The sequence below is a fragment of the Anomaloglossus baeobatrachus genome, chromosome 9 (genome assembly GCF_048569485.1).
Source record: "Anomaloglossus baeobatrachus isolate aAnoBae1 chromosome 9, aAnoBae1.hap1, whole genome shotgun sequence".
NCBI lineage: Eukaryota > Metazoa > Chordata > Amphibia > Anura > Aromobatidae > Anomaloglossus > Anomaloglossus baeobatrachus.
Genome location: NC_134361.1, coordinates 128,748,580 through 128,892,758, shown reverse-complemented (window position 1 = coordinate 128,892,758; position 144,179 = coordinate 128,748,580). Strand labels below are relative to the sequence as shown.

General features: G+C 49.9%; 1 long non-coding RNA gene across 1 annotated transcript; it reads left to right on the top strand.

Moving 5' to 3' along the window:
- The first annotated feature begins 70,193 nt into the window (after positions 1 to 70,193).
- On the top strand, positions 70,194 to 131,801 carry LOC142250630 (uncharacterized). Its single transcript, XR_012725241.1, has 3 exons — positions 70,194 to 70,233; positions 70,680 to 70,741; positions 131,733 to 131,801. It is a non-coding gene; the product is annotated as an uncharacterized LOC142250630 (long non-coding RNA).
- The last annotated feature ends 12,378 nt before the right edge of the window (positions 131,802 to 144,179 follow it).

Sequence of the window (144,179 nt, the reverse complement as noted above, 5' to 3'; positions counted from 1 at the left end):
AAGTAATTCCTCCGGATACAGAATCCAGTTGTATTGGTCTTTGAATTATAATGAAATGATTAAAGGGAATCTGTCAATAGGATTAAGGCCGCTTTACACGCTGCGATATAGTGACCGATATCGCTAGCGTGCGTACCCGCCCCCATCGGTTGTGCGACATGGGCAAATCGCTGCCCGTGGCGCACAACATCGCTAACACCCGTCACACTACTTACCTGCCTAGCGACGTCGCTGTGACTGGTGAACCGCCTCCTTTCTAAGGGGGGCGGTTAGTTTAGCGTCACAGCAACATCACAGCAGCATCACCCAACCGCTGCCCAATAGAAGCAGAGGGGCGGAGATGAGCGGGACGTAACATCCTGCCCACTTTCTTCCTTCCTCATTGAGGGCGGCCGACGGTAAGGTGAGGTTCCTCGTTCCTGCGGTGTCACACATAGCGATGTGTGCTGCCGCAGGAGCGATGAACTACTCTGTACACCAAGCAGCAGCGATATTCGAGAATAGGGGGGCATGTCACCGATGAGCGATTTTGACCGTTTTTGCGACGATTCAAAATCGCTCATAGGTGTCACACGCAAAGACATCGCTAAAGCAACCGGATGTGCATCACAAAATCCGTGACCCCAACGAGATCGCTTGAGCGATGTCGCAGCGTGTAAAGCCCGCTTTAATCACCCCCATCACTACAGAACTAATAATTATAATGTGTTACAACCAATTTATTGTTAATAACATTAGTGAGCACACTGTAGATTTTAAAATTAAAGCACTGAATTATATGCAACACCTTTTGCATATTACAAAGCCAAGATAAAAAAATATAGAAATTCTTCAGGGTTAGCATACGTCCTAATGTATCCGCACACATGTGGCTCCCATTATTCTGGTAAGAGCTAGAAAATATCTCATAATCGTTAATCCCATTTTTATGAGTTGGCCTCAAGAGCGCAGGTGACAGCATCAGGAACCTCAACTGCTCTTATACTGTTTTATTTAGGATAATGTTTGACACTGCTTTTTGGTTAAAAATGATGGTACCAGATGTAGAAGGTCAAGTGCCCCTGTAAATTAAAAGAAAACTTTGATGGAAGTTTAAGGGAATTTGTTAATAACAAATATGAAATCAATAATTTAATAACAGAAAGTATCTTCAAAATTTCCTACAGCTTTGGTGTCTTTTGGTCAGATAGTTAAATCAAGGTCAGGACAAGCCATTGTGCAGGTGTTTAGGCTTAGATTTAAAGATGACAATTCTACAAATTTGAGAGGTAAAAATCAAAAAGGTAAGTAAACTTTGTAATGAATGCAGGGGACAATGAACGGCAACAACTGTTTTAATCTAGAGAAATAATAATTGAAGATATTGTCATATAGACTTAGACACCTAAACAACTTGTCTGCCTATAATTAAGATCGCCCAAAGACTTTATTGTTAGGTAGCTTCTAATATTTCACTGTATTATGGTCATTGTTAGTGACTGGGTGCAATTTTTTTTTATAAAGGATAAATGTGTTGTTGCTAAGTGACGCCTTGGCCTATCAGGTCATCACAAGGGTGCCGTGCAATCTGCCCTTCTGCATGGTACCCGCACCTCCTTGGTTACGGGTCCTGTCCCTTTGGTGTTGCTAAGAACAGGTATACACAAATCCTGAGGAACACTCTGCACCACACCCACCAGACACCCATTGGACAGCCTGAGGGGAATAGGGCTGCCCAGCTGGAGGGATGGTAGAAGGATGGCCAGAAGTGTCAGGAGTAGGAGAGGAGTAGTGGGAGAAGTTCCAGTGAGCAGTGACAGGAAGGTCACGCTGCGGAGCTGGGCTCCTGTAACCGTCCCAGGTGCCAGACGTTGGTCTGGCCTGGAAGGAGCTGGAACCCCGGTCGCAGGGGGTAGTGACAGGGGGCACGGTACTGCCATGGAGGACAGATCGGCGGCCTTGTGCTACAACCAGGCAGGGGCCAGGGCACGACAGGGTACGCGGACCCTAGGCTGGGAAGTAGCTTCATGCAGCCCAGTAATTCACCCGACGGGAACGGAATCTTCACAAACCACTGTCTACCTGCTCCAAAATCGGGGTACTAGCTCAGCGAGAGGGATAGGACTTCCCAAAACCGTCCAGAAAATCCCAAGCGTGAACCCTGAGAGCTAGCTCACTCTGCTAGCCACGCAGGTGAGCGGGACCCGAGTAGTTCTAGGTGAAAGGGATCCACCAAGTGTAAACATGGTGCCAAGGGACAAGGCTTCAGACCAACCAGCAATGCCAAAAGGGCACGGACCCAACGTGTTTGGACTAAAGGGTACTTTACATGCTGCGATATCGGTACCGATATCGCTAGCGAGCGTACCCGCCCCGTCGGTTGTGCGTCATGGGCAAAACACTGCTCGTGGCGCACAACATCGCTAACACCCGTCACACGGACTTACCTTCCCTGCGACGTTGCTCTGGCCGACGATCCTCCTCCTTTCTAAGGGGGCGGTTCATGCAGCGTCACAGCGACATCACACAGCAGCCGTCCAATAGCAGAGGAGGGGCGGAGATGAGCGGCCGGGACATGCCACCCACCTACTTCCTTCCTAATTGCCGGTGAATGCAGGTAAGGAAATGTTCGTCATTCCTGCGGTGTCAAACATAGCGATGTATGATGCTGCAGGAACGGCGAACAACATCGTACCTGCAGCTGCAACGATATCATGAAAAGGAGCGACGTGTCAATGATCAGCGATTTTTGACGCTTTTGCAATTGTTGATCGTCGCTCCTTGGTGTCACACGCTGCAATGTCGCTAACGGCACCGGATGTGACCCCGACGATATATCGTTAGCGATGTCGCAGCATGTAAAGCACCTTTAAGGCTGCAGGGCATTCAATACTTTGGTTTACCTGGTGTCAGTGTCAGCATCTCTGGACTGAGTGAGTACGTTGTGCCCCTTTACTCCCAACGGGTCCCCGGCCTGCCAATACCAAGCCCCTGGACACACTCCCCTGCCCACAGAGGGGTTAACATCAAATGCTGCCATTCTATCGCTCCCGGGCGCTCCCCTCTCCCCTAAACGCAGCAGTGGTGGTATCTCAATTTTTACCACGAACCGTGGATGGCGTCACGAACATTATCCAATCCACCCTTTACACCCCCCTTTTATTTTCAAGAGATAGCGCGACCCCGCCTCGGGTCCGGAGACCCCTCGAGCCACTGCGGATCCGGATCCTAGCAGCCCGTCTGCTGTCGCGGGGGCGGCACAGCTACATACCTGATCTGGGCTTTGCTCGCCTCACCCTGGTCTCCTGAAATCTGTTGTACTCCATCTTGGGATTTACAGGTGGCCTGACGTGCTCCCATGTGATCATCTGCCCCAGCTCACCAAACCACACACCTGTGTCTTGGTATGTTGACTTTTAGTTTTTCTGTAGCCTCCAGTGTTTCGACTCTTCTTTTACCGTAGGTATTGCTGGGGAAGGACTTCAGCAAGCTTATGAATATTTTCTGCACAAAACATGCAGCAAAACCGCGGTAAAAACCGCAGCATGCGCACAGGGCCTAATGCTTCCCAGTCTCCTGTCTGCCTGCAGCCTCCAGAGCTTCTGCTACCTGCCTTCCAGTTTCCTGCAAGCCTGTTGCCTCCAGTGCTTCTACTATCCATTTCCCACATGGCTTACCTGCCTGATACACAAATGCCCATGGCCCATGTGACCTTGGGCTTGGAGGATCCACCTCACCAGATGAACCGAAACAGGTGTAGATTTGAGGTATAAATTGCCACTTAACAGAGTTGTTCAGTCTGCAGTATGGAGACTTTTGTTCTTAGTTCATTAACAGATGACTTTTAGTCTTTCTGTCATGCAACAAGCAAAGCATGGTGAGCACATTCAGACCAACTGAAGTCTGACGCACAATGGAAAAACACACCTACAAAACACCCCAGACAAGGGGGAACATGAGGGAAACAAAAACAACGGTGGGCCCTGGCACTAGTGAGAGGGTGGATGGACACCTCCTAACCTCACCTGTAGCTTTCCCTACTCTCCTAGCAAGTCCCTATACAGTTTCTGCAACTGTCGAGGAGCAGCACCCTGGGTCCCTGCAAAAACCCTTTAGATGCCCTGAATAGTGAGAGGTGGGTGAGGTTCACTAGACATTCCGCTGCCCTAAAGAGACACGAAGGTAGGGAAGACAAACAGTGAATAAAGAACCAAAAATGGATAGGATACGACTTTTGGAAAATCTACAACAGCTTGCTTCCACCAAGGCGGCTTTCATACAAAATGTTTTTTATAGTCACCAAACCTTGCTGGGAGACTTGGCTATTTAACCCCTTAACAACCGCGAGCAGTAATTTACGTCCTAGTGGTCATAGTGTTACGGCCCGTGGTCTGCTACAAGCAGCTTGCAGTGATCGACGCACATATCACCTGAGTATTACAGCTGACATGTGTGCCTGCAAGGCACCAGCAGAATCGTTATCTGCCCGTGCCTTTTAACCCCCTTAAATGGCGCTGTCAATATGTAACAGCGCCATTATAATGACGACAACGGTAAACATTTACTCACGAAAGATACCGGAAGTCACGTGATGTGATCACGTGGCTTCCGGTGGTTGCCATGGTAGCACAGAATCATGTGATGACTCCTGCAGCTCACATGACTCACTTCCTGCCTCACACAGCAGGGAGCTGGGTGAGACACAAAATGAGCATATCTGCTGTTCACAAGTGTGTAGCTGTGATCAGCAGATATGTCAGAGCGATTTGACAGCTGATCCATATAGTCCCCTAGGGGACCTAGTAAAATAAAAAAAAATGTTAAAAAAAAGTTTTAGAAAATTAAAAAAAATAAAAAAAACCCTAAAAGTTAAAATCACCCCCCCTTTCGCCCCATTGAAAATTAAAGGGATAAAAAAATAAAAAATATACACACATTTGGTATCGCCGCGTACAGAAATGCCCGATTTATCAAACTATAAAATCAAATAATCTGATCGGTAAACAGCGTAGCAGCAAAAAATTCCAAAACACCAAAATTACGTTTTTTGGTTGCCACAAATTTTGCGCTAAATGCAATAACAGGTGATTAAAACGTAGCATCTGCGCAAAAGTGCTAACGTTAAAAACGTCAGCCTGAGATGCAAAAAATAAGCCATCACTGAGCCATAAATCCCAAAAATTGAGAACACTATGGGTCATGGAAAATATCAAAAAACATACGCCACTTTTTTCGGACAAACGTCTGATTTTTTTTTAACCTTTTAGATAAAAGTAAACTTATTGATGTTTGGTGTCTACGAACTCAAACCGAATGAGGCATCACACCGACACATCAGTTTTACCATATAGAGATCACAGTGAATAAAATATCTCAAAAATAATAGTGCTATCGCACTCTTTTTGCAATTTTTCTGCATTTGGAATTTTTATGCCGTTTTCCAGTACACTATGTGGTAAAACTCATGGTTTCATGTAAAAGTACAGCTCATTCCACAAAAAAGGAGCCCTCACATGAACATATTGACTGAAAAATAAAAAAGTTACGTCTCTCTGAAGAAGAATGGTGAGAAAAAGAAAAACAGAAAGCGCAAAATCGTCCGGTCGTGATTAAACACAAGGGTGTGTGTTTACAAAGCAGGTGCAGCTGACCTTAACTGCAGGAGAGCTACTAGCAGGAAAACTGACATTAACTACTTAAGTGCCAAAAGAAACAAAACGACATTTAAATTCAGATCCCTATGTAAAGATTAGAGATGAGCCACCCCCCTAGTGTTCGAGTTCGGTTCGGTTCGTCGAACAGCGGGTGTGTTCGTTGAACACTTTCGAACACTATTGAAAACAATGGCAGGCAAACACAAACACATACAAACATGCACAAACACGAACGCACACACATATTATGCTCACCTTACCTTCCGTTCCATCGCTGGCCTCCTGGGACTTACAAGTCTGCATTTATGGCAGCTGGACACCGCAGTACCCGGGTACGGTAGGCTGGGCCCAGCCAGGACTGCGTGCACGCAACACTTTGTTTTGGTAACAAAACACATAGCTGTTCTGCTTAGGCCGACTATATAGACAATAAGACTTACTGGCTCTGCTCTGTCAGTTTGTCAGTTACAGTTAAAATCCTAGAGGGTCAGCGACACGTTTGTATTTACTGTTGCTTTCCAAGATTTCCAGGACTGTGTTGCTGAGCTGTGTGGTTTGCCTTACCACTTTTATCATCTGCCACATCTGTGAGGCTTCAGCAAACAAAGGTATTCATGGGGGTTAATGCGTTTTGTCTATGTTTATGTAGATACAGTTAGGTCCAGAAATATTTGGACAGTGACACAAGTTTTGTTATTTTAGCTGTTTACAAAAACATGTTCAGAAATACAATTATATATATAATATGGGCTGAAAGTGCACACTCCCTGCTGCAATATGAGAGTTTTCACATCCAAATCGGAGAAAGGGTTTAGGAATCATAGCTCTGTAATGCATAGCCTCCTCTTTTTAAAGGGACCAAAAGTAATTGGACAAGGGACTCTAAGGGCTGCAATTAACTCTGAAGGCATCTCCCTCGTTAACCTGTAATCAATGAAGTAGTTAAAAGGTCTGGGGTTGATTACAGGTGTGTGGTTTTGCATTTGGAAGCTGTTGCTGTGACCAGACAACATGCGGTCTAAGGAACTCTCAATTGAGGTGAAGCAGAACATCCTGAGGCTGAAAAAAAAGAAAAAATCCATCAGAGAGATAGCAGACATGCTTGGAGTAGCAAAATCAACAGTCGGGTACATTCTGAGAAAAAAGGAATTGACTGGTGAGCTTGAGAACTCAAAAAGGCCTGGGCGTCCACGGATGACAACAGTGGTGGATGATCGCCGCATACTTTCTTTGGTGAAGAAGAACCCGTTCACAACATCAACTGAAGTCCAGAACACTCTCAGTGAAGTAGGTGTATCTGTCTCTAAGTCAACAGTAAAGAGAAGACTCCATGAAAGTAAATACAAAGGGTTCACATCTAGATGCAAACCATTCATCAATTCCAAAAATAGACAGGCCAGAGTTAAATTTGCTGAAAAACACCTCATGAAGCCAGCTCAGTTCTGGAAAAGTATTCTATGGACAGATGAGACAAAGATCAATCTGTACCAGAATGATGGGAAGAAAAAAATTTGGAGAAGAAAGGGAACGGCACATGATCCAAGGCACACCACATTCTCTGTAAAACATGGTGGAGGCAACGTGATGGCATGGGCATGCATGGCTTTCAATGGCACTGGGTCACTTGTGTTTATTGATGACATAACAGCAGACAAGAGTAGCCGGATGAATTCTGAAGTGTACCGGGATATACTTTCAGCCCAGATTCAGCCAAATGCCGCAAAGTTGATCGGACGGCGCTTCATAGTACAGATGGACAATGACCCCAAGCATACAGCCAAAGCTACCCAGGAGTTCATGAGTGCAAAAAAGTGGAACATTCTGCAATGGCCAAGTCAATCACCAGATCTTAACCCAATTGAGCATGCATTTCACTTGCTCAAATCCAGACTTAAGACGGAAAGACCCACAAACAAGCAAGACCTAAAGGCTGTGGCTGTAAAGGCCTGGCAAAGCATTAAGAAGGAGGAAACCCAGCGTTTGGTGATGTCCATGGGTTCCAGACTTAAGACAGTGATTGCCTCCAAAGGATTCGCAACAAAATATTGAAAATAAAAATATTTTGTTTGGGTTTGGTTTATTTGTCCAATTACTTTTGACCTCCTTAAATGTGGAGTGTTTGTAAAGAAATGTGTACAATTCCTACAATTTCTATCAGATATTTTTGTTCAAACCTTCAAATTAAACGTTACAATCTGCACTTGAATTCTGTTGTAGAGGTTTCATTTCAAATCCAATGTGGTGGCATGCAGAGCCCAACTCGCGAAAATTGTGTCACTGTCCAAATATTTCTGGACCTAACTGTACGTTGTAAGCTCTTGTGCTGCGCCACTGGTAGGTCGTGTTTGCACACACACACACACACACACACACACAATTACTCCTGCTACGCAGAGGGATTACCAGGTATTAGGCGACTGTTTAGACAGTCCCTTGGTTAGGCAAAGGTTTGTGAAAAGGGGGTATAAATCGCTATTATAATTGGCAAAGCATAGGGGTGTAGGCTTTGGGCTTTGTGAATAGATTGTTCTATTCTTTCTGTTTTATGCATGGTTGTTATTGTTTGTTTTGGTAAAGTTAAACAACCATTTATCAACCCAACTGCCTAGAGTCCTTCTCCTGGTGTGTGGTTTTGCTGTATACTGGGGAGCCCACCCTATACACGACTTTAAATGAAGCATAAGTCACAGTGGGACGGTCACTGTGCTACAATGCGGCCTAGCGTGTCGGGGCAACCACCGTCTGCCCCATCAAGTGCATCTGCGTGTTATTTGTGGCACCCCTGACCTGGTCAGGCACCATTGAGTACTGCACCCATGCTGAGTCAGTATAAAACAGGTAATCCCAAAGGCTGACTAGGGTATGGACACACAGAAACGAAGTAATCAGGAACACACACAGCTTAGAGGGGACCCTGGGCAGACCCAGGGAGGGGGCGTTGCCCTCGCATCCCAGCTACTGGTGGGTAGTGGGACTGGATACGGGGAGTTGTGCAGAGGCAGCCGAAGGAGAAGGAGTGGAGGAGCCACATCTGGAGGGCAGAGCAGAGGAGCAGGGCCCTGCCAGACACTGCACCAGTCAGTGGCTGCTGGCGGGGGAGTAAGGCTACCCAGTGGTGCCGTCTGAAAACCACCTAGGGCAGTAGCAAGAGGTGGCTGAGTAAGGGGACTGCCAGTAGACCTAGCCCACACAGGGAAACAGGTCCCCAGAGCAGGGGCCCATTCAGTTGGCCTGCCAAACCTGCTGATGAGGGCACTTTATGCGCCTCACCAACCACACAGAGTTCGCAGCTACAGCAGCAACGAGGGGGCCCATAAGGAGGATTGAGCCTGGAGCCTTGGTCCACGCTGTCAGGCAAATGGGCCAGAAAGGGGAGAACGGAAGTTGCGACTTCCCTGGGTGATTCCGGTAATACTACAAGTAAGAGTCACCTCAAAACAAGAAGGGGAAGGAAGGCGAGTCAGCAGTCACCCCTATATCAGCCGAAGGGATACTTGGTTCCCCCTGGTTCATCATAGCATCGCCTGGGTTGACTTACAGCTACCATCTGAAAGTAAGTTGAATCCCTGAAAGACATTGCTACCTGTGTGTGAGTTCTTCTGCGACCTGTGGTACTACACACTTTCACTGAGCACTGGGCCAGCCTCACTCTCGGGAGGCCACAACAACTGACTGCATCGACCATCAGCACCAGGAGCTCCCTAAACTGCAGTGGCGGTCACCCCCTGACCGCAAATACCGAGAGTGGCATCACGATCCCCATAGAAGTTAACCTGACTAACCCGTGGCCAGAAGATTCCCTGCACTGTAGCGTCCCCGAACAGGACCAGTGCTCCTGAGGCGGCACAGCTTCTGGCCTCACAAACAGGATAAGGACTAGACCTGTTAAGACAGGTAACCATGTGCCTTGGCGGTCTGTTTGAAAAGTTTGAAGCGCCGCCATATTGCCACCGCAGAAGAAGCCACCGCGCCCCAGCCACCGACCAAGGAACCAGGTCCTGCGTCCCTGCCGGGAGAAGACCCAGTGTTCCTGAGGCTCAAAGAGGAGCTGAGTGCCTGCTACCCCAAAGACCTGGTGAACTGGTACATAGTCCCCAGGCAGTTACCTGGACATGGATTGGTCCCAGAGGCTGCCGTGGCTAGGAAGAGCCCACCACCCTGGCACTCTGATGAATGTACATCCCCAGCGCTGCTGCCAGAGCAACCAGAGCAGTGCTGCAGATCACTAAGGGGGAGGAGATGCCTGGAGGCTGAAGTGCCGATCCCTGAACAGCCGGAAGAGGATGCAGCACCCTTTAAAATTGAGGGAGGCCCGGAGGCCGAGATGTTGCCCTACTCCCGCTGGGAAGAAGTCCCGAGACCCCCTGCCGAAGAAGAGCTGACCATCTACATGCCCAGCCTGCATGTAACCTGGCAGCCTGCAGACAGCGAGGTGGCAGTAATGTGGAGGCCAGCCAGTCAAGTACGGCGCCGCGCAAGAGCAAGACCCCCCCCCCCCCCAGTGCAGCATTCCCCAGATAAGCAGAAGGAAGAAGTGACAGCCTGAGATCTACAGGAAAAACAATCCCTCAGAAAAGCCCAGCACCAGGTTAGAGGTCCTCTCCACCGTGGAGTGGTTGAGGAATTCAACCTGAAGACCGGCTATGGCTTCATAGTGGCACCTGGAATGAAAGAGGGAATTTTTGTGAGTCGAAGGAATGTCCGGTCCCATCTGCCCAGAGGACACCCTGGCCGGGATCTACACATGGGAGACCTGGTCAAGTTTACCAGACGTCAAGGTGAACAAGGCTGGTATGAACTGGATGTAGTGCCATGCCCAAGGAGCTCCAGCTCCAGCCCAGCAGCTTCTACTAAGTCCCCAAGGCCAACATCACAAGACAAAGAACAAGACAAAGAACAAGACAAAGACAAAGAACAAGACACAGATAAAAATAAAGACACAGCAAGAACTAGAGGAAGACACAGAAACCTCCAGGTGTCAAAGCCCTACAGGCAAAAGCCCTGGATGTGAGAGGAGGAGGTCCGTGTATGCCAAGTAAAGTAAAGAAAGGTAAAGTTACCAGTTTACTGCAACGTTTGAAAAAGTTCAAGAGAATGTGCCCACCTGAACTGATGTGAGAACTCGTTTACAAAATCTTTGCACCTGGTTTGTGCAATTTCTAAAGGATCATTAGGCTATGAACTGGCTATAGCCACACACTCTCGCAGTGTGTATAATTACCTCAAGAGGTACCGACACAGAACACACCTGTTTATGGGGCCTGGCTCTGCACCACCTGGAAGCATGCCTGTGATGGTGCTTGCTATCCAAAAGCCAAGAGCACGCCTGTTTATGGGGCCTGGCTCGCCTGCGACAAGGGAGCATGCCTGTTTATGGGGCTTGGCTCTCCACCACAAAGAAGCAACACTTACTGAGAAAACCGCCTCTACATCCTCCCAAAAGTGGCCGAAGACGCAGCTCGACGGGAGAGGGGCTTGCCTTCAACCACCAGCTCCAGGAGAGGAAGATTGGAGGAAAGGAATGGGGAAACAGATGGCCCAGACCTGGTTGCTAAAAGGACCGGTGACCTGCCTCCTGAGAGGGTTTTGGGTGGGTAACGAACTTGTGGGTGGAGGGTGGTGAAAAGTGGTACCTGGTGTGTTTTTACATGTTTTATACTGTTTTAAATGTTTTACAAGTTTGCACTTTAAAAGGTTTTGTCTTTACAGCCCGAGGACGTGCTGCTGGTAACTAAGGGGGAATGTGGCACCCCTGACCTGAGTCACCTGAGCACCACTGAGTACTGCACCCATGCTGGGTCCGTACAAAACAGGTAATCCCAAAGGCTGACTAGGGCGTGGACACACAGACACGAAGTAACCAGGAACACACACACAGCTTAGAGGGGACCCTGGGCAGACCCAGGGAGGAGGAGTGGCCCTCGCATCCCAGCTAGTCGTAGGTAGTGGTACTGGAGACGGGGAATTGTGCAGAGGCAGGCAAAAAAGAAGGAGTGGAGGAGCCGCATCTGGAGGGCAGAGTAGAGGAGCAGGGCCCTGCCAGACACTGCACGAGTCAGTGGCTGCTGGCGGGGGAGAAAGGCTACCCAGTGGTGTCACCTGAAAACCACTTAGGGCAGTAGCAAAAGGTGGCTGAGTAAGGGGACTGCCAGTAGACACAGGTCCCCAGAGCAGGGGCCCATTCAGTTGGCCTGCCAAACCTGCTGGTGAGGGCACTTTATGCGCCTCACCTACCACACAGAGTTTGCAGCTACAGCAGCAAAGAGGGGGCCCATAAGGAGGATTGAGCCTGGAGCCATCTATCCTTGGTCCACACTGTCAGGCAAATGGGCCAGAAAGGGGAGAACGGCAGTTGCGACTTCCCTGGGTGATTCCGGTAATACTACAAGTAGGAGTCACCTCAAAACAAGAAGGGGAAGGAAGGCGATTCAGCAGTCACCCCTACATCAGCCGAAGGGATACTTGGTTCCTCCTGGTCCATCATAGCATTGCCCGGGTTGACTCACAGCTATCTGAAAGTGAGTAAAAACCCTGAAAGACATTGCTGCCTGTGTGTGAGTTCTTCTGCGACCTGTGGTACTGCACACTTACACTGAGCCCTGGGACCAGCCTCACTCTCGGGAGGCCACAACAACTGACTGCATCTACCATCAGCCCCAGGCGCTCCCTAAACTGCAGTAGCGGTCACCCCTTGACCGCAAATACCGAGAGTAGCGTCACGATCCCCATAGGAGTTAACCTGACTAACCCATGGCCAGAAGATTCCCTGCACTTTGGCGTCCCCGAACATTTTCATCCTCTGTGACTGTGGGGACAGCAGTCACACATGCTTTTGGACGCAGACCTTCCCCCTCTTTACCCGCAACAGGCAGTGTGATTTGCAGGGCGTCAGTTGTTTTGGAAGTGGAAACAGCTGCTGGTGTTGAGCTCTCTCAGACATCGAGAGCACCACCTTTGGATGAAGGCAAAATTATATCTACGCCTGCACCTTCCTCACAGATTGGCTGGACTACTGCAGTTAAAAATAGTGTAGCAGAAATGGAGAGGTGGTGTAGAATGCTGAGGTGGTGTAGCTTTCTTGACAGCTGAGGTACGTCGCTGACTATCACAGACACTCATACTATGCCCCAAAGAATTGCCTGCACTTTTTGCAGTTAAAATTGCGTAGCAGAAATGGAGAGGTGTTGTAGAATGCAGAGGTGGTGTAGCTTTCTTGTCAGCAGAGGAACGTCACTGACTATCCCAGACAATGATACTATGCCCCAAAGAATTGCTTGTGTGACGCCCTGGACTAGTCAGGTCGTCCCAGGTAGTCACACAACACCACACCCCTTCCCGGTTAGGTGACAGCAGCTAACCAAGAAACCCTTATCATCACCCTCCAGGTTTGATGTCCACACCAGGGGGGCAGAGCCAGGTGGTTGGCTGCACCCACCGAGGAGTTCACAGGCCTGGAGGTGGGAAAACAGGTAGTCAAGTTCAGGTTCTAGAGGAGAATAGTCTGGAGGAGGTGTAGAGCAGACAAGTTCACAGCCAGTCCTGTGTCCAGGTCTGCCAAGAGACTACTGGGTGGCTGGGTCGGAGCCCAGTCACCATTGGCAAGGAGGCAGACGGTGGTGGCCACCTGCAGGAGCTGGGATTACAGCCGGTGGAACCGTAGGGACCGGGGTTGGGCGGTGGCCCGCCGGTACCAAACCGGAGAACCGTTTGGAAACTGGAGCACCAGGAGGGGTACTCAGACCCAGTACAAAGCCCTGAACCAACAGGGCCGAGTCAAATCAACTGATTGTGGACTGGACTTTAGGACCTAATCCCACACAAGTCCCTTTAGAAGACAACAGCCCAACCATACAGGGTAAAGCCATCGCCAAGGCAAAGAGACCCAAAGGGCCAGCGTTTGTGGAGAAAAGGGCTCCTACGGCATATGCAAGTCGGGGAGCGGACTACCAATGTCTAGGCATAGGAGTCAAATATTTATACACAGAGGTGCAGGAGAAAGGCCCAACCTATTCTGGGAGAAGCTGCAGCCGGCTGCGGGCCCCGTTAATCACTCCGTTTGGTTTACCAGAGACTCCGGTGTCTTGTGTCATAGTGAGTACACCAGTGCCTTCGGGCCGCGCCGCACCGCAACACTTCACCCCGCACTCCGGCCCTCGCCAACCGGGCCCCGGGACCAACACACCCTACCCACGGAGGGGTCAACACCTAGCTGCGCCATTACACTGCTCCCGGGAGCCCCCATACCTTCACTGCAGCGGTGGTGTCTACAATCACCACAACCCGTGGGTGGCATCACGAACTTACATCCCAAATCAAACCACCGCGGCCCCAGTCGTGGGACTCCTCACTCAAGTCCCCGCGTGTAGCGCCAACTCCCTTGCAGAGCAACGTGACCTCCGGGTCCGTGAGAGGCTCGAGCTACCACCCGCAGTATGAGCACGGATCCATGCGGCTCGGCGGTCGCAGCCGAGCCCGCGGGGCGGTACACTTGCACTTTTTGCAGTTAAATTTGCATAGCAGAAATGGAGAGGTGGTGTAGCATGCAGAGGTGGTGTAGCTTTCTTGACAGCTGAGGTACGTCACTGACTATCACAGAGAGCCCCAAAGAATTGCCTGCACTTTTTGCAGTTAAAATTGCATAGCAGAAATGGAGAGGTGATGTAGAATGCAGAGGTGGTGTAGCTTTCTTGTCAGCAAAGGAACGTCACTGACTATCCCAGACAATGATAGTAAGCCCCAAAGAATTGCTTGCACTTTTTGCAGTTAAAATTGCTTAGCAGAAATGGAGAGGTGGTGTAGAATGCAGAGGTGGTGTAGCTTTCTTGTCAGCAGAGGAACATCACTGACTATTCCAGACAATGATACTATGCCCCAAGGAATTGCGTGAGCTGATTTAGACAGACCCTGTGAAAAACCCTTGCACAGCGCTGGTACAGACCTGCCTAGCAAAAGTGGCTATGAACTGCTCTAATCTAGCCCTGAAAAGAGCTGAAATTAAAATTAGTCCCTACTCTCGAAACCGATGTCTCGATTACACTTTATAGCACCCACAGCAGTAGCAGCGGGAGCGGTGACTGTCACACACCCGCAGCACCGAGATAATGGCGGCGATGGGGAAAATGGCTGGGTCTTATAGGTCAAGGACATGCGACATGCCCAGCCAATGAAACATGCCCTTGCTTGTCTGGCAAAAATCCACTTTGCTGTGTGTGTGTCTGTGATTGGCTGACAGCCTGGCCCGCCCCACTGTACGCGCGGTTAGGAAAAAAAAAAAGCAATCGCCATTCTTTCAGCACTCAGCAGCACTGATCTAAACCCCGCCCCCCCTGCACACTAAACACTGAATTTTGATGTTATTATTAACAGTGACTGACAGTATTACAGTGAAAAGCCAGCTAGTAACTAGCTATGCTTTTGGTGATCGAACTGTTATCGAATGGTAACTCGAATGGTCGAACGTGAAGCAAATCGTTCGAGTTTGTCGAACGGCTCGAACACCGCCCAAAACAACTCGAATTTGAAATTGGCGAAAGGTTCGCTTCGAACACCGCTCATCTCTAATCTCTAGGCTCCGCTTCCGTGACTGGAAACTAAAAAACAGACTGCTCCACAGCCGGGCTTGCATGGTTCGGGTGCTCCGCCTCTGAGGACGATCCCGGTGAGGCGGCCGGGTCTGGTCTGGCCGGTGTCTGGGTGACTGCTGTCATGACTGGAATGAGGGTCATGATCGGGATCTCCACAGCTGGAGCTTCTTGTAAAGGCACCGAAGGTTCCGTTGCCGAAATTGGTGTGGGCAGCTCGGCGTTCGCCGAGGACAGGGTAGGTGATGGTGGAGTGCTCACCACGAGCGGGGGCGGTCTGGATCCCTCAGCCGCTGTGGCCGGATTTGGGCAATCAGTAGGGTCTGGATAACCGCTTACCCTCTCTTCACGTGGGATTTCGATCTTACGGGCTCACACCACCATCGCCAGGCTCCTCATCTCTTCCCTCCAGTGGTTCAGTATAAACAGGAACTGCGTCCGCATTCTCCTGCACAGCTGCTCCATCTCTTCCCCTATTCATGTCGTGGTCCCAGGGACAGCACGTTCTGGGGACCAGTCTCGCTCCGCCATCTTGCCACTGCGTCGTCCAGGAACGTTATGCCAGAGCCCTGGCGTCCCTGCTTCTCTTCTGCTATTGTTACATTCCGGCACGCCCCCTCGGTCTTTTCTCAGCACTCTTTCGCGCGCTGTGGCCCTCTAGGAACTTCCGGTTCCGGTCTCACATGAAGATGAAGGGCGGGGCTTAGGCTTCGCACTCTTTCTCGGGGAAGACAGCGTTTTGGCGCGAAAAGATGGCGGAAATGGCGGAATTGGCAGGAAAAGGACTCTTGACTCGCGGTTTTCGGCTTTCAAGGCGCACGTCACCCAGGTAAGTGGATCCTGCTCGTATCCTGTTTGTGACGCCAGGTTTTTCGAGGTGTACCGCCCCCGTTTCAGCAGCTGAGCCGCTCAGATCCAGAACCGCGGTGGCTCGAGGGGTCTCCGGACCCGGGGGGGGGTTGTGCGGACACTCGAATTTAAAAGGGGGGATATGTACAGGGGGATTAGAAGTTCGTGACGCCATCCATGGTGCGTGGTAAGATGGAGTACCACCGCAGCTGTTGGGAGCACCCGGTGACGGTGGTATGGCAGCAAGGTGTTTAACCCCTCCGTGGGTAGGGGGTTTTGCCCCGGGGCCCGGTGGTGGTAGTAGAGGGGTGCCGTTGGGGAGGAAAAGGGTTTCTGCATACTCACTCAGTCCAAGAATACCGACACTACAACTTGTAAACCAGAATTCTGAGCACCGCTGCAGCAGGGAGGGAGCACGTGTGGATCCATGACCTTTGGAGTTGCTTGTTAGCCTGTGACTTTTCCGTGGCACTTTCTTTACTATTTGGACCCTGTAGTGTAGAACTAGCCGGGTCCCGCTCACCCGTATGGCTCACGGAGTGAGCTTGCTCTCAGGGTTCACGCTTGGGATTTTCTGGACTATGTATTGGGAAAGTCCTATCCCCCTCGTTGCGCTAGTACCCAGATTTTGGAGCGGGTGGAGGATGAATCTTGAAGACTTCACCCTTGTCGGGTAAATTACCAGGATGCGTTAAGCTACTTCCTGGCCTAGGGTCCACGTGCCCTGTCGTGCCCTGGCCCCCGGCCGGAGATGGCTCAAGGCCACCGTCTGCCCTCCTCGGCATATCCGGGCCCCTTGACACGATCCCCTGTGACCAGGGTTCCAGCTCCTACCAGGCCCAGACCAACATCTGCCACCTAGTATTCTACAGAGAGCCCTGCTCCTGTCCTCCTCTCTCCTTCCCTTCCAGCACTACACACTCCTTGTGACCTCTCCTCTCGAGAGTCACCACTAAACTCTCCTCTGCTCTAACACCTCTGACCTCCCCTACTAACTCCCCACGTAGCTGTCCCTATTCCCTTCAGGCCCCCCTATTGGTGTGTCTGGTGGGTGTGGTGCAGAGTGTTCCTAGTGTTTTGACTGGCTCTGCTCTTAGCAACACTGAAGGCCAGGGATCCGTAACCAAGGAGGATGTGGATATTGTGCAGAAGGGCAGATTGCACAATACCCTGTGACGACCTGATAGTCCAGGATGTCACAGTGGCAACTGTCCCTCCTCCCCGCGCTGACCGCCGACCTTTGCTAATGATTGACATGGATGATGCCACGTGCGCCATCCACAGTGCCGTGCAAAACCTTGCGCCTATTCAGAGACATTGCCGGCTCGTGCAGGCACACTTTGCTCTGCCCTACTGCAGGCAGTGGTGAGTACATAGATGCACATGCACGAAATGGGGAAGTCTCTGTGCATGTGCGAGATTTTGTCTAGGTATATGGATGATGCAGGAGACATCATCCATGTCAATCATTAGCAGACGACGGCAATCAACACAAAGAAGAGGAACAGGAGTCTCAACTAAGGACCCCCATCGGAGCTGACCCAAGGATGACCATATTTGCGGAGTGTACAGGGTGAGTCAGGGAATAGTATGCACCTTTATAGAATGCAGTACAGGTGCTGCTTAATGTGATCATTTTAGTTTTAAGCTCAAAAAACTGGTAATCGGTTCCCATTAACCCCTTCATCCCCAGGTTATATTTGCAGGCTTTCCATGCGAGCCCACAATAAAGGGAAAGACACAGCTAAGGACATACAGGTACATCCTTGGATGTGAAGAGGTTAATTCATACCTTCAGTTTTCAGATTGGATTTTCGATTGCAAAAAAGGTTCATAAAAGTTGAGAAATTGGTGCATTCTTTGATTGACATGTGCAGCGGGGCGAACCTTTGTGTGTCGGGTCCTCTGTGTAAATTCGTACTTTGGTGTCCTCCTGGCTGCCCCTTCTCTTTATTTAAATTTCATGATTGTCCACCGTTGTTGATGATGGCAGCAGGTGTACATTGCTAGAGTTATGATGATTAAAATGACGCCAGAGTCAGCGCATGCGCATACCACAATCTCTGGCATCATTTTATTGAAGACACAATGGAGAAGACTATGGGTGGCATCGGTGCATGTGCAGATGAAAAAAAAATCTGTGCATGCGCCGATGCAGCTGATAGTCTTCTTCACAGTATCTTCAATAAAATGGCACCGGAGATCGTGGTACGCGTATGCATAGCCGGCTTTAGGCATGTGCGACTTGTGCGGCCGCACAGGGTGCCGGCAGGCAGAAAGCAAAGGGGGCGCCTAGGGAGCAGCTGTTTACTTTCACTTTGCTGCTCCTTAGGTGCACAGCCTCCAGCAGGGAGCGAGCACCCCTCCCTCCCTCCTCTGTGCCCTGCGTCTGGTCTTCTCCCGCTCTGCACAGCCTCAGGCAGGGGGTGCCCTCACCTTCTCTCCGCTCTGTGTCCTCTCCTGTCTTTACCATAGAGAGGGGGAGGGACAGCAGCTCTGCCGGAGATGCAGTTACAAAAGCCACACTGAACTCCTGTACTCCAGGAAGTGACTGTGAGTATAACATGCTGTGTGTCATCTGTAATGTAATATGTGCTGTCTGTGTGTTATGTATAACATGTGTGTGTCCTGTATACTGTGCAATGTCTGTCTGTCTGTGTATCTGTCTGTCCGTCTATTATCCGTCTGTCTGCCTATCTTGCTATTATATATCTGTCTATATATCTCAATTACCTATCCTATATCTATCTATTTATTATCTATTATCTATATATCTATTATCTGTCTGCCTATCTCTCTATTATATATCTGTCTTTATCTATGTATCTCTATTATCTATCTTTCTATTATCTATCTATCTATCTATCTTTCTATTATCTATCTTTCTATTATCTATCTGTCTATCTATTTGCCTATCATCTATCCAGGGTCGGTCTGGTACACAGACACCAGTCAATGCCCCAGAAAGCTCTCTAAAGGCCCTGTCACACACACAGATAAATGTTTGGCAGATCTGTGGTTGCAGTGAAATCATGGACATGTTGTTCCATTTGTACACAGCCACAAACCTGGCACTGATTGTCCACAATTTCACTGCAACCACAGATCTGCCGCAGATTTATCTCTGTGTGTGACAGGGCCTTTAGGCTGCTTTCACACATCCGTTTTTTGCAATGCGGCTCAATCCAGCTCCAAAACCTATGCAACAGATGCGGCGAAAAAAATGGATCCGTTACATAAGTTTTTCCATGCGGCCCATCCGTTTTTTCACGGATACGGCTTGATACTGAGCATGCGCAGTGTAAAAAACCGCATCCGGCCACCGGATGCGGTTTTTGCCGCAGGACGCCGCATCCGGCGTCCATAGGCTTGCATTGTAAATCGCGCCGCACAAAAACAAGCGTTGTTTGCGCCGCACAAAAAAAGTGCCAGGCAGCATTACATCCGGCCGCCGCATGGGCTAAATATGCCGCATCCGGCAAAAAACAGACACAACGCAAGGCCATGCGGCACAATATGGCGCTAATGCTAGTCTATGCGTAAAAAACGCAACCGGCGGCAAAAAAAAAACGGTTGCGTTTTTTCTGCAAAGCGCCGTATTGTGCCGCTCAGAAAAAAACGGATGTGTGAAAGCAGCCTAACTGAACATAAAAGGGACCCGCCGGCAGGGGCACCACTGGCATCAAAGATCCAGAACTCTGACCCAGAACTTCTTGGCTGGAGCCCCGAATCGTCTACAACCACTGCACTGAACTATGTCGGCGTCACCCCGATGCAGTTCAATCCTGTGACAGAACAAGAGCTCCATGCTCTATCACTGCCCGTCTCCTAAGACACAGACCGCTGCAGGCCTGTGTCTTAGGAGACCGTATATCCACAAGGGCACTGCAGTGACATCATTGCAATGCGCTGCCTCCGCAGACCACCATAGAAGAGAAGATGGAGGCTACGGTGCTGGGAATCAGGATTAGGTGAGTATAATTTTTTTTTATATCTATATGGGATCTGTAAGGGCTCCTGTTGTATATAGGAGGCTATGTGGGTGCCACTGCTGTACATAGGAGGCTGTGTGGGGGCCCCTGCTGTGTATAGGAGGCTGTGTTGGGGCACCTGCAGTGTGCAGGAGGCTGTGTGGGGGCTCCTGCTGTGTGCAGGAGGCTGTGTGGGGGCTCTTGCTGTGTGCAGGAGGCTGTGTGGGGGCTCCTGTTGTGTGCAGGAGGCTGTGTGGGGGCTCCTGCTGTGTGCAGGAGGCTGTGTGGGGGCTCCTGCTGTGTGCAGGAGGCTGTGTGGCGGCTCCTGCTGTGTGCAGGAGCCTGTGTGGGGGCTCCTGCTGTGTGCAGGAGCCTGTGTGGGGGAACCTGCTGTGTGCAGGAGGCTGTGTGGGGGCTCCTGCTGTGTATAGGAGGCTGTGTGGGGGCTCCTGCTGTGTATAGGAGGCTGTGTGGGGGCTCCTGCTGTGTATAGGAGGCTGTGTGGGGGCACCTGCTGTGTGCAGGAGGCTGTGTGGGGGCTCCTACTGTGTGCAGGAGGCTGTGTGGGGGTTCCTGCTGTGTGCAGGAGGCTGTGTTGGGGCTCCTGCTGTGTGCAGGAGGCTGTGTGGGGGCTCCTGCTGTGGGCAGGAGGCTGTGTGGGTGCTCTTGCTGTGTATAGGAGACTGTGTTGGGGCTCCTGCTGTGTGCAGGAGGCTGTGTGGGGGCTCCTGCTGTGTGCAAGAGGCTGTGTGGGGGCTCCTACTGTGTGCAGGAGGCTGTGTGGGGGCTCCTGCTGTGTGCAGGAGGCTGTGTGTGGGCTCCTGCTGTGTGCAGGAGGCTGTGTGGGGACTCCTGCTGTGTGCAGGAGGCTGTGTGGGGGCTCCTGCTGTGTGCAGGAGGCTGTGTGGGGGCTCCTGCTGTGTGCAGGAGGCTGTGTAGGGGCTCCTGCTGTGTATAGGAGGCTGTGTGGGGGCTCCTGCTGTGTATAGGAGGCTGTGTGGGGGCTCCTGCTGTGTATAGGAGGCTGTGTGGGGGCACCTGCTGTGTGCAGGAGGCTGTGTGGGGGCTCCTACTGTGTGCAGGAGGCTGTGTGGGGGCTCCTGCTGTGTGCAAGAGGCTGTGTGGGGGCTCCTACTGTGTGCAGGAGGCTGTGTGGGGGCTCCTGCTGTGTGCAGGAGGCTGTGTGTGGGCTCCTGCTGTGTGCAGGAGGCTGTGTGGGGACTCCTGCTGTGTGCAGGAGGCTGTGTGGGGGCTCCTGCTGTGTGCAAGAGGCTGTGTGGGGGTTCCTGCTGTGTGCAGGAGGCTGTGTTGGGGCTCCTGCTGTGTGCAGGAGGCTGTGTGGGGGCTCCTGCTGTGGGCAGGAGGCTGTGTGGGTGCTCTTGCTGTGTATAGGAGGCTGTGTTGGGGCTCCTGCTGTGTGCAGGAGGCTGTGTGGGGGCTCCTGCTGTGTGCAGGAGGCTGTGTGGGGGCTCCTGCTGTGTGCAGGAGCCTGTGTGGGGGCTCCTGCTGTGTGCAGGAGGCTGTGTGGGGGCCCCTGCTGTGTGCAGGAGACTGTGTGGGGGCTCCTGCTGTGTGCAGGAGGCTGTGTGTGGGCTCCTGCTGTGTGCAGGAGGCTGTGTGGGAAATCCTGCTGTGTGCAGGAGGCTGTGTGGGGGCTCCTGCTGTGTGCAGGAGGCTGTGTGGGGGCTCCTGCTGTGTGCAGGAGCCTGTGTGGGGGCTCCTGCTGTGTGCAGGAGGCTGTGTGGGGGAACCTGCTGTGTGCAGGAGGCTGTGTAGGGGCTCCTGCTGTGTATAGGAGGCTGTGTGGGGGCTCCTGCTGTGTATAGGAGGCTGTGTGGGGGCTCCTGCTGTGTATAGGAGGCTGTGTGGGGGCACCTGCTGTGTGCAGGAGGCTGTGTGGGGGCTCCTACTGTGTGCAGGAGGCTGTGTGGGGGCTCCTGCTGTGTGCAAGAGGCTGTGTGGGGGCTCCTACTGTGTGCAGGAGGCTGTGTGGGGGCTCCTGCTGTGTGCAGGAGGCTGTGTGTGGGCTCCTGCTGTGTGCAGGAGGCTGTGTGGGGACTCCTGCTGTGTGCAGGAGGCTGTGTGGGGGCTCCTGCTGTGTGCAAGAGGCTGTGTGGGGGTTCCTGCTGTGTGCAGGAGGCTGTGTTGGGGCTCCTGCTGTGTGCAGGAGGCTGTGTGGGGGCTCCTGCTGTGGGCAGGAGGCTGTGTGGGTGCTCTTGCTGTGTATAGGAGGCTGTGTTGGGGCTCCTGCTGTGTGCAGGAGGCTGTGTGGGGGCTCCTGCTGTGTGCAGGAGGCTGTGTGGGGGCTCCTGCTGTGTGCAGGAGCCTGTGTGGGGGCTCCTGCTGTGTGCAGGAGGCTGTGTGGGGGCCCCTGCTGTGTGCAGGAGACTGTGTGGGGGCTCCTGCTGTGTGCAGGAGGCTGTGTGTGGGCTCCTGCTGTGCATATGAGGCTGTATGGGAGCTCCTGCTGTGCATAGTAGGCTGTGTGGGGGCTCCTGCTGTGTGCAGGAGGCTGTGTGGGGGCTTCTGCTGTGTGCAGAAGGTTGTGTGGGGGCTCCTGCTGTGCATAGGAGGCTGTGTGGGGGCTCCTGCTGTGCATAGTAGGCTGTGTGGGGGCTCCTGCTGTGCATAGGAGGCTGTGTGGGGGCTCCTGCTATGCATAGGAGGCTGTGTGGGGGCTCCTGCTGTGCATAGTAGGCTGTGTGGGGGCTCCTGATATGCATAGAAGGCTGTGTGGGGGCACCTGCTGTGTGCAGGAGGCTGTGTGGAGGCTCCTGCTGTGTATAGGAGGCTGTGTGGGGGCTCCTGCTGTGCATAGGAGGCTGTGTGGGGGCTCCTGCAGCGATTTGCATATAGTTGTGTGGCCTCTAGAGTTAAGTCCTCCTGTGGACCCCAGACGCCCCAGTCCGACCCTGTATCCATCTATCTTTTCCATAATATCTATGTATGTGTCATGTATATTATTATTATTATTAGTAGTAGTAGTAGTAGTATATTGTGTAATTTACGCAGTGGCAAAATGACTTGGCCTGTCGGTGATGGGGGCCATTGCTATTTTCTCGGATGCATGGTTGAACACCATTGAGGACTGGATGGCCACTGGCTCTCTGTTTCGCCCTTGCTCTGCAGCTGTGGGCCCTGGATAGGTGTAATGACATCAGGGGGAGCCTGGGACGTGATGCCAGTGGGCCATGCAGCTGCGGCCAGAGTGGGTGCAGACCATGTGTAGGGGGTAATAGATATATATATTGTGAGACTCATGTGGGATTAGTGGATGAGGGCAGGTATATCTCACCCCGGTATCGGTCCTATGTGACTTAGCCTGGCCAGGATCACCTGGCTACTAATGGATTAATGGGAGGTGAAGGACGGAGGTAAAAGGAATCTGGGAAGTTGGGGGAGGGGCTCCATCTGGGAACACAGTAAGCCTGGCTGTGTAGGAGACACTTGTGAGGAGCAGTGCCTGGTGTTTGTATGGTTTAGCTGGAAGGGAGAAGCCCTCCAGTTGGTAGTTAGGATAACACTGTGTATAGTTAGTGCCGGACAGGCAAGGATTTATTTTGTTGGTGTTTTTTTCTTTTTGTTTATGGTTCACTGCAATAAACCTGACCAAGCGTCAGTTACACCTTGAATTCGGCTGTCTGCCTGAGGTGAATACGTGCCCTTTGAACCCAGCAAAGGCGATCCCGGAGCGTGTTATCACATTGTGGTGGAGAACGCAGGCAGCACGTTACAGCGCATCATAATGGATGACGTGGTGAAAGCGCTGGTACAATCCGCAGCTGTGCAGCAGGAGGCTAATCGCTTGATGTCGGCACAGTTGAAGGAACTGGTGGAATCGACGGTTAAAGACCGCCAACTTTTGCAGCAGGTGGCGCAGCGTCTGGCGACCGTACCGGGGAATAATGCGGAGGCTGACCAGAGGGTGATTCATGTGAGTCGGTGCTGGCAGAAATTAACCACAGAGGACGATGTGGAAGCTTACCTGACCACGTTTGAACGGACGGCGGAGCGGGAAAAGTGGCCAAAGGAGCGATGGGCCGACTTGCTTGCACCGTTTCTGGCAGGTGAGGCCCAAAAAGCCTACTTTGATCTTGAGCCTGAAGCAGCGCATGACTTTGATAAACTAAAAGCCGAGATCCTTGCCCGGCTGGGAGTGACGACGGCCGTGCGAGCACAGAGAGTTCATCAATGGACTTATCAGCCCGATAAACCACCGCGGTCACAGATGTTTGACCTCATTCACTTGACCAAGAAATGGCTACAGCCCGAGGTTTTGACGGCGCCAGAGATGGTACAAAGAATCGTTCTGGATAAATACCTAAGAGCTCTACCGCCATCTCTGAAGAGGTGGGTAAGCCATGGAAACCCCACGACAGCGGATCAGCTAGTGGATCTAGTGGAGCGTTATTCCTTGGCAGAAGGACTTATGGACGATGCTACACATCCTCGCTCTTCCCCTTCTCGACGAGGATCTGGTAAGACTGTTCCAGGGTCATGGGGAGGAGGAAAATATCCTAAGGCAGTGGAGGAGGAAAACAGGACTGCTGGCCCTGTGAGGGCTAAGGTGCCAAACTATGGTCTCAGCAAGGGGCCCGTGAGGTGTTTCCGCTGCCAGGAGTTGGGCCACATTGCTGCAAACTGTCCAGTAACTGCAGAACCGATGCAGTGTGATGTCACGGACTTTGAAAAACGCAGGGCTATGGTTGCACGGGTAGTGTGTGTTGCTGCATGTCAAGGCGATATGAAAAAACACCTGTGTGAAGTGTCCATTGATGGCAATACTGTTGTTGCGCTGTTGGACTCGGGGAGTGTGGTGACTCTGGTAAAGGCCAGTCTGGTAACAGTCCCGATGGGACCGTCAGATAAATTTTCTGTGACATGTGTGCATGGAGACACCTGCTCGTACCTCACAACGGTCTCCTGCATTACTACGCCCTATGGGTCTGTGCATCATAAGGTGGGACTAGTACCAGCACTATTGCATGATATCATTTTGGGCAGGGATTTTCCCCACTTCTGGCAGTTGTGGGAGAACCAATTAGTACCCCAGGGTAGCCGCACGGATGATCCTTCTCCCACACCTTGTGTGGGCCCGGAGCCACTAGAGGATGCCCCACAAGAGGGTTCAGAGGAGGAATCCGCTGAAAACAACCCCCAGTTCCCCTTTTCAGTTCTGGCGGGTGATTCCGATGAACCCGGGGCAGAGGCGGACACGGGTGGCTGTCCCCCTTCCTCTTGGCTGAATTTGGAAGTCCAGAAAGATGACTTCCAAAGTGAGCAAATGAGAGATCCTACCCTTACTCAGGCTATAAAAAATGTTAAAATGATAAACGGGGTGCAGGTGGATGCAGGTACTAGGCTGGCTTACCCCTACATGGCCCTGGAGAATGACTTTCTCTATCAGATAGAGAAGAAGGGGGATGACACAGTACAACGATTGGTTGTGCCGAGAGCCTACAGGCGGAGAGTGCTGGACCTGGCACACGGACACATGATGGGGGGACACCTGGGGGTCCAGAAAACTACCGAAAGGATATTACACTGTTTTGTTTGGCCCGGCATGCATCACGATATTCGCACCTATTGCGAGTCTTGTCCCGACTGCCAAATGTCTGCGCCTAGGCCCCGTTTCTGTAGCCCCTTAGTACCTCTGCCTATCATCGAGATCCCATTTGAGAGAATTGGGATGGATTTAGTTGGACCCCTCCCCAAGTCTGCACGAGGACACCAGCACATCCTTGTCATCTTGGATTATGCCACTCGTTACCCCGAGGCCATCCCTTTGCGTAACACGGCCACCAAGACCATTGCCAAGGAGCTGGTCCATGTGTTTAGTCGGGTTGGTGTCCCAAAACAAATACTCACAGACCAAGGAACCCCCTTTATGTCTAAAGTAATGAAAGAACTCTGCAGGCTGTTACAAATAGCACAGTTACGCACCTCCGTGTATCACCCTCAAACGGACGGACTGGTCGAACGGTTTAACAAAACTTTGAAACAGATGCTCCGTAAGGCGATAGACAAGGACGGGAAGAACTGGGACTACTTACTCCCGTATTTGCTTTTTGCCATCCGGGAGGTGCCCCAGTCTTCCACCGGGTTCTCTCCTTTCGAGCTTCTGTACGCCCGACGTCCCCGTGGACTGTTAGATGTCGCTAAAGAAACCTGGGAGGGACAGGTCACCCCGTTCAAAAGCGTAATAGACCATGTAACCCAAATGCAGGACCGTATTGCGGCGGTGATGCCCATCGTTAAAGAGCATATGATACAGGCTCAAGGAGCACAGAAAAGGATTTATGATAGGGGGGCCAAGATCCGTACTTTTGCACCCGGAGATAGGGTGTTGATCCTGGTCCCCACGGCAGAAAGCAAATTTCTGGCAAAGTGGCAAGGCCCCTTTGAAATTAAGGAACGGGTGGGTGAGGTAAACTACAAAGTGTACCAGGCTGGTAAAAGGAAGCCTGAACAGATTTATCACGTGAATCTGATAAAACCCTGGAAGGACCGTCCAGCTCTGTCAGCAGGTCTGGCCCTTCCGGTCTGCAAGCAGACCATACCGGATGTCGGGACGGCGGAGACTCTGTCGGAGCGGCAAAAGACCGACGTCAAGCAGTTTGTAATCAACAATCACGAGTTTTTCTCGGAAAAGCCCGGGCAGACCACTCTCATTAAACATGACATCATAACAGAGCCTGGGGTAACAGTTCAGGTAAAGCCCTACCGAATACCGGAGGCTCGGCGGGAAGCTGTCTCCCGAGAAGTGAAGACCATGTTAGAGTTAGGTGTAATCGAGGAATCGCATAGCGCCTGGTCGAGTCCGATTGTGTTAATACCGAAACCAGACGGCTCCATTAGATTCTGCAATGACTTCAGGAGATTAAATGCGGTCTCCAAATTTGATGCATACCCTATGCCACGGGTCGACGAATTAATAGATCGGCTTGGAAAAGCCCGGTATATCACGACCCTAGACTTAACGAAGGGCTATTGGCAGATCCCGCTAACAGAGGCCGCTAAAGAGAAAACCGCGTTTTCTACACCGGAAGGTTTATACCAGTATGTGTATATGCCGTTTGGACTACACGGGGCACCGGCAACCTTTCAAAGGTTGATGGACCGAGTCCTGAGGCCCCATAGGCACTATGCTTCTGCGTATTTGGATGACATAGTCATATACAGCCTGGACTGGGAGACGCACCTCCAGAAACTAGAGGCTGTGATTGAGGACCTGCGGGAGGCGGGTCTAACAGCAAACCCCAAGAAATGTCATATCGGGCTGGAAGAAGCCCGGTATTTGGGATACGTAATTGGGAGGGGAATTGTTAAACCCCAGATTGACAAGATACAAGCCATTCAGAAATGGCCGCAACCAGTCAACAAGAAGCAGGTGAGAGCGTTTTTGGGAATAGCCGGCTACTACCGACGGTTCATTCCCAATTTTGCGGCTACCGCTGTTCCCCTGACGGACCTTACCAAAGGGAAAGACTCTGTCATGATCAAATGGACCACGGCAGCCGAAGAAGCCTTCCATAACTTAAAACTAGCTCTTTGCTCTCAACCTGTGCTAATGACTCCTGACTTCCGCAGCGAGTTCGTGGTCCAAACGGACGCTTCTGATGCCGGTATCGGGGCTGTATTGTCACAACTGAAGGACGGAGAGGAACATCCGGTCCTTTATCTTAGTCGGAAACTTAATAAGCATGAACGCAACTATGCCATAGTGGAAAAAGAATGCTTAGCCATTAAGTGGGCTCTAGAGTCCCTTAAATATTGCTTGATTGGAAGGAAGTTCCGGCTGATCACTGACCATGCCCCTCTCAAGTGGATGCACTTGAATAGGGAACGGAATGGCCGAGTGACCCGGTGGTTCCTTGCACTTCAGGCCTACCGTTTTACAGTGGAGCACCGCCCGGGGGTGCGGATGGGGAATGCTGATGCCCTGTCTCGTGTGCACTGTTTTGTGGGTGCCGTTGCTCAGCCGAGGTGGTCTGAGCAGAGGGGGGGGATATGTGAGACTCATGTGGGATTAGTGGATGAGGGCAGGTATATCTCACCCCGGTATCGGTCCTATGTGACTTAGCCTGGCCAGGATCACCTGGCTACTAATGGATTAATGGGAGGTGAAGGACGGAGGTAAAAGGAATCTGGGAAGTTGGGGGAGGGGCTCCATCTGGGAACACAGTAAGCCTGGCTGTGTAGGAGACACTTGTGAGGAGCAGTGCCTGGTGTTTGTATGGTTTAGCTGGAAGGGAGAAGCCCTCCAGTTGGTAGTTAGGATAACACTGTGTATAGTTAGTGCCGGACAGGCAAGGATTTATTTTGTTGGTGTTTTTTTTCTTTTTGTTTATGGTTCACTGCAATAAACCTGACCAAGCGTCAGTTACACCTTGAATTCGGCTGTCTGCCTGAGGTGAATACGTGCCCTTTGAACCCAGCAAAGGCGATCCCGGAGCGTGTTATCACAATATATATATATAGTTACTAGCTGTAGTACCTGGTGGTGCCCGGGATAGTAACTGTCTCTCTCCCTCTCCCTCTCTCCACTCTCTGTTTCACTCTCTGTCTGTCTGTCTCCCTCTCTCTCTCTCTGTGTTTCTGTCTCTGTCTGTCTGTGCTTGTGTTTGTATGTGTCTCTGTGTATCTCTGTCTCTGTGACTATATCTGTGTCTCTGTGTCTGTCTCTGTGTGTCTCTGTGTGTTTCTGTCTTTGTGGGTCTCTGTGTGTGTCTGTCTGTGTATCTCTGTCTATGTGTCTATGTGTTTGTCTCTGTGTGTCTCTGCCTCTGTGTCTCTGTCTGTGTGTCTCTGTGTGTGAATGTGTCCCTGTATGTGTCTGTGTTTCCATGTCTTTGTCTCTGTATGTGTGCTTGTGTGTGTCCCTGTATGTGTGTCTCTGTCTGTGTGTCTCTGTCTATATCTGTGTCTCTGTCTCTTTCTCTGTGCCTCTGTGTCTCTGTATCAGTCTTTGTGTGTCTATGTCTCTGTGTGTCTTTATCAGTCTCTGTATCAGTCTGTCTCTGTGTGTGTCTTTTTGTGTCTCTGTATCAGTCTCTGTTTGTGTGTCTCTGTATCAGTCTCTGTCTCTGTGTGTCTGTGTGTCTCTGTGTCTTTCTCTCTCTCTCTTTGTCTCTATGTGTCTCTTCTCTGTCTCTATATCAGTCTCTGTGATTCTATGTCTGTGTCTATGTCTCTGTGTGTCTGTTTCTGTGTGTCCCTGTGTGTGTCCATGTCCCTGTGTGTGTCCCTGTCCCTGTGTGTCCCTGTCCCTGTGTGTGTCCCTGTCCCTGTGTGTGTCTCTGCATCAGTCTGTGTGTGTGTGTGTCTCTCTCTGTGTCTCTGTTTCTGTGTCTGTCTTTGTGTTTGTGTGTCTCTGTCTCTGTATCAGACTCTGTGTCCCTGTGTGTGTCTGTGTGTCTCTGTCTCTGTGTATGTCTGTCTTTGTCTCTATTGACATCATATTATCTGACACATTACCTGTCTTAAAAAAAAGAATGTCCTTTGTTGCCTATAGCAACCAATTACAGCTCTTATTAATGACCTGTAGTTCCCAGCACCACTGATTTTAGTGTAAGCAGGTTTTTGCGGCGAATAACTGTAAAGTGTGGGGTTAAAATTTCTCATCAAAACATAGTCTGTGACGTTACCTGAGTCACATGAGGCGTCTCTGCAAAATTTCGTGATTGTAAATGTGACGGTGCGGATTCCTTTATTGGACGGACACACACACATACACTCAGCTTTATATATTAGGTTATACACCCTACATATGCCCTGTACATGTCACCTATAATGTGTAATGTGCTGTAATTCTGAATATTGACCTGCCATATCCTATAGGTGTGTAATATGCGCTCTGTTAGGATTTCACTTGCTGATTCGAGTAGTTGTCACCTGATCACTCACATGCGATTTCCAATGTGTAGTCATCTGCAGAATGACGTCTCCTCCTGTTCCTCTCAAATTGAAAATCATAACAATGAGAGACGCAGGAGGAGATGTCATTCAGCAGATGACCCCGAGTCTGCAAATTACTTGTGAGTGATTTCATTGGCAAATGAAATCCTAACAGTGTGTATTACACATTTTGGGGGTTCGACCAGTCAATGTGCAGCAGAGCAGGGAGAAGCCATTGGGCACCGGCCTCCCGGGCACCTCATCCTGACTGTATCGTCCTCGGCAGAGATAAAATGTGTTTTATCTGAAATGTGGAAGCATCAGAGTAAAATATACACGACTGCAATAATGGAGCCGGTGTCTGATTCCTTCCACGCGGGGGTCGTGCAGGAGGAATCAGCTGTCAGAGAACTTACCTGGTAGAAAATAACAGTGGAGTCTCATATGTTACATTGCCTCACTGCCGTCTGCACATCACATGGAATGGTTTAGGGGATGTTCACACGCGGCATCTTTTATACCACAAATATGCAATGTTTTTGTCCCAAGAATGCATCAAAAATGCACCGCGGCAAAAACGAATAAAAACACGCAATGTGTTTTTGACACATTTTTACCGCGTTTTGCCTAATGCAGTTTTTAAGTCTAATCTATTGACTGGAAGGACTCAAAAACGAAAACGCAAAAAGAACTGACATGCTGCATCTTCAAAAACGCAGCCAACAAAAGATGCCCAGTGTGGACAGCAAAAGAGCAATCACATATACTTTGATGGGAGGAGGAAATACGTGCAGGGGCATCTTTGTGACCTCAAAAATGCTACAAAAGATGTCCTGTGTGAACTTAACCTTAATGTGGTTATGAACACCATTCTATCAATGTAATACATCGTCAGCAGCTGAGGTGTATTATGAGGTTCTGCAGCAGCTGAGTTGTGTATGATTAGGTCCTGCAGCAGCTGAGGTGTGTAGTATGGGGTTCTGCAGCAGCTGAGGTGTGTATTAAGGGGTTCTGCAGCAGCTGAGATGTGTATTATGGGGTTCTGCAGCAGCTGAGGTGTGTATTATGGGGTTCTGCAGCAACTGAGGTGTGTATTATGGGGTTCTGCAGCAGCTGAGATGTGTATTATGGGGTTCTGCAGCAGCTGAGATGTGTATTATGAGATTTTGCAGCAGCTGAGTTGTGTATTATGGGGTTCTGCAGCAGCTGAGATGTGTATCATGGGGTTCTGCAGCAGCTGAGGTGTGCATTATGAAGTTCTAGAGAATATTACATTATTCGGTGTGGATTTATCTTACAAATTTTCCAACAAAATTATTTGCAGCATTGCCAAATGGGGTGTGCCGAGTCTGGTTAATAAAGGGATTACAATATATATGCTGTAGTTCTTCCATACACCGTGCCCCTCCCTCATGGTGTGTATCTGGTGCTGCACCTCAGTCTTTTCAGGTCATTTTAGCTGAGAGGCAGCGACACATACACAGCACCCCCTGTTCTTATGGTGTGTATGTGGTGCTGAACCTCAGTCTGTTCAGGTCATTTTAGCTGAGAGGCAGCGACACATACACAGCGCCCCCCGTCCTTATGGTGTGTATGTGGTACTGCACCTCAGTCTGTTCAGGTCATTGGAGCTGAGAGGCAGTGACGCATATAACCTAAGGCCGGCCCTGCGCGTATGTGCTGACTTTGGCGCCATTTTTAATGAAGACATAATTACTCTAACAATGTGCACGTACCGCCAACAGTAGCAATGCGGTGCAACATGAAATTTAAATAAAGAAAAGTGGCAAGCCAGTAAGATGCTGGAGAAGGAATTTACACTAAGGACCTGACCTACAAAAGCTCAACCCGATGAACACGTCAATCAAAAAATGCACCAATTTCTGGACCTTTTTATGAATGTTTTTTTCTGTAATGAAAGATCTAATCTGAAAAATGAAGCTTTGATTTTAATCACCATACTAGTGCCAGTACTAGAGATGAGCGAGTACCGTTATATTTGTAATCGCTATACTCATAATGAGTACTGTGTAATACTTACGTATTCGCTCCGAATAGCGAGTACAATACAAGTCAATGGTAAATGCGAGTAATTTTCTGCTAGACCCAACAAAGAGGTCTGGGGGCCTGAGGAAAAGGCTGAAATGGATGGGAAAGTGATGAAACTGAATGGGGAGAGCCTGGAGAATATGTGACATGTCCACACCAGGGCCTGGGGTGACTCGTTATGGGCAGTTCTGTTTCTGTGATGCCGCGATGGCGAGGCCCAGCTCTGTGACCCTGGAGGTGTTGTCAAAATATGAAAGGGATGATGACAGTTATTTGTGGCACCACCTGTAGTATGCAGCAAGTTAAGTGCCGCCGCTGGGGGATGGGGACCTCTGGGGCAGATGGTGATGCAGCTTAGATGGTGCACCTCTCCTCAGGCAGAGCTGGGCCCCAGGGCAGATAGGGGTAGTAGTAGGTGAATGCGGGGTGCAGGCCGGAGGTGCAGGCGAATAACGGAGCAACACAGGGATGCAGTCTCAAGGTTTGTATTCACTGTAGCAGGTTCCAAGGTAACACGATGTCAGTGACCGCCTTTAGCATGCTGGGATCTCATTGTGATGGGCTACAGCCGATCCCGGCTACTTCGGAAGTCGAGATCGGCGCACTCTTCTAGTGTTCCTTCCCTGGTCATCTTCCTGCACAGACTTCTCTCCCACCTGTCCAAACAGTTCCCTGAGCCGGTGTTCGCGGGCCCTGTCGGGGTGGCTTGAAGCTCTATCCCTTGGCCCTATGTGGCCACTTTCCAGCGGATTTGTGTGCGAAGTTGGCTTTCGTACTAAATGGTCCTTACCTCTGGTTTTACTAGCAGAGCACATTAGTTTTTCTCCTCTAGTCTAGGGACCAGTCCCCGATCTGCGGCCAAGTCCTTCCACTCCGTTGCTGTATGTGGAATGAGGCCATGAGGGTATGGTGCACTTCCTGTGGTCTCTACGAACCCTTCTGTCTTGTGCCCGGGTCAAGCTGCACCAGCTCCAGGCCACAGGTCTTCACACCTCCACTGCTCCTTCTCTCTGTGACTGCAGTGTCTCCAAATAACTAGACTCCACCCCCACGCCATGTCGGATTAGGTGGAGGGAGGAACCATCACCAGTGGTGTGTTACGGGGGGCTGTCTGATAATAAAACCTAAAGGAATTGCAGACAGTCAGGGTCCACCGTGCAATGACTCTGCTGCAGACTATGGCAGAGGATAAGGGGTATATAAGTGTGCCACTGTAAATAATGATAGCACAAGTGCAGAGTGCAATACCTCTGTTATACTCACAGAGGAATAAAATTAGAAAATAAAGCAATTTTTCCCTTAATTGGAGGGTGTGTGGAATGGTCTCTGTTAAAGATCACAGAGACAAAAGCAGTGAGTGTGAAATGGCACCTACCTAGGTCCGTTCCTCTAGTGGTGCCAGGAGACGGACAGCAGCGTAAGCCGCACAAAGCTCCTACCTGCGTTCGCTCCACTAGTGTGCGAGGACACGAACCACTAGATATAGCACCTGCCTAGGTCCGCTCTTCTAGTGGTGCAAAAGAGACGAACAGCAGCGTAAGCCGCACAAAGCTCCTACCTCTGTTCGCTCCCCTAGTGTGCGAGGACACGAACCACTAGATATGGCACCTGCCTAGGTCCGCTCCACTAGTGGTGCAAAAGAGATGGACAGCAGCATAAGCCGCACAAAGCTCCTACCTCTGTTCGCTCCCCTAGTGTGCGAGGATGTGAACAACTGCCAGACGCAGTATAAGGAACGTTACCCTAGCGGCAACGTCCACCTACGAGTAGAATCACAAGGCCCAGCCGGACCATGTGCCTCAGGCACCTGCCTATGTCCGCTCCACTAAGAGGTAAGGATACGGACTGCAGCCGAAGCTGTAAGGTATGAGAACGCTACCCTGCCGGTAGCGCTCACCTAACATAGACAGAGAGATGCCTAGAGGACCGTGCACAGAGCGTCTACTCGCATGCATGAACCAAGAGGACTGAGCGCCGGGCGGCGTGCGTCAGGGTCTTATATAGACTCTGTGCCTCATCCAAGATGGAGGACACCAGAGCCAATCCGCTGCCAGAATGACAGCAATGACGTCACGCTGGCCTATCACCGAGCAAAGCGTCACAAGCACATGACCAGCGACCAATCGGCATAGAAGGTGTCAGAGACATGTGACCACGTGTCACAAGCACATGACCAGTGGCCAATCAGCTTAGAAGGTGTCAGAGACATGTGACCTCGTGTCAGCGATGATGTCACCCACACATGTGCAATGGCTCCAAGATAGGACTTAAGGCTACTTTACACACTGCGATATCGGTCCCGATATCGCTAGTGTGGGTACCCACCCCCATCTGTTGCGCGACACGGGCAAATCGCTGCCCGTGTCGCACAACAGCGCCCAGACCCGTCACACATACATACCTGTCCGGCGACGTCGCTGTGACGGGCGAACCGCCTCCTTTCTAAGGGGGCGGTCCGTGCAGCGTCACAGCAACGTCACTGAACCGCCGCCCAATAGCTGCGGAGGGGCGGAGCTGAGCGGGACGTAACATCCCGCCCACCTCCTTCCTTCCTCATAGCGGCCGGAAGGCAGGTAAGGGGAGCTTCCTCGTTCCTGCGGCGTCACACGCAGCGATGTGTGCTGCCGCAGGAACGAGGAACAACCTTGTTACTGCTGCAGTAACGAGATTTGAGAATGGACCCCCATGTCACCGATTAGCGATTTTGCACGTTTTTGCAACGATGCAAAATCGCTTATCGGTGTCACACGCAACGGCATCGCTAATGCGGCCGGATGTGCGTCACGAATTCCGTGACCCCAACGACTCCGCATTAGCGATGTCGCAGCGTGTAAAGCCCGCTTTAGTCTCCAGCGCTTGCACATGTGCAGTAGCAAGAAATCCGGACATAGTCTCCAGAGCCACAGCAACCGTAACATGGTGGCTATACATAGCATTAATGGAACCAAGCCCTAACCCTGACCCGGTGGAGAGCTGCTAACTGAGGTGTTGTGTGTTTTATGTGCATACTGGTGGATGACCTCCTCCATATCCAGGATGGGATACCACACCTCGGGCTGAGGTGTAGTACCTATGTGGCGACTGAGGCCTCTGGGGGGCCACATATGCCTGTATGCATTTTTGACTCACATATGGTTTCTGAGAATAAGGATGTCACAGTATTTTGCCACTTATACAGGTGCACAAGAACACCTACCAAACATAACCTAAATTGCAATTTACAGGCCAAAAAGGTTAAGAAGCAGTTTTTCCTGCATAATCACTTGTATATAAGGCTATAAAAACAGGAGAGAAAAAAAAATTCCCTTTTAGCGTTTGTTCACATGTAGTGTTTTTGACTTTTTTTAACTTACAATTGGGAGGGCCCTGACTTATACATTTTGTAGGGCCGATATACATAATTTCTAGTTACCTACTATTCCCCAGTACTTTACAAGGCCAGATTGAACATGCCCATTGATCATTCACCTAAGCGGTCTTAAGTGGTCCTGTAACATACGTTTTGGAGGGACTCCTGTTACTTATACATTTGGATGATCCCTCCCTTATTGAGACTCAGATGATAGAATATATATTCCATAGTAGTTTACAATGCGCCCATTGTAGCATTGGGCTTTACCCTCCTCCTCCAAGTCATTCTGAATCAGTCAATTCAAGTTTTCAGAGGGCCTGCAGGTGGCAGGAAAGCTGAGTTTGGTGAGGGCCCTGAGGTGTCCCAAAAACACATGTTTGGGAGGGACTGCTCTTGCTTATACATTTCGGATGTCCCTCTCCCGTTGAGACTCAGATGATGCAGTTTACTATGCGCCCTTTGTGGCTCTGGGTTTTACCCTCCTCCTCCTCCATATTATTTTGCAGCCCTCAATTTAAAAATTTAAGTTTTCAGGGGGGGTGCAGGTGTCAGGAAAACTGAGTTTGTTGAGGGCCCTGAGGTGGTGCAGTAACATACGTTTGGTAGGAACTGCTCTTACTTATACATTTGGGCAGTCCCTCCCCTGTTGAGACTCAGATGATGAAATACATATTCCATAGCAGTTTACAATGCACCCATTGTGGCGCTGGGCTTTACCCTCCTCCTCCTCCATATTATTTTGCAGACCTCATGTTAAGTTTTCAGAAGTCTTTCAGGTGTCAGGAAAGCTTGTTTTGGTGAGGGCCCTGAGGTGGCCCAGTAACATACATTTGGGAGGGACTGCTCTTACTTATATATTTGGGCAGTAACCCCCCCCTCCCCATTGAGACTCAGATGATGGAATACATATTCCATAGCAGTTTAGAATGCACTCATTTTGGCATTGGGCTTTATCCTCCACTTCCATGTCATTCTGCATCGGTCAATTTAAGTTTTCAGAGGGCCTGCAGGTGTCAGGAAAGCCGAGTTTTGTGAGGGCCCTGAGGTGGCCCAGTAACATACGTTTGGGAAGGACTGCTCTTACTTATACATTTGGGCAGTAACCCCCCCATTGAGACTCAGATGATGGGATACATTCCATAGCAGTTTATAATGCACCCACTGTGGCGCTTGGCTTTACCCTCCTCCTCCTCCTCCATGTTATTTTGCAGCCCTCAATTTAAGTTTTCAGAGGGCTTGCAGGTGTCAGGAAAACTGAGTTTGGTGAGGGCCCTGAGGTGGCCCAGTAACATACATTTGGGAGGGACTGCTCTTGCTTATACATTTGGGCAGTCACCTCCCCATTGAGACTCAGATGATGGAATACATATTCCATAGCAGTTTACAATGTCCGCATTGTAGCTTTGATCTTTACCCTCCTCCTCTTACATGTCATTCTGCGACCCCTAATTAAAGTTTTAAAAGGGCCTGTGGGTGGCAGGAAAGCTCAGTTTGGTGAGGGCCCTTAGGTAGCCCAGTAACATATGTTTGGGAGGGACTGCTCTTACTTATACATTTGGGCAACCCTCTCCCATTGAGACTCAGATGATGGAATATATATTACATAGCAGTTTATAATGCGCCCATTGTGGCGTTTGGTTTTACCCTCCTCTTGCTCCACCTCCTCCATGTCATCTTGCGTCCCTCAATTGAAGTTTCCAGAAGACATGCAGGTGTCAGGAAAGCCGAGTTTGGTGAGGGCCTTGAGGTGGCCCAGTAACATACGTTTGGGAGGGACTGCTCTTACTTATTCATTTGGGCACTCCCTCCCCCATTGAGACTCAGATGATGGAATATATATTACATAGCAGTTTATAATGCGCCCATTGTGGCGTTTGGTTTTTCCCTCCTCTTGCTCCACCTCCTCCATGTCTTTCTGCGTCCCTCAATTCAAGTTTCCAGAAGACCTGCAGGTGTCAGGAAAGCCGAGTTTGGTGAGGGCCTTGAGGTGGCCCAGTAACATACGTTTGGGAGGGACTGCTCTTACTTATTCATTTGGGCACTCCCTCCCCCATTGAGACTCAGAAGATGGAATACATATTCCATAGCAGTTTACAATACGCCCATTGTGGCACTGGGATTTATCCTCCACCTCCTCCTCTAATTTCCCGGTCTCTAACGTAAACATGTGTGTAAGCCATAATAGCTAGAGAAGGTTCTGTCTTGGATGGCAGACAACAAGGTTTCTTTACACTTCTCAAGCAGCAACAAATCTTCAATGACCACACAGTGTACTGTGGATACAGAGAAGGCTGGCCCATTCAATCCTCAACCTGGTCCACATTCTTCCCCATCATCAGGAGACATATCACCCCAAGCTTGGCCACTCTAAGGATCTGTTTTGTACGTATCCTTTGGTTGGCTCTGGCCTTTCACCGTGCAGCATTGAAGAGGGACGTGAGGAGGTGGCGTGCGTTGATGTGCAGGTATTTGAGGACCTACGGCCAGAAGAAAGTCACTTTGAGGAATATGATTTACTGTCTCCGGAGGTGGAGGCTGATGATGATGAGACACAGTTGCCATCAGGTCAGCCTACAATCTCAATTGTGAAGGAGGATGAGATGGAAGACGAGGTGGTTGATGAGTCCACTGATCCAACCTGGACCACTGAAATGCATAACCAGCATAGCATCACAGAGAAACAGAGAAAGATGGATATATAGCACCAACACAGGCACCAAGGGATAGTGGTTTGCCCAGAGTCAGAACTGGGTCAACTGTTCCGAAAAGCACCCCCACTGTGGCCCAAGTCAGGGCAAGGTTGCATTCAGCCACTGTCTGGTAGTTTTTTCTGAAAGTTCTTTAAGAGAAAAACATTGTAATATGTAGCATCTGCCATCCAAGTTTAGCAGAAGCCAGAGCAAAGGCAACCTGAGCACCACCAGTATGCAGAACCACATGGCAGCCAAGCACCCCAGTAGTAATAATAATAATAATATTAATAATAATAATCTTTATTTCTATTGCACCACCATATTCCGCAGCGCTTTACAATTCAGAAGCTCATGTACAAGCAAGTAACAGTTATAGAAAACACAATAATTTTAGCAAAATAGACAACCCTGCGCATGAGACCTTACATCTACAATGAGGTGGAAGAGGACAAGGTAAAGGTGCACTGCTCCTTTTCAATGACAATCCAGCCATATCAAAGAAATGGGGGATAGATAAAGGCTGCCTGAACCAGTCAGACAATCTTTGAGATCTTTTGGGTGCGGTGGAGTTTGATGGTGAATTTCCATATGTTATCAGAAGTCGGGGAGGGGACTGTGTAACTGTCATGTCACCAGTAGTGATGAGCGAGCATGCTTGTCACTACTCGGTACTCGCACGAGTATCACTGTACTCGGGCTGCTCGGCGGGGACCGAGTAATCTCGCGATACTCGTGCTTTACTCGTGGTCTTCATTTCTGCATGTTGGCGCTCTTTTGAGAGCCAGCCCTCATGCAGGGATTGGCTGGCAGACCACTGCAATGCCACAGCCCTGTTAGTTGTGGAATTGCAGTGATTGGCCGGCCTGCACAGCGTCACCGAGCCTTTATATAGGCCGGCGCGCTGTGCTCTGCTCACAGCTATTCTGACAGTGAGTGTAGGGAGAGTGTCGCTGATTCAGGGAAAGCTTTGCGGCCCTTTATAGCTTTTTCAGTTGCAGGGCTGCAAACAGTGTGACCAAAAGTCCTTCTCAGGACTATTCTAGTTGTATACAGGCAGGCAGGGTATAGCCAGGTCGGCGTACAGTAGCAGAGTCCTTCTCAGGACTATTGTTGCTATATACAGGCAGGGTATAGCCAGGTCTGAATACAGGCTAGTGACCAAAAGAGTCCTTGTCAGGACTATTGTAGCAGTATACAGGCAGGCAGGCAGGCAGGGTAGTGGTGACCGTATACCAGCCTTCATATCTGGGGCTGGTGTACACAGTGTAAAACAGTCCAGATAGTGTCTGACTTGTCTGTACTGTAATTGTCGCTCCCCAAAAAAACCTGTTAGGTTATTATTGCGTCCGTGCTTGGTTTTTAAAACCGCACGTGTGTGCCTGTTGGTGGCAGCGTACAGGTGCACTGGTGTGCGTTTACCAAACTATTATATAACGCACAAGTGTAGTGTATAATACACGTCAGTCAGCAGTGGCTGATAGTGTCAGAGTTCTTAATTTTTGCTCCTAAAACCTGTGTTAGGTTATTATTGCGTCCGTGCTTGGTTTTTAAAACCGCACGTGTGTGCCTGTTGGTGGCAGCGTACAGGTGCACTGGTGTGCGTTTTTACCAAACTATTATATAACGCACAAGTGTAGTGTATAATACACGTCAGTCAGCAGTGGCTGATAGTGTCAGAGTTCTTAATTTTTGCTCCTAAAACCTGTGTTAGGTTATTATTGCGTCCGTGCTTGGTTTTTAAAACCGCACGTGTGTGCCTGTTGGTGGCAGCGTACAGGTGCACTGGTGTGCGTTTACCAAACTATTATATAACGCACAAGTGTAGTGTATAATACACGTCAGTCAGCAGTGGCTGATAGTGTCAGAGTTCTTAATTTTTGCTCCTAAAACCTGTGTTAGGTTATTATTGCGTCCGTGCTTGGTTTTTAAAACCGCACGTGTGTGCCTGTTGGTGGCAGCGTACAGGTGCACTGGTGTGCGTTTACCAAACTATTATATAACGCACAAGTGTAGTGTATAATACACGTCAGTCAGCAGTGGCTGATAGTGTCAGAGTTCTTAATTTTTGCTCCTAAAACCTGTGTTAGGTTATTATTGCGTCCGTGCTTGGTTTTTAAAACCGCACGTGTGTGCCTGTTGGTGGCAGCGTACAGGTGCACTGGTGTGCGTTTACCAAACTATTATATAACGCACAAGTGTAGTGTATAATACACGTCAGTCAGCAGTGGCTGATAGTGTCAGAGTTCTTAATTTTTGCTCCTAAAACCTGTGTTAGGTTATTATTGCGTCCGTGCTTGGTTTTTAAAACCGCACGTGTGTGCCTGTTGGTGGCAGCGTACAGGTGCACTGGTGTGCGTTTTTACCAAACTATTATATAACGCACAAGTGTAGTGTATAATACACGTCAGTCAGCAGTGGCTGATAGTGTCAGAGTTCTTAATTTTTGCTCCTAAAACCTGTGTTAGGTTATTATTGCGTCCGTGCTTGGTTTTTAAAACCGCACGTGTGTGCCTGTTGGTGGCAGCGTACAGGTGCACTGGTGTGCGTTTACCAAACTATTATATAACGCACAAGTGTAGTGTATAATACACGTCAGTCAGCAGTGGCTGATAGTGTCAGAGTTCTTAATTTTTGCTCCTAAAACCTGTGTTAGGTTATTATTGCGTCCGTGCTTGGTTTTTAAAACCGCACGTGTGTGCCTGTTGGTGGCAGCGTACAGGTGCACTGGTGTGCGTTTACCAAACTATTATATAACGCACAAGTGTAGTGTATAATACACGTCAGTCAGCAGTGGCTGATAGTGTCAGAGTTCTTAATTTTTGCTCCTAAAACCTGTGTTAGGTTATTATTGCGTCCGTGCTTGGTTTTTAAAACCGCACGTGTGTGCCTGTTGGTGGCAGCGTACAGGTGCACTGGTGTGCGTTTACCAAACTATTATATAACGCACAAGTGTAGTGTATAATACACGTCAGTCAGCAGTGGCTGATAGTGTCAGAGTTCTTAATTTTTGCTCCTAAAACCTGTGTTAGGTTATTATTGCGTCCGTGCTTGGTTTTTAAAACCGCACGTGTGTGCCTGTTGGTGGCAGCGTACAGGTGCACTGGTGTGCGTTTACCAAACTATTATATAACGCACAAGTGTAGTGTATAATACACGTCAGTCAGCAGTGGCTGATAGTGTCAGAGTTCTTAATTTTTGCTCCTAAAACCTGTGTTAGGTTATTATTGCGTCCGTGCTTGGTTTTTAAAACCGCACGTGTGTGCCTGTTGGTGGCAGCGTACAGGTGCACTGGTGTGCGTTTTTACCAAACTATTATATAACGCACAAGTGTAGTGTATAATACACGTCAGTCAGCAGTGGCTGATAGTGTCAGAGTTCTTAATTTTTGCTCCTAAAACCTGTGTTAGGTTATTATTGCGTCCGTGCTTGGTTTTTAAAACCGCACGTGTGTGCCTGTTGGTGGCAGCGTACAGGTGCACTGGTGTGCGTTTTTACCAAACTATTATATAACGCACAAGTGTAGTGTATAATACACGTCAGTCAGCAGTGGCTGATAGTGTCAGAGTTCTTAATTTTTGCTCCTAAAACCTGTGTTAGGTTATTATTGCGTCCGTGCTTGGTTTTTAAAACCGCACGTGTGTGCCTGTTGGTGGCAGCGTACAGGTGCACTGGTGTGCGTTTACCAAACTATTATATAACGCACAAGTGTAGTGTATAATACACGTCAGTCAGCAGTGGCTGATAGTGTCAGAGTTCTTAATTTTTGCTCCTAAAACCTGTGTTAGGTTATTATTGCGTCCGTGCTTGGTTTTTAAAACCGCACGTGTGTGCCTGTTGGTGGCAGCGTACAGGTGCACTGGTGTGCGTTTTTACCAAACTATTATATAACGCACAAGTGTAGTGTATAATACACGTCAGTCAGCAGTGGCTGATAGTGTCAGAGTTCTTAATTTTTGCTCCTAAAACCTGTGTTAGGTTATTATTGCGTCCGTGCTTGGTTTTTAAAACCGCACGTGTGTGCCTGTTGGTGGCAGCGTACAGGTGCACTGGTGTGCGTTTACCAAACTATTATATAACGCACAAGTGTAGTGTATAATACACGTCAGTCAGCAGTGGCTGATAGTGTCAGAGTTCTTAATTTTTGCTCCTAAAACCTGTGTTAGGTTCTTAGTGCGTCCGTGCTTGCATTTAAAAACCGCACGTGTGTGCCTGTCGGTGGCAGCGTACAGGTGCACTTGTGTGCAATTTCCAGAAACTTTGATATAACGCACAAGTAGTGAATATACACGTCAGCAGTGCACAGCATTGCAAAATGCGCAAGGGCATTGGCAAGGAACAAGGAAGTGGACGTGATGGTGGTGCAGGCAGAGGCCGAGGTCGTGGGCAAGCTCTAATTTCGCCACAACAAAGGGCCACATCTAGTCGCTCGCACGTCCTGTCCCAAATTCTTGGGGACCGCAGCAGTACACCGCTCTTGAACCAAGACCAGTGTCAACAGGTTGTTAGTTGGATAGCGGATAATGCTTCCAGTCAGATTGGCACCACCACAAACACTCTGTCTTCCACACGGTCAAGTGTCAGTAGCCGTGATACTGCACCGCACATTTCTGAACCTGATCCTCCTTCCTACCACCAGGCTGAGTACACGTCCTCCTCGGACATTAATGATCCCACACTTGGACACTCGGAAGAGCTGTTCACGTTTCCATTCACACATTCTGGCCTCTCGCCAGCTCATATTGAAGTGGGTCATGAGGAGATCGTCTGTACAGATGGCCAAATATTTGAGCAGCCACGTTCTCACGAAGTTGGCAACGTGTCTCAACAAGTGGTGGACGATGATGAGACACAATTGTCAGCAAGTCAGGAGGAGGAGCAGGGTGCGGAAGAGGAAGACGACGTGGTGGATGATCCAGTAACTGACCCAACCTGGCAGGAGGATATGCAGAGCGAGGACAGCAGTGCACAGGGGGAGGGAGGCGTAGCATCACAACAGGCAGTAAGAAGCAGGGTGGTGGCCCCAGGCAGAAGTCAGGCAACCGTTCCCCGGAACAACACGACGACACAAGGTGCCTGTACAAATGTTAGGTCTTCACGAGTCTGGCAGTTTTTTAAGTTGGATCCAGATGATTCAAAAAAGGCCATTTGCAACACCTGCCGTGCCAGCATCAGCAGGGGTACCAAAACTAGCAGCCTGACCACCACCAGCATGATCAGGCACATGTCAGCCAAGCACCCGACTTTGTGGGAAGTACAACAGAGTCGAGGAGCAGTGCTTGCTGATGTCACTGCTACGTCTTCGCTGGTTGTGCATGCGAGCCAATCCTCTGTCCATGCTGCCTGCGAACAAGCCTCCTCCACTCCTGCACCTGCAGTTGCCTACGCAGAAAGAACACCATCATCAAGCACGTCCTTGTCCCAGCGCAGCGTTCAGTTATCCATTCAGCAAACCTTTGAACGCAGGCGCAAATACACTGCCAACACCCCACATGCCACAGTTCTAAATGCTAACATTTCGCGACTGCTTGCGCTGGAAATGTTGCCTTTTAGGCTGGTGGAGACAGAAGCATTCCGTGACCTGATGGCGGCAGCTGTCCCACGTTACTCGGTCCCCAGCCGCCACTATTTCTCCCGGTGTGCCGTCCCCGCGTTGCATAACCACGTGTCACAAAACATCACACGTGCCCTGAACAACGCTGTTTCACCCAAGGTCCACCTAACCACAGACACGTGGACAAGTGCTTGTGGGCAAGGCCGCTACATCTCGTTGACGGCACACTGGGTTAATATTGTGGAAGCTGGGACCCAGTCTGAGCGAGGGACGGAACACGTCCTTCCCACACCAAGGTTTGCAGGCCCTACCTCAGTCAGTGTTTCACCCACACTCTACAGCTCCGGAATGTCATGCTCTTCAGCCTCCTCCTCCTCCTGCGCATCCTCATCCACTGTGCCCTCCACACCAGTCACAAGCTGGAAGCACTGCAGCACTGCCTCGGCGAAGCGGCAACAGGCTGTGCTGAAGCTAATCTGCATAGGTGACAAACCCCACAATGCAGAAGAGCTGTGGACAGCTCTGAAACAGCAGGCAGATCACTGGCTCACACCTCTGAACCTAAAGCCAGGAAAGGTCGTTTGTGACAATGGCCGGAACCTGGTGGCGGCTTTGAGGCGAGGCCAGCTGACACATGTTCCATGCGTGGCCCATGTGCTCAACCTCGTGGTTCAGCGGTTTATAAAGTCATACCCAGAGCTGTCTGATCTGCTGGTAAAAGTTCGCCGCCTGTCTGCACATTTTCGAAAGTCACCTACTGCTTCAGCCGGCCTTGCCGGCTTTCAGCGCCGTTTGCATCTTCCGGCTCACAGACTGGTGTGTGATGTCCCCACGCGTTGGAATTCAACTCTGCACATGTTGGTCAGGATATGTGAGCAGAAGAGGGCAGTTGTTGAGTACCTGCATCACCTAAGCCGTCGGGAAATGGGTCAAACTCCACACATAACACCTGAGGAGTGGAGATGGATGTCAGACCTATGTACCATCCTCCAAAACTTTGAGGACTCCACCAAGATGGTGAGTGGTGATGACGCCATTATTAGCGTCACCATACCGCTACTCTGCCTTCTAAAACGGTCCCTGCTGAAAAACAAACATGATGCATTGCAGGCGGAGCGCGATGAGTTGCAGCAAGAAACAGTAGTGGGTGTGGGTGATAACACACAGCCCAGCCTCGTCTCATCACAACGTGCAGTGGAGGACTATGACGAGGAGGAGGATGAAGACATGGAGCAACTCTCCGGCCAAATTGAGGATATGACATGCACACCAGTCATATCCTCGATTCAGCGTGGCTGGCCAGAGGACAGGGTAGATGAGGAGGAGGAGGAGGAGGAGGAGGAGGAGGAGGAGGACAGCATGTTCAGTCATCTTGTTGGTCAGGCTACTGAAGTCCTGGCTGTTAAGAGTCTGGCGCACATGGCTGACTTTATGGTAAGCTGCCTGTCTCGTGACCCTCGCGTTAAGAACATCTTGGCCGACAATCATTACTGGTTGGTAACACTGTTAGACCCACGCTACAAGGAGAACTTTTTGTCTCTTATTCCCGTGGAGGAGAGGTCAACCAAAATGCAGCAGTTTCGGAAGGCCATACTCACGGAAGTAGGCAAAGCATTCCCCTCACAAAACGCTAGCGGCATAGGTCAGGAATCAGTGGACAACCGAGGCGTACAGCCGAGAGAGGCACAAGTCCAATCCGCCAGAGGTAGGGGAACAGTCTTTAAGATGTGGGACAGTTTTCTCAGCCCCTCACGTACCACAGCCCCTGAGGTGCGGGGTAGTGCCACAAGAAATCCTAAGTTTGCCCAGATGCTGAAGGAGTACCTTGCAGATCGAACAACTGTACTCCGACATTCCTCTGTGCCTTACAATTATTGGGTATCCAAGCTGGACACGTGGCATGAATTGGCTCTCTACGCCTTGGAAGTCCTGGCCTGCCCTGCTGCTAGCGTTTTGTCAGAGCGTGTTTTTAGTGCCGCAGGTGGAATCATTACAGATAAACGCACCCGCCTGTCAACTGAAAATGCTGACAGGCTGACTCTGATAAAGATGAACAAGGGTTGGATTGGGCCAGACTTCACCACACCACCAGCAAATGAGAGCGGAGTTTAAAGTTTGCCATGTACCTCCACTCACCCATGGGTACACTTCTCGACTTTGGATAATCGCTGGACTGCTCCTCCTTCTCCTCATGCGCCATCATGATGACCGTTACAATAGTTAGGTCTTTGTTTCAGGTATACCCCCAGTGGTAAATTTTTTCGCCCATTCTTTGCAGAATGGACATTACAACGACAGGAGACCCGCTCCTTTGCAATGGGAACAATGTTTTGAGGCCCTCATGCACGTCTCTACCCAGGGACAACGTGGAGCCTCCCAATTTTTGGCTGCCCTGCCTAAGGGCTATACTGAAATACACCCACTTCCTTAAAATGGACACTTAATGTTTTGAGGCCCTCATGCACGTCTCTACCCAGGGACAATGTGGAGCCTCCCAATTTTTGGCTGCCCTGCCTAAGGGCTATACTGAAATAGACCCACTTCCTTAAAATGGACACTTAATGTTTTGAGGCCCTCATGCACGTCTCTACCCAGGGACAATGTGGAGCCTCCCAATTTTTGGCTGCCCTGCCTAAGGGCTATACTGAAATACACCCACTTCCTTAAAATGGACACTTAATGTTTTGAGGCCATCATGCACGTCTCTACCCAGGGACAATGTGGAGCCTCCCAATTTTTGGCTGCCCTGGCAAAGGGCTATACTGAAATAGACCCACTTCCTTACAATGGGCACTTCAGGTTTACAGGCCATCATGCACGTCTCTATCCAGGGACAATGTGGAGCCTCCCAATTTTTGGCTGCCCTGGCAAAGGGCTATACTAAAATAGACCCACTTCCTTACAATGGGCACTTCAGGTTTACAGGCCATCATGCACGTCTCTATCCAGGGACAATGTGGAGCCTCCCAATTTTTGGCTGCCCTGGCAAAGGGCTATACTGAAATAGACCCACTTCCTTACAATGGGAACTTCAGGTTTACAGGCCATCATGCACGTCTCTATCCAGGGACAATGTGGAGCCTCCCAATTTTTGGCTGCCCTGGCAAAGGGCTATACTGAAATAGACCCACTTCCTTACAATGGGCACTTCAGGTTTACAGGCCATCATGCACGTCTCTATCCAGGGACAATGTGGAGCCTCCCAATTTTTGGCTGCCCTGGCAAAGGGCTATACTAAAATAGACCCACTTCCTTACAATGGGCACTTCAGGTTTACAGGCCATCATGCACGTCTCTATCCAGGGACAATGTGGAGCCTCCCAATTTTTGGCTGCCCTGGCAAAGGGCTATACTGAAATAGACCCACTTCCTTACAATGGGCACTTCAGGTTTACAGGCCATCATGCACGTCTCTATCCAGGGACAATGTGGAGCCTCCCAATTTTTGGCTGCCCTGGCAAAGGGCTATACTGAAATAGACCCACTTCCTTACAATGGGCACTTCAGGTTTACAGGCCATCATGCACGTCTCTATCCAGGGACAATGTGGAGCCTCCCAATTTTTGGCTGCCCTGGCAAAGGGCTATACTGAAATAGACCCACTTCCTTACAATGGGCACTTCAGGTTTACAGGCCATCATGCACGTCTCTATCCAGGGACAATGTGGAGCCTCCCAATTTTTGGCTGCCCTGGCAAAGGGCTATACTAAAATAGACCCACTTCCTTACAATGGGCACTTCAGGTTTACAGGCCATCATGCACGTCTCTATCCAGGGACAATGTGGAGCCTCCCAATTTTTGGCTGCCCTGGCAAAGGGCTATACTGAAATAGACCCACTTCCTTACAATGGGCACTTCAGGTTTACAGGCCATCATGCACGTCTCTATCCAGGGACAATGTGGAGCCTCCCAATTTTTGGCTGCCCTGGCAAAGGGCTATACTGAAATAGACCCACTTCCTTACAATGGGCACTTCAGGTTTACAGGCCATCATGCACGTCTCTATCCAGGGACAATGTGGAGCCTCCCAATTTTTGGCTGCCCTGGCAAAGGGCTATACTGAAATAGACCCACTTCCTTACAATGGGCACTTCAGGTTTACAGGCCATCATGCACGTCTCTATCCAGGGACATTGGTGAACCTCACAATTTTGGACTGCCCTGGCAAAGGAAAATACTACAAAGACTCACTTCCTCAAAATGGGCACATTAGACTCAAGAGGCCTTCATGTACGTCTCTTCTCAGGGACATCGGAGTGCCACACAATGTTTTCACGTAAAATCTTTCATGTATTAATCTCAAAAAGTAACATACACCAGCTCTATCTCACTATTGGGTATGTGCCCTTAACATTTCTGCCATGAAAAATCATTTTGGGGTCATTTTGGAAGGTTTTCTGGTGAGTCCGTAAAAATGGCGTAAAACGCGGACAAAATTGTTCACAGCTGTGACTTTTGAGTGATAAATGCTTCAAGGGGTCTTCCCCATGCTGTTGCCATGTCATTTGAGCACTCTTCTGAGACTTTTGTGCCATTTTTAGGGTTTCTCCATGCTGCCGGGAGGTCATTTCACAAAAATACTCGGGTCTCCCATAGGATAACATTGGGCTCGTTGCTCGGGCCGAGTACACGAGTATCTTGGGAGGCTCGGCCCGAGCTTCGAGCACCCGAGCTTTTTAGTACTCGCTCATCACTAGTCACCAGTGCTATATCCTTCACAATCTGCTATCCAGGAAGCAGGTGCTCATGCATCCTGCCCACAATCTGTGATTGCACAGACACAGCAAACATCAACCACATGCACTTCCTTGTCCCAGCGAAGCGTCTAGTTGTCCGTGCCTGAGAGCTTGGAAAGGAAGCATAAATACCCAGCCACGCACCCACAGGCACAAAACCTAAACTCGCACATTGCCAAATTGCTAGCCGTGGAGCTGTTGCCATCTAAGCTTTTGGGAACACAGTATTTCAGTGATCTCTTGACTGTGGTTGCCCCACGATACAGTGTTCCCAGCCATCACTATTTTGCCTGGTGTGCCATCCCCACGTTACACAAGCACATGTTAATCATTCTCAACCGTGCTCTGACCAATGCCGTAACCGGGAAGGTCCACCTAAAAACAAACACGTAGACAAGTTGTTGTGGATAGGGACGATACATACAGTTAGGTCCAGAAATATTTGGACAGTGACACAAGTTTTGTTATTTTAGCTGTTTACAAAAACATGTTCAGAAATACAATTATATATATAATATGGGCTGAAAGTGCACACTCCCAGCTGCAATATGAGAGTTTTCACATCCAAATCGGAGAAAGGGTTTAGGAATCATAGCTCTGTAATGCATAGCCTCCTCTTTTTAAAGGGACCAAAAGTAATTGGACAAGGGACTCTAAGGGCTGCAATTAACTCTGAAGGCATCTCCCTCGTTAACCTGTAATCAATGAAGTATTTAAAAGGTCTGGGGTTGATTACAGGTGTGTGGTTTTGCATTTGGAAGCTGTTGCTGTGACCAGACAACATGCGGTCTAAGGAACTCTCAATTGAGGTGAAGCAGAACATCCTGAGGCTGAAAAAAAAGAAAAAATCCATCAGAGAGATAGCAGACATGCTTGGAGTAGCAAAATCAACAGTCGGGTACATTCTGAGAAAAAAGGAATTGACTGGTGAGCTTGGGAACTCAAAAAGGCCTGGGCGTCCACGGATGACAACAGTGGTGGATGATCGCCGCATACTTTCTTTGGTGAAGAAGAACCCGTTCACAACATCAACTGAAGTCCAGAACACTTTCAGTGAAGTAGGTGTATCTGTCTCTAAGTCAACAGTAAAGAGAAGACTCCATGAAAGTAAATACAAAGGGTTCACATCTAGATGCAAACCATTCATCAATTCCAAAAATAGACAGGCCAGAGTTAAATTTGCTGAAAAACACCTCATGAAGCCAGCTCAGTTCTGGAAAAGTATTCTATGGACAGATGAGACAAAGATCAACCTGTACTAGAATGATGGGAAGAAAAAAGTTTGGAGAAGAAAGGGAACGGCACATGATCCAAGGCACACCACATCCTCTGTAAAACATGGTGGAGGCAACGTGATGGCATGGGCATGCATGGCTTTCAATGGCACTGGGTCACTTGTGTTTATTGATGACATAACAGCAGACAAGAGTAGCTGGATGAATTCTGAAGTGTACCGGGTTATACTTTTAGCCCAGATTCAGCCAAATGCCACAAAGTTGATCGGACGGCGCTTCATAGTACAGATGGACAATGACCCCAAGCATACAGCCAAAGCTACCCAGGAGTTCATGAGTGCAAAAAAGTGGAACATTCTGCAATGGCCAAGTCAATCACCAGATCTTAACCCAATTGAGCATGCATTTCACTTGCTCAAATCCAGACTTAAGACGGAAAGACCCACAAACAAGCAAGACCTGAAGGCTGCGGCTGTAAAGGCCTGGCAAAGCATTAAGAAGGAGGAAACCCAGCGTTTGGTGATGTCCATGGGTTCCAGACTTAAGGCAGTGATTGCCTCCAAAGGATTCGCAACAAAATATTGAAAATAAAAATATTTTGTTTGGGTTTGGTTTATTTGTCCAATTACTTTTGACCTCCTAAAATGTGGAGTGTTTGTAAAGAAATGTGTACAATTCCTACAATTTCTATCAGATATTTTTGTTCAAACCTTCAAATTAAACGTTACAATCTGCACTTGAATTCTGTTGTAGAGGTTTCATTTCAAATCCAATGTGGTGGCATGCAGAGCCCAACTCGCGAAAATTGTGTCACTGTCCAAATATTTCTGGACCTAACTGTATGTGGCGCCCCAGGACCTGGTTGCCACAACAGCATTGCCCTCCCAAAGGGTTAATGCTGAGCCTGGAGGTAATTGGGAGGTCCATTGGCCAGCAAGTTTAACATCCAACGCAGTTCTCCCTCCGGCCAGCAGGGGGAGCTCTGAACCTGGAATTCCAGGGAGCATTCCTTAAGTCTGACCTGAGGGAGGAAGTAGTGTTCAGTCTGTAGAGAGAAGTGAAAGGAAGCAGACGCAGAGTGTGCTGTCCTGTGGAACTGGGGCCTAGAGCTGGAACAGCTTGGCCCAGGGAAGCAGGAGTAGCAAATAGGCAGAGAAGAGACTCGGACATCGGAGTCTGTGGCCACCAGGGCTTAAAATACTCCCTGGTAGCCGAATCCGAAGGGCAGGAGAGCTGCAAGCACCTGGCCCATAAACAGCCCGAAGGTACAGCTGCAGCATCAGGGCCCGGTGTGGACTCCAGCAGAGAAGCACCAAAGAGGGCCTGCGCAGCCTACCACAGAGGGTCCCAGCAGCAAGAGGGCCATTGCTAGATCCAGAGAGCAGGGTCCTATCATAGTAAAGAAAAAGAACAGGAGTAGGCCTCATACTCAGCTGGCCAAAAAGATCACCCCAAGTACTTCCAGGCCGACCGGATCCCCTTCACCAACTGTGACAGTCTCCCAGGATTGGACTGTTCCTAAAGTAAAAGAGGAGAAGGTAAAGAGACTGTTGTTTGTGCCTGGTTCTTTCATTGCCTGTCGGCCCTGCACCGTGTTAGCCACACAACACCATAGACTTTCACGAGCACTAACAGTGTCCCCGGGGCTCCGCTCCACCTGTGGGGAGCAGTACCACCATTGCTGCCGTATCATCACCCCGGAGGCCTCACACAGCCGTGGCGGCTTAATAGCCGCAGACCACAGGTGGCGTCACGAAACAAATACTTTAATTGCTCCCAAGTCACCAGCCATATTAAACTGACACCCACCATGGCCACGGAGTCGGGCCCCGCCACCACTGACGTCCCCCGGACTAGTCCGGCCCGGCACCGGGTGTCCCATAGCCCTGGGGTGGGCGAGTCACATATATGTCAAGGCAACTTGGGTGAACCTGGTGGAGACTGGGACAAAGTCGTAAACTAACATCACACATCCTAACCATGCCAAGAATAGTGGGCCCAACTTCGACCAGCGTTTCAGCCTCATCTTGTGCCAATTCCTATCTCCCCTCCTTCTCTTCCTGCTCCTTATCCTCTGCTGAATTACCCTCCCCATCACTGCCAAGCAGGGAGCTGTGCAGTAGCGCATCCGCAAAGCGGCAACATGCTTTGCTGAAGCTGATCTGTTTAGGTCAGAAAGCACACACTGCAGCAAAGCTGTGGTAAGGTATAAAAGAACAGATTGATGAGTGGTCCTCCCCGCTGGTCTTACAGTGCTGCAAAAGCGCTTAAACTTGCAAAGTCATCGAGTCATGTATGACCTGCCCACGCTGTGGAATTCTACATATCATATGCTGGTGAGGATTAGTGAGCAACAGAGTGCAGTAGCTGAACACCAGCTTCAACATGCCCATCAGATTGAGAGTCAGCCATCTGACATAACTGTTGAGTGGGTGTGGATTTCTGACATTTGTGAGGTTCTTGAGAACTTTGAGTACTGCACCCAGCTCATGAGCAGTGGTCAGGCAATTATCAGCTTAACCATCCCACCGCTGTGTCTGTTGAAACAATCACTGCATAATCTCAAAGATGAAGCTTTGAGTGCCCAGCTTGTGGCTATGGAGCCAAATTTCCCAATGGGTGACACTACCCACCCCAGCCATTATTCTGAGGCAACATTGGGTGATGATGAGGAGGATAAGGAGGGAGAGGACTTGTTTTTCTGTGCTACTGAGGGGACTACCAATGCTACACAGGGGACTCTCAACACCAGCATCAAGTCTGTCCAGCATGGATGGGCTGGAGAGGAGGAGCAGGAGGAGGAGGAGGAGGCGAGTCAACTTGAGGAAAGGATGGGTATTGTTCCTCCCGGTGGGGACACAGAACCTTTGCCTGTTTGCAGCTTGGCCCACATGTCACAGTTCATGTGTAAGTGTCTGTGGCAAGACTCTTGCGTGATACACAGTTTATCCAACAACCTATACTGGTTGGCCACGTTTATGAACCCACTGTATAAGGAGAAGTTTCCTTTTCTCCTTTCGGAGTCACCAAAGGGTTGCACAATGGAAGCCTTCAAGAGGGTCCTTGAAGATCAGTTGCTGAAAACGTCACCCTCAGACAACGCTGGCGGCAGAGTTACCGACTCTATTCAACACCAAAGATTAATGGGGAAAGACACGAACAACAGGTCCAACAGAGGAAGGCGGAAAATACATGTAAACTGGCCATTTTCAATAAACCAGCTCATTAGCAAGGGGTATCTGTGCCTGTAACAATGCCATGGAGGGAGAAGTACTTTCAGCACTTCAGTCCCTTTAATTATTAGGTGTCCAAGCTGAACACTTGGCCCATGCTCTTCTTATATGCCTTGGAGGTCCTGGCCTGCCCAGCTGCTAGTGTGATGTCAGAGCATGTTTTCAGTTCTGCTGCGGCAATCATTACTGATAGGTGCACACGTAGCACCAAGGGGGAAGGGGTTGTCAGGCACGGGGAGTCTCGTACCTGCGTTACTTGTCTCTAAGCTGGTGTGATGATACGGGATGTTTTAGTGGCCTGCCCGGCTTCGTGCCCCGAGGTGTACACCAATAAAAAGGGAAGATGATGGTGATAGTAGTAGTAGTATGAATGTCGTGACTGATGATGAGAGGAGTAGTGATGGTGAAGTTTGAGCACCAAGACGCGGGGCGGCGGTGCCGGTAATCAAGAGTCAGAGTCAATGGCTGCGGTTCCAGGTGTCTTTACTCATTCTTTGTGATGTGCCACTCGCCCGGATAGTACTGGTCAACCCCGGATAAGTTAGCAGAGGTTGCGGGGTCCGGGTTCCTGCTTTGTGGGCGGTTGCCTCTATCCACCTGTTTCACAATCCTGAGTCCGTGACTCCTGGCAGGCGTCACACAAACTAATATTTGTCTTTGGAGACCCTTGTCATGGGGTGTCCCACATTGTGGCTGAGATAGGGGGAACATATTTAACAGCAATATACAATTACTGTTGATGAACAACTGATGAGGGTCCTCTGAAAACTTGAATTGAGGGCTGCATAATGACATGGAGGAGGAGGAGGGTAAAGCCCAACAATACAATGGGCACATTGTAAACTGCTATGGAATATGTATTCCACAAAATGAGTCTAAGTGAGGGAAGGACCACCCAAATGTATAAGTAAGAGCAGTCCCTCCCAAACGTATGTTAATGGGTCACCTCTGGCCCAGCTGAAAACATTCTCTTACATCACAGTAGGAAACGGGCAGGCCTGCACCTCAAAGGCGTATTTAGAAAGGTGTGTTTTGTGTGTCAGGCAGCACAAAATGATAGAGTCCTGCTTTGTATTTCCAAAGGCCACTAGCAACATGTTAATGTGGCTGATGTGAACAAATGGCACAAGTCAGGCTGTGAACCTCAAAATATTGTGGAAACAGGAACGGTGCTTTACTGTCTTAGACAGCAGTAAATTATACTAGCTTACTGCTTTGAAATTATTTGAAAAGGCCACTAGCAGTGTATTAATGTAGGTGATCTGGATGCCACAACGCAGGCTGTGAAACCTTAACTAGTGTGGAAACAGGAATGGTGCTTTACTGTATCGGGCAGCACTGATTGCTGAAGTCCTACTTTGTATTTGCAAAAGCCACTAACAACATATGAATGTGGCTGATGTGGACAGATGGCACAAGTCAGGCTGTGAAACCCTAACTATTGTGGAAAAAGGAACAGTGCTTTACTGTATCAGGCAGCACTGATTCCTGCTTTCTATTTGCAAAACCCACTAGCAAAATATGAATGTGGCTGATCTGGATGCCGCAAGTCAGGCTGTGAACCCCTAACTATTGTGGAAACAGGTCTTGATTCCCTACCTAATCAACGATCTATTCCCTCCCTGCTGTGACTTTGTTCAGTGTTATCAGCTCTTAAAACAGCTATTGTATTCTGGTTTCTGGACCGTACTATGGAAGGAGTGACACACACATACACTGCTTTAGGCTATGTGCGCACGTTGCGTAAATACATGCAGTTACGCTGCGCTTTGTAGCGCAGCGTAACTGCATGCGTCCTGCGTCCCCTGCACAGTCTATGGAGATTGTGCAGGGGCCGTGCGCACGTGGCATCTTAGAGCGCAGCGCTTCGGCTGCTGCCCGAAGCGCTGCGTTCTAAGAAGTGACATGTCACTTCTTCCATGCGCTTTGCCGGCAGCTCCTGCTCTGTCTATGGCAGGAGCTGCAGGCAGAGCGCATGGAATCGGCTTTTTTTTTTTTCTCTACGGACATTTTCTGCAGCGATTTGAAGCACACGTGTGCTCTTCAGATCGCTGCAGAAATTTCTGCAGGGCTAGTACGCAACGTGCGCACATAGCCTTAAACACTCTCCCTGCTCAAAAATGTGTCCTTCTGAACAGTACACTGACCTACGCTGCAAGCAGCCCTGAAAAGGGCTTTTTGTGTTATTAAGAGGCCTACACTCTCCCTAGCTGCTGCTCACTCTATCCCTACACTGATACAATGCAGGCTTTGGACGCAATGTGCGCAAAATGGCGGCAGAAGGTCTTTTATAGACCCTATGATGCTGAGTGGCCAGCCAATCACAGTAATGCCACCACCAAAATGGGTGCGGCATTACTATGATTGGTTAAGAAGCCCAGCATGTTTATTGGCTGCAAATCAGGTGCCAAAATGGCTGGACAAGACATCTGACTATAGCAAGGAAAATACACCATTACTCACAATATAATGAATAGCCCGAATATCGTACTATTATGTGAAGAGTGAATAGTGATGAATACATTCATTCATCACTAGCCAGTATGGCACTACCTTTATTTTCTACGGTAAAATCCTGGTGGCTAGTTCCCTTTTAACAGTATATCCAAAAGCAAGCTTTACTATTATTTTTGTTAGAGATAAAGCCTTACAGTTAAGATGCAGAATACCATGTGTTTCTAAATGAGGAGACCAAAACTGGATGATTTTCTTGGAAAATATAATATTTTAAGTTATATATGCTAGACTCTGTAAGATTATGTTGATCAATGGAACTAATTTGATTGCCATATGTGGAGCAAGAAAGGAATTTATGGATGTGGGAATATCAAATGTGTACTTTTCTTGTTTAGTTTTTAAATAATACAGTATTTTTAGTGGCAAAATATTTTTCAGTTTTAGTTTTCCAGTTCTTCCCCTAATTAACTGCATATAGTGATATATGTCCCAATCCTGTAATAATGTCCATCATCCTAGCCCTCATCCTCGCATATTGACCCTCTTTTTGTAAACAAGTGCAATTCCACAATTGTGTTTTTTTATTTACTATGTACACTATACAGTAAAACTGCTTGGTCAATATGATTCTGCATGTCAGTGCAAGTGCGCAGATACAAAACATGTGAAGGTTGTTTTTTACTTAGGTGGCGGAAAAAAAATTGGAAATTTGTAAGGAGGGCTTATTTTTTGTGCCCTGAGCTGATATTTCTACTGATACTTTTTTCTGGTAGATATGATGTTTAGATTGCCTCTTATTGCATTTTATTGCAATGTTCTTGCAAGCAAAAAAATGCAATTCTGGCGTTTTGATTCTGTTCCTCATCGCATCATTAACCGATCAGATTAATTTCTTTTATATTTTGATAGATCAGACTTTTACAAACACAATGATAAAAATGTGTATTTTAATTTTTTTTTAACTATTTTTAAGGGACAAAAGGGATGATTTGAACTTTAGTTTCTTTAATTTGTTTCATGTATTTTTTTTTAATTTTCACTTTTTATTGTACCTACTATTTCCCTTAGACAACTTTAGGCTGAGATCATCTGATGACTTGTGCTATTCAGAACAGTGTATTAGCAATGCACTGTACAGCAGAAATCATCATCTCCTATGAATACCAGCTCGCATCAGGTGTTCAAAGGAAGATGGTAATGAGAGACACAGGGGTCATCAGCTGACCCCTGGCTGTTTTGACAACCCAATGGTGCTTTGTGATTACATGATGGGCATGCTAATGGGAGGGGGGAATAACACGCCTACCTGATGGCTCATGTTAATTCTTGCTGTCACAAACTGACAGCGGAATTTAACTGATTAACAGCCATGGGTAGATTTCTGTTCTACCAGCAGCTGATGAAGGCACATAATGGCTTAAATCAGCCTTCATGTGGAGGGAAAGATGTGGGCTCAGCATGTGAGCCTACATCAAAGGCAGGGACATGACCTCTGATGTAGCCTTTTAATATCACCTATTATCTGTACAAATTGAAGGGGAAAAAAAATATATTTTTGAAAGGAAAATACAAATAACAAAACTAAATCAATGTGGTTGCATAAGTGTGACAACCCTGTTATAATTGGGGATGTGGTTATGTTCAGAATTCACATTACATTTAAACTCGTGTTACTTTTTAGTCAGTGCACAGCTGCCATCATTTACAGGAATTTTGATAAAGTCAATACAAAGTTTAGCTAATTTAGTAGGATTTTCCTGACATTTTCTTAGGGGTGCTTCACACATAGCGAGATCGCTACCGAAATCGCTGCTACGTCACGGTTTTGGTGACGCAACAGTGACCTCATTAGCGATCTTGCTGTGTGTGACACTGAGCAGCGATCTGGCCCCTGCTGCGAGATCGCTGCTCGTTACACACAGCCCTGGTTCGTTTTCTTCAAAGGCGCTCTCCCGCTGTGACACACAGATCGCTGTATGTGACAGCGAGAGAGCGACGAAATGAAGCGAGCAGGGAGCAGGAGCCAGCATCTGGCAGCTGTGGTAAGCTGTAACCAGGGTAAACATCGGGTAACCAAGGTGGTTACCTGATATTTACCTTAGTTACCAGCCTCCGCAGCTCTCACGCTGCCTGTGCTGCCGGCTCCGGCTCTCTGCACATGTAGCTGCAGTACACATCGGGTTAATTAACCCGATGTGTACTGTAGCTAGGAGAGCAAGGAGCCAGCGCTAAGCAGTGTGCGCGGCTCCCTGCTCTCTGCACATGTAGCTGCAGTACACATCGGGTTAATTAACCCGATGTGTACTGTAGCTAGGAGAGCAAGGAGCCAGCGCTAAGCAGTGTGCGCGGCTCCCTGCTCTCGCGGTTATGATCGCTGCTTCGGCTGCTGTGTTTGACAGCTAAGCAGCGATCATAACAGCGACTTACAAGGTCGCTGTTACGTCACAGAAAATGGTGACGTAACAGCGACCTCGTTGTCGCTGTCGCTTAGTGTGAACCAGCCCTTAGTTGCAATTTACAGGAAAAGCCATGGTCCATAAACAGATTACAAGACAACAATGGTTCTCATTGTTGAAAGCTAACAGTCAGGAGAAGGGTACGAAAAAAAGATCCAAGCTATTAAATTTACCATGGAACACTGTGAAGGTGGTCAACAAGAGGTATCTTTAATTTGGTACAACTGTGACATTCCTTAGAACTGGATGTCCTTCAAAAATGTATGAAAAGGCATTAAGAAAATTGGTTCAGTAAGCTGCCAAGAGGCCTAAAGCAACATTAAAGAAAGTGCAGGAATATCTAGCAAGTACTGGTTGTGTATTGCATGTGACAACAATCTCTCATATTCTTCAAATGTCTAGCATGTGGGGTGGGGTGGCAAGATCTAAGCCTTTTTTGTTTGCCAAAACGTACAGTAATTCTGCCAAAAGCATATAGGAAAATATGTTATGGTCTGATGAGACCAAGGTTGACCTCTTTCACCATAGTACCAAAAGGTATATATGGCGTAAAACCAACACTGAACATCAAAAAAAGAATACCATACCTACAGCAAAGAATAGTGAATGTAGCATTGTGCTTTTGGGCTGTTTTTTGGCAGTTGGAACTGGGGTTTTAGTACAGGTAGAGTAAATTATGAAAAGCTCCAAATATCAATCAATTTTGAAAAAATACATTAAGGCCTTTGCTAAAAAGCTGAAGATAAAGGAATTGAATTTCACCATTTAGTTAACCCCTTCACGACCATGGACGGAAAGATCCGTCATGGTGCCCTGGGCCTTAACGACCAAGGATGGATCTTTCCATCATGGCGTAATCGCGTCACCGGAGCCTCCGGTGACTGCGATCGGTTAACACAAACCGCAGATTCGGGGAGGAGGGGACCTGTACCTGACCTCAGGAGGGGTGGTGCCTCCTCCCCGGACCTACGGAGGCTGTGATTGGCTGACGAACGCCGCTCAACCAATCACAGCCACTGTAATGTTCCAGCCACTTAAAGTGACTGAAACATTGAAATCCAGCCCTGGCCAGTGCAGCTATAGCACTGGCCATTGGCTGGAGCTGGGTGACCTCACTGGATCACCCTCCCCCAGCTCCAGTAACTCTGATTGGAGAGATCGGCCTTGTGACCGCTGTCTCCAATCACAGTGGACCTGTTGCCGGTGACCGCCCCATCAGCTTCACTTCCCGTTCCCTGGCCTGCAGCACGCCAGCACAGTGAGTGTACACAGTGCAATGGCAGGGCGACAAGCTCTGGTCCCATGCTGTTATGTGACCGGAGCATGGGACCCGGAAGTTGCGTGCTGCCATTGCACTGTATGAAACCGGCCTCCTGATCCGCCGCCGCCGCTGCCCTCCGCGATCTGCCACCCGCACCCCCACCCCTCGTATCTGCTGCCCGCACCCTCACCCCCACACCTCCCGATCTGCCGCTGCCCTCCGCGATCTGCCACCCGATCTGCTGCCCGCACCCCCACCCCCACACCTCCCGATCCGCCGCTGCCCTCCGCGATCTGCTGCCCGCACCCTCACCCCCACACCTCCCGATCCGCCGCCCTCCATCTGCCACAGTGCCACCGGTCCCCCTCGATCTGCTGCCTGGCCCCTTTCCCTCGTGATCGGCCGCTCGTCCCTTCACCTCCGTGATGTGCTGCCAGCCCCCTCCACTCGAGATCGGCTGCCCACTTCCTCCTCCGTTATGTGCTGCCCGGTCCCACCCCCTCTCCGTTATGTGCTGCCCGGCCCCGCCCCCTCCTCCGTTATGTGCTGCCCAGCCCCGCCCCCTCTCCTCCGTTATGTGCTGCCCGGCACCACCCCCTCTCCTCCGTTATGTGCTGGGCGCCCCCTCTCCGTTATCTGCTGCCCATCCCCTCCCCTCCGTTATATGCTGCGCTCCCCCTCTCCTCCGTTATGTGCTGCCCGCTCCCCCCCCACCTCTCACCCCCGTGATCGGCTACTTGTCCCCTCCCCTGTCACCCCCGTGATGTGCGCTCCCTCCCCTGTCACCCCCGTGATGTGCGCTCCCTCACCTGTCACCGCCGTGATGTGCGCTCCCTCCCCTGTCACCCCCGTGATGTGCGCTCCCTCCCCTGTCACCGCCGTGATGTGCGCTCCCTCCCCTGTCACCGCCGTGATGTGCGCTCCCTCACCTGTCACAGCCGTGATGTGCGCTCCCTCCCCTGTCACCGCCGTGATGTGCGCTCCCTCCCCTGTCTCCCCCGTGATGTGTGCTCCCTCCCCTGTCACCCCCATGATGTGCGCTCCCTTACCTGTCACCCCCGTGATGTGCGCTCCCTCCCCTGTCACCCCTGTGATCTGTGCTCCCTCCCCTGTCACCGCCGTGATGTGCGCTCCCTCCCCTGTCACCCCCGTGATGTGCGCTCCCTCACCTGTCACCCCCGTGATGTGCGCTCCCTCCCCTGTCACCCCGTGATCTGTGCTCCCTCACCTGTCACCCCCGTGATCTGCTGTCCGCTCTCCCTCACCTCTCACCCCCGTGATCTGTGCTCTGCTCACCTGTCTCCTCCGTGATCTGCGCTGCGCTCCCTCCCCCACCTCTCACCCTCCCCAATCTGCTGCCTCCTTCATCTCCTGTGATCCAGCTGCCTAGATCCATCCTGTAGGGTAACTATCCCCAATCTCACCTCCCACTCCCCTTCCCACCCATCCCCCCATCCCCCCCTCCCCCCATCCTCTGCCGCTCCTGCATCCACTGCGCCCTCTCCCATCCGCCCCCACCCTATCCCAGCCGCCGTCTCACAATCACAGATGCTCCCTTTATATGCCGCTGCCCCCTCATCTGCCGCCGCCCCATCTGCCGCCCCCCCCCCATCTGCCGCTGTTTTTTTTTTCTATGCCATGGGGGTCTAGTTTCCAAAATGGGGTCACATGTGGGGGAGCTCCACTGTTTCGGCACCTCAGGGGGTCTCCAAACGCAGCATGGAATACGCTAATTATCCCAGACAATTTTGCGTTTGAAACGTCAAATGACGCTCCTTGCCTTCCGAGCCCTGCTGTGCGCCCAAACATTTTATTTCCACCACATATGAGGTGTCTGTGTACTCAGGAGAAATTGCACAATACATTTTATGGTGCAATTTTTCCTGATACCCTTGTGAAAAAAAAAGCTACCTGGTTGAAGTAACAATTTTGTGGTAAAAAAAAATTTTTTTATTTTCACGGCTCAACTCTATTAACTTTTGTGAAGCCCCCAGAGGCTCAAAGTGCTCAATAAACATCTAGATAAATTACATGAGGGGTCTAGTTTCCAAAATGGGGTCACATGTGGGGGAGTTCCACTGTTTCGGCACATCAGGGGGTCTCCAAACGCAACATGGAATACGCTAATTATCCCAGACAATTTTGCGTTTGAAACGTCAAATGACACTCCTTGCCTTCCGAGCCCTGCTGTGCGCCCAAACATTTTATTTCCACCACATATGAGGTGTCTGTGTACTCAGGAGAAATTGCACAATATATTTTATGGTGCAATTTTTCCTGATACCCTTGTGAAAAAAAAAGCTACCTGGTTGAAGTAACAATTTTGTGGTAAAAAAAAATGTTTTTATTTTCACGGCTCAACTCTATTAACTTTTGTGAAACCCCCAGAGGCTCAAAGTGCTCAATAAACATCTAGATAAATTCCATGAGGGGTCTAGTTTCCAAAATGGGGTCACATGTGGGGGAGCTCCACTGTTTCGGCACCTCAGGGGGTCTCCAAACGCAACATGGAATACGCTAATTATCCCAGACAATTTTGCGTTTGAAACGTCAAATGACGCTCCTTGCCTTCCGAGCCCTGCTGTGCACCCAAACATTTCATTTCCACCACATATGAGGTGTCTGTGTACTCAGGAGAAATTGCACAATACATTTTATGGTGCAATTTTTCCTCATACCCTTGTGAAAAAAAAAGCTACCTGGTTGAAGTAACAATTTTGTGGTTAAAAAAAAAATTTTTATTTTCACGGCTCAACTCTATTAACTTTTGTGAAGCCCCCAGAGGCTCAAAGTGCTCAATAAACATCTAGATAAATTCCATGAGGGGTCTAGTTTCCAAAATGGGGTCACATGTGGGGGAGCTCCACTGTTTCGGCACCTCAGGGGCTCTCCAAACGCAACATGGTGCGGCTAACAATTCCAGCTATTTTTCTGTTCAAAAAAGTCAATGGCGCTCCTTCCCTTCCGAGTCCTGCCGTGCGCCCAAACAGTGGTTTTTCGCCACATATGAGGTATCTGCGTGCTCAGTAGAAATTGCTCAATAAATTTTGGGGGTTAATTTAATCCTGCTACCCTTATGAATATGCAATATTTGAGGCTAAATTAACATTTTTGTTGCAAAAAGTAAAATGTTCATTTATTGCTTCCACATTGCTTTAGTTACTGTGAAGCACCTGAAGGGTTAATAACCTTTTTGAATGTGGTTTTGAGTAGCCTGAGGGGTGCCATTTTTGGAATGGTGTCACTTTTGGGTGTTTTGTGTCATGTAGACCTTTCAAAATCGCTTCAAATGTGATGTGGTCCCTAAAAAAAGTGGCTTTGTAAATTTTGTTGTAAAAATGAGAAATTGTTCATAAACTTTGAACCCCTATAACTTCCTTAAATTTTTTTTTTTTCCCAAAATTGTTCTGATGTAAAGTAGACATGTGGTAAATGTTATTTATTAATTATTTTGTGTCATATGTCTCGTTGGTTTTAGAGCATAAAAATTCAAAGTTTGAAAATTACAAAATTTTCAAAATTTTCGCAAAATTTCCGTTTTTTTTCACAAAGAAACGCAAAAAATATCGGCCTAAATTTACCACTAACATGAAGCCCAATGTGTCACGAAAAAACAATCTCAGAATCACCGGGATCCGTTGAAGCGTTCCAGAGTTATAACCTCATAAAGTGACACTGGTCAGAATTGCAAAAAATGGCCTGGTCTTTAGGCTCAAAATAGGCTTGGGGCTGAAGGGGTTAAACAATGACCCTATGCATACCTCAAAACAAAAAAAGAATGGCTTCAAGATGTAGTCACCGGAAATGGTCTTCCAACAGTCTTGAAGGAGTTCCCAGAGATGCTTAGCATTTGTTGGCCCTTTTGCCTTCACTCTGCGGTCCAGCTCACCCCAAACCATTTCGATTGGGTTCAGGTCTGGTGACTGTGAAGGCCAGGTCATCTGGCGTAGCACCCCATCACTCTCCTTCGTAGTCAAATAGCCCTTACACAGCCTGGAGGTGTGTTTTGGGGTCATGGTCCTGTTGAAAAATAAATGATGGTCCAACTAAACGCAAACTGGATGGAATAGCATGTTGCTGCAAGATGATGTGGTAGCCATGCTGGTTCAGTATGCCTTCAATTTTGAATAATCCCCAACAGTGTCACCAGCAAAGCACCCCCACACCATCACACCTCCTCTTCCATGCGTTAGCCTTGAGGGACACCAACAGAGAGAGGCCAGGATGAAGAGGTTGTGTGGGAGTGGGAGATACTAAAAGTGTGGTTGGAAAGGTATGAAGATATCCAAAAGAGGGCAAGATCTCTGACACCAAGAGAAGAGAGGATCTGTAGTAGGAGGGAGTGGTCGACAGTGTCAAAGGCTGAGGACAGGTCTAGAAGTAAGAGTATGGAGAAGTGATTGCTAGCTTTGGCAGTAAGTCATTTGTGATTTTAGTCAGGGCAGTTTCGGTAGAATGGTGTGGACCGAAGCCAGACTGTAGGTTGTCAAAGAGAGAGTTAGATGAGAGGTAAGAGGAAAGTTCAGCATGGACATGCTGTTCCAGTAGTTTTGAGGCGAACGGAAGTAGTGATATGGGGTGATAGCTGGTAGTAGAGGTTGGGTCGAGGGAAAGTTTCTTTAGGATAGGTGGGACTGTTGCATGTTTAAAGGCAGAAGGGAAGGTACCAGTCATTAAAGATAGGTTGAAAAGATGGGTTAAGGTTGGAATAAGCATAGTGGTGAGGTTGGGGAGGAGGTGGGTTGGGATGGGGTCAAGTGCGCAGGTGGTGAGGTGCGCTTCTGAGAGAAGACGTGCAAGCTCTCCTTCGGTGATGGTGGGAAGAATGTTTATGGGGGAGGGGCAGTGGTCTGTTATATGAAGGGGTTGTGGTGACTGAGCAGAGAAGACTTGCCTTATTTGGTCAATTTTTTCCTTGAAATAAGTGGCAAAGTCTTCTGCGGGAATGAGGGAAGTTGGAGGGGGCAGTGGTGGGCGAAGGAGGGAGTTTAAAGTATTGAATAACTGTTTGGGGTTGTGTGTTAGAGATGATATTAGGTTTCTGAAGTATTCCTGTTTAGCGGAGGTGAGGGCCAAACGAAATGTGTGAATTGCATTTTTGAATGTGGTGAAGTCTTCCTGGGAGTGCGTTTTCATCCACCGCCGCTTTGCAGCCCTAGACACTTGCCGAAGTTTTTTAGTGAGTCTGTTGTGCCAGGGTTGTCTATTGATTCGTCTCACTCTGCCATGCACATGAGAGTGGTGTTGCAGAAAGTGGTGGCACGGTTTGTGTCGTGGAGTGATGATATGGAGGACAGCGGTAGGATACAGTCAGATAGGGTGTGCATGTTGAGGTGTGCAAGGTTTCTGCGGGGGGGTGCTAGGTGCTGGACGGGGGGGCAGGTGAGGAGGACAAGGCTGAAAAGGTCAGTAGATGGTCGTCAGATAGGGGGGGGGGGAGCTGTGAGGTCAAAAAGGGAACAGAGACGGGTGAAGATAAGGTCTAGTGTGTGTCAATCTGTATGGGTGGCAGAAGTGGACCACTGAATTAGACCAAAAGACAAAGCAAGGGACAGGAGTTTGGAGGCTGCCAATTGACGGGTGTCAGTGTGAGATGTTGAAGTCACCCATGATGATAGTGGGAATGTCAGCAGAGAGAAAGTATAGCAGCCAGGCAGAGAGCTGGTCGATGAAGGCAGTGGTAGGGCCCGGGGGTCCGTATATGACGTCCACTTGGAGGTTGGAGGGAGAATAGATTCGGACAGAGTGCACTTCAAAGGAAGGCAGGACAAGGGAGGGTAGAGGTGGGATTGGGTTAAAGCTGCAGTTGTTAGAAAGAAGGAGACCCACTCCTCCACCTTGTCTATTGCCAGGACGAGGATTTTAGGTGAAATGAAAGCCACTGTTGCATAGTGCAGCAGGGGAGGCAGTGTTGTAGGGTGTCAGCCATGTTTCGGTGAAGCCCAGAAAGGATAGATTGCTAGAGTTAAAGAGATTGTGAATGACATGCAGTTTATTACAGACAGAACGAGCATTCCAGAGTGCTCCAGAGAAAGGGAGTGGTGAAGTGGGTGAGAGGGAAATGGTTTTTATATTGGAAAGGTTGCGGTAGTTACTAGTATGTGGGGAGTGATAAGTGGGTGATAAATAGGCGTGTACCATCTGTGGAAGGCCAGGATTGGGGGATATGTCACCAGCAGTGAGAAGAAGTAGAGAAAGGGAGAGCAGATAGGAGAAGGAGAGTGGACGGCATGTTCTGCATGATATTAGGAGCGATCTGAGGTTTAGGAGTAGGTCAGCAGATGAGTACAGATGAGAAGGCAGGAGGGAAGGGGAGATAGTTACTTTTTTGGAGATTGCTGGGGTTTGGGGATAGTGAAGGAGAGTGAGGAGGAGTTGAGCAAAGACTGTGAGGGCATAGGTGAATGTGGCGCCCAGGACCTGGCCGCCACAACAGCATTGCCCCTCCAAAGGTAATTGGAGGTAATTGGGGAAATCATTGGCCAGTAAGTACCAACATCCAACGCAGTTTCTCCCTCAGGCCAGCAGAGGGAGCTCTGAACCTGGAGTTCCAGGGAGCATTCCTCAAGCCTGCCCTGAGGGAGGAGTTAGTGTTCAGTCTGTTAGGGAAGTTGGAAAGTGAAGACGCAGAGTAGTGCTGTCCTGTGGACTGGGGCCTGGAGCTGGAATAGCTTGGCCCAGTAAAGCAGGATTGGCAGAGAGGCACAGAAGAGAATTAGACATCGGAGTCTGTGGTTGCCAGGGTGTGAAACCCTTCCCTGGTAGCCGAATTCGAAGGGCAGGAGAGCTGCAAGCCCCTGACCCATAAGCAACCTGAAGGTACAGCTGCATCACCAGGGCCCGGTGTGGACCCCAGCAGAGAAGCACCAGAGAGGGCCTGCGCAGCCTACCACACAGGGAGAGGGACGTACCACCGGTCCCAGCAACAAGAGGGCCATTGCAAATTCAGAGTGCAGGGTCCTATGAAAGCAAAGGAAGAACAGGGAGTAGGCCTCATACTCAGCTGGCCAAAAAGAGCACACCAGTTACTTCCAGGCCGGCCGGAGCCTTCTACCACCTGTAACGGTCTCCCAGGACTAACCGTTTACCCAGTAAAAGAGGAGAAGGTAAAGAGACTGTTGTTTGTGTCCGGTCCTTTCACCGCCCTGTCAGCCCTGCACTACACTGCAACTACATCGACACTTACAAGCACCAATAGTTGCCCCGGGGCACCGCTCCACCTGTGGGGAGCAGGACCATCCAAGCTGCCATTCCATCAGCCCCGGAGGCCCCATACAGCAGCGGCGGCTTAATAGCCGCAAACCACAGGTGGCGTCACGAATAATATAAATTTTAAGCACCCCCACTGAAGCCATATTAATTGACCCCACCAGGGTCACGGAGTCAGGCCCCGCCACCACTGATGACCCCCGGACTAGTCCGGCCCGGCACCGAGGGTCCCATAGCCCTGGGGTGGGCGAGTCATGAACATGGTGGGAATAAGGTTTTAAATATGGAAAAAACAAACAGTGACAGTGGCAAACACAGTTAGAAAGAGTTAAATCTCACCTTCTGGTCATTTCTAGTATATTTCTGATGCTCCACTTAAAAAATCCCACTTATGAAATCACACCAGACCAGGGTCATAACAGACCTGAACCATCAAATTTATACATCTCTAAATGCCTCGAAAATGTCTCAGGTGTGAGCAGAAGGGAGGGGTCGCAGTAAGACAGAGCACAGAATCACACCAGGGGTAAATTAGCAGACAGAAAGTAAAAGAAGCATTTGGACTACTTCACAGCAAGATGGCTATACACTTAAAGGGAAGGTGTCGTCCAAAAAAAAAAAAATCAATAACTGAAAAAATGTAAAGTATTAATGTTTTAATGCTTTGTTTAAATATTATTATTTGTTTTTAATTGAGCAAAATATAAAAAAAATAAAAAGTTGATATTTTCCACTGTTAAACACTAGGGGGAGCAGCTGCTGAAATCCTACAGAAATCCTACTGTAGAAATAGCCTGGATTACAGCTGCAGTAAAGTGGGCAGAATCTGCTCTCCTGTGTGTGATGTCACAGCTCCCCCTCCCAATCTGGATGTTTCCAAGGGATAACAGAGAATGAAATGTAAGGACACAGTGCAGAACCATTTTGTTGGTGACCAGAAAAGTCTAAAGTGTCACCAAGGAAGGCTGGAGTATCACACAGTATAGGATTAGATACACAGCTCAGCAGACAGTATCACATAGGATAGGATTAGATACAAGGCTCAGCAGACAGTATCACACAGGAGAGGATTAGATACCTTGCTCAGCAGACAGTATTACACAGGATATGATTAGATACACAGCTCTGCAGACAGTATCACAAAGGATAGGATTAGATACACAGCTCACCAGACAATATCAAATAGGATAGATTTAGATACACAGCTCACCAGACAGTATCACACAGGATAGGATTAAATACACAGCTCTGCAGACACTATCACACAGGATAGGATTAGATACACAGCTCAGCAGACAGTATCACCGGTACACACACTATTTTTAATACAAAAATAAAAAATCGCGACACCTTCCCTTTAAGATGCAGAAGATATAGACCAGTATGAACTAGGATCAAAGAGTTTGAAAAAATATCTAATTCAAAGAGAGGGTCCAGTTATAGCAATATGACATACCAGTAGAAATATACAGTCAGGGCCAGAAATATTTGGACAGTGACACAAGTTTTGTTATTTTAGCTGTTTACAAAAACATGTTCAGAAATACAATTATATATATAATATGGGCTGAAAGTGCACACTCCCAGCTGCAATATGAGAGTTTTCACATCCAAATCGGAGAAAGGGTTTAGGAATCATAGCTCTGTAATGCATAGCCTCCTCTTTTTCAAGGGACCAAAAGTAATTGGACAAGGGACTCTAAGGGCTGCAATTAACTCTGAAGGCGTCTCCCTCGTTAACCTGTAATCAATGAAGTAGTTCAAAGGTCTGGGGTTGATTACAGGTGTGTGGTTTTGCATTTGGAAGCTGTTGCTGTGACCAGACAACATGCGGTCTAAGGAACTCTCAATTGAGGTGAAGCAGAACATCCTGAGGCTGAAAAAAAAGAAAAAATCCATCAGAGAGATAGCAGACATGCTTGGAGTAGCAAAATCAACAGTCGGGTACATTCTGAGAAAAAAGGAATTGACTGGTGAGCTTGGGAACTCAAAAAGGCCTGGGCGTCCACGGATGACAACAGTGGTGGATGATCGCGGCATACTTTCTTTGGTGAAGAAGAACCCATTCACAACATCAATTGAAGTCCAGAACACTCTCAGTGAAGTAGGTGTATCTGTCTCTAAGTCAACAGTAAAGAGAAGACTCCATGAAAGTAAATACAAAGGGTTCACATCTAGATGCAAACCATTCATCAATTCCAAAAATAGACAGGCCAGAGTTAAATTTGCTGAAAAACACCTCATGAAGCCAGCTCAGTTCTGGAAAAGTATTCTATGGACAGATGAGACAAAGATCAACCTGTACCAGAATGATGGGAAGAAAAAAGTTTGGAAAAGAAAGGGAACGGCACATGATCCAAGGCACATCACATCCTCTGTAAAACATGGTGGAGGCAACGTGATGGCATGGGCATGCATGGCTTTCAATGGCACTGGGTCACTTGTGTTTATTGATGACATAACAGCAGACAAGAGTAGCCGGATGAATTCTGAAGTGTACCGGGATATACTTTCAGCCCAGATTCAGCCAAATGCCGCAAAGTTGATCGGACGGCGCTTCATAGTACAGATGGACAATGACCCCAAGCATACAGCCAAAGCTACCCAGGAGTTCATGAGTGCAAAAAAGTGGAACATTCTGCAATGGCCAAGTCAATCACCAGATCTTAACCCAATTGAGCATGCATTTCACTTGCTCAAATCCGGACTTAAGACGGAAAGACCCACAAACAAGCAAGACCTGAAGGCTGCGGCTGTAAAGGCCTGGCAAAGCATTAAGAAGGAGGAAACCCAGCGTTTGGTGATGTCCATGGGTTCCAGACTTAAGGCAGTGATTGCCTCCAAAGGATTCACAACAAAATATTGAAAATAAAAATATTTTGTTTGGGTTTGGTTTATTTGTCCAATTACTTTTGACCTCCTAAAATGTGGAGTGTTTGTAAAGAAATGTGTACAATTCCTACAAATTCTATGAGATATTTTTGTTCAAACCTTCAAATTAAACGTTACAATCTGCACTTGAATTCTGTTGTAGAGGTTTCATTTCAAATCCAATGTGGTGGCATGCAGAGCCCAACTCGCGAAAATTGTGTCACTGTCCAAATATTTCTGGACCTAACTGTAGATACAGGAGAGAATATACTTCAGTGGGGAGGGCAGTTGTTGTAGCAATATGACATACCTGTGGATGAAACAGATGAATTGTCAGGTCAAAAGAGGTGGTTGCATTCAGGAGGATATATTATGAATTACATTTCTGGTATATTTCTGATGCCTCATCCACTATTATATGCTTACAGTGTCTGGTTTGTCTCTTTTTGTTTAGGTTACATGAGTCATGGGGTAAGCATATTCCCCCTTTTTCTCTTTTAGTTTGTTTTTTCTTTTATCTTTATTTCTTTTTCCCTTTTTTTCCCCCCTTTTTTCCCTCTTTTTTAATTTTATTATTATTTTTTATCTTAATTTTTTTTATTTTCTTTTATTAGTTTTTCTTTTTATCTTTTCATTATTTTATTACTTTATTATTCTTGAATTTATATTGTATTTATTTTTTATTTCCTATAATTTTTTTATTTCTTACAATTTTTTCATTTTTGTTGTTTTCTACATTAACTTCTTATCCATTTGTTCTGTCTCTCACGTATTATTAGTAATTATACTTCTTAATGATATTATACATTCTATTTTTCTGCTTGCCCATATTATATGAGTATGTTTTAAGTGTACCGGTCTAGTGCTCTATTTCTGTAACTGCAGCTATGTTATGATTTTGAGCATGTGCCATGTATTCGTTTTCCTCCGGACTCGGTCGGCCTTTTGGCCTGTCACATGATACTGGGCATGTGATATTCACATCACTCTATAACCATCTGACCCATTCTCTCGGCTCTTTCCGAATATTTCCATCCTCCACACATCTGGCGTAAGTATAGTCTCACGTGACGGCTGACGTCACTTCTAGTAGGTCATGTGACCATACTCTTTTGGTATATAAAGGTCTCATTATGGCGTTCTGAGCACATTGCAATGATGCACGGTCCTGTTTTCCATATCCTACACACCGGTTAAGGTAAATTTTTTATACATTTGTGTCTACTGTCTCTTTCTTTTGTCTCATTGCACATGGCTCTAATTGTTTAACCCACTCATATAGGTGTCTCCCCTTAAGAGGTGCACGCTGATTTTCAGCCTTACCAGGTACCCATTCACCCCTATATGATAGTTGGATTTTACCTCAAGTAATGTTTTATACTTGATTTACTTATAGCAATTTACTTGGTACACCTATATTCCCTATGGTATTCTCCTTTTTTGTCTGTAGATAAATTTCTACATTGTTTCATTGCCTTTTTCTAATTTTTTATTTTTATTTTTCCTTCTTTTAATTTTTCTTTTTTTTTCCACTTTTCATTTTTTCTGTATTTTATTTTATCACTTTTCCCCCTTTTTTTCTTCCTCTTCCATTCTTCCTTTTCTCTAAGGTTTTCACTAATGTTTTTTCTTCTTCTCTTACAGCTTAATTCCGGCTATTACAAAGCTACATTTTGGTGCCAACATTCTATGACTCAGTAACTAAGGTACATTGGCATTGCCTTTCAATATATACGTATATATATATGTGTGTGTGTGTGTTTTGTTTTAGTGTAATATTATTACTCACAGGCCTATATGATACATTTATTCTCATTGTATATATTTTCTTTTATTGATTAATCATAATTTTGTTTTTCATGTGATTGTATATCCATTGACTATTTATTTTATTGTTTGTATTTAGACCTATTTTTGAAAAAAGCTATGCATGCCAAAAGCATTTATGGAGGTCTATTTCTGAGTTTTTTGTATGAATAAAAAATCTTTTTCAGCGCCTTATCTGTTTATTTACTTTGTTTTGGTGTGCCAATTACGCCTTATAGTATTGTATTTTTTTCTCTGAGCACCCCCCTTGACAGAGAGCAAGATTAATCGTTAGTGGCTTGGTATTTCCCTTGTCATATCTTTAAACTCGTCAAGAGCTGGATATTGACTAAAAGGGACACTTAAAATGGTGGTTATGGTGGTCTCCTAAAAAGAGCCACTCCTTGGCTAGGTCCTTCCCAGAGGGATTTCTGGCTATTTTCCGTGTCGAGACTCCTAACAGAGGCTCCACGGACTTTTTTTGATTTGCATACTTCCCAGGGGGTAATGCACCTAGAATTTCACTGTGTTGATCTCCTTTGCTGGTTGCCGGCAGTGTTTTCTCTGGATGGTCTCCCTGAGATCAGTGATTGATTTGTCTTGCTGGTGGCGGTGTTTAACAGGGTCCACTGGTTAGGTTGTACTCTAGTGATGCACAACTGGTGCAACTATTTTACAGGTAAGAGTTTTTGGCTGCAGCCAGTCTTGCAGCCTGGGTCTATTTTTATCAAATCAAACTGGTAAATGCAACGTTGGAAACTTTTTCTTCTATTGTCCATTTTTATCAAATTAAACTGGTAAATGCAACAGTCAACATTTTCAGCACACATTTAACTAGATCAGTCAACAATAAACAAACAAACTGGTAGCACAACAGATCATAGCTACCAGGGTGTTGGTAAGGGGCCATCTGGTTCACTTGGCCTCCTGGAATCAGAATTTACAGTCTAGGAACACTTGTCCCGTGCACCTGCACTGCCTCCTGGTGGCAGCTGGGGGACTGGTGCTGAAGTGGGAGCGGGATATGGCTTTTCTGCAAGGACCTCCACATTTGGGCATAACAGCCCTTCTCTCCATAGTGCTGGGTGTAGGCAACTTTGTCACCCACATGCACATCCCAGTCGGGGTGTCCTCTGGGGAGATGGGGTCTCACATCCCGGCAGGAGATGAAGACTCCCTCCTTCAAGCCGGGCTCTGCAATGAAACCCCATCCCCTTTTGATGCTGAAGTGCTACACAACTCCCTGGTATAGCAGGCCCCTGGCCCGGTAGCTGGCAAGCCGCAGGCGCTGCTTCTCCTGGAGGTCCCTGGCCTCTGTCTGCACCTGCCTGGCTTCCCACTGCTCTTGCTCCCAGGCCAGTTGGGTGATGATGGCTTAGCACTCTTCGTGGGTGTCCTCCTAAACATGGGCCTGTTCCCAGGTGACAGTTGCAGACTTCCCGCTACCTGGTTCAGGGTAGCTCGCTGCCAGCTCCCAGACAGTAACTGGGCACAGTACCTGGGGATGGTGGTCAGCACTGGCGGTGGCCTCCTCCACAGCTTCTGATGATGCTGTAGCCTGGGCTGTCGTCACTGGGTCAGATGGTGCAGCTTGATCCTTCTCCAGCGGAGAAGCTTATGCGACCGCATCAGGTCTTGCTGGCTCTGGCGGTGATGCGGCCTGGTCGAGGATGGATCCTGGTATCTGGATCAGTGCAGCCTAGTCAAGCAACGCTTCTCTCTCCTGGGCCCGCATGGCTGCCACCACTTCTATCATCTCCACCTTCCACTCCTCGACACCCTGCAGGTGTTCTGCATGCAGGGTCCAGCACAGCCATTAGACCTCTGCCTCTAGCCTCTCCGTGGTCCAGGTCCCTGGGTGACCTGGTGCACTGTCACAATCCCCTGGGGCAGACCTAGTGCTGCTTGATACAGTCCTGGAGGCATTCTGTGGAAAGGGCCTCCGGGCTCCCTGCTTTCAGTTTCGTTTCACATACTGGACACTCCCATGGGGCAGGGTTTTGTTTTCACGTCTTTATCTCTGCTGTGGCGCAGTTACTTTTTGCACCAAAATGGCGGCGGTTTTTCAAGAAAAAAAACACAGTCCATAAAACATATTCTTTAAGGCACACGTCACCCGGTTTGACCGGCTCCAGTTCAATCCTGTTTGTGAAGCTAGGAAAAAGCTGTGTAAGCCAGGGTTATGGGGTACTCGGTCCCGGGCGGGGGGTAACTGGGCAATGTCACTGTGGTGGTCGTTGCATGGTTCCATGTCCTGGGGACTTTTTGAAAAAGGGATATTTACAGCGGATTGTTGAATAAAGTTTATACGTGACACCACTTGCGGTGTTGCGGCTATGTGCATGGAGCTGCCGCTGCACAATATTCACTACTGGGGCTGGTGTTAGGGGCATCCTGGATGTTAGGCCCTCTGCAAGCAGGGCCAGGCCCCAGAGGATAGGTGTTGCAGTTGGGTGTTGAAAGAAGGTAGGCCACAATGGGAGATTGGTGTAACTGGTTCTTTTTACTCACTGCAAGCTAGTAACTGGTCACCCAAGGCTGGCTGGTCTTAACCGCAGGTCCACTTAGGCCCAGTGCCGGTTTAGTGAACTGGTGGCTTCTTTCCCCTGCTCCTGTCTTTGGGTGGTGGGTCCCCGTGGCGTAGAGCGGCTGGGGGTCCCCTCCTGGTTGTCTTCTTCAGCAGTCCGTATGAAAGTAGCGTGAACCCTATGGGGTTGGAGTCTCTGGTCCTGTCCCTGGTTCTCCCTTTGCTACTGAGTCCCGAACTTCAAGGTCAGTGAGGTCCTTGATGGTCCCTCACTGTGCAGATTTTATCAGGTCTGCCTGGAGCTTTTGCCTGATCTAGGATTCTTTACCCCGTTGGTGCGTAGTTCCGGGAACACTCCACCATACTCCACCGGCAACTTACAGTCTGGGCCCTCAGGTCACTGTTTAATCCTGTCAGTCCGTCTGCTCACTTTCATTGTCTCCGACACACTCTCCTCCACTTCCACCATTACTGTGTCTCTTCTCTACTGTCAGACTCTCCACTGTCTGCCCCTCCCACCTAGTTGTCTAGTGGACTGGAGTGGCTCCACCTCTAGGCGGCCATCCAATGGTCCAACCCTAGCCTGATACCATTCTATGGGGGATAATTGGGGAAAAACAGGGATTATGTGGAGTGTTTGTGTGTTACCGGCACTGGTTTTCCGGGTATCTAGGGGGTAGGCCCTGCATCCTGGTGGGGATGCAGTACCTTGTAGCTCCCTGATGGCTTCAGGGGTGCTACACTTATACTTACTTATTTCCTTAGGATACAGTTTTCATAAACTCAAACCCCTCCTATTTATAATAGACCAATGGAAATAAGAGTGAAAAATTGCTAAAAAGGTTTTTTTTTAAATAAAACACAATTTTGGTTTTTTAAACAAACAAATTGTTACGAACCGGCACCGCCATAGCCGCAAGCAGCCTGCTGTGGTTCCTGTTGCGCCCAGGCGCCGGCTGCTGTTCTTGGCCGTGCCTCGGGTCGTCCAGTTGGCTGCTCCTTCCACCACGTCTAAGTGTGGAGAGGCGGCTAGTGCGCATGCGCGCGCCAATTTAACCCAGCCAGAGTCTAAGCCCAGTGTTTTGCCTAGTGAGCATGCTCAGCCTGATTGTGTCATTTCTGAGACTAAGTCCTCAGTTCAGGCTACTGAGCATGCTCCCACAATTAATCCTAACAGCCTCTTTGCTCAGTTACTTGGACTTCGTACTGTGTCTAAGTTCTGGGATGTGCCTACTGAGCATGCTCAGGCAGATAGTCTGATTTCTGAGTCTGTTGTTCAGGTTACTGAGCATGCTCAGGCACTTAGTGCATCAGAGGCTAGGTCCGGTAAGGACCTCACTGAGCATGTCCGTGAGGTGGCAGGCCCTGATAGAGCAGAGGATGTCAGGTGTCCTGATGACGTGGCCACTCTGGACTGGCTCGCAGAGACCCGCCCGTATGATCTGGCACCTCACCATTGGTCGTCAGACGATGACTGGTGAAGTGTTTGGGGCGTGGCTGCTGTCACGGGCGGGGAAGGATGCCGTTGCGCTGCGCTCGCTAACGCTCGGGTCCGGCGCTGCTGCGATGGCTGCTCGGTGGCTCGAGCGGTGGGCCGGATCCGGGGACTCGAGCGGCGCTACTCACCTGTGAGTGAAAGGGGGGTAGTTTGGTATGGAGATTTGGTCCGTGACGCCACCCACGGGTTGTGGTGAGGTTGGACACCACTGCTGCTGGTGACGGGGATCCCGGGAGCGATGGCAGGGAGCAGCTGGGATGTTGTTTCCCTCCTCTGTGGGTAGGGGTTGGTGGTCCCGGGGCCCGGTGAGGTGATGGGGAGGCAGGGTTGGCAAGGTGCAGGGTCGCCTGGGCTGCGCAGTGCGGTGCCGGACGGCACGGTTGTACTAACTCAGCCACAAATGTACACAAAGTCTCTGGTAAACCAAACGGCTGGATGGACGGGTCCCGCGACCGGCTGCTGTAACTTCTCCCGGATGGTTGGTGGTGGCTGCCTTTCCCTGCACCTTGGTGTATGTTCGGTCCCGATGGATTCCCACCGGTAACCCGCTCCCCAGCGTGTATATGTGCCGGAGGAGCCCTTTTGCCCGCAGGCTCTGGCCCTTGGAACTCTAGCTGTGGTGGTAGCTGTATTTCCTTCTGTTGGTTAGACGGTTGCCTTCAATCGGGTCTTGGCTGTTAGGAAACCCCTTGGGTTCCGGTCACCGACGGATTTGACCTCTAATGGCGACTCCGAGCCTGGTCGGGGTCCGTAGGCCCTGCCTGAGTGTGCTGGCCTCACTTCGCTCCCCGGTTCGGCACCGGCAGGCCACCGCTCATCCCCGGTCCTACGGTTCTGCGTTGATCTGCCTCTCCTGCAGACGGCCACCACCATCTGCCAACCTTGCTCTTAGTGTCCGGGCCACACACCCGGACACCGTCAGTTTACTCCTCCACTACTACTTCACTCAATTCACTTGCACTTCCCTAACTGATCTCTCTACACTCAACTGACTTCCTTCTCCCGCCTCCAGGACTGTGAACTCCTTGGTGGGTGGGGCCAACCGCCTGGCTCCACCCCGCCTGGTGTGGACATCAGCCCCTGGAGGGAGGCAACAAGGATTTTGTGTCTGGCTGATGTGCCTGTCTCAGGGTGGGGGTGTGTGTTGTAGTACCTGTGACGACCTGGCTAGTCGCACGGACAGCATACCTCAGGACCCTTGTGGAGTTAACAGGGTGTTCCAGGATTGGGTGTGTGAACCTATTATCCTCCTTGGCTTCCCGGTCAATGCTACTGGTGTGATCCCTTGGCCTTACGTGTCCTCTACATACGTGGCCATTCGAGTAGTGACCAGAAACGCTAATCGAAGGACCGCTCGGCCTGTCATGTCTGACACACGTGGCCGACAGGGCGCTGTCGCAGCGGTCTTCTCGGTCAACGCTACCTGGTCACCATTCGGCCTGACGTTGTTCCCTGCACACGTGGTCGGGGTTGCGCCAATTCCATTGAAACGCTAACTGGGTTGTCGTCCGGTCTGACGTGTCACTACACACGTGACCGGTTCCCTGGGTTATCTCAGAGCCATCCAGCTCTATAGTCTCCGCCTAACCCACAGGGTGCCAGCAGCTCCATTACCATCTGGAGCATGGTGGGCCCCGACTGGCGATTGGGATATATACCCCCTTGTCCTAATCCGCCGGTCCCCCCTGTAACACAAATGATGCACATATGAAATAGATTGGTACTCTGGCAAAGTGGCAAGATTTCCCAGACACAAGAAGCCCACATGTAAGCCACAACCTCAACAAAACCTCCTTCACCAAAAGCTGATTTGGCCCCAAACAATGTTTTGATGCATGTCGCTTCCACTGTATATCTCTAATGCCAGCAACCTCCTCCTCTGAAGACCTCATCTCCTTGTTACCCCTGTTTGGTTCCCAAGTTTTGTCCAAAACAGAATTGTCATGATCCTCATTTTCATCATCATAAATGGTGTGACTGACAAGTGCCTCTGTGTGTAAAATTAACATAGCTCCTTTCCCACGCCCCACCTCCTTTCTCCAACTCACCTGATTTGAACACTAAAGTTTGTGTGACGCCCTGGCCTATCAGGTCGTCACAGGGTATTGTGCAATCTGCCCTTCTGCACAGTATCCACTCCTCCTTGGTTACGGATCCTGGTCCTTTGGTGTTGCTAACAGCTTAGCCAGTCAAAATCCTAGGAAAACTTTACACCTAACCCACCAGACATACCATTGGGGGGCCTGAAGGGAATAGGGCCGTCCATCTGGGGGTTGGTAGGGGAAAGTGAGAAAGTGACAAGAGAAGTGAAACAGGAGTGAAAAGAGGAGGAGGTGAAAGTGACTCTCTGTGAGGGAGAGGTCACCGGTCTGGAGCAGGGCTCCTGGAGGTTACTAGGTGGCTGATGTTGGTCTGGGCCTGGTAGAAGCTGGAACCCCGGTCGCAGGGGATCGTGTCAAGCTGGCGGCCTTGAGCTATCACCGGGCAGGGGCCAGGGCACGACGGGGTACGTGGACCCTAGGCCGGGAAGTAGCTTCATGTGTCCTGGTAATTTACCCGACGGGGGTGAAGACTTCAAGGTTCATCCCCAACCCACTCCAAAATCGGAGTACTAGCGCACCGATGGGATAGGACTTTCCCAAATACAGTCCAAAGAAATCCTACGCGTGAACCCTGAGAGCAAGTTCACTCTGTTAGCTATACGGGTGAGCGGGACCTGAAAAGTTTCAAGCTTGAGGGTCCAACTAGTGAGAAGGTGCCACGAAAAAGGCCACAGGCTAACAGCAACACCAAGGGCACGGATCCCAGCGTGCTCCCTCTAGGCTGCAGTGGTGCTCAGAACTCTGGTTTACAAGCGGTCAGTGTCATTATTCCTGGACTGAGTGAGTACGCTGAAAAGCCCTTTTCCTCTACCCAATGGCACCCCAATCTCCAACTCCCCAACGGGCCCCGGGGCACAAACCCCCTACACACGGAGGGGTTAAACATCCTGCTGCTACCCCCATCGCCACCGGGCTCCTCCAACAGCAGCGGTGGTCTCCTACATTACCACACACCGTGGGTGGCGTCACGAACTTTTTAATCCCCTGTACATACCCCCCCTCTCTTCTTTTAATTCGAGTGTCCACGCGGACCCCCTGGGTCCAGAGACTCCTCGAGCCACAGCGGCTCCGGATCTGAGCGGCCCGGCTGCTGACGCGGGGGGCGGTACATTTTCCCTGGCTCAAAGTACTACTACCCCTGACAGTGTTCTTATCACTTTGGCTTGCATCAATTGTCACCATTTCCTCGGCAACATGTCTTCTGAGAACAAAGGCTGACTGTTTTTGTCTTCCAAGATATCAACTGGAGGAAGTTTATATAGTTTAGTATGTTCCTTAGGGGACTTTAGGGCAGTATAGAAATAGGAGTCATTAATGGATTGGAAACTTCACTATGTATATTAACTGTTATGGCTGTGAAGAGGTGAACTGAGCAGAACGCTGATGGTGCTGCTCTCAGAGATTGTCATTCTGCTGTGATTGAGATGAGGGATGAGACAGTATTCATTTTGCAATCTGTTTATTCCCTGCTTGCTCTTGCCAGAGGCAAAGAACTTGTGACTTGTACTTGGTACTACTAATGCAAGCATCCGCAACTAACCACGTACTGTGTGTACGTGTCTGTTACTAAAGTTATGGAGCAATAATGCACACACTGTTGTAGGCAAACACTTGTGTTTTGAGTTTCAGGATTATGGAGGTTTTTCTTTAAAATCAAATGGCGCATCTCTTCATACTGTCATTTACAAACAGAAACAATCCTTCAATTCAAAATTTTAATGTAGTTGTTTAATCTGCATTAAATGGTTTAACCACTTCAGCCCCCAGCCTGTTTACATTTTTCGGACCAGGCCATTTTTTTCAATTCTGACCAGTGTCATTGTATGAGGTTATAACTCTGGAACGCTTCAACGGATCCCTGTGAAAATGAGACTGAATTATAGTGAGATATTGTGCTTCATAAAAGTGGTAAATTTAAGACAATATTTTTTCCTTTTTTTTGTAAAGATATCTGAAATTTTGCAAAAATGTTACTATTTTCAAGCTTTTAATTTTTATGCCCTTAAATCAGAGACATGTCACACAAAATAGTTAATACATACCATTTCCCAAATGTCTACTTTACATCAGTAATATAAAGAAACTGAAAAGACAAAAGGCACTAATAGGGTACAAACTTTGATAAAACGTTATTGAGAACATCAGATGTGCTCACCTGATACAGTTCCAGTCCAAAGAAAAAACAGAGTGGTATTAATAGATCTGCGCTTGCCAGTAAGAAGGTCCGAACTCTGGTAAAGGAATAATATCTTGGTCATTTAAACACCTGATGAAGGGGTAAGCGCCTATCCCCAAAACGCGTAGTGTGGTGAATGGAAGAATAAAGATAATATTCTTTTACCGGAGTCTGGCCCTTCTTACTGGCGAGCGCGGATCTCTTTAATACCACTCTGTTTTTTCTTTGGACTGGATGCTTGTCAGTGGCCGCAGCTGCCAGTCTTATGCTTGTCTGTTGGTTGTGTTTCACACAAGCACAGGGTTGAGTATCTGACGATTTTTTACCCACAGTGTGATTTATGATAAGACCCTAGGTGTGCTTTTCCTTTTAATAGAATCACCTGGTACAGTTGTAAGAGTCAAAACCGCTATAGAAGGCATAAAAGTTACGGCTGCAGCAGCCACCACGAGGAGGTTAGCGTCGACGATAAAATAGAAGTGGACCTCCGTGCTGTCGTAACAAAACAGTCAGCAGTGATGCTTAATTTGTCATTTTTATTATGCGTTTCAAAGATCACTTCTTCAGATAAATCCCATATGTACAATTAACCATCACTGCTGACTGCTTCCTTACGACAGCGCAGGAGTCTACTTCTATTTCATCGTTGGTGCTACTTTACATCAGCACAATTTTTGACACATAATTTATTTTTTATTAGGAAGTTAGAAGGGTTCAAAGTTTATCAACAATTTCTTATTTTTTCAACAAAATATTATAAAGCAATGTTTTTAGGGATCACATCACATTTGAAGTGACTTTGAGGGGTCTATGGGACAAGAAAATAACTAAAAGTGACACCATTCTAAAAACTGCACCCCTCAAACTGCTCAAAACCATATTCAATAGGTTTATTAACCCTTCAGGTGCATCACAGAAATGAATGCAAAGTGGACGGAAGAAATGGAAATTTTACTTTTTCCCACTAAAATGTTTCTTTAGCCCCAAATTTTGCATTTTCCCGAGGGTAAGAAGAGAAAATGCACATAAAATTGTTGTGTAATTTCTCCTGAGTACGTGGATACCCAATATGTGGTAGAAAACTACTAAAGAGCTCAGAAGGGCAGGAGGGCCATTTGTATTTTACACCGCAAAATTAGCGGATGCTGATGTGCCTAAACAGTGGCACTCTCCAACATGTGACCCCATTTTAGAAACTAGACTCCTCAAGGAATGTTTCTAGATGTTTGGTGAACACATTGAACCCTCAGGTGGAAATTAACTGCTTGGGTGCACAGCAGGGCTCAGAAAGGAAGGAGCGGCATTTGATTTTTTGAATGGTAAAAGAGCCGCAATCGTTAGCAGAACACATGTTGTGTTTTGAGAGCCCCTGATGTACCTAAATAGTGGTGCTCGCCCAGAAGAGACCCCATTTTGGAAGCTAGACCCCTCAAGGAATTTATCTAGATGTTTGTTGAGCACCATGAACCCCACGTGTTTAACAGAATTTTAGAACATTGAGCCGTGAAAATAAAAAAAAATACATTTTTAACACAATATTGTTACTTCAAACAGATTTTTTTCACAGGGATAACAGTAGAACATGCCCCATATAATTTATTGTGCAATTTGTCCAGAGTACACTGATATCCCATATGTGGTGGAAATCAACTGTTTGGGCACATGGGAGGGCTCTGAAGGGAAGGAGCACCATTTGACTGCAATATTGGCGGAAACTGTTAGCAAACACCATGCCATGACTGGAGAGCCTCTGAGGTGCCTAAACACTGGAGATCCCCCACAACTGACCCAATTTTTTAAACTATACCCCTCAAGGAATTTATCAAGATGGTTGAAGAGGACCTTTAACCCTCAGGTGCTTCATGGAATCTTCTAACAATACAGTTGTGCTCAAAAGTTTACATACCTCAGCAGATTTTTTTGCTTTCTTGGCCTTTTTTCATAGAATATTTTAATGATAACATACAAAACATTTTTCCACTCATGGTTAGTGGTTGGTGAAGCCATTTATTGTCAAATTTCTATGTTTTCTCTTTTTAAATCATAATGACAGCCAAAAACATCCAAATGACCCTGATCAAAAGTTCACATACCCCGGTTCTTAAGACCATGTATTGCTCCCTCTAACATCAATGACAGCTTGAAGTCTTTTGTGGTAGTTGTGGATGAGGCTCTTTATTTTCTCAGATGGTAAAGCTACCCATTCTTCTTGGCAAAAGCCTCCAGTACCTGTAAATTCCTAGGCTTTCTTGCATGAACTGCGCACTTGAGTTCTCCCCAGAGTGGCTCAATGATATTGAGGTCAGGAGACTGAGATGACCATTCAAGATTCTTCACTTTGTTCTGCTGTAGCCAATGACAGGTAGACTAGGCCTTGTGTTTTGGATCATTTTCATGTTGGAACGTACAAGTAAGTCCAATGTGCAGCTTCCGGGCTGATAAGTGCAAATTTGCCTTCAGTATTTGCTGATAGCGTGCTGTATTTATCTTTCCTTTAACTATGAACAAGTTTCTGTGCCTTTGTAGCTCGCACATACCCACATTATCAGCGATACACCTCCATGCATTACAGTAGGAATGGTGTTCCTTTCAACATAGGCTTTGTTGACACCTCTCAAAATGTAATGTTTATGGTTTGATTTTGGTCTCATAACTCCAAATTACCTTGTTCCAAAAGTCTGGAGGCTTGTCTTTGTGTTGTTTGGCATATTGTAAGCAAGATACTTTGTGGCATTTGCACAGTAATGACTCTTCTGGCAACTCGACCATGTAGCCTATTTTTCTTTAAGTGCGTCCTTATTGTGCATCTTGGAACAGCCACACTGCTAGTTTTCAGTGAGTCTTGTATTTCAGCTGATGTTTTTTGTGGGTTTTCCTTTGCATCTTGAACAATTTTCCTGGCAGTTGTGGCTGAAATTTTTGTTGGTCTACCTGATCTTGGTTTGGTTTTTACAGAGCCCCTGACTTTCCATTTGTTAATCACAGTTTGAACACTGCAGACTGGCATTGTCAATTCCTTGGATATTTGTTTGTATCTCTTTCCTATTTTATACAGTTCAACTATCATTTCCTATTGATTCATTGACATTTCTTTTGCTTTCCCCATGACTCACAATCCAGAAATGTCAGAGTCTGTCTGGATCCCAGAAACTCACTCAGCTTTTATGCACACACTGTTTACAAGCAAACACGTCACAGGTGAAGATGTTACCTTTATTAACCATTCAAACCCATTTGTGTCAAATTCTGAGCATGTTATCAGGCTAAAATCACCAGGGTATGTGAACTTTTGATCAGGGTCATTTGGATTTTTTGGGTTGTCATTATGATTCAAAAAGAGAAAAAACAGTAGTTTGACAAAAAATGCCTTCACCCAACCACTAACCATAAGTGGAAAAAAAAAGATTTTGTGTTATCATTCATATTCTTTGAAAAAAGGCCAAGAAAGCAAAAAATCTGCCGGGGTATGTAAACTTTTGAGCACAACTTCAAGCTGTGAAAATTAAAAAATACATTTTTAGCCTCAGACTGTTGCTTTATCCCTAACTTTTTATATTCATTAGGGTAATAGGACATAATGGTCCTTTCAATTTTTTGACATTTCTTCTGAGTATGCCAATAACCCATATGTGGTCAAAAACTACATTTTAGGTGTCGCGGGCGGGAAGGGCGCTGCACTCACCCACTGCTCGGGTCCAGCTGCTGCTGCTGCTCGCTCGGTCGGTGGCTTGAGCGGTGGGCCAGATCCCGGGGACTCGAGCGGCGCTCCTCGCCCGTGAGTGAAAGGGGTGGTTTGGTTTAGGGATATTGTCCGTGACGCCACCCACGGTTTGTGGTGAGGTTGGAACACCACCGGTGCTCTGTACGGGGATCCCGGGATCGTTGACAGGGAGCAGCTGAGATGTTTTCTCCCCTCCGTGGGTAGGGGGGGTTTGGTGGTCCCGGGGCCCGGTGGTGGAGGTCGGAAGGTGGGTTGCGGGGCCTGGCCGGGTGCAGGGTCACGGGGCAGCGCAGTGCCAGATGGCACGGTGGTACTTACTCAGCCAGTAACGCACACGGAGTCTCTGGTAAAACAAACGGCTGGATGGACGAGTCCCACAGACGGCTGCGGCGGTCACTCCCGGTAGGTTGGCGGTAACTGTCTCTCCCTGCACCGGTGTTCTGTTCTCGGCCCCAATGGCTTCCCACTGATAGCCCACTCCCCAGCGGTATGTTGGCTAAGGGAGCCCTTCCTTTGCCCGCAGGCTCTGGCCCTGGGAGCTCTAGCTCTGGCGGTAGCGTTATTTCCCTCACGGTTTGGACGGTTGCCTTCAGTCGGGTCTTTACTGCTGGGAAACCCCGGAGGTTCCAGTCGCTGACAGATTTGACCGGTTTTATGGCGACTCCTAGCCTGGTCGGGGTCCGTAGGCCCTGTCGGATGGTGCTGGCTTCTCTTCGCTCCCCGATCCGGTACCGGCGGGCCACCGCCCGTCCCAGGTCCTTACGGTTGTACATTAATCGGCCTCTCCTGTAGACGGTCACCACCGTCTGCCAACCTTGCTTTTTCTGTGCCCGGGCCACGTACCCGGACACGGCCAGTCAGTTCCTCTCCTACTCCTTCCCCTGACTCTCACTCTCTACTCTCTCAACTGTTCTGCCTTCCTTTTCCCGCCTCCATTACTGTGAACTCCTCGGTGGGTGGAGCCAACCGCCTGGCTCCGCCCCACCTGGTGTGGACATCAGCCCCTGGAGGGAGGCAACAAGGATTTGTGTCTGACCTTGATGTTCCTAACCGGGGTGTGGGGTGTGTTGTTGCAGTACCTGTGACGTCCTGGCTTGTCCAGGGCGCCACATTCCCCCTTGGTTAAGCGCAGACCGTCCGCGGGCTGCTCGTCCATCACCAGTTTTATTTTCACAACTAGGAAAAATAGAAAACGGTAAAACATATAAAACACAAGCATTTCTTCAAAACTTCCCTTAACGGGAGGCACTTTCTTTTAACGTTACTAAACATTTTTATTAAACGGTACGGCTTCCGCTCTCCCCCCCCCACCCAAACAACCTGGCCCTGATGCTGCCCCAAGAAGTGGGCAGCACCCCTTGCCCCAGTCCAGAACCAAATTGCCCGAGCGGGTACGGTCTCTTTCAGGGGACCCACGTCCATGGGGAATCCACCGGTTACGGTAGTGGCCGGGCCCCACCCTGCTCCACTGCGGGCCCTTCCTCCAATCTGCCTCTCCGGAGGCAGTCACGGTATTAAGCCAACAAATATATTTACATGCCACTAAGTTTGTGGTTGCCCTGCAAGTTCACGGGCATGTCCGTAAGCAGTTCATTACGCAACGGTTGCAGAAAGTCCCTACGGGGACTAGTTGCCGGCAACGACCGGTTCAATCACGGTGTTAATCTGATAAACTTCTTCGGTTGATTCAATCTTATCATTCGGTTACATTCAACAACATACAAGAACATCACCGAACTAAATGTTAGTCTCCCTGAACCTAAGCGGGGGTCGACCTAGGTTGGGACGTGTGGACCTACGGGGGCCAAGGTTGGTAGTGGTAGGCAGTGGAGTAGAGGCTACAGCTAGTCCCTCCCCCCGGCTATCATGTGGGGCAGGCAGAGGCATAGGGGAGCTGGGTACAGGCACATCCCTGGGCGCTGGGGCATTAACGGCCACTTCTATCTCTTTTTTCTCCACGGATTGTGGGAACAGTATTACAGGAAGGATCACTGCGCCGTTCTGTGTTGGCCAATCGGCTGGGAAATTGCCCATCATGGTGTGGATTACCCCTTTCTCTTTCTCCTCAGCTGGTTCGGTGGCCGGGGCTTCAGTTGCTGTCCTCAATGGTGGGGGACACCTCTTCAGGTGATCTCGGGAAACCGTGGCCGAAGTCTTCCCCTGGTCACGGCTGATCTGGTAGGCCTTTCCATGCTGCCAATTGGTGGGTTGTATTACATACGGGGCCTCCTCCCACTGGTCGTCTAGCTTGTGGGTCCTTCGCTTTTGCTTCAAGACGACATCTCCGGGCAGGAAGGGACCTACAGCCGCCTTTTTGTTGAAGCACTGCTCTTGCTGCTTCCGACTCTGGCACAAATTCTTTTCTACATAGTCCTGGACCTGTCGGTACTGTGCTCTTCGTTGAATGTCCCATCCCGCGGTCGAAGGGAGCGCTTACGGGGTCTCCAGCCCCATCTCTAGGTCCAGTGGCAGTCGACCGGGCCGAGCTCTCATCAAGTACGCCGGTGTGCACTTTGTAGAGCTAGAAGGAATATTGTTGTACATATCAACCAGGTCAGGTAGTTTCTCTGGCCATAGGTTCTGCTCCTCCAGCGGCAACGTCTTGAGGAGGTTCAGGACCAAGTGGTTCATCTTTTCGCACATGCCATTGGTTTGGGCGTGATAAGGCGTGGTCCGAATTTTCTTGCAACCGTACAGCTGGCAGAATTCTTGGAACACCTCCGCTTCAAAGGCCGGGCCCTGGTCGGTAAGTACCTTCTCCGGGTATCCATGTGGCCGACAGAAATAGGCCTGGAATGCTCTAGCGGCGGTATGGCCGGTCAGGTCCTTGACTGGGACAACCACCATAAATCTTGAATAGTGGTCCACAATGGTCAGGGCATAAGTATACCCACTTCGGCTTGGGGTGAGCTTCACATGGTCGAGGGCCACCAGCTCCAGCGGTTGATGTGTAGCGATTGGGCGTAGCGGGGCCTTCTGGCTGGCCTCATCCCTTCTTCTCAGTGTGCAGGGGCCGCAGTCTCGGCACCAGGCCTCCACAGATTCCCGCATGCCGCTCCAATAGAACTGCTCTCTTAACAGCATTTCCAGCATTTTCCACCTGAAGTGTCCGGCACCGTCATGGTATGCCTGGAGGACAGTGGGCACGTTAGCTTGAGGAATCACCAGCTGGCGAATCTTCTCGTGGGTCTTCGGATTGATTAACTCCCGATACAGCTTCCCTTGATGCAGGTATAACCGGGTTCGTTCCCGCCACAAGCGTTGGGCCTCGGTAGGGGCAGTAGGGTCCATTCCAGCCGAGCCCTGTTCCACCAGAGTTTTGACCAAACGGACAGTGGGTGCTTGGTCCTGGGCTTCTTGCCACCCCTTACTGGGCAGTGGGTCCAGGCTCACCTGTTGTTGATGGACCCGCAACTTCTTGACTGGCGGCCGGTGAAACGCAGGCAACTCGATCTCTTCGAGGTCATCATCGTCCAGCTCTTCTTCCGACAGGTGGGGCATCCGGGAGAGGGCATCGGCGTTGGCAATTATACGGCCGGCCCGGTATTTGATGGTGAAGTCATAGTTGGCCAGCCTGGCCACCCACCGCTGCTACAATGCACCCAGCTTGGCTGTATCCAGATGGGTTAGTGGGTCATTGTCCGTGTAAGCAGTGAACTTGGCCAATGCTAGGTAATGGCGGAACCGCTCGGTGATAGCCCACACCAGTGCCAGAAGCTCGAGCTTGAAGGAGCTGTAATTCTCAGGATTCCTTTCGGTGGGTTGGAGTTTTCGGCTGGCATAAGCGATCACCCTTTCTCTTCCGTCTTGATTCTGGGCCAATACCGCTCCCAAGCCCACATTGCTGGCATCAGTGTAAAGGGTGAAGGGGAGGCTGTAGTCGGGGTACGCTAGGATCTCTTCCCCGGTCAACGCCGCCTTCAGCTGGCGGAAGGACTCGTCGTGCTTTTCCTCCCACACCAGCGGAGTCCCAGTAGGCCTACCACCCTTGGTCTGTCCCACGAGGAGGTCTTGCTTGGGGGCAGCCATCTTCGTGTACCCTTTTATGAAGCGGCGGTAGTAGCCCACTAGGCCCAGGAACTGTCTCACCTCCCTCACCGTAGTCGGCCTCGGCCAGTCCTGTATGGCAGTGATCTTTTCCGGGTCTGGGGCGACGCCTTCCGTGCCCACCACGTGTCCGAGGTACTGTACCCTGGGCTTCAACAGGTGACACTTGGAGGGTTTCAGCTTCATCCCATACTTGGCAAGGGACGCGAACCACTCAGCTAGGTGCTCCAGGTGAGCTTCGTATGTCTGTGAGTACACGATTACATCGTCCAGGTACAGCAAGACAGTCTCAAAATTCAGGTGTCCCAGACAGCATTCCATTAGCCGTTGGAAGGTTTCAGGGGCGTTGCACAGCCCAAACGGCATGCTGTTGAACTCACAGAGTCCCATGGGGGTAGCGAAGGCGGTCTTCTCACAGTCTTTGGGGGCTACGGCCACCTGCCAGTATCCGCTGGTGAGGTCAAGGGTAGAGAAGTAGTTGGCGGTCCTCAGCGCGGCTAGAGATTCTTCAATACGGGGCAGAGGATAGGCATCTTTATGGGTTATCTGGTTGATCTTCCGGTAATCCACACACATCCTCATTCTGCCATCCTTTTTCTTGACCAGCACCAACGGAGCTGCCCAGGGACTGCAGCTATCCCGAATAACCCCTGCCTCTTTCATGTTTTTCAACATATCTTTGGCGCATTGGTAATGTGCAGGCGGAATAGGCCTATACCTCTCTTTAATATTGGGGTGCCTGTCGGTGGGTATGTAATGTTGGACCCCTTTAATCTGCCCAAAGTCTAGCGGGTGTTTTCTGAAAACCTGTTCGTATTCCTGTACTACCCGGTATACCCCGTCCCTGTGATGTGTTGGGGTATCGTCAGTGCCTACATGCAGCTCTCGACACCACTCACCCAACTGGGCAGGGGGCGTGTGGCGACTGGTGGAGGGCGAGGAGGTTGGGGAGACTGCCTCTTGGATGGTGTGGGGGTCCAGGGTTAGTAGTTTGGTGAGGGTGGCGTACCGTGGGAGCCTAACCTCTTCCTCCCCACAATTTAGCACCCTCACGGGCACCCTCCCCTTCTTAACGTCCACTACTCCCCTGGCGGCCATTACGGTGGGCCAGTGTTCTGAGGGCATGGGCTCTACCATGGCTGGGTAATCAAGTCCCTGGGGACCTACCGCTGCCCTACACCAGATCATCATTTCGCTCCGGGGAGGCACAGTTAAAGGGGCCATGTCCATCACTCTCACTCCCCCAATCTCTCCTCCCGCAGAGTTCACTTGCTGCCGGTACATCAAGGCCCGAATCTCTCGCTGCACCGCCCTTTGTCGACCTCCCGCTGCGGTGGTGGCCAGCTGTTGTAGTAGGGTCAGCACCTCACTCATGCAATGCTCCATTACATTCGTTCCTAGCACCACCTTTGGATCATGATCGCTGGGGTTATTCCTTATCACGACCATCCCTTGGTATTGTAGCTCGGTTCGCCCCACAGTCATAGCCACATGTTTGTACCCCACTTGGGTCAAAGGGAGGCCATCAGTGGCGATCAATGTCATGCTGCTATCTGGAGGGGCAAGTTCATCCTCCCCCCAATAACGTTGATACAGTGTATACGGCATCGTGGTTACCTGAGATCCAGTGTCCAGGAGCGCCATCAGCGGGATGCCGTCCACAGCCAGGGGGATGATGGGGCGGGCCCCGATGAACCGGTCCCGCCAGTTGGGGGGGCCACTGGGTTCTACTCCTGAGGATTGGCCCTTGGCCCCAGGGGTTGCTCGTTTAACGGACACCATCGGGAGTAGTGACCGGGCTTGCTGCACTTGTAGCAGATCGGAGGTCCAAACCGCGGGTCAGTAGCCCTTCTCCGCTGCATCCAGGGAACATCTTTGGGACGATCGGTGAGCTGTAACCCCTCCAGGGGCCTGGATCTCGTTGGAGGCTGCAGTGCGGCGAGGATCTTGGCGAGGTCTCCATCCATACGACGGACTTGGGCAGCCAGTTCCTCCATCATTACACCAGAATTCACAGGCGCTGCCGGCATTGGGGGAGAAGGAGCTACCATGATGGGAGCCGTCTCAGCCGGCCACGGGGCTGCTTCCGGGACTTCTGATGCCAGGGGCTGCAGAGCCTTAATGGCCCGTTCTTTCAACACGGAAAAGTCCACATCAGGGTGTTCTAAGGCCCACAGACGCAGCTGTTTGCGGTCCTTTGGGGACCTCATCCCCTGCACGAATTGCTCTACCAGCATTTTGTTACTATCAGCATCATTGATGGGGTCCACCCGCTTCAACGTCCGGAGAGAAGTTTGTAGACGCAGGGCATAGTCTTTGATACTGTCGGTAGGCCGCTGTCGGCATTGGTAAAACTGCATTCGCAGCTCAGCCCCGGTGCGAATTTCAAAGGCAACCTGTAGCTTCTTGAAGATAGTGGCCACAGAGGACCGGTCCCCCTCGGCCCAGGTCTCCATCTCCTGCTCAGTTGTGCCGATTAGCTGCCCCAGCACCACTGCTGCACGCTGCTTCTCAGTCAGGGGGTACAGTTCCAAAAGCGAGCTAAGCTTTTTCCGAAAGACCTGCAGGGTATCAGGTTTCCTGTCGTACTGCGGCAGCCAGGTAGCTCCGGGCACATAGGGCAAGGAGAACGGCATCAGCTGAGCAAGGGCAGGGGCCGCGGCTCCCCCCGCTCCTGTGGCCAGAGCACGGCCGGGCCCATTTCCATCTGCCAGCACGTCTGCGGCTACGTCCACCGCTCCCCCAGCGGCTTCATCGGGCGCTGACATCTTGTCTCCTTCCCCCCTTGGTGTCTCTCTGGCACCTCCTCTTCAGGGGCGGAGCTTCGGCTTTCGCGCCTCCACTGCTCGGGAAGACGCTCGAGCGGGGACTTTTCGCGTCCAAGATGGCGGATTCTGGAAATTTTCGGCCGGACACCTCCGGCGGGACACAAGGCGCACCTCTACCAGACGGCAGAGCGGTAAGATCCTGTTCGTGACGCCAAGTTGTCGCGGGCGGGGAGGACGCTGCGGTCACCCACTGCTCGGTTCCGGCTGCTGCTGCTGCTCTCTCGGTCGGTGGCTCAAGTGGTGGGCCGGATCCCGGGGACTCAAGTGGCGCTCCTCGCCCGTGAGTGAAAAGGGTGGTTTGGTTTAGGGATATTGTCCGTGACGCCACCCACGATTTGTGGTGAGGTTGGGACACCACCGCTGCTCTGTACGGGGATCACGGGAGCGTTGACAGGGAGCAGCTGAGATGTTTTCTCCCCTCCGTGGGTAGGGGGTGTTTGGTGGTCCCGGGGCCCGGTGGTGGAGGTCGGAAGGTGGGTTGCGGGGCCTGGCCGGGTGCAGGGTCGCAGGTCAGTGCAGTGCCAGACGGCACGGTGGTACTTACTCAGCCAGTAACGCACACGGAGTCTCTGGTAAAACAAACGGCTGGATGGACGAGTCCCACAGACGGCTGCGGCGGTCACTCCCGGTAGGTTGGCGGTAACTGTCTCTCCCTGCACCGGTGTTCTGTTCTCGGCCCCAATGGCTTCCCACTGATAGCCCGCTCCCCAGCGGTATGTTGGCTAAGGGAGCCCTTCCTTTGCCCGCAGGCTCTGGCCCTGGGAGCTCTAGCTCTGACGGTAGCTTTATCTCCCTCACGGTTTGGACGGTTGCCTTCAGTCGGGTCTTTACTGCTGGGAAACCCCGGAGGTTCCCGTCGCTGACGGATTTGACCGGTTTTACGGCGACTCCTAGCCTGGTCGGGGTCCGTAGGCCCTGCCGGATGGTGCTGGCTTCTCTTCGCTCCCCGATCCGGTACCGGCGGGCCACCGCCCGTCCCCAGTCCTTACGGTTGTACATCAATCGGCCTCTCCTGCAGACGGTCACCACCATCTGCCCACCTTGCTGTTTCTGTGCCCGGGCCAAGTACCCGGACACGGCCAGTCAGTTCCTCTCCTACTCCTTCCCCTGACTCTCACTCTCTACTCTCTCAACTGTTCTGCCTTCCTTTTCCCGCCTCCAGAACTGTGAACTCCTCGGTGGGTGGAGCCAACCGCCTGGCTCCGCTCCACCTGGTGTGGACATCAGCCCCTGGAGGGAGGCTACAAGGATTTGTGTCTGACCTTGATGTTCCTAACCGGGGTGTGGGGTGTGTTGTTGCAGTACCTGTGACGTCCTGGCTTGTCCAGGGCGCCACATAGGCACAGTACAATTTAAAGAAGGGAAGGAAGTGCCGTATTGGAGTGCTGAATTAGTTGGAATGGTTTGTGCGTTCCATGTCACATTAGCAGAGCATTATACAAACTGCACCCTTCAAAGAATTCACTCTGGAGTGTAGTGAGCATATTGACTCTACAGATGTGTCACAAAATTTTATACTATTAGGCAGTGAAGGAAAATTATTTATATTTTTACTAGGTATGATCGAATACCTTATTATTCGCTTCGACGGATATCCGGCGAATACCTCGCCGATATTAGAGTATCCGCGAATATTCGACCCCCAATGTAAAGGCTACTTTACATGCTGCGACATCGCTAGCGATCTCATTAGCGATGTGAAATTCTAGAGCGCAAGTGCGATCTTTCGAGATCGTACATAGGTCATTTTACGCATGTGCGATCTCGACGGGTCGCACTTGCGATCTAGAATTTCACATCGCTAATGAGATCGCTAGCGATGTCGCAGCATGTAAAGTAGCCTTTAGTCCAGGGGTCAGGAACCTTTTTGGCTAAGAGAGCCGTAAACGCCACATATTTTGAAATATAATTCCGCGAGAGCCGTACAATATGTTTAAAGGGCCATTGACAGATCAATCGCTCCAATGTTCACTTAGTACAGCAAGGAATGCTCCTCCCTGCTGTATAAAGCCACAACTGGACTGAAACAATGGTAATTAGCAGTAAAAAAATCAAATAAATAACTTACATTGTGAACTTGCGATGCATGACATCAGTCCAGCAGTCTGGCTTCTTCTTTTTCCTGCGCATGACTGGAAGCTGGCATTCTTCCCACCTGATGTTGAGAGAATGCCAGCTTTGAGGCATTCGCAGAAGAAAGAAGCTGGAATATTGGACATGTCACACAACGCATTGTCAGTTATGTCAATTATCTATTTTATTATTTTACAGCGAATTATTGTTTAGGTCCAGCGGTGGCTTAGTGCAGCAGAGAGGAACACTCCTTTGTGTACTAAGTGACCGCTGGAGCAATTGTATCTGTCAGTGGCCCAGACACCCTGCTTCCCATACAGCCTGCACCCCCCATATCACACACACTGCTCCCCATACAGCCTGCACCCCCCATATCACACACACACACACTGCTCCCCATACAGCCTGCACCCCCCATATCCCACACACTGCTCCCCATACAGCCTGCACCCCCCATATCCCACACACACACTGCTCCCCATACAGCCTGCACCCCCCATATCCCACACACACACTGCTTCCCATACAGCCTGCACCCCCCATATCCCACACACACACTGCTTCCCATACAGCCTGCACCCCCCATATCACACACACACACTGCTTCCCATACAGCCTGCACCCCCCATATCACACACACACACTGCTCCCCATACAGCCTGCACCCCCCATATCACACACACTGCTTCCCATACAGCCTGCACCCCCCATATCACACACACACACACTGCTCCCCATACAGCCTGCACCCCCCATATCACACACACACACTGCTCCCCATACAGCCTGCACTCCCCATATCCCACACACACACACTGCTTCCCATACAGCCTGCACCCCCCATATCACACACACACACTGCTCCCCATACAGCCTGCACCCCCCATATCCCACACACACACACTGCTTCCCATACAGCCTGCACCCCCCATATCACACACACACACTGCTCCCCATACAGCCTGCACCCCCCATATCCCACACACACACACTGCTTCCCATACAGCCTGCACCCCCCATATCACACACACACACTGCTCCCCATACAGCCTGCACCCCCCATATCCCACACACTACACCCCCATATGTCGCATACCCTGCTCCCCATACAGCCTGCACCCCCATATCACACACACTACACCCCCATATCTCACACACCCTGCTTCCCATACAGCCTACACCCCCATATCTCTCACACCCTGCTTCCCATACAGCCTGCACCCCCCATATCACACACACACACACACTGCTCCCCATACGGCCTGCACCCCCCATATCCCACACACACACACTGCTTCCCATACAGCCTGCACCCCCCAGATCTCACACACTACACCCCCATATCACACACACCCTGCTTCCCATACAGCCTGCACCCCCCAGATCTCACACACTACACCCCCATATGTCACACACCCTGCTTCCCATACAGCCTGCACCCTCCATATCACACACAATACACCCCCATATCTCACACACCCTGCTCACATATCTCACCCTGCCTGTACCCCAACTTACCCCTCTCAAACACTCTGCACCCCTTCACATGCTTCTGTCACAGTCTGCAGCCCTCACATGCCACTCACCCTGCAGCCCCCCTCACCCTCATGTCCCCTCTTTTCTTATTACCAGTCATCATGTGTCCACATCTTCAGGATTCAGCATGTCTTGCTTTCTGCCCGGCCTCCTGTGTCTCCTCCCACACAGTCACATGGGCGTGACATCATCGCAGGTCCTGCAGGATGGAGATTCCGTCTGCTGTGCAGGTCAGGACTAGCACTCCTGCAGCTCAGACATGGCTGGTGGCCTCTCCAGGTCAGGGGCCCCTCTACTGACACTGGGCTCCCCTGACTCACAGGCCGGCCACTACACAGCAGCACTACACATAGACGCAGAGCGGCTGCCGGGCCCCTATGTGTAGTGCCACAGTTTCTAGTGCCTAATAACTGTAATAAAATGTCAAATGAAGCCCCGAACTAAAAAAAAACCCACTTTAGCATATGTTCACACATTTCGTTTTTTACATCTTTTTCGATTAGAAAGGGCTGTAACATATACATTATATTGGTGTCTGTCTCACACCTTTTTTGGGACAAATTTGACAGGACTTTAAAAGGTCAGCTACAATGTGCCCGTTGGGATGTTGACCTTGCCCTCCTCCTACTCCTCCACCAGCATCACCGGCTCCAGTGGCCCTATATTCAAATGTAGAAAGGGCCACTGGCTGTCCTCAAATCTCAGACTTCTTAGGGCTCTCAGGTGGGCCCTGTAACAGACATTGGGGAGGGATGGCAGTCATTTGTAGTTTTCTGCGTCCCCTATATCATTAGTGTGAAAGTTGGAATACGTACTCTATAACACTTTACAGTGCTATTGCCAATGTGGCCATTTGGGTGTTGGCCTTGTCCTCCTCCTCTTCCTCCACCAACACCACCGACTCCAGTGGCCCTCTATTCAAATTCTATTCAAATGATTCAGAAATGTATGTTTTATGAACAAAGGAACGAAACGCTGGGACATCCAAGCTGATCTCGTTGATGATGATTGCATCTGATCAAAAGCAGGTTGGGAGCGTGAGGCATCATTGCCTGCTTCCTAGACCGCAGTTTGTGAAGCATGCAGCACCATGGAATTGGCAGTTGTTTCACTCTGGAACGCAGGCTTTATTCCACTAGCTAACACCGAGGATTTAAAAAAATTCCATTACCTTAGAGTCAGGGCCGCCATCAGGGCATTACTAGTGGAACTCCTGTAGTGGGCCCGGTGAGCAGCAGGCAGGAGGGGGGGCCCGGACACGCTGACAGGCGCCTCCCCTTTCATTCCTCTGCTCACCGGGCCCCAGCGCAGGGGGCATTGACAGTACACTTCGCAGGGCAGGCTGGTCATGCAGTGAGCATGAGGCGGGGCCTGGGCATGCTGACAGCCCGGGCCCCTCCCCTTTCATTTCTCTGCTCACCGGGCCCCATGGGCAGGGGGTGGGGACGTTGCACTGACAGCACCTGCAGTCGCATAGGGGCCCCAAGCAGGAGCGGGCCCCTAGAGCCTGAAAATGTACTGGGTACCTCATAGCTCCCTGGTACTTAAGGACCCATGACGTACCCAGTACGTCATGGCGAGATCGTGGCCCCGGGGGCTGTGATCAAAGCAAATATCTTAGATTCGGGGAGGAGGGGCCCTCTGCTTGACCTCAGGAGGGGTGGTGTCTCCTCCCTGGACCTAAGGAGGCTGTGATTGGCTGAGTGGCGTTCGTCAGCCAATCACAGCCACTGTAATGTTCCAACCATTGAAAATGGCTGAAACATTAAAATCCAGCCCTGATCAGTGCAGCTGTAGCACCGATCATTGGCTGGAGCTGGATGACCTCAGTTTCACCCGCCCCCAGCTCTTATTGGAGAGATCGGCCTTGTGACTGATCTCTCCAATCACTGTGGATCTGGGGCCGGTGACCACTCCCCTCAGCTTCACTCCAGCATCCGTGGAAGGTGAGGGGAGCGATCGGTAGGTTTAAAGACACTGTCTCCTTTAAGCCGCCGCCATTGCCCCAGCCCCCACCCTTCAGCTGCCGGCTGCAGCAGTCACTGCCCCTGATACAGCAGCACTGAACCCATCTGCTGCGTCCCCTCCATCTGCCACCCCCTCCGCCATCAGCCGCTGCCCCTCCCTCATCTGCTGCCCCTGTCCCACCTCTCACCTTCCTCCATCTGCTGTGATCTCCCCACCTGCTGTGATCTCCCCACCTTCTGTGACCCCACCCCCACCTGCTGTGACCCCCCCACCTACTGTGACCCCCCCACCTGCTGTGACCCCACAGCCACCTGCTGTGACCCCATCCCCACCTGCTGTGAGACCCCCCACCTGCTATGAGACCCCCCACCTGCTGAGACCCCCCACCTGCTGTGAGACCCCCCCACCTGCTGTGAGACCCCCCCTGCTGTGAGACCCCCACCTGCTGTGAGACCCCCCCACCGTCTATCCGTCCCTCTGTCTATCCGTCCCTCTGTCTATCCATCCCTCTGTCCATCCGTCGCTCTGTCCATCCGTCCTGCTGTCCATCCGTCCCGCTGTCCATCCGTCCCTCCGTCCCTCTGTACATCCGTCCCTCTGTCCATCCTCCCTCTGTCCATCCGTCCATCCGTCCCTCTGTCTATCCGTCCCTCTGTCCATCCTTCCCTCTGTCCCTCCGTCCCTCCGTCCCCCTGTCCCCCTGTCCCCCTGTCCCCCTGTCCCCCTGTCCCTCTGTCCCTCTGTCCCTCCGTCCATCTGTCCCTCTGTCCATCCTTCCTTCTGTCCCTCCGTCCCTCTGTCCCTCTGTCCCTCTGTCTCTCCGTCCCTCTGTCCCTGTGTCCCTGTGTCCCTTTGTCCCTCCGTCCCTCTGTCCCTCCGTCCCTCTGTCCATCCGTCCCTCTGTCCATCCTCCCTCTGTCCATCCGTCCCTCTGTCTATCCGTCCCTCTGTCTATCCTTCCCTCTGTCCCTCTGTCCCTCCGTCCCTCCGTCCCTCCGTCTATCCTTCCCTCTGTCCCTCCGTCCCTCCGTCCCTCCGTCCCTCCATCTATCCTTCCCTCTGTCCCTCCGTCCCTCCGTCCCTCTGTCCCTCCGTCCCTCCGTCCCTCTGTCCCACTGTCCCTCCGTCGCTCCGTCGCTCCGTCCCTTCGTCCCTCCGTCTATCCTTCCCTCTGTCCCTCTGTCCCTCCGTCCCTCCGTCCCTCCATCTATCCTTCCCTCTGTCCCTCCGTCCCTCCGTCCCTCCGTCCCTCCGTCCCTCTGTCCCACTGTCCCTCCGTCGCTCCGTCGCTCCGTCGCTCCGTCCCTTCGTCTCTCCGTCCCTCCGTCCCTCCGTCCCTCTGTCCCTCTGTCCCTCTGTCCATCCGTCCCTCTGCCCATCCGTCCCTCTGTCCCTCCGTCTCTCATCTATCTGTAGCACCCACGGGGCAGGGGTTAAATGTTACTAGTCGCCGGGCCAGTGATGTCGGGTCAGGGGGATGTAACAGGTGGCTCTGCTCGGCTTTGTGGCCCCGAGGTGTACAGTAAAAGGGGATTTGGATGATGGTGGGGGAATGATGAGGATGATAGTCTTGTGACGTCACCTGTGGTACGTGACCAGGGATTAGCCGCTGCTGCTGTCGCTGTCCTTCGGGGCGGATGGTGTTGCAGCAAGGATGGTTCTGCTCCCTACAGGTGGAGTGAGGCCCCGGGAAGGATGATGAGAATAGTAGTGGCCGTTGGCACCGAAGCGTGGGGCAACAGCAATCAAAAGGCTGAATCAGCTGCTGTGGTTCCAGCCAAGATGCGCCCCAGCCGATCCCGGATCCATTGGAGGTTAGAACTAGAGTTGAGCGCGGATCGAGGTTCTCCAGTTCGCGGCTCGAGAGATTTTGGGGGCTGTTCTAGATAGAACTAGAACTCGAGCTTTTTGCTAAAGCTCGATAGTTCTAGATACGTTCGAGAACGGTTCTAGCAGCAAAAAGACCAGCTAATTACTAGCTGGCTTTCCGCTGTAATAGAGTAAGTCACTCTGTGACTCACACTATTATGAAATTTCAGTGTATAGTGTGCGGGAACAGCGCATTCAGATCACTGCTGTATGGATAATGGCGATCGCCATTTTTTTCTTTTTTTTCCTTGTCTTCCTTCCCTAAGCGCGCGCGTGTAGTGGGGCGGGCCAGCATGTCAGCCAATCCCAGACACACACACAGCTAAGTGGACTTTTAGCCAGAGAAGCAGCGGCATGTGTGATAGGATGTCCATGTCACATGTCCCTGCATTATAAAAACGAGTATCTGCCCGTCCGGACGCCATTATCTCTTCTGCGTCTGGGTGTCAGTCATCGCTGGCGCAGCGCCTACCACCGATACTGCTGTGTACGCTCTATACACAGCGCTGTACAGCATAGGGATAGCACTTTCTATCAGTCCTTTTAAGGGCTAATACCGGCAGGGTCAGAGCCATAGGTGACAGGTCCATGAAAACAGAGTTTAACAGCTACACAAGATGATAGCGTCTGTGTAGCTAAGGTCAGGGATTTCCTCGCTGCATTTCCCCATTAGGAGGGATAGAAAGGCAGGCTTCCATTCCTCTACCCAGAGACCCACAACCCTGCCACTGTACCCTCCTGCCCTTTGCACACTCAAACTCATTGTTACTAAGCCATTATACTAGCAAACACTGAGTGAACTTAGTGGCATCCTAAACGTGGCTGTTGGACTTCTGTATTGTCCCACTAGTGCAAAGATATTTGCAGCACGTCTGCCTGCATTGCACACTCAAACTCATTGTTACTAAGCCATTATACTAGCAAACACTGAGTGAACTTAGTGGCATCCTAAACGTGGCTGTTGGACTTCTGTATTGTCCCACTAGTGCAAAGATATTTCCAGCACGTCTGCCTGCATTGCACACTCAAACTCATTGTTACTAAGCCATTATACTAGCAAACACTGAGTGAACTTAGTGGCATCATAAAAGTGGCTGTTGGACTTCTGTATTGTCCCACTAGTGCAAAGATATTTCCACCACATCTGCCTGCATTGCACACTCAAACTCATTGTTACTAAGCCATTATACTAGCAAACACTGAGTGACCTTAGTGGCATCATAAAGGCGGCTATTGGCCTTCTGTATTGTCCCACTAGTGCAAAGATATTTGCAGCACGTCTACCTGCATTGCACACTCAAACTCATTGTTACTAAGCCATTATACTAGCAAACACTGAGTGAACTTAGTGGCATCATAAAAGTGGCTGTTGGACTTCTGTATTGTCCCACTAGTGCAAAGATATTTGCAGCACATCTGCCTGCATTGCACACTCAAACTCATTGTTACTAAGCCATTATACTAGCAAACACTGAGTGAACTTAGTGGCATCCTAAACGTGGCTGTTGGACTTCTGTATTGTCCCACTAGTGCAAAGATATTTGCAGCACGTCTGCCTGCATTGCACACTCAAACTCATTGTTACTAAGTCATTATACTAGCAAACACTGAGTGAACTTAGTGGCATCATAAAAGTGGTTGTTGGACTTCTGTATTGTCCCACTAGTGCAAAGATATTTGCAGCACGTCTGCCTGCATTGCACACTCAAACTCATTGTTACTAAGCCATTATACTAGCAAACACTGAGGGAACTTAGTGGCATCCTAAACGTGGCTGTTGGACTTCTGTATTGTCCCACTAGTGCAAAGATATTTGCAGCACGTCTGCCTGCATTGCACAATCAAACTCATTGTTACTAAGCCATTATACTAGCAAACACTGAGTGAACTTAATGACATCCTAAACGTGGCTGTTGGACTTCTGTATTGTCCCACTAGTGCAAAGATATTTGCAGCACGTCTGCCTGCATTGCACACTCAAACTCATTGTTACTAAGCCATTATACTAGCAAACACTGAGTGAACTTAGTGGCATCCTAAACGTGGCTGTTGGACTTCTGTATTGTCCCACTAGTGCAAAGATATTTGCAGCACGTCTGCCTGCATTGCACAATCAAACTCATTGTTACTAAGCCATTATACTAGCAAACACTGAGTGAACTTAGTGGCATCCTAAACGTGGCTGTTGGACTTCTGTATTGTCCCACTAGTGCAAAGATATTTGCAGCACGTCTGCCTGCATTGCACAATCAAACTCATTGTTACTAAGCCATTATACTAGCAAACACTGAGTGAACTTAGTGGCATCATAAAAGTGGTTGTTGGACTTCTGTATTGTCCCACTAGTGCAAAGATATTTGCAGCACGTCTGCCTGCATTGCACACTCAAACTCATTGTTACTAAGCCATTATACTAGCAAACACTACTGCCAGTTTAAGGGCCGTAGTTGCATTGTCAGGGATAATTATTGTTGTTTATTCTGCTGTTAATAAAGCTAGACCACCGCTGAAATCTACACCACCTCTCAATTTTTACTACCACATTTTAAGTGCACAATCTTGTCGCTATCAAAATGAGTGGCAAAATGACAGTTGCTGGTGGAAAGGGGAAGAGGCATGTTGGAAAAGGAAAAAAGGGTTTGTCCGTGGGGAAGGTGGCAAAGCTTCATTAACATCTGCTGAAGATAGACCATCTTCCAGCAAAAGTAAGATGTCTAATACTTACCGTGGACAATCCGATGTGCTCCCTTTTTTACGGACATGAACAACTGGAACAAAGGTAGATGGTGGCCAAAAAAGGAAAATGCTTGAATGGATCTCAAGTAATCCAACAAGTGCCCTCTCCGCCACCTCAACTACCGCATCCAAAAAACACCAGTCCTCTGAGTTGTCATCCCAATCAAACTTGCTTTCTCCCAGCTCTGAAGTCTCCATCCGCCCTGCACAGTATTGTGGAACTGATATGGCTGAGTCTGCAGAGCTGTTCAGTCACACTATAGCCTGGGAATCAGAGGTCTGCTCCCAAGCTACAGTGAGTACAGACCAGGAAATGGTCTGCAGTGATGCCCAGAACCTTTGTGACCTGATTCAGGCCGTGAGGACCAAGTTTCTGAGCATAATGTTGACCCTTTTTCACAAACTGTAACACCTGTTGTTATAGACAATGAGGAACATACTGATGACGATGAGACGCAGATACCAGATTGGGATGACAACTTAAATATTCATTCAGGGCAAGAAGAGGCTTGGTCTGAGGGTGAGGGGAGTACAAACACAACAATTGATGAGGAAGTTCTAGATCCCACCTACTGTCAACCCACAGTCAGGCCCTCGAGGAGGTCAACAGAGACGGTGGAGGAGGATGCAACTGACGACGAAGTTACCTTGCGCCTTCCTGGACAGAGTAGGAGTACTGGTAGCACGTCTACAACTGCATCCTCAGCCACCACTGTGCCTCTGAGCACTAGTCGGGGTGGATCAGCAGGTCACATGCCCTCTAAGCCTTGCCTAGCCTGGTCCTTTTTTGACATAGCAAAAGATCGCCCAAATTATGTGATCTGTAAAATTTGTCATGATTCTGTTAGTAGAGGGCAAAACCTCAGCAGTTTGACAACTTCTTCCATGAATCGTCACATGAATAAATATCATATGTCCCGGTGGGAAGCTCACCATGCTGCAATGCGGCCTAGCGGAGCGAACCATCCACCGCCTGCCCCTTCTAGTGCATCTGCGCGCTCTTCATCTTCTAGGACTGTGGGGACAGCTGTCACACCTGGTTTTCCACGCACAACTTCCACCACTGTAACCGCAACAGGCAGTTTGCATGGTAAGTCGTCAGTTGGTTTGGAAGGGGAAACAAGTACGTGTGTACAGCTCTCTCAGACATCGATAGCACCAATGTTAGATGAAGGCGACATCATGTCTACGCCTGCACTTTCCTCACAAAGCTGTATTTTTCCAGGGACACCCTACTCAACACCGTCTACACACAGCAGCCAGATCTCTGTCCCTCAGATGTGGACAAATAAAAGGCCATTTCCTGCGACCCATGACAAAGCTAAGAGGTTGACTTTATCCCTCTGTAAGCTCTTGGCTACCGAAATGCTGCCTTTCCGCCTGGTGGACACACAGGATTTTAGAGACCTTATGTCTGTCGCTGTGCCCCAGTACCAGATGCCCAGTCGCCACTACTTCTCTAAGAAAGGTGTGCCCGCGCTACACCAGCATGTCGCACACAACATCACTGCTTCCTTGAGAAACTCTGTGTGTGAACGGGTGCATTTCACCACCGATACTTGGACCAGTAAGCATGGACAGGGACGTTACATGTCGCTGACTGGGCACTGGGTAACTATGGTGATAGATGGTGAAGGGTCTGCTACACAAGTCTTGCCGTCCCCACGACTTGTGTGTCAATCCTCTGTCTGTCCAAGTTCCGCCGCTGCTTCTGCCTCCTCCACCTCATCTGGGTCCTCCACCTCCGCCCCAAGCCTGCCTGGTCAGGCCACCAGCGTTCGCACTGCGCAGAAGGAATCACGCACCCCTCATTTACTATGCTGGCAGAAGAGCGCAACGGCATCAGGCGGTCTTTAGCTTGACATGTCTTGGGAATAGGAGTCACACAGCTTAGGAGTTGTAATCAGCTCTGCGGTCCGAGTTTAATAAATGGTTGTCTCCACTCAACCTGCAGCCTGGTAAGGCCGTGTGCGACAATGCTGCAAACCTGGGTGCGGCCCTTCGCCTGGGCAAGGTGACACACGTGCCTTGTATGGCTCACGTGTTGAACCTTGTTGTCCAGCAATTTTTAACACACTATCCCGGCCTAGATGGCCTTCTGACCAGGGCCCGAAAACTGTCTGCTCACTTCCGACGTTCAACCGCCACAGCTGAGCGACTTGCATCGCTCCAGAAGTCTTTCGGCCTGCCGGTTCATCACCTGAATTGCAATGTGCCGACACGCTGGAATTCGACTCTCCACATGTTACAGCGACTGTGGCAGCACCGCCGAGCCCTGGTGCAATACGTCATGACGTATAGCCTGGGCCAACGAGATGCAGAGGTGGGGAAGATCACCCTGATGGAGTGGTCTCAGATCAAGGACCTATGCACCCTTCTGCACAGTTTTGACATGGCGACGAATATGTTTAGCGCTGACAATGCCATTATCAGCATGACAATTCCAGTCATTTACATGCTGGAGCACACGCTAAACACTATTCGGAGTCAGGGGGTGGGACAACAGGAAGCGGAGGAACTACAGGAGGATTTATATGCGCAAGACACAACAACATCACCAAGGTCCAGACGTTCATCATCACCAACGCGGCAGGCATGGGACCATGGGGGACAGGGATCAACAAGGGCGCATGGTAGCAGGCCAAATGTTGAGGAAGGTGCAGGAGAACATGAAGAAATGGAGGACGAACTGTCCATGGACATGGAAGACTCAGCGGATGAGGGAGATCTTGGTCAAATTTCAGTTGAAAGAGGTTAGGGGGAGATGTCAGAGGAAGAAAGAACGGTTAGCACCTCTATGCCACAAACACAGCGTGGACTTGGTCCGCATGGCTGCGCAAGACACATGAGCGCCTTCTTGCTGCACTACCTCCAACATGACCCCCGTGTTGTCAAAATTAGAAGTGATGATGACTACTGGCTTGCCACACTATTAGATCCCCGGTACAAGTCCAAATTTTGTGACATAACTCCAGCCATAGAAAGGGACGCACGTATGCAGGAGAATCAGCAGAAGCTGTTACTCGATCTTAGCTCGGCATTTCCACCAAACAACCATGCAGGTGCACGGAGTGAATCTCCCAGTTGTAACTTGACAAACATGGGACGGTCTCGTCATCTTCAACAGTCTACCCGTACCAGTAGCACCGTATCTGCTGCTGGTAACAGCAATTTTATGGAATTTTTTCATAATTTTTTTAGACCGTCCTTTGCAAGGCCACCAGAGACAACAAGTCTGACACATAGTCAACGGCTGCAGAGGATGATACAGGGGTATCTCCAAATGAACATTGATGCCATGACTTTGCAAATGGAGCCTTGCTCATTTTGGGCTTCAAATCTTGAAAAATGGCCAGAGCTCTCAACTTACGCCTTGGAGATTTTGTCGTGTCCAGCTGCCAGCGTTGTCTCTGAACGTGTCTTCAGTGCTGCTGGGTGTGTGCTGACAGATAAGCGCTCGCTTCTGTCCAGTGACAATGTGGACAGACTAACGTTCATCAAAATGAACAAGTCATGGATCCACAAGGAATTTACTACCCATGTGTCATCCTGGGGAGAGTAAATGCTTGTGGATTTGGAATGTGCTTGATGCAAATCAAAACATCCTGTTTACAACTAGGGCACAAGTGCTGCCACTGATGGGGTGTCTGTGTGGCCCAATTTTTGGAAAAAAGGGAGACTCCGCTTGGAGTAACCCTTGCTTGCTGTGTTTTTTAAAAGGAGCCAAGATGAACAAGTCATGGTTCAGCAAAGACTTTGCTACCTACCCCGGTGTCATCCTGGGGACGGTTAAGAATGGCGTATTTTTGAATGTGCTTGATGCAAATCTAGCTGTGAAGTGTACAAGTGGGGCACAACTGCTGCCACTGAAGGGGTGGGTATGTGTGGGGCCCAATTTTTGGAAAAAAGGGAGACTCCGCTTGGAGTAACCCTTGCTTGCTGTGTTTTTTAAAAGGAGCCAAGATGAACAGAGCTGGGATCAGGAAAGACTTAGCTACCTACCCCGGTGTCATCCTGGGGACGGTTAAGTATGGCGTATTTTTGAATGTGCTTGATGCAAATCAAAACATCCTGTTTGCAACTAGGGCACAAGTGCTGCCACTGATGGGGAATCTGTGTGGCCCAATGTTTGGAAAAAAGGGAGACTCCGCTTGGAGTAACCCTTGCTTGCTGTGTTTTTTAAAAGTAGCCAAGATGAACAGAGCTGGGATCAGGAATGACTTAGCTACCTACCCCGGTGTCATGCTGGGGACGGTTAATTATGGCGTATTTTTGAATGTGCTTGATGTAAATCTAGCTGTGAAGTGTACAACTGGGGCACAACTGCTGCCACTGAAAGGGTGGGTGTGTGTGTGGCCCAATTTTTGGAAAAAAGGGAGACTCCGCATGGAGTCACCTTGCGGTGTTTTACATGATTTTAGAAGGGCGTGCCATGCCTATATCTGTGTCTCCTCCTCTTTTTCCTTGTCCAGCTCTTTTGTTTTCGCATGAGTATATGTCCTTGTCACTTTCCCATATGTTTGTGTTGTGAGTTGTTTGTCACCTTTTGGACACCTTTGAGGGTGTTTTCTAGGTGTTTGTGAATGCCTGCCATTGTTTCCTATGCGGTTCGAGTTCGGTTCGTCGAACGTTCGACGAACTGAACTCGAACGGGACCTCCGTTCGACGAACCGAACTCGAGCCGAACCACGACCGGTTCGCTCATCTCTAGTTAGAACCTTTATGGTGGTTGATGGGCCCTTCCTTGTTGCGCCTTTAAAGATAGATCCCCGTGGCCTGAGGCTGCTTGGGGACCCCGGTTCGTGTAGTGTTAGCTCCTGTCCCGTGTGTAGGTGACGCTGGGCCACTGTGGAGCTTGACTGTAATTACGACTCCGGACCCTATGTGGCACTTTGTTCTGGGATCTCGTGGTGGTCAGAGGGACATGTAATTCCCCTATCCACAGATTCTGGTGATACAACTTGAAGTTTGTTCCACCCTAATGCTCTGCACCCTGAACCGCACCGGTCCTGCTCCTATTCTCTCCTGCTGGAGAACACTCTGTTGTGTAAGCTCCTAATCCCCCTGATGGCTGCTCCTCCCCCCGGTTCCCTGCCACTAGTGGGTGGCTGCCCCCCATGTTTGGTGACTACCTTAAGACCCGACCCTAGCCCGGTCCCCAATGGGGAGGGCAACCTGGTTGTGTGTGTGAGTTTGTGTTTTGCAACTGGTACCGACCTCCTCTGGATCCAAGATGAGTACTGCACCTTAAGTGAGGTGCAGTACCTTGTGGTGACTGAAGCCACTAGGGCGCCACATATCTATCTATCTATCTATCTATCTATCTAGCCATCTATCTATGATTCTATCTATCTATCTGCTGAAAGAGCCTTAAAGTGACTCTGTCAGCAGGTTTTTGCTCCCCCATCTGAGAGCAGCATAATGTGGAGACAGATACCCTGATTCCTGTGATGTGTCACTTACTGGGCTGTTTGCTTTCATTGTGATAAAATCAATGTTTTCTCTGCTGCAGATCTAGCAATTATACAGACCTCATGAATATGCATGACAAGTAGCCCTGTAATGATAATCTCCTGCTGATTAACCAGTGATGTTATCAAAACTACACTAAGCAGCCCAATAAGTGACAATCGCTGGAATTAGGATCTCTTCCCCTATGTTATGCTGCGCTCAGATTAGGTGTTAAAAACCTGGTGACAGATTCCCTTTGAAGGGGTTGTTAGGTCTAAATCCACAATTCAGCATTATTACAATTTGGTTTCAATTAGTTTAAAAACTGTATGTGACACATTCACTTAAAGAAAAAAATAGATATACCAAAAATAAATATATACCAAAAAAGTTAGATTTAAAAAAAAATAAAAGTTAGAGTAGGACCCTGCCAAAACAGTCTACCTTGTCTTGGAGGCAGGCTTAAAAAAATCTTTTGGCCAAAACAAAATCTGATGGCTGCGTGTGGGATACGGTGTTCAATGTAAAGGGTTAATGTGTGATTGGTGAGGTTGTAGTGCAGAAGTGAAGTTTTTCCAAGAGTGGCAGTGGGACTGTGGAAGATTCGCGGGATGGAGGCGGAGCTGGGGCGGAGGCGGAGCTGGGGTGCAGCCTCAAGGGGGCCCCGATCTTTTGCCAGTATGGGGCCCTGAAATTTCTAGTGGCAGCCCTGCTTAGGGGTTCTGTACACTTCTTTAAGTGATCCCTGGAAATGGCAGATGTGGTTCTTCCTTGATCCTTGCTAATAAGGCAAGTCTTCTGATTGTCAAAGTTAGAAGGTTGCACCACGTAGGGTTCTTTCTCCAATTGGTCATCCAGTTTGTGTAACTTTCTTTTTCTCTTTAGCACCATCTCGCCTGGTGAGAAAGGAGTAGCTCTTGCCTGCTTGTTTAAGTTATTTTCTTCTTCTCTCTACTCTGATTCAAATTCCCTTCAACATATTCTTGAATTTGCTTATACTGGATCTGGCGACGTGAGTCTCAATCCGCGTCGGGCAAGAAAGCTTAAGGTAGTTCCACTTCCATTTCTAGGTCCACCGGGAGTCTCCCAGGTCTGGCTCTCATCAGGTAGGCGGGTGTACATTTGGTGGAGCCCACAGGAATATTATTGTAGATGTCAACGAGATCTGGTAGTTTTTTAGGCCACTGGTTCCGCTCCTCAAATGGAAGAGTCTTTAGCAGGTTGATAACTAGATGGTTCATCTTTTCACACATCCCATTTGTTTGGTCATGGTAGGGTGTAGTGCGTATCTTCCTACATCCATACAGACTGCAGAATTCCTTGAAGATATCAGCCTCAAACGCTGGACCTTGGTCGGTGATGACTTGGTCGGAATACCCATGCGGCCTGCAAAAGTGGGCTTGGAATGCCTTCGCCGTTGTGCTGGCAGTTAGATGTTTAACAGGTAGCACCACCAGGAATCTTGAATAGTGATCCACCATTATGAGTGCATAGGTGCAACCACTCCTGCATGGGGTGAGCTTGACGTGATTCAAAGCTACAATTTCTAAGGGCTGCTTAGTGACTATCGGTTGGAGTGGTGCTCGCTGGCTGGTGCTGTCTTTTCTTCTTAAGGCGCAAGGACCACAGTTTCTGCACCTCCATGGTGCATGGTCCTCCTCTATGGTGTCTCTCATTCCAATCCAATAGAAGCGACTTCTCAGCAACATTTCCATCTTCTTCCACCCAAAGTGCCCAGCTCGGTCGTGATACGCCTCTAGGACCACCAGTACGTACGCCTTAGGGATCACTATCTGGCATACTCTCTTATGCGTTTTGGGATTTGTGAGACTTCTGCACAACTTGCCTTGGTGTAGATATAGTCGACTCCTGTCCTTCTGCAAATTCTTACCTTCCTCTGGGGCATCTGGCTCCGGGTGAGAATCAGCCTGGGATATCATTGTCTTGACTAGCTGGATGGCAGGGTCATTATCCTGTGCTTCCTGCCCACCGTGATGAGGTAATGGCTTGAAGGTTGCCTCTTGTCGATTGCTGTGAAATCAGGACTGTGCCATGCTGACAGGGCGATGGAAAGCAGGCAACTCACTCTCCTCCAAGTCGTCTTCATCCTTCCCATCATCAGGTAAGTGGGGCATTCTGGATAACGCAGCTGCATTGGCGTTCTTGCTACCAGCCCTATATTTTATGGTGAAGTCATAATTTGCCAGTTGTGCGACCCAACGTTGTTCCAGTGCTCCCAGCTTTGCCATGTCCAGGTGGGTCAAGGGATTGTTGTCTGTGTACACGATGAATTTTGCAGAGGCCAGGTAGTGCTTGAATCTCTTGGTTATGGCCCAGACGAGTGCTAGGAACTCCAGCTTGAAAGAACTTTAGTTCTCAGGGTTTCTTTCTGTGGGACGTAACTTCCTGCTGGCATATGCAATCACCTTCTCCTTGCCGTTCTGCACTTGGGATAGAACAGCACCTAGTCCCACGTTGCTAGCATCAGTGTACAGAACAAAAGGGAGGTTGTAGTCAGGGTATGCCAGAATTTCTTCTCTTGTTAGGGCAGATTTCATCTGGCTGAAGGAGTTCTCTTGTTCCTCACCCCAGGTGAATGGAGATCCAGAAGCCTGGCTGTGCTTGGTTTGGCCAACTAGGAGCTGCAAGGGAGCTGCTATCTTGGTGTAGCCTTTCACAAACCTTCGGTAGTAGCCCATCAGTCCTACAAACTAGCGTACTTCTCTGATGTTCTTGGGCTTTGGCCAGTGCTGGATAGCCGTAATCTTCTCAGGATCTGGAGCCACACCCTCGGCGCTAACCACATGTCCCAGATACTGAACCTTGGGTTTTAGTAGATGACATTTAGATGGTTTAATTTCATCCCATACCTGGAAAGAGCTTCAAATACCTCCGCCAGATGTTCCAGATGTGCTTCATACGTCTTGGAGTACACAATGCCATCATCTAGGTAAAGCAGGACAGTTTCAAAGTTGCAATGGCCCAAGCAGCACTCCAGTCTCTGAAATGTTTCCGTTGCATTGCACAGCCCGAATGGCATGCTGTTGAATTCGCATAATCCAATCAGGGTGGCAAAGGCAGTCTTCTCACGGTCCTCTTCAATAACAGCCACTTGCCAGTATCCACTAGTAAGATCAAGGGTAGAGAACTAATTTGCAGATTTCAAGGTAGCTAAGGATTCTTCAATCCGGGGTACAGGGTAAGCATCTTTATGTGTGATCTTGTTGATTTGTCTATAATCCACGCACATCCTCATAGTGCCATCTTTCTTCTTCACCAATACCAGGGGAGCTGCCGATGGGCTGCAACTGTCATGGATGATCCCAGCCTCCTTCATGTTTTTCAGCATGTCTTTTGCACATTGGTAGTGGGCAGGTGGTATAGCCCTGTACCTTCCCTTGATGGGTGGATGAGCACCTGTGGGTATGTGATGTTGTACCCCTTTTATTCTCCCAAAATCTACTGTTTGCTTGCTAAAGACTAGTTCGTATTCCTGTACTACCCTGTAGACCCCCTGCTTGTGATGTGGAGGTGAAGAGTCAGTGCCTACATGTAGCTCCTGCACCACTTCTCTAACTGCTCTTGAGAACTGTCACTGGAAAACTGGGCTGATGTGTTTGGTGATTTTGCTGCTTGATGCAATCTATATTTACTGTGCACAATTTGGCGATTGTGGCATACCTGGGTAACCTAACCTCCCCTTCCCTGCAATTCAACACTCGCACGGGCACCCTCCCCTTCCGAACATCAACTACCCCTCTGGCTGTCAACACGGTAGGTCAGTGCTCTGAGGGCAGGGGTTCTACCACTGCCTTACAATCTTGTCCACGGGAACCTACAGCTGCCCTGCACAATATCATCATGTCACTCCGCGGGGGCACTACAAGAGGGGCTACATCCATTACCCGTTCACCGCCAATTTCTCCTCCAGATAGATTTACCTGTTGTCGCTGCAGGAGGGCCAGGATCTCCCATTGCAGAACTCTCTGTCGCCCTGCTCCTGCAGTCTCGGATAACTGTTGGAGTAAAAACAACACTTCCCCCATATACAGTTAGGTCCAGAAATATTTGGACAGTGACACAAGTTTTGTTATTTTAGCTGTTTACAAAAACATGTTCAGAAATACAATTCTATATATAATATGGGCTGAAAGTGCACACTCCCAGCTGCAATATGAGAGTTTTCACATCCAAATCGGAGAAAGGGTTTAGGAATCATAGCTCTGTAATGCATAGCCTCCTCTTTTTCAAGGGACCAAAAGTAATTGGACAAGGGACTCTAAGGGCTGCAATTAACTCTGAAGGCGTCTCCCTCATTAACCTGTAATCAATGAAGTAGTTAAAAGGTCTGGGGTTGATTACAGGTGTGTGGTTTTGCATTTGGAAGCTGTTGCTGTGACCAGACAACATGCGGTCTAAGGAATTCTCAATTGAGGTGAAGCAGAACATCCTGAGGCTCAAAAAAAAGAAAAAATCCATCAGAGAGATAGCAGACATGCTTGGAGTAGCAAAATCAACAGTCGGGTACATTCTGAGAAAAAAGGAATTGACTGGTGAGCTTGGGAACTCAAAAAGGCCTGGGCGTCCACGGATGACAACAGTGGTGGATGATCGCCGCATACTTTCTTTGGTGAAGAAGAACCCGTTCACAACATCAACTGAAGTCCAGAACACTCTCAGTGAAGTAGGTGTATCTGTCTCTAAGTCACCAGTAAAGAGAAGACTCCATGAAAGTAAATACAAAGGGTTCACATCTAGATGCAAACCATTCATCAATTCCAAAAATAGACAGGCCAGAGTTACATTTGCTGAAAAACACCTCATGAAGCCAGCTCAGTTCTGGAAAAGTATTCTATGGACAGATGAGACAAAGATCAACCTGTACCAGAATGATGGGAAGAAAAAAGTTTGGAGACGAAAGGGAACGGCACATGATCCAAGGCACACCACATCCTCTGTAAAACATGGTGGAGGCAACGTGATGGCATGGGCATGCATGGCTTTCAATGGCACTGGGTCACTTGTGTTTATTGATGACATAACAGCAGACAAGAGTAGCCGGATGAATTCTGAAGTGTACCGGGATATACTTTCAGCCCAGATTCAGGCAAATGCCGCAAAGTTGATCGGACGGCGCTTCATAGTACAGATGGACAATGACCCCAAGCATACAGCCAAAGCTACCCAGGAGTTCATGAGTGCAAAAAAGTGGAACATTCTGCAATGGCCAAGTCAATCACCAGATCTTAACCCAATTGAGCATGCATTTCACTTGCTCAAATCCAGACTTAAGACGGAAAGACCCACAAACAAGCAAGACCTGAAGGCTGCGGCTGTAAAGGCCTGGCAAAGCATTAAGAAGGAGGAAACCCAGCGTTTGGTGATGTCCATGGGTTCCAGACTTAAGGCAGTGATTGCCTCCAAAGGATTCGCAACAATATATTGAAAATAAAAATATATTGTTTGGGTTTGGTTTATTTGTCCAATTACTTTTGACCTCCTAAAATGTGGAGTGTTTGTAAAGAAATGTGTACAATTCCTACAATTTCTATCAGATATTTTTGTTCAAACCTTCAAATTAAACGTTACAATCTGCACTTGAATTCTGTTGTAGAGGTTTCATTTCAAATCCAATGTGGTGGCATGCAGAGCCCAACTCGCGAAAATTGTGTCACTGTCCAAAGATTTCTGGACCTAACTGTAGTTCACAATGACATTTGTTCCCAAAATTATCTTAGGGTTCAGGTCACTAGGATCATTCTGCACGACTATGAGTCCTTGTCGCGCTAATGCTACCCAACCCACCTTAATGGTCATCTCCTTGAACCCAATTTGAGTCACTGGTAACCCGTTGATGGCATACATGGTAATGCTGTCATCTGGTGGGGTGAGTTCATCATCTAACCAAAACGTCTTGTTCAGTAAATAAGGGATAGTTGTTACCTGGGAGCCGGTATCAAGGGGGGCAGAGGTCGGGATCCCATCCAGGGTGATGGAAACGATGGGCCGCCCTCCCACGTACTGCTCTCGCCAGTCTGCTGTGCCTTGTGAGTTTATTCCTGGGGATTGGCCCTTGGCCCCAGGGGTTGCCCGTTTAAAGGACAGAACCTGGCATAATGACCGGTCTTATTACATTTATAACAAACAAGCTATCCATACCGGTTCCTTCCTCTGTATGTTGAGGTCCTTCCTCTCATCCAGGGGACATCCTCTGGGCAGTCGGCTAGCTGGATATTCCCTGCTGGCTTGGTCTTTGGCTTGAGTTGTTTTGCCTCTAAGATTCTTGAGACGTCACTGCTCAGCTGCTGCACCTGCGAAGACAAATCACTGGTTCCGCCTACAGGCATTGTCGGGGGTGTTGGTTCTGGCAATGCTAGGGCAGGAGGCTTCACATGTAGAGGAGAGGTATCAGCTTGCCAGGATGGGAGAGGAGAGTCAATAGCCTCTGGGAGCTGCAGGGCATTTGTACCGCCCCGCGCTCGGCCGCAGCCAAGCCGCTCGGATCCGGGCTCGTTTGGTGGGTGGCTTGAGCGCCTCCGGACCCGGGGTCACGTCGCTCTGAAGGGAGGCTGGCGCTACGTGAGGGGATTTCGGTGGGGAGAAGTTGACGGCCGAGGCCGTGGTGTTTAGGGATGTAAGTTCGTGACGCTACCCACGGGTTGTGGTGAGTGTGGACACCACCGCTGCCGTTGACTAGGCTCCCAGGGACGGTGTTGCGCAGCCTGGTGTTGACATCTCCGTGGATAGGGGGTGATGGTCCCGGGGCCCGGTGGTTGCGAGGTGCGGGCGTGTTAGTGTGGCGCGGTGCAGTGCGGGGCGCAGCCCGAGGGCACTGTTGTACTCACTTTGACAAATACACCGGATCCCTGGTAAACCAAAAAGGATGGTGGTCGGTGCCCGCAGCCGGCTGCGTCTGGTCCCCCACCAGTTTGGTGGTTCCCGTCTTTCTCCTGCACCTCTTTTTGTAGAACTTGACTGCCTATGCTACAGCAACAGTAGTCCGCTCCCCGGCTTTATGTGTGTCGGGGAACCCGTTTGCTTTCTATCCCCCTCGGTGGGCTGTTGCCATCTTTCGGGTCTTGGGATGGAAAAGGACCTAAGGTGCAGACCTCAATCAGTAAATTCGACGTGGTCCAGTGGCTTCTGGACCTCGTTCTGGGTACCCCTCCTGGTGGTCCGGTTTCCAGTTGGTTCCCCGGTTCGGTACCGGCGGGCCACTACCCTGTCCCGGTCCCTTACGGTTCCACCAGCCGTCTTCCCGGCTCCTGCAGGCGGCAACCACCATCTGCCTCCTTGCCGCGGTACCAGGGCTACGACCCCGGCACCGGTCAGTGTTGCCGCTGCAGACCTGACGCCTCAGGCCTGCTGCACTTGAGCTTGAACTCCACCACACACTCTACACTAAACTCCACCGCTCACTGACTGACTGTTTGTTTCCTGTCTCAGGCCCTCTGGACTCCTCGGAGGGCATGGACAATCACCTGGCTCCACCCCCTGGTGTGACCATTGAACACTGAGAGAGGTGACAAGGGTTTTTAGGTTGGCTGCTGGTACCTTATTAGGGGGACGGGTGTTTGTGCAAGGGCCTACCTGTGACTACCTGGCTAGTCCAGGGCGTCACACTTTCATAGCCCGTTCCTTCAGAGTAGAAAAATCGAATACAGGATGCTCCATGGTCCACAGCCGTAGCTGCTTGCGATCTTTCACGGACCCCAGGCCCTACAGGAACTGCTCGACGAGCATCTTGTTCCCCTCCTGCTCACTGATTCTGTTGACCAATTTCAAAGTCTGCAGCAATGCTTGCAGCTTCAGGGCATAGTCTCTAATGCTGTCTTGAGGGAGCTATTTGCAGCTGTAGAATCTCATCCTCAGCTCAGACTCAGTGCGGGTTTCAAATGCAGCCCCCAGCTGTTCAAAGATGATGGGTACCGAAGCCCAGTCTTCGTCAGTCCAAGTCTCTACCTCCAACTCGGCTACGCCTGTCAGTTGACTGAGTACCACAGACGCTTGCTGCTGGACAGTCAGGGCATACATATTCAGGACCGTGCAGATCTTCCGCCTGAATCCCTGTAAGACATCAGGTCGGCCATCGTATTGAGGTAGCCAGGCGGCGCTGGGCACATAAGGTAAGGTGATCGGCATGATCCGTGCGACCGGAGCGGCGCCTGCTGCACCCGCATCACCCTGTTATGGCGGGGGCAGCGCTTCTGTGCTCCCATCATCTGGTACCGACTTCTTCCCTCTACCCCTTGGTTCTCGTCCGCAATCGCTCTAGCGCAGGGGAACACTTGGAACTTCCAGTTCCGGCCCCGCTCTCTGGATGAGGGGCGGAGCTTCAGCTTTGCGCTCTTTTGGTCGGGAAGATGGCGTTTAGGCACCAAAAATGGTGGGAAATGGCGGGAACTGAATTTTGACACCGCAGCTTGGATTTTTCAAGGCACACGTCACGCAGGTTAGTGGGTCCAGTCGGAATCCTGTTCGTGACGCCAAAGTTTTCGAGGTGTACCGCCCCTGCAGCAGTCGGACTGCTCGGATCTGGGGTTGCTGTGGCTCGAGGGTCTCCGGACCCGGGGTCTTGCGGTCACTCGAAAGTGAAAGGGGGCTATTTACAGAGGATTAGTGTTTGTGATGCCACCCATGGTTCGCGGTAAGGGGAGTACCGCCGCTGCCGATGGGAGTACCCAGGGGAGATGGAGTGGGGCAGCGAGATGACGTTCCCTCCACCAGTAGGGGAGGCAGCGGGACTCTGGATGGTGGAGGTGTAGGGGAGCATGGTGCAGGCCAGCCAGGGAGATTCAGGGGGGAGCTGCGTACTCACTCAGGCCGTATGGATGTTGGTGTGACCATTAAGCAGACTCTTACACCGGAGTAAACCAAGTCTTTAGGTGCCTCCATGCACTAAGTTTAGACTTTCTGAGTGACCCCTCAGCCTGAAGCTTTCAGGGTCCCGCTCCTTACAGTTAGTTAGAGGACACTTGATGGCTGACACTTGGGATCTCAGTGAGCCGCATAAGCTGGAAAGCCCTATCCCCCTCGTTGTGTTGATGCCTTTGATCTCTGAGCCTTTGGGGAAAATTCATAAAGAGACTATCCTCCACAGGTTAATTATCAGGTTGCCTGAAGCTACTCCCTGATCTAGAGTCCAGTACCCCGCCGTGCTCAGTACCGGTTCGGTTGCTAGATTTCCTGGTGCCGACCATTCTCCAAAACTAAGTCTGGCACCCCTCTCTAATACCCTGCGACTGGGTCTCCGACTCCTCCGATACCAGACCACCGTCTGCGAACTAGCCAACGTCTCCCAGGGAGCTCCAACTCCCTCTAGCTCCTCACTCTCTGAGGGCTACTCTGTTCTCTCTAAGTCCCTCCCATCAGTGTGCCTGACCCCTAGGCGAGTGGCCCTTTTCCAGCTAGACCACCCACTGGTGTGCCTTACAGGGTCTGGTGTGAGGTGTGGCTAGGATTTGAATGCTGATGGAGCAATACCAAAGGTTAGGATCCCAGAACCATGGGGGTTGAGCTCTGCACCAAAAAGGAGTGCAGTACCCTTTGACACCCTGACTAGTTCAGGGGCGACACACCTGCCCTAGAATTCTGTATCCTGACAGCGCCAGTCCAGTGGAAGCAGCTGTCCTACTTCTCCCCAGCAACTGTGTTGAACACCTTGGCCCACAGAGCTGCTCGCAGCACGTCTACTCTGTTCTGTGTCTGTAGCTGAACTCCCTGCTGTTGTGGTGTTGTGTGTTTCGAGCTGTTGCCATAAGTCACTGCCACCGGCTGGTTCACTACTATCACTAGGTCAACCTGCTCTTCCCACTGTGTGCTACTCACTCCCCCTGGTGGTTGCTTCATACTGACCCCGAGTTCCCTGTCGAGTGGATCTGGGGAGCCCCTGGTGCGATGGCATCCTGTAAACCCACCGCTGTAGTGACCTCCTGCTGTGATCCGACCCTGGTCTGGTCCACATTGGGGAGGGCAACCCACTGTCTGTATGTTTGTGTATGTGAAAATCAGCCTCGACCTTCCTCAGACCCAGGATGAGTACTACACCATAATGGGGGTGCAGAACCCTGTGGCGCCTGAAGCCGCAGGGGCGCCACACGTACATTTGTTTAATACATGTTACATCTATATCTCACACATCTGCTTTATACCTGTTACTTCTATATCATCTACATTTGCTTTATACATGATACTTCTATTTCATCTATTTCTGCTTTATACATGTTACTTCTATATCATCTACATTTGTTGTATACATGTTACTTCTATATCACACACATTTGCTTTATACATGTTACTTTTATATCATCTTTATCTGTTTATACGTGTTACTTCTATATCATCTACATTTGCTTTATACATGTTACTTCTATTCTATATCATCTACATTTGCTTTATACATGATACTTCTATTTCATCTATTTCTGCTTTATACATGTTACTTCTATATCATCTACATTTGTTGTATACATGTTACTTCTATATCACACACATTTGCTATATACATGTTACTTTTATATCATCTTTATCTGTTTATACATGTTAGTTTTATATCATCTACATTTGCTTTATACATGTTACTTCTATTCTATATCATCTACATTTGTTGTATATACAGTATGTTACTTCTATATCTCACACATTTGCATCATACATGTTACTTCTATATCACACACATTTGCTTTATACATGTTACTTCTATATCATCTTTATCTGCTTTATACATGTTACTTCTATATCATCTTTATCTGCTTTATACATGTTACTTCTATATCATCTTTATCTGCTTTATACATGTTACTTCTATATCATCTTTATCTGCTTTATACATGTTACTTCTATATCATCTTTATCTGCTTTATACATGTTACTTCTATATCATCTTTATCTGCTTTATACATGTTACTTCTATATCATCTTTATCTGCTTTATACATGTTACTTCTATAGCATCTTTCTCTGCTTTATACATGTTACTTCTATATCATCTTTATCTGCTTTATACATGTTACTTCTATATCATCTTTATCTGCTTTATATGTGAAGCCCCGCCGGTGTTGTATCGGTGCATTACCTTCAGGGACTCCACGTAGCTGGATCTTGTCACAGGTAGGAGATCTTCTTCTTGTCGTGACGCCACTCTCAGTATTGCGGTCAGTGGGGACCGCCACTGCAGGTTAGGGGACGCCTGGGGCTGATGGTGGGTGCAGTCGGATGTAGTAGCCTCCTGAGAGTGAGGCAAGCCCCAGGGCCCTGTGTAGGTTTGTAGTACCACAAGTCGCAGAATGACTCACACAGGCAGAACTGTCTTTCAAGGGCTTTACTCACTTTTGATGGCAGGGTGAGTAGCCCGGGCGTAGCTGGGATGAACCAGATGGGAACCAGGTATCCTTCAGGCTGACTTTATGAGGGTGACTACTGACTCGCCTTCCTTAGCCCTTGGTGGTTTGGGGTGACCCCGACTTTGAGTCCCTATGGGGGTCACCCAGGGAAGATGCTGCAGCCTCTCTCCCCCTTTTTGTTTGCCGTTTGCTTGTTCCCCGGACCAGGCCACTCCAGCTGCTTGCCTCCTGTGACCTATGGGCCCTCACTGCGGTTACGTGGCTGCGGCTTTTGTGGTGTTGTGGTGTGGGCTTTGAGAGCCCCACACCGGCAGGTTTAGCAGAAGAAAGCTGGATCTATCTTCGCTTCGGGATCTGCCGCCCGGTTGGGCCTGGTGCTCTCTAGCAGTCTCCTTACTTCCCACTCCGTGCTTTCTCTCTAGCTGAAGCTGGCTTTCAGGCAGCACTCCTAGTTGACCGTTCTCCCCCGTCAGTAGCCACTGCGCGGGCGCTGTTAGACAGCATCAACCCCACAGGTCTGCCCCTCACTGAGCCCTCTGGAGTTCTCTTCTAACTGACTCACTGCCCCTCCTCTCCTGTTCTTGCCTACGCCACCTAGCAACCAGATTCTCTTACCACACCCCTTGAGAGGAGATGGAGGCTTTTGGCCCCCTCCACTATTCCAGTGAAGGTATAGGCTTTGCCCCCTCCTGGGATCCCCAGGGGTCCTCTCATGGGTACATGTGTGAGACCTGATCACTATGCGCCTGTGTTCCACACCCCTGTCAGCCTTCTGGATTACCTGTATTGTACTGTCCCCAGCATGGGTGCAGTACTCAGTGGTGCCTGACCAGGTCAGGGGCGCCACATTCCCCCTTAGTTATCACCAGCACGTCCTCGGGCTGCAAGACAACATTTTAAAATGCATAAAACATTAAAACATGTAAAACATTTAAAAGCACCAGGTACCATACATCACCACCCTCCACCCACAAGTCCGTTAACCCACCCAAAACCCTCTCACGTTGGCCGCGGCTTCAGCCACTTCTGGCAGGATGTAGAGGCGGCTTTCATGGGCTGGTGGTCTTCAGGGTATACCTGGCTTGGTGGATCCGCGCCTTCAGCCTCTTCTGGCAGGATGCAGAGGCGGCCTCCACAGTTGGTGCTGACCAGGTACCCTCTTTGTGGTGGTGAGCCAAGGCCCCATAAACAGGCGTGCTCTCTGGTTGCAGGTGAGCCAAGGCCCTATATACGGACGGGCTCCTCCTGGTTGCAGACGAGCCAAGCCCCTAAACAGGCTGACTCTGGTGGCGGTGGTGCCCTCTGGTGTAACTATTTACACTGCGAGAGTTTGTGGCTATAGCCAGTTCATAGCCTTAAGGTTTATTTCTCACAATAGTTTTTGTGGGCACATTACTTGAACTTGAGAACGTTGCAAAACAAACTTTCAAACTGGTCAAAACAGTAACTTCTTACTTTCCTTTACTTTACTCCTCTTTACCAGGGCTTGAGCCTGTATGGCGGCGGCACCTGCTGCTTTCCTGCTCTTTGTCGTCGTCTGAGGTAGTTTCATCTATAGGTTCCTTGTCTTTTCTTTCTTGATCTTCATCTGTGTCTTTATCTCTGTCTTTTCTTTCTTGTAGCATGGGGTGGCTGTAAGGTTTGCTGGTGCATAGTGCTACGTCAAGCGCGTACAGTCCTCTTTCGCCTTCATGCATAGTGAATTGTACTGAATCCCCCATCTTTAGGTTTCTGCCAGGGTGTCCTCTAGGCAGATGAGCGCTCACATCTCTTCTGTTGACAAATATCCCTTCTTTGATACCAGGGGCTACAATAAAGCCGTATCCGCTTTTCAAGTTGAAATCCTCCACTACTCCTCTGCAAAGGGGTCCTCTGGCCTGGGCTCTGGACCTTCTCAGTAACCTTTTCTCCTGTAGGTCTCTGGCTGCAACTTCTCTCTGCTCTGGAGACTGTGGTGCAGGGGACAGCGTTGTTCTGTTGCGACGCCTGGTCTTGCGGGCTGGGTTCTGCTGGGCTGTTACCTCAATGCCTGCAGGGCCCCAGGTGAGGTTTCTGGGCTGGTCTTCATCAGCAGACGGTGTCAAGTCCTCCTCATCCCAACGGGAATAGGGTAACATCTCCGGCTCTGAGTATTGCTCCACTGCCGGTGGCTCCGGAGTCAGCTCCTCAGCTTCCTGGCCTCCTCTCCCCCTTAGTTCTTCTTGGCACTCCTTTGGTGGCAGTGCTGGGGATGGGCTTTCTTCAGCAGGCCCAGGCGGGGGACTCTTTGGCGTGGTTGCTGCAGGGGTTGCCGGAACCCTCTTGGGGGTGTGCGGAGGGAGCAGATACCGATCCACCATCTCTTGTGGGAACTGGGCCTCTAGGTCAGCCTTCAGCTTCCAGTATTCGGGGTCCTCTCCTATCAGGGGCTTCCTAGCAGGGACCTCTTTGGACTGGGGAGCGGTGTCTGCTCTGGCCTTGCAGGCCGGGGTAAGTGGTGATGCAATCTCTTGGCGGGCCGCGCCCTGTATGGCGGCGGCCTGGTCTTGGCGGGCCGCGCTCGGCATGGCGGCGGCCTGGTCTTGGCGGGCCGCGCCCTGTATGGCGGCGGCCTGGTCTTGGCGGGCCGCGCCCTGTATGGCGGCGGCCTGGATCGGCGTCGCAGCTGTGATGGGATCTGTGCAGGCTGGGCTGGGCGTCGCTGCAGGGACCGGGTCTTGGTGGGCCGAGCAGGGCATCGCTGCGGCGGCCGGGGCTTGGCGGGCCGAGCAGGGCATCGCTGCGGCGGCCGGGGCTTGGCGGGCCGCACCTGGCGTGGCTGCGGCCTGGCTCAGCGTCGCCGCGCCGGGCGCCTCTTCAGGGACCGCGGGCGTGGCAGCAGGGGTCGGGGCATCCGGGCCGGCAGGGGTAATACTGGACTCACCCATCGGTGGCAGCATCGGGGTCTGGGTCGTCGCCGTCCGGTCTGGCACTCGTCGTGCGGTTCCCCTCTCATAGGCCTGAACCGCGGCAGCCATCTCCAGAAGTTCCATACGTTCTTCTCGGATCTGCTCCACGACCCGGGTCTCCAGTCGGTCGCAGAACTGGGCCAGCTCCCGATACCATCAGGCAGCGGAGCCCGGTTCTGGATTTCTGCGGTCAGACGCCATTTCTTCTGCGCCCTCTTCTGCACGACTCTCCAGCTGTGGACTCGCCGTTGCCTCTAGTAGCAAGCTGTTCAGTTTCCGCTCTGCCTCTTTCAGCAGCTCCTCTCCCAGTAGCAGGCTTGTGGCTCTCTTTCCTTCCCGCCGTCTCTGGACGCTTCCACTCTCATAGCTGGCAAGGTCAGAACTCTGCAGGGGATCTCTGGGTAGCCACACCTCTTCGTGGGCGGTAACTTCTTCCAGCGCGGGCTGCTGTTGTTCTTCAGCGCGCTTTTCATGGTGGCAATATGGCGGCGCTTCCAATTTTCCAAGCGGACCGCCCAGGCACATGGTCACCTGTCTGAACAGGTCTAGTCCTTATCCTGTTCGTGACGCCAGATGTGAAGCCCCGCCGGTGTTGTATCGGTGCATTACCTTCAGGGACTCCACGTAGCTGGATCTTGTCACAGGTAGGAGATCTTCTTCTTGTCGTGACGCCACTCTCAGTATTGCGGTCAGTGGGGACCGCCACTGCAGGTTAGGGGACGCCTGGGGCTGATGGTGGGTGCAGTCGGACGTAGTAGCCTCCTGAGAGTGAGGCAAGCCCCAGGGCCCTGTGTAGGTTTGTAGTACCACAAGTCGCAGAATGACTCACACAGGCAGAACTGTCTTTCAAGGGCTTTACTCACTTTTGATGGCAGGGTGAGTAGCCCGGGCGTAGCTGGGATGAACCAGATGGGAACCAGGTATCCTTCAGGCTGACTTTATGAGGGTGACTACTGACTCGCCTTCCTTAGCCCTTGGTGGTTTGGGGTGACCCCGACTTTGAGTCCCTATGGGGGTCACCCAGGGAAGATGCTGCAGCCTCTCTCCCCCTTTTTGTTTGCCGTTTGCTTGTTCCCCGGACCAGGCCACTCCAGCTGCTTGCCTCCTGTGACCTATGGGCCCTCACTGCGGTTACGTGGCTGCGGCTTTTGTGGTGTTGTGGTGTGGGCTTTGAGAGCCCCACACCGGCAGGTTTAGCAGAAGAAAGCTGGATCTATCTTCGCTTCGGGATCTGCCGCCCGGTTGGGCCTGGTGCTCTCTAGCAGTCTCCTTACTTCCCACTCCGTGCTTTCTCTCTAGCTGAAGCTGGCTTTCAGGCAGCACTCCTAGTTGACCGTTCTCCCCCGTCAGTAGCCACTGCGCGGGCGCTGTTAGACAGCATCAACCCCACAGGTCTGCCCCTCACTGAGCCCTCTGGAGTTCTCTTCTAACTGACTCACTGCCCCTCCTCTCCTGTTCTTGCCTACGCCACCTAGCAACCAGATTCTCTTACCACACCCCTTGAGAGGAGATGGAGGCTTTTGGCCCCCTCCACTATTCCAGTGAAGGTATAGGCTTTGCCCCCTCCTGGGATCCCCAGGGGTCCTCTCATGGGTACATGTGTGAGACCTGATCACTATGCGCCTGTGTTCCACACCCCTGTCAGCCTTCTGGATTACCTGTATTGTACTGTCCCCAGCATGGGTGCAGTACTCAGTGGTGCCTGACCAGGTCAGGGGCGCCACATATACATGTTACTTCTATATCATCTTTATCTGCTTTATACATGTTACTTCTATATCATCTTTATCTGCTTTATACATGTTACTTCTATATCATCTTTCTCTGCTTTATACATGTTACTTCTATAGCATCTTTATCTGCTTTATACATGTTACTTCTATATCATCTTTATCTGCTTTATACATGTTACTTCTATATCATCTTTATCTGCTTTATACATGTTACTTCTATATCATCTTTCTCTGCTTTATACATGTTACTTCTATAGCATCTACATTTGCTTCATACATGTTATTTCTTTCTTAGATATCTATACAGATAGGGCAATAACTTTTATTTTGTCCTGTCAAAACTGTAAATACAGTACCTGTATATCAAAATGTCACCCAAGTGTCTTTTGTGTCCTCCCATACCATATACATCAGCTATTTTCAGCATAAATGAGATGCATAAAATTCAAATTCATATTCACAATTTTACACAATTTATTTCTTTGGGTTACAAACCTAGATTTTGGAGGATGGGGTGTCAATATGAATTTGCAATCCATCTTAACCACATTTTACCCTATGTTACCTGAGCTGATTTAATGATTCACAAACATAATTTAATTTTCCTGTACTGAAAATAACAGTGTTAGTAAAATCTCTTGAAATCAAGCCACAGCAAGTGACCCTTCCAAAAGGTCCTTATCAAATCAGACTGTAATGCATGCCTGGTAAATGCATGCAGAGCATCATATTGCATTCTAAGCATGACATCCTGCAGAATATCTCCTCATCTTCAGAGTTCTTAATTATCTCCGATTGATGCCGGATTCCATAACCTCCATAGCAGCACCAGTCACGGATTGTCCAAGTAATGACTTAGGAAACCTTTCCTTCTACTGTCAGCAATCCCAGCCACCTTCTCAATAACATTTACCATCTCTAAAACATCAATTTACCTAACCTCTATTTCTTATTTTGATGAAATTCTGTTTCCTAAGGCTGCTTGCACATTTGCGTTGTTTTGCATCCGTCACAATCAGTTCTGTGACTGATGCAACGGATGCGTTGCAGATAGTGGCACAACTGATGTGACTAATGCTGCAAAACAACGATCTGTTTTTTTTTTTTTTTACGGCTTTACCAGAGGCTGAATATTGTGAACAATCAGCTGATCAGCCGGTCGCTGGGCGATCAGTTGATCGTTTGGTCACAGAGAGAGAGATAGACATTGATTTCAATGATTAAACACGATCTAAGCATGCGCAGTGAAAAAAAAAGGATTCCGCCTCTCAAAAAATGGTACATGCTGCGTTCCTGCCGCCCGACGGTCAGTTGTTCCACGACTGATCCGTCACGCGGCGGATGCAATGCAAGGCTATCAGTCGCAATCTGTTGTCCATACATGTCTATGGGGAAAAAACAGAATCCTGCAAAATATTTAAAAGGATACCATAATTCCTCAAGGCGACGGATTAAAACTGATGCAAAACAACGCAAGTGTGAAAGCAGCCTTAGCTAATCTTCAGGCCATTTTTCAATTTTCTTCATATTGTGAGAACACTTAACTTTAACACTCATAAGTTTCACACTACTAGCATTTACAATAAATTCAATTAGATTTCAAATCCGCAATTAATGTGTATTTAAAGGAAATGTAAATCATATATAAAATGCTATCACATGTGGAGAATTTATTAAGGCTTTAGCTTCAATTTTCATCATGGCATATTTCTTTGCATGCTATTTTTTTGCAAAAATTTGGAATTTTATATCGGTCTTGCAATTTTCGAAATGTGGGTAATTGATATTAAGGGAGCTGAGCTGCAGGTGTTGAGCCCTCACCATTAGGATAGGTAACCCCTTCTAATTCCCCATGTTTGTATTCATTAAAATGAAAAAGCTTATTTTCACCTTATGTGTCGGTGCTGTTCTAGCCATGTTGGTGCTCACATACCTGAGGCAATTGTGAGGTTGTTATGCCAATCAAGCCCCGCACCCAATCAGAGCTGGCTTCTGTCCGGAGGTGAGTACCGTATTTTTCGGACTATAAGACGCACCGGACCATAAGACGCACCCTGGTTTTAGAAGAAAATAGGAAAAAATTTTGAGAAAAAAATGTGGTCATGACACACTGTTATGGGGTGAGGATCTGCTGCTGACACTGTTATGGGGGTAATGTCCCCAAATTCTCTACTAAGGTACCCCATCCTGGTAATGATCCTCCTGCCTTGTATATGATCTCCATCCTTGTATATATGTCCCTCATCCTGGTATAGCCCCCATCCTGATAAATACCCCCATCATGATAAATACCCCCAGCCTGATAAATACCCCCATCCTGCTATAGCCCCCATCCTGCTATATACCCCCATCCTGCTATATATCCCCATACTGATAAATACACCCATCCTGCTCTATACCCCCATCCTGATAAATACTCCCATCCTGCCATATACCCCCATCCTGATAAATACCCCCATCATGATAAATACCCCCATCCTGATAAATACCCCCATCCTGCTATAGCCCCCATCCAACTATATACCCCCATCCTGCAATATATCCCCATACTAATAAATACACCCATCCTGCTCCATACCCCCATCCTGCCATATACTCCCATCCTGATAAATACCCCCATCCTGCCATATACTCCCATTCTGATAAATACCCCCATCATGATAAATACCCCCATCCTGATAAATACCCTCATCCTGCTATAGCCCCCATCCTGCTATATACCCCCATCCTGCTATATACCCCCATCCTGCTATATATCTTCATACTGATAAATACACCCATCCTACTATATACCTCCATCCTGATAAATAACCCATTCTGATAAATACCCCTATCCTGCTATATACCTCCATCCTGATAAATAACCCATTCTGATAAATACCCCCATCCTGCTATATACCCCATCCTGATAAATACTCCCATCCTGCTATATACCCCCATCCTGCTATATACCCCCATCTTGATAAATACCCCCATTCTGATAAATACCCTAATCCTGCTAAATACCCCCATCCTGCTATATCCCCATCCTGGTATGTGGCCTGCATCCTGTGCCACAGAAAAAAAAAGTTTATACTCACCTTTCCTCACTCCAGCAGCATCGCTCTTCTTCCTGTCTGTGCCAGCAGCAGCGCCGCTGACCTGTGTGGAGCCAGTCATCGTTCCCTGCAGCATCGCGATGACGTCCTGTCTGCCTGCCCGCTGATGTGTGTGGAGAGCGGTGCAAACAGTGATGATGTCATCGCTGTGCACATCGCTCTCCACACTTATTAGCGGGCCAACAGACAGGAGGACATCGCAATGCTGCAGGGAACAGTGGCCGGTGAATATACTGTACTTATTCACTGCCCCCTCACTGATGATGATGCGCGGGGGGCAGTGAATATAGCAACACATGATCATGCCAGGCTGTAGTTGCCAGGGGTGATCATGCAGTCCGGCTGTTAATTATGCGCGTATCCCCCGCCCATTATCCTGCCCACCTGCCAGAGTCGGCTTCCTCGCTGAGAGATAACGGGCGGGAGGATGCATGCATATGAAATGAGCCACGTGGTCACGGTAGGCGCTGCTGACTCGCCCACCCCAGGGCTATGGGACACCAGGTGCCGGGCCGGACTAGTCCGGTGGTAGTCAGTGGTGGCTGGGCTCGGCTCCGTGGCCCTGGTGGGTGTCAGTAGAATATGTGGCTGATGACTTTAAGTTTGTGTTCGTGACGCCACCTGTGGTATGCGGCTAATAAGCCGCCGCTGCTGTGTGAGGCCTCCGGGATGATGTTATGGCAGCAATGGTAGTACTGCTCCCCACAGGTGGAGCAATGCCCGGGGCACAGTTGGTGCTTGTGAATGTCTATGCAGCGGAAATAACAGAGACCACTTCCAGGGTGCAGTTCAAGTTCTTTACTCACAGTTCTTGTCACAGCTGCAGGGACCCTCAGACTGCTGGGACCACTGTCAGGGACCTCCGCCGTTTCTGGGTGATTCAGAGAGTAAAAGCCGGTGCCCTCCTCTTAGTGTCTCTTTCTTCCGCTGTCTCCCTTAGCCTTGCCTTTGTTAGGGTGGACCTGGCTTGGCCTCCACTACAGCCTCCAGGCTGGGGGGTCACCTGTCGGCTGATTACCCCTTTTCTGAAGGTCTGCTATGGGTTCTGGCCCTGGGAGTTTACAACGTTCCCTGGGCCTCGGTTTTTACTGTTTGGAGATTGTCTTTGCACTCCTCCAGTCTCTAGGGACTGTCCCCTGTCGCAGCTTAATCACTCCACCGATGTTAATGTGGAACAGGCCACCGCAGCCTGCAACTACCCGTGGCGCCTCTAGGCCCTCTCTTCGGTACCTATCAAGGACTGCTCGTGGTACCTCCAGGACTACCCGTGGCCCTGCGACTCCTTCTGTCTCCTACGTGGTGTCACCTGGACCTCTGGGTCCCAGGATCTTCACCAGGAAGCGTCTCCTTCTGTTTTTCTGCTCCTGTCTGACTTGGAGCTTTCTTTCCTTCTTTCTTTCTTTCTTTCTTTTCTCCTCCTTGCCTGCCTCCAGCAGGCCTCCTCCTCCCTCCTTTCTCTCGTTCTTCTCCTCCAACTACATGCTCACTCTCTCACTCCCTGAGGTAGACTGACTAAACTAGACCTTCCTATCTGTGTCTGCTCTCAGATTGCTCCTCCCACCTCCCCAGTTGCTAAGCTGTAACCTATAGGAGCAGGGATGGGTCTTACGGCCCCTCCCAGCATGCAGCATGGGAGGGTTGCCTGCCACTTTCCCTGGTCCTAGTATGTGCCTAACAATGGGTGTAGTGTGGATTTACCAGGGGACCGGAGTTCACTCTCCTCCTCTCCCAGAATGGGGCATCACACCGCTGGTGGGGTGCAATGACCTGTGGCGACGGAAGCCTCAGGGGCGCCACACTCCCCCACAGCAAATCCCAGCACGTCCTCGGGCTGAAAAACAACAAAAACATGTGGAAGAACTGCAAAACATTTTTGGTATGCAAAACATAAAACAATAAAACATTTCTTCCCTTTATGGGAGGCACATATCAGTGAACGTTGCGAACTTCTTATAAAGAAACTAGGTGTGCACTTTCAGTTCATTGCACAGTTTGGGCACTTCCCCCATAATTCTGGTAGGGGGCACAACGGGTGCAACTATCTACATTTTCGGCTACAACAAGTCCAGTAGCCCGGCAGTTCGTTTCTTTCAATCAAACAATAATGGGACGAAATCAACCAGCCATTAAGTCCAATGGCCTGGTTACATAGGACACATAAACAACATACCAGCCACTAAGTCCAGTGGCCTGGTATGACATGACACATACACTTCCACCGGGGCCCACATTCCAGTTCAGTGGCCCGGTAACACATAACATGGGGGGTGACGTCTTCAAAAAGCATCAGGGGCAGTACAGCAGGAAAGGGTGTCATCTTCGAAAAGAATAAGGGGCAAAACACGAGGGACTTCTTCAAAAAGAATGAGGGGCTATGTACAGTTCAGCATCTGTTCATCTTCTTTACTCTCGAGGGTAGATATCAGGGTCCCACTCCGGCATGGCTCCTGGCAGCAGGTACGCCGATGAGATCATCGTCTGGGTCCCCTGGGCGCTGGTCCCTGACCTTCTGCGCTGTGCTGCAGCCTGGATTGGAGTGGGGCTGCTTGTAGATGCTGTACGGCGTTGCGACAGAGGGCTGCTTGTCTGCAGGGGACTGTTGCTGTGGTCTCTAGGGCCCTGCTTTGGCCGGGCTCCCTGCATCACACACGCCATGGAGATCCTGGTCTGCGTCTCCTGAGTGGCTGTCGCAGGACGTCTGCTCAGTTCTGTGGCCTGGGTCTGCCTTGAGGTGGTGCTGCTGCTTGGAGAGATGCTGCGCTCTTGTGCTGTGCGGCGCCACTCTGGCTCTTCTGGGGCCGCTTCTTCCTGCAGAATATGTACATGCAGCGCGTACCATCCACGGTCCCCCATCAGCCGTGTATACTCCACCACATCACCCGGCTTGGCATCGCGCCCTGAGTGGCCTCTGGGCAGGTGCTCCTCGATGTCTCTCCGGGCCACAAACACGTCCTTGCCCAGACCGGGCTCCCGGATGAAGCCCCAGCCGCCTTTCTGCCGGAAATCAACCACGGTGCCCCGTCTTACTGGGCACTCGAATCCCTTCAGGGCCTTCCTGACCTCTTCTTTGGAGGCCAGATTAGCGACTTCTCGGGCCCTCCGTTTCTCCTCCCGGAGTTCCCGCTCCCTTTGGTACTCTACCACCAGCCTCCGGCACATCAGTTCGTTGGCCAGGGGAGTTTCCTTGGGGAGCAGCGGCCGCTGCAGTCCCCTGCTTTCAATGGGCGCTGCGTCCCAATTCACTCCCGGGGATGCCATTCCCAGGAGGCTCACAGGGGGACTCGGCAGGGGGCCCGCTAGTTGTTCAGGGTTCACCCCACCCCAGGCTCCGTCTGCGGGGGTCTCAGGCAGGCCTCCGGTGCCCCACCGGGCGTCCGCGGGGTAGGCCGGGAAGGCCAGGGGGTCAGTGAAGGGGCTAAGCGGGGGCGCGTGGCGGGGCCCTGGGTCCGGACTGGACGGGGTTTCTGGTTGCTCACCCTGCTTCTGCTCCGCGGCATCCATCCACCGCTCCAGATCCTCCGGCACCCTCGGCGTTTCTTTCTGCCGGTCCGCCTCCACTTCCACACTACTCAGCCTCCGGGCCAGGACTCGCATTTCTTCTTTCAGCAAGTCCAGCTCGGGATCCACTCTTCCGGTCCCTGGTGCACCTTGCTGCAGCTCCTCCGCCATACTTCCGACCTGGGGAATGCTGCCTGGGACACTGCTCGGGTGCTCGACCACGCCACTCGGCTGCTGCCTTTCCCTTCTCGGAGGCGGGGCCGGGGGCTGCACTAGCATCTGGCGCCAGACTGGCGCCCAGCCCATCACGACCGGCATCACTCCGTTTGCGATAAGGTACATTGTCTTTATCTGCTGGTCTGGCATTTAGACTCTCTCTGCCAGCCGGCCAGCTTATCTGGTCGCCATTTCTTCTTCTTCCGCCTTCTATGGCGGGCACCGCTTTGCGCTCTTTTCTTGGACAAGGGGGCGGGGCTTCTCTTCGCGCCCTTTCTTCTTTCACGCCCCCCTTCTTCCCGCTCTCAGCAGCGCTAATGGCGGCGGTTTCTCGCTGTAATACACAGTCTGTTTCACGATTCTTCAGGCGCACAGTACCCGGTGTGACCGAGCACGAAATCCTGTTTGTGACGCCAAAAGTTGACTCGCCCACCCCAGGGCTATGGGACACCCGGTGCCGGGCCGTACTAGTCCGGTGGTAGTCAGTGGTGGCTGGGCCCGGCTCCGTGGCCCTGGTGGGTGTCAGTAGAATATGTGGCTGATGACTTTAAGTTTGTGTTCGTGACGCCACCTGTGGTATGCGGCTAATAAGCCGCCGCTGCTGTGTCAGGCCTCCGGGATGATGTTATGGCAGCAATGGTAGTACTGCTCCCCACAGGTGGAGCAATGCCCGGGGCACAGTTGGTGCTTGTGAATGTCTATGCAGCGGAAATAACAGAGACCACTTCCAGGGTGCAGTTCAAGTTCTTTACTCACAGTTCTTGTCACAGCTGCAGGGACCCTCAGACTGCTGGGACCACTGTCAGGGACCTCCGCCGTTTCTGGGTGATTCAGAGAGTAAAAGCCGGTGCCCTCCTCTTAGTGTCTCTTTCTTCCGCTGTCTCCCTTAGCCTTGCCTTTGTTAGGGTGGACCTGGCTTGGCCTCCACTACAGCCTCCAGGCTGGGGGGTCACCTGTTGGCTGATTACCCCTTTTCTGAAGGTCTGCTATGGGTTCTGGCCCTGGGAGTTTACAACGTTCCCTGGGCCTCGGTTTTTACTGTTTGGAGATTGTCTTTGCACTCCTCCAGTCTCTAGGGACCGTCCCCTGTCGCAGCTTAATCACTCCACCGATGTTAATGTGGAACAGGCCACCGCAGCCTGCAACTACCCGTGGCGCCTCTAGGCCCTCTCTTCGGTACCTATCAAGGACTGCTCGTGGTACCTCCAGGACTACCCGTGGCCCTGCGACTCCTTCTGTCTCCTACGTGGTGTCACCTGGACCTCTGGGTTCCAGGATCTTCACCAGGAAGCGTCTCCTTCTGTTTTTCTGCTCCTGTCTGACTTGGAGCTTTCTTTCCTTCTTTCTTTCTTTCTTTCTTTTCTCCTCCTTGCCTGCCTCCAGCAGGCCTCCTCCTCCCTCCTTTCTCTCGTTCTTCTCCTCCAACTACATGCTCACTCTCTCACTCCCTGAGGTAGACTGACTAAACTAGACCTTCCTATCTGTGTCTGCTCTCAGATGGCTCCTCCCACCTCCCCAGTTGCTAAGCTGTAACCTATAGGAGCAGGGATGGGTCTTACGGCCCCTCCCAGCATGCAGCATGGGAGGGTTGCCTGCCACTTTTCCTGGTCCTAGTATGTGCCTAACAATGGGTGTAGTGTGGATTTACCAGGGGACCGGAGTTCACTCTCCTCCTCTCCCAGAATGGGGCATCACACCGCTGGTGGGGTGCAATGACCTGTGGCGACGGAAGCCTCAGGGGCGCCACACTGCTACAGCCTGCTCATGCCACCGATGACCCGCTCCACTGCTGCACCCTCATTCCCCGCAGCCATGCCCTACATTCAGACGCTAAGACGCACCCCCCACTTTCCCCCAACATGTGGTGGGAAAAAAGTGCATCTTATAGTCCGAAAAATATGGTATGTGTTTTGTTTTGTTTTTTTTATTTATATGTTAGCATTAATGGGGAAAGAGAGGTTTCCATTTAGTGTACAACCCAGCAGTGTAGCTGCTGAGGGGGCAGACGGTGCAGTATTCCCTGGCCCTATACTCATCAGTAGCCCATCCTGACTATGTTAATTATATTGGCGTGTGCAGCGCCAATATAGTTAATTTCTGCGGTAATGCTGAGAGACACAATCTCCCTCCACTGTCGTTGATGATAGTGCATGCACAGGACTTCAGAATCCCAGTGTGGTGATATCATCGGAAAGTGATGGGACTCTGAAGAGACCTATATACCAAGATAGAGCCCAGGCTGGGAGACATACATACCAGGATAGCGGACATATATACCAGGAAGGAGACATATATACCAGGATGGGGAATATATATACAAAAATGAGCCCAGGATGAGGGAGATTTATACCAGGATGACGGCCAATTATTCCAGAATGGGCCTAGGATGAGGACATATATACCAGAAACGGGACATATATACCAGGATGGGCCTAGAATGGAGACATATACCACAATTGGGGACTTATATACTAGCATGGGCCACGGATGGGGACATATATACCAAGATGAAGACATAAAAAACAGAATGGGCCTAGGATGGAGAAGTATAAACCAGGATGGTGACAAATATACCAAGATGTGGACATAAATACCAGGAGGGGGGGACATATAAACCAGTAGGGATATATATACCAGGATGAGAGACATTTATACCAGAAAGGAAACATATCTACCAGGATGGGGAACATATATACTAGGATAGGACCAGGATGAGGGAGATATGTACCAGGATGGGCCTAGGATGGTGACATATATATACCAGGAAGAGAACATATATACCAAGATGGGAATAAGATGGAAACTTATATACCAGGATTGAAGATATATACCACCATGGGCCCAGGATGGGGACATATATACCAGGATAAGGACATATAAACCAGGATGGGCCTAAAATGGAGACATATACCAGGATGGTAACAAACATACCAGGATAGGGACATATATACCAAAATGGAGGCATATAAACCAGGATAGGGACATATATACCAGGATGGGGGACATATATACCAGGAAGGAGACATATATACCAGGATGGGGAACATATACCATATATGTATATACCAGGTATGCCTAGGATGAGGGACATAAATACCAGAATGAAAGACATATATACCAGAATGGCTCTAGGATTGACACACACAGTATATACCAGGATGGAGGACATATATACCAGAATGGGGTACATATATACATAAACATATAAACATATATATATATATATATATATATATAGATATATTTTATGTGTCTTGTGCCTGTCGGTCCTGAAGAAGGGAGCAGAGCCTCCAGAAACGCGAAGACCTGTGCAAAATAAAGTTACATTAATCCTACAATTTCATCAGTGATCATTGGCGCGGTGAACAAAAGCCCTTTCTACCTCTCTCTGTTATCAGCCGCCTGGGGTACTGCTGCCGTGATCTGGAATTTACGTGCTTTTACAGGAGTTGTGACTTTCACAACTCCATTTGTTGAGTAGGATTGCTCATTGTGTGTACCCTGCATATATTAGGCTAAGACCCTATTGCGCTTTTCTTTCCACAGCTTTTTATCTTTATAATATTTAGAAGACTACAAGGACCAGGATCCGAACATCTGACATCAACATGCAGGTGCGGTGGAAATGGCAGGGCCAGATATAAATCTTGCACTGTGGTTCATCAGACTATTTATGCCACTGGTGTGGGGGCACTTATACACTGTGGGAGCCCTTATACAGTTTAGGAGATAATGTAGGGGTCATTATACAGTGTGGGAACTAATTGGGGGCCTTTATACAGTGTGGGAGCTAATAGTGGAGCTGTCATATACTGTGAGGACTACTTTGGGGAGGATACTATTAAAGCCATTGTACAATGTTGGCTACTGTGGGGACAATTAATCACTGTATCAGCTACTGTGGTGGCCATTATACAGTGTGTGAACCATTGTTTTGGGGAGCTGTGGGCCCATCATGCTGTGTTATAGGGGAGGTGTGAAGGTATCATGCTGTGTATAGGTGAGCTGTGGGCCCATCATGCGGTGTATAGGGAAGCTGTACATTTAAATCAAACAAATTTTATTAGGCACATTATAGTCATAACAGATCATGGCATTATCAGAATGCAATATATACTGTATCAAGGTTCACAATATTCTTTACATAACTAAAAACAGCCCATTCCTTTTATAGCTCCCTGTACCACTATATCCTTAACTAAATTAAAAATGTGCAATAGAAGTCATACCAAATACAAGATTAGAAAAGCAAACAATTAAAGAGCACATCACTGGCAAGTTAATGAGAAAACCCAGAAGGACTTCAAATCCACTCACCCCATTGTTTATCAAACTTGGGAATAGCACCTCTTTTGATATAAATTCTTTTCTTCATTAAAATGGTATTATTTAGGCTAACAATTATGTTGGACATCCCAGGTGGGCTAGCAGCCAACCAGTCTCTAGCAATCGTTTTCCTCGTCTGGTATAGAATTTTCGATACTGCAAGTTGTGTAGCAGCAGGGCCTACTTCCTCTCCTACTACTCCCAAGATGCCCAATTCGGGATAAAGCGTATATCTACATTGAATACTCTCTCTATCAAGTTGCCTATTTTTTCCCAGAGATCAGTCAAGTAGGAGCACGACCAGAACATATGAAGCAAAGCTGCACCCTCTCTGATGCACCTTGGACATTTATCGTCAGTTCTAAGTTTCATTTTAAATAACGCTTTTGGGGTTCTTTAGGCCCTGTGGACCAGAAACAGTTGCGACTTTCTCTTGGTCGTAGTAATGCAAAGTGCTTTAATGGACTCTAGGATACTTTTCTATTCATCTGGGGGTAATAGGACCGACATCTCTCTCCCACCCTAACTTTGTGCTACCCAATGGGTCCCCCAAGATGCCCCTCAGCAAGGAGTTATACAATAAGATGATATTCCTTTGTAGCACTAGACTGTAATACACTTTCTAAGATCCCACTGTGTGAAACAGACAAGTCTATTGTATGCCCCTGAATTGCTATGGCATGCCTCAATTGTAAGTACTTGAAAAAAATCAGAGTTTGGCAAGCTGAAGTCCTGCTTCTGAGGTTCAAATGAGCGGAACTGTCCATCCAAAAAAACCTGATATATCCATCTCAAGCCCACCCTCCTCCATTCTCCAAACTCCTCAAATTACTTTAGCTCATACAACCTGGAGTTATTCCATATAGGAGTATATTTTGAACATTCCTTTACACCCAGTAACTCTTTACAAGTACGCCATACGTTGTGTATTAGTTTCAGAGTAGGAAGGCCACTTGCTTTGGTCTTAAAGAGATAGGCTTCAAGATAGTCTAGGAGAAATCTCTTCCCCAGTAGACGTTTAATTACTTGTTCTCTAATCTCCTGCTCCCCCTCTCTTGCCCAGCCCCTAAGATGTTGTAACTGGGCTGCTGGAAAGTAGATCCAAGTGTGCGGAAACACTAACCCTCCTTGGTCTTTAGGCAACTGTAACTTTTCAAGTTTAATCCTAGGGATCCCCTTTTTCCAAACCAAGTCTCTGACATTGTTATTCTTTGTATAAACCAAAATTTAGTGAATCAAATCGGGGAGATGTGTAGTATATATGACATTCTAGGCATGAGGCACATTTTAATAAGATTCGTCCTACCCAAAGCTGATAATGGGAGCTTCGAACATAACTCTACTTTATCCTTGATTCTACTCATTAGGGGGGCAAGATTTAATGCTATATAGTCAGTTGGGTGAGTGGAGAAATTTATGCCCAGGTATTTAAATTCTTGAACCACTGGAATATTAAAGATAGCGGAGTGGGCCCGAGCAGCATCATTGCAGATTTTCCCCAATTTATCCTTAGACCTGAATAAACTCCAAACTCCTCAATTATATTTTGGGCACACGGTAGTGAACTCTTAACCTTCCCAAGAAATAATAATATGTCATCCGCATAAAGTGCTATTCTTTCTTCTTTTCTTCCGTATCGAAACCCCTCTAGACCTGCAATTGCTTTCACTATACAGGCCAGTGGCTCAATAGCTATTGCAAATATTAGAGGAAACAGTGGGCAGCCCTGTCTGGTTCCCCTAAACAACTCCAATCTATCAGACACCCCAACATTTGCTCTCACTCTTGCCATGGGAGCTCCGTATAAAACAACTGAACCCAAGCCATTCCCAAATCCCATCTTCTGCAATGTAGAAGATATTATAAAATGTTAAGTTGACACTTAAGAACCATTATTGTTATAGTACACACAGGGTATTGTGACCATCACAGGCACACTGGGTGCAGTGTGAGCAAAAATGGGAGCAAAATTTTGACACTTTTCTATGGTACTTGTACATGGCATTAAAATTTTCTAGAGATCAATTTTACCTTCTAGAGGGCACAAAGGAGGCATTATAACCATGTAAGAGGCACAGTGGTGGCATTAATATGTGGGACAGTAAGAAGAGCACAGTTTTTGTGCCACACCGCATGTACAGTAATAGGGACACATACGACAGCAGCAAATCAGTATTGGGATATCAGAAGGATGAGGAGGTTTTGCAGGTTGAGGGTAGATGGGGTGGTGCTGGAAATGTGAGAAGTCAAACGTGACTTTCTTGTAATCTCTGTAGACAAGCCATGGCTGGAAGAAGTTGTCATGTCGGTCTGGGCCAGATGGAAAAGACGAGAAAAGTGAACTATTCCATCTGAAAGAATGTCTGCTGTAATTCACTATCAGTAACTGCACTCTGTAAACTCTTGTATGTCCTAGAGGACATAGTGGTAATATCAGTGTCATCAGCTGAGGTTCCCATATACCCATGATTAGGCTTCGCCACCATAGTTATTATTATGGTTACCTGCTTTGGGGCCCACTGCCCATTCAGATGTCCCCCCCCCCCGAGTTGAACCCCTAGCTATGCCTCTGGGACAACCCCTTTAACGAGGGTGTGGCACCCCTGCAACTTCAGGCGCGACAGGGTACTGCACCCCCATTGGGGTATAGTACTTATCCTAGGTCCGAGAAAGGTCAATGCTGGTTTTCCACTCACGCATACATACAGTAACACCGGGTTGCCCTCCACAATGGGGGCCGGGCCAGAATCGGATCACAGTAGGGGCCACTACAGTATTTGGGTTTACAGGACGCCACCGCACCAGTGGCTCCCCGATCCACTGGAACTGAGGATTCAGGGTCAGGGAGAAACAACCGCCAGTGAGAGTCAGGAACGCACGGAGGGCAGAGCAGGTTGACCTAGTGAGAATAGTGAACCAGACGGTGGCAGTGGCTGAGGGCAACAGCTCAGAACACACAACACAACTACCACAAGGAGGAGAACAGCTTCAGACACAGAGCCAAGCAGATGTTCCGCGAGCAGCTCTGTGGGCCAGGGTGTTCAACACGGTCTCTGGGGAGAAGCAGGCGGCTGCTTCCACAGGTCCGGCGCTGCCAGGGTACAGAACCCTAGGGCAGGCATACTTCATGTTTTCTACCAACTTTGCAAGAATCACGGGGATCCACTAGAACAGTCACCGTACTCGTCCACCGAGTCTGCAGCAAATAGCCTATAGGATCTGGAGTTGAGGACCGGCCCCACAACGGAACCACGCTATCAGGATGTGTACCGCCCCGGGGCTCGGCTGCAGCCAAGCCGCTCAGATCCAGGCTCGTCGGTGGGTGGCTCGAGCGCCTCCGGACCCGGGGGTCACGTCGCTCTGAAGGGAGGCAGGCACTACGTGAGGGGTTTCGGTGGAGAGGTTCATGGCCGGAGCCGCGGTTTTGGGTTTAAGTTCGTGACGCCACCCACGGGTCGTGGTGAGTGTGGACACCACTGCTGCCATTGACTAGGCTCCCGAGGATGGTGTTATGCAGCCAGGTATTAGCCCCTCCGTGGGTAGGGGGTCGATGGGCCTGGGGCCCGGTTGTTGAGGTCAGGATGTGGGGGTGCGGGCGTGTTGGTGCGATGCGGGGCGGTACGCGGCCCAAGGGCAATGTTGTACTCACTATGACAAATACACCGGAGTCTCTGGTAAACCAAAAAGATGGTGGTCGGTACCCGCAGCCGGCTGCGTCTGGTCCCCCCAATCGGTTTGGTGGCTCCCGCCTTTCTCCTGCACCTCGTTTTGTAGACTTTGACTGCCTGTGCTTCCATGACGGGAGTCTGCTCCCCGGCTGTGTGTGTGTGTGTCGGGAGAGCCCATTTGCCCGCAGATGCTGGCCCGTGGGATCTCTCTGCCTGAGCGGTGGCTTTCTATCCCCCTCATTAGGCTGTTGTCTTCAGTCGGGACTTGGGTGGGAAAGAACCTAAGGTCCAGACCCCAATCCGTGAATTTGACTCGGTCTAGTGGTTTCTGGGCCTTGTTCTGGATCTGAGTACCCCTCCTGGTGCTCCGGTTTCCAGTTGGTTCCCCAGTTCGGTACCGGCAGGCCACTACCCTGTCCCGGTCCCTACGGTTCCACCAGCTGTCTTCCCAGCTCCTGCAGGCGGCAACCACCATGTGCCTCCTGGCCACAGGGTTTCTTGGCTACGACCCAGATCCCCGACAGACATTTTCTCTTTACTACTACTCTCCTCTCCTCCCTAACTTCATCTGCTTGCTTTTCCCACCTCAGGCTATCCGAACTCTTTGCTGGGCGTGGCCAACCGCCTGGCTCTGCCCCCGGGTGTGTATGTCAAAGCCTGAATGGAGAGACTCAGGGTTTTTAGGTTGGCTGCTGTTACCTTTTTAGGGGACTGGTGTTTGTGCAAGGGCCTGTCTGTGACTAACTGGCTAGTCCAGGGCGTCACACATGCAGAACGGGACACTTTACGGACACCGGGATCCCCAAGTGCTTCACGTCACGGAGGTCCGATACTAAGCACATCAAAGGAGGAAAGGGCTCACAGGCTGACACACACACACCGGACTTGACCTTTCTCGGATCCGGGGTCGGCTGGAGCCCATCGTGGTGGAGACCGGTACTTTGGGGCAGCGCCTGAACTACTTGTGAGTAAAAAGACCTGGAACCGCAGCCCCTGCCTCGGCCTCTCCTTTACCGGCGCTGTCACCCAGCGCTTCAGTGCCAACGGGGACTATCACCACACCCATCCGTCCTCAATCATCCTTCCTGATGTAACCCTGCTCCGCCTGTGGGGAGCGACACCATCCCAGCTGCAACTCTAACCATCAGCCCTGGAGAGAAGCACCTGCAGTGGTGGCCTGTCCCTGGCCGTGTACCACAGGTGGTGTCACGATCATAAAAGACTTTCCTAACCATCACTACCACCCCCATTCTCCATCCTACCTCCCGTCCACCACCTTCCCTCTCCCTCCTGTACGCCTCGGGGCAGTGAAACCGGGCCAGGCCACCCCATGACATCGCAGAAGATCTGCACCCCCGACCCAGCAATGAATAGGTTAAAACACCTGCCCCGTGGGGCGCTACAAGGGTAAAAATGGGGAATGACAAACTATTGTCGGTTGTCCAATGAGTGGACAACCCCTTTAATGATTTGGTGTCATATTCAAATAGCAATCAGAAATGTGAATAAAGACATAGTTATTACCCCCAAATCATGTATAAAACTAATGCAGAAACAAAGCCGGATATATCACTTCAAATAAATTTTAAAAAGCTAAAAAAATTAGGTATGATAGATCCGCAGTCACTAAAATTAACTCAAGATGGTGTAGTGATTTGGAAGGAATTCCCTGATCCTGACATGGTTAACAAATTCTTAGTGTATTACTGAAAATTATTGTTGGAAAGCTGCAAACATTGCAAGATATCTGATGTAGGTAATAACCATATCCAGCTCTGGAGGTTAGCACAATGTACCTATGCTTTATCTTATCCAAAAAGAGTAATATTTATCCTGGAAACCAGAAGAACGTCATTGACCATAAGCACAGTCAATTTTTAATTTTTCTTGTGCCAGAATGAAAGGAAATAACATTAAAATCTCTAAAAATAATGAAAGGGGGAACTGCCAGACCACAAGTATCAACTATGGGCTGCAGCGACGTTGGTACAGCTATGTGATAGTAACAGCTCCACTCCCCTCGTCAGTGTGACTACATCATATTGTACATTGACGTGAAATTATTTGCTCCAAACTGTTCTCTCCGGAAAAGCAAAATGAAGCAAAGATGATCATATAGGATTTTACAGGAGAATTGCTTTTTTAACTCAGTTACTGCCACATGTAATTTAGACCAGAATGCTTAGGCATACTTATCCATTAGGACTATGTTTGTAGGAGAAAGGTTAAAGTTATCTCCAAGAGAATCAATCCAGTATCTATTGTTGTCATCTCTTTACCGGCTGCACAATGTAGACCAGTGTAATCAACAGAGGGAATACATATGGACCCCATTGAGCCCCATCTAGAGGGGTTTATGTTGTTCTTGGCATCCCAGATACCAACCACAGAATTTCTCAAAATGTGCGGCCACTGATAAGAGGGTCAGTGTGAGGACATGCATGCAAATCCTTTCACAATATCTATGTGTTGTGTTGCCACTGTTTGTATAAGGGTCGGTGTAGAACAAGCTCACAAATGGTTTTTTATAATGTTTTTTATATTTCACATTTTTCACCTGTATATAAATGGCCACAGAAGCAACTATAATAATACAAAACACAGACAATTTCATATAAAGTACATTGTACATAACAAGAATTAGAGGGTTTTATAAAAAAAAAAAAAAAATCACAGAATCTGATATTACATGATCAAGGGCTACTTTCACTTAATTTTTCATAAATTACATATCAAATAAGATACCTTTATCTATTATCAGGGCTGCCACTAGGAATTTCAGGGCCTCATACTGGCAACATTTTCGGGGCCCCTTGGGTCTCCGCCCAGGCTCCATCCCAGCTTCGCCCCCACCCATCAAACCTCCTACAGTCTCACTGTCACTCTTGGAAAAACATATAATATATATATATGTGTGTGTAAGGACCAGAATGACGGGTAGGCATAGGAGGTGGATCTACTGGACTGAGCACCCCACCGAGGGCAAGGTGCCCGGTAGCCGAAGCACTACGGGTAGCAGGACAGTCCGTTCAGAGAAATGGGTGTAGAAGTCCCTGGGACCACGGAGTCTCTGAAGGTAGTCCGGGTGACGGAGCGCAGGTTCGGAGGCCGAGATGATGTCAGGCAGGGTCCGAAACCAGCGGAACGGGGAGGTCGGTCACCACACGGATCCAGGGATCGGAGACGGTAGAAACTGAGAAGATGGCGGACAGTCCGTTCGGGGTTCTGGAACCGTCAGGACCGGTTGGTGAGACAGGAGCGGCTCTACAAGAGAGATAGGTAAGTACGAGACAATGGCACAGGGAGACCTGACTCCTAGCTTAGCAAACACGAAGAACAGGCCCCGCCCACTTGGAAAGGAACCCCCTATATACCCTGCACCTGAATCTTCAATATCCTGTTGGAGGACGCTGGCCCTTTAAGAGAGGGTCAATGACCGCGCGCGCGCCCTAATGCGCATGCGCGAGGCCCGGGTGCCAGAAGCCAGAGCAGGGAGCGGTGCACAGGAGGCAGGAGCGCTCAGCAACGCAGATGGGCGCCGGGTTGCCCGGAGGACGCAGGTGAGGGAGCATGGAGGCCGTGGAGCGGGGGACGCCTGGCAAAGGAGCCGGGGAGCGTGGCAGGGGAGCCGGGGAGCATGGCAGGGGAGCCGGGGAGCGTGGCAGGAGAGCCGGAGAGCGTGGCAGGAGAGCCAGGGAGCGTGGCAGGGGAGCCAGGGAGCGTGGCAGGGGAGCCAGGGAGCGTGGCAGGGGAGACGGGGAGCGTGACAGTACCCCCTCCCCCACGCCCCCCTCCCCGCAACCGGGACAGGAAGGCACGTATCAGGGGAGTACCCACATTCTCCCGGGGTTCCCAGGCCCTATCCTCAGGACCATACCCTGCCCAGTCCACCAGGAAGAACAGTCGGCCCCGCACGGTCTTCATGGCCACGATATCCCTTACCGCATAGATGTCATCATCAGCAATAGGAGGAGGAGCAGAACTGGCAGCAGCGGAGAAGGGATCAAGGACAACCGGCTTGAGCAGGGAGACGTGGAAGGAGTTGGGTATCCTCATCTTGGCCGGGAGCTGCAGCTTGTAGGAGACCTCATTTATTTTGCCGATGACTTTAAACGGCCCGATGTAGCGAGGGCCCAGCTTGTATGATGGGAGCTTCAAATCGGACATATTTGGAAGCAAGCCAGACCAGATCTCCTGGAGAGAAACACGGAGGATCCAGACTCCTCTTGTCTGCGTGTCTCTTCATCCGCAGGGAAGCACGTCCAAGGGACGTCTTGACAGAGTCCCAAATCGTAGAAAAGTCACGGACTATGGTATCAGCAGCAGGAACATCCGAGGAAGAAGATACAGGCAATGGGACGGAAGGCTGAAGTCCGTAAACGACATGGAAGGGAGAGCTGGAGGAGGACTCACTGACGTGATGGTTATGGGAGAATTCAGCCCAAGGAAGAAGCGTGGACCAGTCATCATGATGGGCGTTAACGTAGTGACGTAAGAAGGAGGTCAGGATCTGATTGACTCGTTCCACTTGGCCATTCGACTGAGGATGGTAGGCTGAAGAAAAGTCCAGAGTCACTCCCAGATGTTTGCAGAGAGCCCTCCAGAAGCGGGAGGTAAACTGAGTTCCTCTGTCGGACACAATGTGTGAGGGAAAGCCATGCAACCGGAAGATGTGCTGTATGTAGGCGTCAGCGAGTTCCTGCGCAGAGGGGAGTCCAGCCATAGGGACGAAATGAGCCATTTTGGAGAAACGGTCCACCACGACCCATATGACTGTGTGTCCGGAGGACAAGGGCAAGTCTGTAATAAAGTCCATTGCAATGTGTTGCCACGGAACGGAGGGGATTGGCAGCGGCAGAAGACGACCATATGGCAGGTGTTTGCGCGTCTTGTTCCGGGCACAAGAGGAGCAGGCTGAGACAAAGGACGCGACGTCCGTGCGAAGGGATGGCCACCAATAGTGACGTCAATTGTACTCCATGTTCTCTTCTGACCAGCATGGCCGGCTATTTTCGAGGCATGGCCCCAGTGCAACACTTTTTGTCTGTCAGTTTCAGAGACATAGGTCTTCCCGGGCGGTATCTGGGCCAGAGTGACAGGAGCCACCGGAATGATTTTACTTGGGCAGATGAGGGGCTGGGATGTCTCCTCCTCCTGTTCCATGGGCACGAATGACCTGGACAAGGCATCTGCTCGCACATTTTTATCCGCGGGCCGAAAATGGAGCTGAAAATCAAACCTGGCAAAGAACAAGGACCACCTGGCTTGTCGTGGGTTCAGTCACTGAGCAGACCGCAGGTATTCCAGGTTCTTGTGGTCCGTGTAAATGATCATGGGGTACACTGCTCCCTCCAGAAGGTAGCGCCATTCTTCCAGAGCCAGTTTGACTGCTAATAGCTCTCGGTCACCGATGGTATAGTTGCGTTCAGACGCTGAGAAGCTCTTGGAGAAGAAACCGCAGGTGACTATCTTCCCGGTGGAGGACTTCTGCATGAGCACTGCCCCGGCCCCAGAGGAGGAGGCATCCACCTCCAAGGTGAACTGTCGGTTTAACTCAGGACGGTGGAGCACAGGAGATGAAGCAAATGCCCGCTTCAGGGAGCCAAACGCGGCGTCGGCCGCAGGTGACCAGTCCTTCGGATTAGCCCACTTCATGGTCAAGGCAGAGAGGCGCAGTCAGGGCAGAGAAGTGAGGGATGAACTGACGGTAATAGTTTGCAAAGCCGAGAAAACGTTGAATTGCCTTCAGTCTGGAAGGAGGGGGCCAGTTGAGAACGGAAGAGACTTTCTCTGGATCCATCTGCAGGCTGGTATCGGAGATTACGTAACCCAGGAAGGGAAGAGAAGACTGCTCGAAGACACACTTCTCGTACTTGGCGTACAGGCGATTCTCTCTAAGCCTTTGTAGTACCAGCTGCACGTTCTCTCTGTGGGTCTGGATGTCCGGAGAGAAGACCAGGATGTCATCCAAATATACCACCACACAGACGTAGAGAAGGTCCCGGAACACGTCGTTCACTAGTTCTTGAAAGACTGCCGGTGTGTTACACAGGCCGAAGGACATCACACAATACTCGTAGTGTCCATCGCGAGTATTGAATGCGGTCTTCCATTCATCCCCAGAGCGGATGCGGACCAGGTTGTAGGCACCACGAAGATCCAACTTGGTAAACAAACGAGCTCCTCTAAGCCAATCAAACAATTCGGGGATGAGCGGCAGGGGGTATTTATTCTTTACGGTGATTTGATTCAATCCCCGGTAGTCAATGCAGGGGCGCAGGTCGCCCTCTTTCTTCTTAACGAAGAAGAAGCCTGCTCCAGCAGGAGAGGAGGATCTCCGGATGAATCCCCTTGCCAGGTTCTCAGTGATGTAGGCAGACATGGCCCTTGTTTCAGCAGGGGACAAAGGATATATCCATCCTCGAGGTGGTGTGGTTCCCGAGAATAGGTCGATGGCACAGTCGTAAGGACGATGTGGCGGCAGTACCTCTGACTCCTTTTTATCAAAGACGTCCGCGAAGGACCAATAGGCCGAAGGCAGTCCTGGTAGGGACTCCGGGACCGGAGGTCGTCGGATGGGCTGTATGGACCTCAAGCAGTTCTCGTGGCAAGAGGGGCCCCATCGGGTAATTTCGCCAGCACGCCAGCTGACCGACGGTTCGTGTGTCCGTAACCAGGGGAGTCCCAGCAGGATTTGATGAGACATATGCGGGAGGACGTAGAAGGTGATTTTCTCAGTGTGCAGGGCACCGATGCGTAGTACTACAGGCTTGGTGATCCAAGAGATTGTGTCAGAGAGGAGTCTCCCGTCTACAGAGGCAATCACGAGGGGTTTGTCGAGTGGAGTAACAGGCACCTGGTACTTCTCCACCGTGGCCTGCTGGATGAAATTGCCTCCTGCCCCGGAATCGAGGTACGCTTCCGCCGTGAACCGCGTCTCTCCTGCTGTCACTTGAACCGTCCACGTAACCAGGTCTGAGAGAGTCCCAGTACCTAGGGTGGCCTCTCCTACCAGCCCTAGGCTTTGGAGTTTCCCGGCCTCTCTGGACAGGAACGTAGCAGGTGTGTGCCCTCTCCGCAGTAGAAGCAGAGGCCCTTGGCGAGCCGTTCTGCTCGGCGTTGTTCGGACTGCCGCAAACGGTCAATCTGCATGGGCTCGTGGACAGAGACACCAGACGACGCCGACTGAAGTACGGCGGACTTCTGCGGAGGAGAGGAATGCCGTATCGGATGTCTCTCGCAGGACACCTCTTTGGATCGTTCCTGGAATCTGAGGTCCACGTGGGTGGCTAGTGCGATCAGGGAATCCAGGGTGGAAGGAACATCGCGGCCGGCCAGCTCGTCCTTAATACGACCGGAGAGTCCTTCCCAGAAGGCGGCGGTTAGGGCCTCATTATTCCACCCTAATTCAGAGGCCAAGGTGCGAAAGCGGATGGCGTATTGACCCACCGTCAAGGTCCACTGGCGTAGTTTGAGTAGTGATGGGGCGGACGCGGCGGCACGTCCGGGTTCATCGAAGGTGGTTCTAAACGCCTGAAGGAACTCCTGGATGTCAGTGGTTACAGGGTCCTCCTTCTCCCACAAGGGGTTCATCCAGGCCAGTGCCTCACCCTATAGATGGGACATCACAAACGCCACCTTGGCTTGATCGGAGGCAAACAGACGCGGAAGCAGTTTAAAGTGGAGGGAGCACTGGTTCAAGAATCCTCTGCAGGTCTTAGGATCTCCGGCATATCGGGGTGGAGAGGCCAAGCGGAGTTTAGAGGCTTCTGAGGAGGCTGCCACGGAAGGTGTGGACGTGGACTGTGATGCCAGGGACGTAGCTGTGGCTTGCAGCGTATTCAGACGGGTGTCCACTGAGGTCATGAAGGCTAACATGCGGGATTGGGTCTCGCTTTGTCGTCCGAGTTCCTGCTGCAATCCAGCCAGCTGGGCCGCTAGTGCATCGGCGGGATCCATGGCCTGTTCTTACTGCAAGGACCAGGATGACGGGTAGGCC